At 42.2% G+C, this 134,588-nt stretch overlaps 1 protein-coding gene across 1 annotated transcript; it reads right to left on the bottom strand.

Annotated features, from left to right (window-relative positions):
• Positions 1-14,083: 14,083 nt before the first annotated feature.
• On the bottom strand, positions 14,084-78,662 carry LOC124799172 (synaptic vesicle glycoprotein 2C-like). The gene is made up of 4 exons (XM_047262710.1): positions 78,617-78,662; positions 41,938-41,991; positions 26,032-26,193; positions 14,084-14,250 (listed from the first exon to the last, which is right to left on the bottom strand). Exons 1-4 carry the CDS (start codon positions 78,645-78,647, stop codon positions 14,084-14,086), a joined length of 414 nt encoding a protein of 137 aa, XP_047118666.1. The 5' UTR covers positions 78,648-78,662.
• Positions 78,663-134,588: the final 55,926 nt, after the last annotated feature.

Here is a 134,588-nt window from a genome sequence, read left to right as displayed (position 1 = left end):
TTCTTCATTTCTATTACACCTATCATTGGGTATTATTCAGTCTGCATGAACTATAAGCATCAATAGCATGCAAAATGCTCCAAGATGAAATGAACAAATACATGTCACCATAAATTACTGAAATATTTTCTATGAGGGAAGCAGTACTCTTTTGGAGTACTGCTGCACTATCTGGGATTCTGACCAGATAGGATGAATGGAGTTCAAAGAAGAGCAGCACGTTTTGTATTTTCATGAAATAGGGGAGTGTGTCATGGACATGATACAGGGTTTGGGATGGACACCATTAAAACAAAGGCATTTTTCGATGCAGCGGAATCTTCTCATGAAATTTCAATCACCAACTTTCTCCTCCAAATGCAAAAAATATTATATTGATGTTGACCTACATAGGGAGAAATGATCATAACAATAAAATAAGGGAAATCAGAGCTCGCATGGAAAGATATAGGTGTTTGTTTATTCTGCGCATTGTTTGAGAGCAGAATAATAGAGAATTGTTGTAAAGGCAGTTCGATGAACCCTATGTGAGGCACTTAAGTATGACTTGCAGAGTATCCATGTAGATGTAGATGTAGATGTAGGTGATGGTGATTGGTTACATCCTTTATTTTACACAGTATATTTTATATAAGATCTCACTTCCAGATCTGGCTTCTGTATCACCAATTTTTGTCATTACCCATTCTGTTTTTCAAATCATTGGTTTCTTTAGTGTGTGTGTTAATTCCTTCTGATTGCTAAACATATATTTAGTAGATAGCGTGGTATTCTTGAAATTGATATATTGGTTACCTGGGATGATGATGTTTGCAACAGCAAACAAAAATCCTGACAGCATCATTATTAGAGTCCTATACTTCACACAATGAAATTCTGATATGAAGGTTTTCTGTATTGAACCTGGTCCACATATTCTGTAACATAAACAAAATAATTTGTTAATCTACTAACTGTATTATGAAAATTACAGAAAATATCATACTGAACTTTTCCTACACAATGAAACAGTTGTCAGAAAGAGGCACTTTAATTGGAAGATCACAGATTTCAGGATGTTGTAATTTTAATAATTTCAAACACTGTTGTAATGTGCCATTATTGAATAAGTGACAGGTACATATGCAATATGAGCAAGCTACAACTTGAGCTGTATCACCACACAGGCACAAAATGAATATATGGTAAATGAACTTACCTCTCTTTAAGTGTCTGAGCTTGAATACAGTGAGGTAGAGATAGCTAGAAAAATTGACAGTGCAACTGGAATTTAAACAACAATGAAAAAGTTACAAAAAATATAAAGAAATAAACAAGCACTGTATGATGTGGTACACAAATAAACAAGTCAGTCGGCCAGGGTGGCCAAGCGGTTCTAGGCACTACAGTCTGGAACCGCGCGACCACTACGGTCACAGGTTCGAATCCTGCCTCAGGTATGGATATGTGTGATGTCCTTAGGTTAGTTAGGTTTAAGTAGTTCTAAGTTCTAGGGGACTGATGACCTCAGAATTTAACTCCCATAGTGCTCAGAGCTATTTGAACCATTTTTTAAACAAGTCAAGGGCTTGGGGAAGAAGGAAATGAAAAGTCCATTATTATCCAGTGAAGTCCACACCAATATATATATATATATATATATATATATATATATATATATATATATATATATATATATATATATGAATATAATAGAGGGAAACATTCCACGTGGGAAAAATATATCTAAAAAGAAAGATGATGAAACTTACCAAACTCTTTGCCTTTACAAATGTCTGCTTGTGTCTGTGTATGTGTGGATGGATATGTGTGTGTGTGTGCGAGTGTATACCTGTCCTTTTTTCCCCCTAAGGTAAGTCTTTCCGCTCCCGGGATTGGAATGACTCCTTACCCTCTCCCTTAAAATCCATATCCTTTAGTCTTTCCTTCTCCTTCCCTCTTTCCTGACGAGGCAACCATAGGTTGCGAAAGCTAGAATTTTGTGTGTATGTTTGTGTTTGTTTGTGTGTCTATCGACCTGCCAGCGCCTTTGTTTGGTAAGTTTCATCATCTTTCTTTTTAGAGATATATATATATATATATATATATATATATATATATATATATATGGTTATAATAGAGGGAAACATTCCACGTAGGAAATATATATCTAAAAACAAAGATGATGTGACTTACCAAATGAAACTGCTGGCAGGTCGACAGACACACAAACAAACACAAACATACACACAAAATTCAAGCTTTCGCAACAAACTGTTGCCTCATCAGGAAAGAGGGAAGGAGAGGGAAAGACGAAAGGATGTGGGTTTTAAGGGAGAGGGTAAGGAGTCATTCCAATCCCGGGAGCGGAAAGACTTACCTTAGGGTGAAACAAGGACGGGTATACACTCGCACACACACACACACATATCCATCCACACATATACAGACACAAGCAGACATATTTAAAGACAAAGAGTTTGGGCAGAGATGTCAGTCGAGGCAGAAGTGCAGAGGCAAAGATGTTGTTGAATGACAGGTGAGGTATGAGTGGCGGCAACTTGAAATTAGCGGAGATTGAGGCCTGGTGGATAACGGGAAGAGAGGATATATTGAAGAGCAAGTTCCCATCTCCGGAGTTCGGATAGGTTGGTGTTAGTGGGAAGTATCCAGATAACCCGGATGGTGTAACACTGTGCCAAGATGTGCTGGCCGTGCACCAAGGCATGTTTAGCCACAGGGTGATCCTCATTACCAACAAACACTGTCTGCCTGTGTCCATTCATGCGAATGGACAGTTTGTTGCTGGTCATTCCCACATAGAATGCGTCACAGTGTAGGCAGGTCAGTTGGTAGATCACGTGGGTGCTTTCACACGTGGCTCTGCCTTTGATCGTGTACACCTTCCGGGTTACAGGACTGGAGTAGGTGGTGGTGGGAGGGTGCATGGGACAGGTTTTACACCGGGGGCGGTTACAAGGGTAGGAGACAGAGGGTAGGGAAGGTGGTTTGGGGATTTCATAGGGATGAACTAAGAGGTTACGAAGGTTAGGTGGACGGCGGAAAGACACTCTTGGTGGAGTGGGGAGGATTTCATGAATGATGGATCTCATTTCTGGGCAGGATTTTAGGAAGTCGTATCCCTGCTGGAGAGCCACATTCAGAATCTGATCCAGTCCCGGAAAGTATCCTGTCACAAGTGGGGCACTTTTGTGGTTCTTCTGTGGGAGGTTCTGGGTTTGAGAGGATGAGGAGGTTGCTCTGGTTATTTGCTTCTGTACCAGGTCGGGAGGGTAGTTGCGGGATGCGAAAGCTGTTGTCAGGTTGTTGGTGTAATGCTTCAGGGATTCCGGACTGGAGCAGATTCGTTTGCCACGAAGACCTATATATATATATATATATATATATATATATATATATATATATATATATATATATATATATATATATATATATATATATATATATATGTAACTAACAGAGATGTAAAGATTGCAAAGAAAGGGTGTACAAGCTGAAGAAGAGCATTTATAGGCACAAGCAGGCACCTAGCCTATGGAATTAATGATTAACTAATGTGTTTAACAAATTAAGTCAAACAGTAATTGATGGACAAGAAATATCTTGATCATCTCTGTCATTCATAAAGGCAATGCTGTAGTTGGATCTGAGTGTAGAGAAGTTCATTGATTTGTCACAGAATAATCTGAAGAAGGAAAGACTAGGAGCAATGTCAATTATTATCTTGGTTTGCTAATAAAGTGATTTGGAGACATTTACATCTTAAATAGTTCTATATGTGCATGGGCTATACTTTAGTGGAACAATATGGAAAATTTGAATACAGTGGAGATACTACTACTGCACAGTCAAGTGTGCTTCCAGCTGAATATCAGTTCAAAACTTATGAATGTTCCGTATCGTCAGCTGTTAGAAACTTTCTCTACCATTAACCACCACAAAACATCAGAAAAGACAATGGAGTGATATGAAGAGGATCTTAAGGTATGTGCAATAATTATATTTTATGGTTTGTCTCATCCCAGACATGGGGATATTTGTTCACTTGTTTCAACTGGCTCAGATTATGCAGACAATGTTCTTTCTTGAAGACAAACTACAAATTTTGTTGTTAAACTCAGTGAAGTCATTCTCAGAGACAGAAGGCAGTACTCTTGTGAATACTGGAAACATAATATGTCACTTCCTTAACAAATTGTGAAAGAAATCATATGGATCAAGGTAATCTTACAGAACCTCACGAAAAGAAATAATTGATGAGTAAAGACAAGAAATCACCAAACAGTAAAGGCACTGAGTCATCAATAGGCACATATACAAGACTGAAACACACACACAGTGCCATCTGAAACACACTCAAGGTGTTGTGACTGAAGTTCTGCAGGTAGACTGGAGTTTGAGGTGGAGTGGGTGAGGGGAGAAAGGAACTGGACAGTGGGAGAGAGTGTTGGGGAAGTGTAGCTGGTAGCTTGGAGGGGGAAGTGTAGCTGGTAGCTCGGAGGAACACAGCTGGCATATGCGACAGGAATGCAGGAGGGAGGGGTAGTAGATATATAGCATAGGAATACAGGAGGGAGAGGCAGCTGATGTATGCGATATGAATGCAAGACACAGGCACTGGTGGCAGTAAGCTTGTACAATCCAATATAACATTGGAGAGTGGGCTATGTGGAGGTGACAGAATGTGGAATGGGGAACCATGGGAAAGAAGGTGTGGGTGCAGGGAGAGTGAGGTTGGATTCTGGGAAAGGGTGAAGGTGTGTGTGAGGCAGGGTGTTAGCAGAGATTGAGGGCAAGAGGATTATGACAACAAAGGAAGCGTTACAGGGGTAACGCCCATCTACATAGTTCAGAAAAGTTGGTGCTGGGGGAAAGATCCAGATGACACAGGCTATGAAGAAACCATTGAAATCAAGCATGTTGTGCTCAGCAGCATGTTCTGCAATCAACTCCACTCTTAGCCATAGTTGGGCAGTGGCTTATCATTTGGATGGATAGTTGGTTGGTGGTTATGCCCATGTAAAATGCTGCCCAGCAATTGTAGCAGATCTGGTATATGACATGGCTGCTTTCACATGTGGTCCTGCCTCTGATGGTATACAATAAGTTTGTGGCAGGACTGGAGTGCTACATGCTGGATGGGTGAACTGGTAGGATCTTGCAGCTGGATCTTCCACACAGCTATGACACATGTGGCAAGGGTACTCGAAGTGGCTGTGGGATATGGATGTACAAGAATACTGCATAGATTGGATGGGTAGTGGAATCCCACTTTAGAAGAGACGGAAAGGCTCGTGGGTAGACAGTTTCTCATTTCTGGACGCAATGATAGGTAGTCAAACCCCCATCAACAATATTATTCCAATTGAGAATGATAATGAGTGATGGGGGTTTGGTCCTTTATGGCTGGTTCTTCTGGTTGGTAGGAAAATTAGCAATTTATGAGGATGTGACATGGGAATTCTGTCTCCAGACTAGGTTTGGGAGATAGTACCTGTCTGTGAATGCCTTAATGGAATCACCAGCACGCTGGGCAATGGAATTCTCATCAATGCAGATGTGTCATCCATGGGTAACCAGATCACATGAGAATGATTTTTTAGTGTCGAACAGATGACAGCTGTCAAAATACAGCCACTGTTGATTGTTAGTGAGACTGATGTGGACAGATGTTTGGACAGCCACCAGACAGATGGATGTCAATGTTCATAAAGGTGGCACAGTGAGCTGAGGAGAACCAGCAGAAGCAAATGGGAGAGGTGTTGAGGATATGAAAAAATGAGGATAGGGGTCTTGGGCCCTGGGTACAGTTGATGAAGATATCATCAATGAACCTGCATCAGACAGTAGGTTTGAGAGTTTGAGAATCTTGGAAACTTTCCTCTAGATGGTTGATGAATAGATTGATATAGGAGGGTGCTATGCAGATGTCCATGGCCCTGCCACAGTGAGGTAGTTGGTTTGGAGTCTGAAAGACATTAGGAGAGGTAGTGTTCAATAGCAGCAAGGTCCTAGGCATTGGGAATGTTGGTGTATAGGGAGGCAGTATTAGCAGTGATGAGCTGAAATCCAAGTGGTAATGGGATGGGGACAGCTGAGAGTTGGCAAAGTAAGTGGTTTGTACCTTTGGTATGAGAGGATAGGCTACATGCAATTGGTTTGAGGTGCTGATTGATAATAGCAGCCATCGTTTTGGAGGGAGCACAGTAACCAGCATGAGTGGGCCATCCAGGACTGTTGTATTTATTAATTTTGAGAAGCATGTGGGGTGAGGAGGGAGAAGGACTTGGAGGAGGAAAGATTCTGGGATGGGAGATTCACTTCTGGTATGGGATCATTATTGAAGGGACTGCAGATGGAGGAGTCAGACAGTTGGGAGAGCTTTCTGCCAGGTAATCATCTGTGATTCTTCACAATGGCCAACCTTCCTCCAGCTGCCTGTCTCCTTTCTCCTCTCACATATTCCACCCAATACAATCCTTGCCCCATTCTAGCTCCAGAACTCTGTATCATCTACCACAGATCATTTACTTTAATCCCAAACTTTCCATACCATATTACAATCTCACAAGAGTTGCATATGGATTACAAAAGAGAAATCCAATTGATCAAGAATGCAAATATCATAACTAAACAAAACACATGGATGTGAAATATTATTTTATATGAGAAAAATTCAGCTTGCACGTTACAGGTCTGCATAATCAGCAAGTGCATATTCTTACCGGGTAACCTACTAGAAGAAACTTTGGGAAATAAAGATTATTACTATCTGTTGTTCATAGGGGAGACATTGAGACAGAAAGCAGCAAAAGTCTGACATTCATTAAATGACATGTAAGTGTTGCAATAACCAGTTAAAAAGTAAAAAATGAAAAATGCAGTAATCAAGACTGACAATATTATGAAAAGGATAGATTGCTACTCACCATACAGTGGAGATGTTGAATTATAGGATATTGGTTCCACCTTTTTGCAAACATACTGCTTTTTCTTTTTAAACAAATATGTTTCAGCACCTTTGTGCCATCATCAGTGGGCTTTTGTTTATTGAAAATGTGATTTTTTATAGTCCTCACCACATTTTGCGAAGTAAAAAGGCGTTTATAAAGAAATGAATTACACAAAGTACATTAACATGTGTGTGCGGTGGCCTTGAAATCCAAAAGAAGAACGATCAGTGACAACAAAACATGACAAGCTATCAGTGCAGGACACCATACAGTTGGTCCTGCAAAACACCTAAAGTAAAATCACATTTTAAATAAACAAAAACCCACAGATCAGATGATGGCACAGAGCTGCCGAAACATGTTTGTGTAAAAAGAAAAAGCAATGTGTTAGCAAAAAGACGTAACCGGTATCCTATAATTTAATTGCAAATGCAGAAAGAAAGGACAAGAGCTGCAGATTCAAAAGATGAATATATGGAGATGTTGAGTTGTTGATGGGCACAACAAGAAGACTGCTGAACAAGTAAGCTCTCAGCCAAAAGGGCTTCTTCTGAAGTAAAGAGAATGTGGATGTGTTGGTGGAATAGAGGGCTGTGAAGTGTTGGACTGGGAACAGGGAAGGAGGCAGGTGGAGAACAGCAACTAACAAAAGGCGAGGCCAGGGGGTTACAGGAACATATCATATATTGCAGGGAGAATTCTCACCTGCACAGTTCAGAAAAGCTGCTGGTGGTGGTAGCAAGGATCCAGATGGAACAGGCTGTGAAGCTGTCATTGAAGTAAAGAACACTGTGTTGGACAGTGTGCTCAGCAGCTGGGTGATCCAGCTGTTTCTTGGCCACAGTTTGTTGGTGGTCAATTGTGTGAACAGACAGCTTGTCGGTTGTCAAGCCCGTGCAGAACTCAGCAGAGTGGTTGCAGCTCAGGTAACCCTATATTTGATGGAGTAGGTGATGCTTGTGATCAGACTGTGAGTTGGTGGGAAGATGTATGGAGCAGGTCTTGCACCTGGGCCTATTGTGATGCAAGGGGTTGGGAGCAGGGATGGAGTAGGAATGGACAAAGATGTTGTGTATGTTTGGTGGGCGGTGGAATATCACTGTGGGTGGGGAGGGAAGGATAGTGGCAGGATGAGCTCTCACCATGTCCTCTCTTCATCTAACCCCTGTATGCTTCCACAACCAGAACTTTACCATCTCCCACTGCTACCCTGCTACCCATCCCCATCCCCAGCCCAGCCTCTTCCTTACCCCCACCACCCAGACTGCTTCTCCCAGGCTGGCCTCGGCACCCGGAGGCAGTGGTCATGTGTGTGAGAGCTGTCTCTGCATGAATGTGTGTTGTGTACTGTAGAAGAAGGCCTTTCGGCCAAAAGCTTACTTGTTCAGCAGTCTTTTGGTTGTGCCTGGCTACAACTCAAAATCCCCACTATATGGTGAGTGGAAATGTATCCTATTCATAATATATTCAATTAGAAAATTTTATATTTGTGGGAATAATCAATACAGTAATTCTCTGTAGTATGTGTTGCAATTGGTACAAGCTAATCTATGATGTTATTCTCCATGTCTAACTATCATATGTTGTTTATGAAACATGTATTTCATGTGGTGAGCAATAAAAACTTATTCTGTGCACTTAAGTGCTGTGTACTTCAAAATGTGATGTACAGATCTTACCTACATATTTATTTCTTCTGTTTTCCTGGTATTCACACACTACAGTTTGAGTTTCCAAGTAAATGTGTACTGAGTGGTTAAAGGGCTCTAGGATCATGATCCACACCTAATTAGAATAAACAACCTTGTGTCGTGCAGTACTCGGACACATTTATGGTAAATATCTAAGATATTGGAGGAAATAGTAGCAACTGTATAAATATCAAGAGCTCAGATGGAAATTCACTACTGAGCAAAGAAGGGAAAGCTGAAAGGTTGGAGGAACATACAAAGCAAATGAACCTTAAGGCGATATTACAGAAAGAGAAGGGGAAATACTGAAAATGAGGTATGGTACTGCAAGAAAAATTTCACAGAGCACTGAAAGACCTAAGCTTAAACAAGGCATCTACATATAACTGCGGCCGGCCGGTGTGGCCGTGCGGTTCTAGGTACTTCAGTTTGGAACCGCGTGACCGCTACGGTCGCAGGTTCGAATCCTGCCTCGGGCATGGATGTGTGTGATGTCCTTAGGTTAGTTAGGTTTAAGTAGTTCTAAGTTCTAGGGGACTGATAACCTCAGATGTTAAGTCCCATAGTGCTCACAGCCATACCCATATAATTGCGTAGGCTTTCATAGCCAGAGTCAGTCGACATAAAAGTTTTCTGGGTATGGTACCATGTCATAATGTATGAAACTACTGCTGCTGGAGAAAAACCAACATTTCGGCCACAGTTGCTGCAGCCTTCTTCTGGGTCCACTGGTCAGTAGTTTTATACATTATGATGCAGTACCATACCCAGAAAACTTTTATGTCGAAAACATCTGCAGTAGACAATACCCTCTCAGAACTGCTGATGTTCTTGGAGAGCCAGCCATAACAGAACTATTCCATCTGGTGCACAAGATATGTGAGACAATGGAAATACCCTCAAACTTCAGGAAGAATGTAATAATTCCAGTTCCAAAAAAATCAGGTGTTGGCAGGTACGAATATTACTGAACTATCAGTTTCATAAGTCATGACTGCAAAGTATTGGCATGAATTATTTACAGGAAGATGAAAAAACTGTTAGAAGCTGGCTTCAGGGAAGATCAGTTTGGGTTCTGGAGAAATGTTGGTTTACACAAGGCAATACTGACACTATGACTTATCTTGGAAGATAGGTTACCTTAAAGAAAACCAACATTTATGTTGACAATGTTGACTGGAATATACTATTTGAAATTCTGAAGGTAGCAAGGGTAAAACACAGGGATCAGGAAGGTTATATACAACCTGTACACAAATCAGACAGCAGATATGAAAGCTGAAGGGCATGAATGGGAAACTGTGGCTGAGGAGGGAGTGAGACAAGGTTATAGGCTATTGCTGATGTTATTCAATCTGGACATTGAGCAACCAGTAAAGGATAAAGGAAGCCAAAAAAATCTGGAGCAGGAATTAACATTCAGGAGAAGAAATAAAACATTTGAAGTATACCAAAGGCACTGTAGCTCTGTCACAGAAACCAAGGAACTTGGAAATGCACTTGAACAGAATGGACAATATCTTGAAAGTAGAATATAAGATGAACAAAATAAGACTAGTTGAATTAAATCAGATGATGCTGAGGGCGTCAGATTAGGAAATAAGGCACTAAGACTAGCGGTTGAATTTTGCTATTTAGACATTAAAATAACTAATGATGACCAAAGCAGGCAGGATATAAAATGTACTGGCAGTAGCAAGATAAATGTTTCTGAGAAGAGAAATTTGTTAACACTCAATATAATTTAAGTGTTAGTACATCTTTTCTGAAGGCATTTGTGTGGAGTGTAGCACTGTATGGAAGTGAAACATGGATGATAGACAGTTCAGGCAAGAAGGAAACATAACTATAGAAATGCTACAGTAGATTGCATAACTAATGAGGAAGTACTGAACAGAATTGGGAAGAAAAGAAATCTGTAGCATAACTTGACTAAAAGAAGGGATCGATCAATAGAAGGTATTACACAACATCAAGAAATTGTCAATTTCATATTGGAGGCAAGTATGGGAAATTGCAGACTGAGACCAAGATACAAATACTGTGAACAGATCAAAATGATGTGAGATGCAGAAGTTATTTGGAGATAAGAGGCTTGCACAGGATATAGTAGCATGGAGAGTTGCAACAAAGCAGTCTCAGCATCATCTGATTTTAATCTGATGACATTCCACTATCCTCGTTTTGTTCATCTGATATTCTCCTTCCAAGACAACAGATGTCAAAAATAATTTGTTGAAGTTGGACTGGGATGAAATTTATGGGGACAAAATTTCATTGTCATATTGAACATATTCCATGATAAACTTGTGTTTTGATTTTCCCAGTAAACTAATTAGAAAAGATATTCAAAAGGAATGTAAAAAAAAAAAAAAAATAGAACTTTAGAGCGATGGAAAAGGGAAATATACACACATCAAAAGAAGTTTTGCATCACCCCAGTTCCCAGAATTCCCAAAAACAGATGTTGGCTCTGGATATGGTATCATAGAACAGTCCCTTTGACTGTTCAGAGATTCCACTAAACCCGCACAAAGATGTAAACAACCATGCATGAGCAGTGCCTATTAGGCAGAGATGGTCCAACAGCTAATCAGTTCCAGTCATTCCACCAGGAAAGAGGTACATGGTTCAAGTTGTCTATAATTCAACCATGCATAGACGGTCAATACCACAGTTTGATACATCCACATTGTTACTTTGTTCCAAGAAGGGCTTTCAACAAGGGAAGTGTCCAGGCATCTCAGAGTGAAGCAAAGCAATGTTGTTCAGACATGGAGGAGATACAGAGAGATGGGAATTGTCAATGACATGTCTCGCTCAGGCCGCCCGGGTTACTACTGTAGCGGATGTCCGCTGCCTATGGATTATGGCTCACAGGAACCCTGACAGCAGCACCACCATGTTGAATAATGCTTTTCGTGCAGCCACATGACATCATGTTACTACTCAAACTGTGCGCAATAGGCTGCATGATGCACAACTTCACTCTCGATGTCCATGGCAAGGTCCATCTTTGCAACCACAACACCATGCAGAACAGTACAGATGGGCCCTACAACATGTTGAATGGACCGCTCAGGATTGGCATCATGTTCTCTTCACCAATGAGTGTCACATATGCCTTCAACCAGAAAATCATCGGAGACGTGTTTGGAGGGAAACAGGTCAAGCTGAACACCTTAGATACACAGTCCAGTGAGTGCAGCAAGGTGGAGGTCCCCTGCTTTTTTTGGGTGACATTACGTGGGGCTGACAAATGCCGCTGGTGGTCGTGGAAGGCGCCGTAATGGCTGTACGATATGTGAATACCATCCTCCAACAGATAGTACAACCATATCGGCAGCATATTTGCAAGGCATTCGTCTTCATGGATGAAAATTCACACCCCCATCATGAACATCTTGTAAATGACTTCCTTCAGGAAAACAACGTCGCTTGACGAGAGTGACCAGCATGTTCTCCAGACATCAACACTATCGAACATGCCTGGGAAGGATTGAGAAGGGCTGTTTATGGATGATGTGACCCACCAACCACTCTGAGGGATCTACACCAAATCACAGTTGAGGAGTGGGGCAACCTGGAGCACCAGTGCCTTGATGAACTTGTGGATAGTGTGCCACAAGGAATACAGGCATGCATCAATGCAAGAGGATGTGTTACTGGGTATTAGAGGTACCGGTGTGTACAGCAATCTGGACCACCACCTAAAAGGTCTTGCTGTACGGTGGTACAACATGCAGTCTGTGGTTTTCATGAGCAATAGAAAGGGTGGAAATGATGTTTATGTTGATCTCTATTCCAATTTTCTGTACAGGTTCAGGAACTCTTGGAACTGAGGTGATGCAAAACTCTTTTTTATATGTGTATTTGTTAACAAGAACAAGTGATGGTCCTGCTTTAGTTGCACATTAAAGGGGTGGCCGGAAGCCCTTCCTATCATTACCCTGTCACCCCTTGAGGGTAATACGTCTACTACAACTGTCTGCATACAGTGTCCTGCATGGGAAAGAGAGTGAATGTTTTCAAAATGTTTGTGAATTGTGTTACTTAGCCAGGACTTGAGAACCAGCCTAGTATTTACCTAGTCAAATATGGGAAACTGCCTAAAAACCACGTCAAGGTTGACTAACAGACTAGCCCTCATCATTAATATGCTGGGTGGATTTGATCTGCGGCCAGCACACCAGCTCAAATCCTGAGCATCATTTTGACACGTACAGCTATCTGGGTGTGTTAGAAGAATTATTCTAACTTGTTAAGAAAAGTTATTCACAAGTCTACAAGTATGCACATTTTGCCAGAAATCAACAGTTCAAATAAAGGTTTAATACTATGTGGAGTACAGTACAACAAGAGACAGGGCTACAGATTTTAGAGCAAGAAAACATGTCTACTAATTTGAATGGAAAACTTAGAAGTGATAATTCACAAGTAACAGGTATTTTCATAAATTGTTTCTTTTAAAGGCAAATGAGACAACAGAGTCAAGTAGTTCATCAGAAAAATCAAGACAATGTTGGGAAAACAACTTCCATAAAATTTAGTGTTCTGGTGCTTTCACCCACTTCTCTATCCTGAGCTATGTACTCTAAAACAGCGAAAATAACAGTGTCACTGGTAAATCACAAATTTGTTTTAAGAATAGTTGCTCATTGGATAATGCTACTTTGACATTCACTTTAGGATAATGATACTGCTTTACTACTTCAAGAGTAAAAAACGCACAGAACAGATGCTCAACCAGACAAATAACAGCTCAGTTCTTACTGTGAGGACTGATAGTGAACAATTCTTAATTTATTCTTACAATTTATTTATTTTTTATTTATTTTTATTGAAGTCGTTCAGCAGGGATCTTAAGCTATGTGGGTCATGACTGAGACTTTCATTACTCTGCAAAATAATGCTTAAATGGTATATACTATATCCAGGAATTTCTGTACATTTTCTGAGATCCCAGAAACTGATATCATTGAGTATTCTGCACATGTTTTTTTCTTTTGGCTACACTGCAGCACAGTTGTGGGAGATATAAAAGGCTAACAGCAGCATCATTTGAAATTGTTTAGATGACTATGCATTAGGCTTCAGCAATTTGAAAAATTCACGGTCATGTGTTAATTTTAACTTATTTCACAATATACTTGTGCAATATAACCATGTACCTACAGCAGCTTGTACACAGTAATTTCTGCTAGGATAAAATTATGCTAAATAAGGACATATTTATGTGCACTTCATAATGTACTTACTGCCAGCCAATGAATGTTGCTGCAAACTACACACATGTATAAAGATTCATTGCTATGACATTTCTGGAAAAAAAATCAAAGCACACAAATGAAAAAAAAAACTTCAATTTAAGTGTCAACCACCTTTCAGAATCCCCAGCCAAGAATGTCATATGAAATTACTCTTTACTCTAAAAAGAACTTACATTGCACCACTCAAAAATTTCATGGCTACTAAAAGTGCAAAGCTCTGGGTGAAGCTCCCTATAAAATTTACAGTTCCATCCAACAGGTAAGCTATGACTAGAAGCTTTCTTCTGCCATACATGTCTGACAAGAAACCCCACAGAAATGATGTTGCAACCATCCCTGTAAAAAGAAATGAGTGTCAACATTTACAAGAAATTATGTATGTGGCAACAAAGGTTAATTTCTGAATTAATTCATTTATCAAGTACAGTAAATCCCTGTGAAGAAGAACATGTTGTCCATGCTAAGAACATTGTGAAAAAATGTGGTACATTGTCACAAGAGAGCACAAGTTCTGGGTTTCCCCATAGATACAGTTCTGCTGCAGTATGGATAACAGGTGCACCATGGTGTGGGAGGGGTATGGCAAGGCAAATTGAAACATCTCCAAAGTTGAAGTACAGACAACAGTATGTTGCTTGTGAGCAAAACATCTAAATTACACACAGATTAACTGTGAAATTTTCTTATCATGTATGTACCAAGTGTCTAGATATAGTGAAACATTGCAAAAAATCTGACCATGGCCATACAGATGAGGATGATGTTGATATGGAAGAAAGGCCACTGACATCAACCACAGACGATAATGTCCATGCAATCAAGGTACATGATAGAAAGCAGTCACAGCTGACAAGGATGTTCATCTAGCAGTACTCAAATGGCTCCATGACCCAAGGAGCATATTTCTATTGTTGATGAACTGACCAATTGGTAATACATTCTGATCACTGTTTACAGAGACTTCGTGAAAAACAGTAACATATCTGTGTCACTTTGAAGTGTACTGCAGCGTTCAACAAAAGTTATTTGGTCAGTCATAATAATGTGTAGCTTATTTTTTGAGGTACTCTCACATTCACAAAATTAAGCAGTTATTAGAAACTGCATTAATTATCAACAATTATTAAAACTACTCTAAACCATCGGTCCTCATACAAGATGAATTTCAGATTCTCTATGGTTCCTGATGTAAAAAGGTTCTGTATCAAGGGCTTGAATTCCAACATTCCATCAATCCAAAAGTATGTTTTACAGGCCCTCTGCTGTTCCTGATCTATTTAAACAACTTAGTAGATAGCCAGCCAGTGTTGCCGAGCAGTTCTAGGTGCTTCAGTCTGGAACTGCGCGACCGCTACGGTTCGAATCCTGCCTCGGGCATTGATGTGTGTGATGTCATTAGGTTAGTTAGGTTTAAGTAGTTCTAAGTTCTAGGGGACTGATGAGCTCAGATATTAAGTCCCATAGTGCTCAGAGCCATTTGAACCATTTGAACTTAGGAGATAACTTGAGTAGCCCTCTTAGACTGTTTGCTGATGATGCTGTCTTTTACTGTCTTATAAAGTCATCAGATGAGCAAAACAAACTGCAAAATGATTTAGACAAGATATTCATATGGTGTGAAAAGTGGCAGTTGACTCTAAGTAATGAAAAATGTCATCCACATGAGTACGAAAAGGAATTCACTAAATTTTTGTTACATGATAAATCTAAAGACGGTATACTCAGCTAAATGCTGAGGAATTACAATTACAAATAAGTTGGAATGATCACATAGTTAATGTGGGTAAGGCAAACCAAAGACTCAGATTCATTGGCAGAACACTGACAAAATGCAACAGGTCTACTAAAGAGCCTACACTATGCTTGTATGTCCTATTCTGGAGTATGCCAGTATGGTCTGGGATCCACATCTTATAGGATTGAATGAGGGCATTGAAATAGTTCAAAGAATGGTAGCTCGTTTTGTATTATTGGGAAGTAGGGGCGAGAGTGGCACGGTTATGATATGCAAATAGGGGCATTTTTCCTCATGGTATGATCTTCTCATGAAGTTCTAATTGTCAACTTTCTCCTCAGTGTGTGAAAATGTTTTTTTTAGTGCCCACATACATAGGAAGAAATGATCACCATAAAAAATAAGAGAAATCAGAGCGTGCACAGAAAGATTTAAACGCCTGTTTTTCTCATGCATTGTTTTAGAGTAGAACAGTAGAGAAATAGCTTCAGGGCAGTTCTATGGATCCTCTGCCAAGCACTTAATTGTGAATTGCAGAGTGATCATACAGATTTAGATACAGATGTAGATGGCCACTGTGGCTGAGTGGTTCTAGGCACTTAAGTCTGGGACCGCGCTGCTGCTACAGTCACAGGTTCGAATCCTGCCTCAGGCATGTATGTGTGTGATGTCCTTAGGTTAGTTAGGTTTAAGTAGTTCTCAGTCTAGGGGAGTGATGACCTCAGATGTTAAGTCCCATAGTGCTTAGAGCCATTTGAACCATTTGAACAGATGTAGATGAATAGCTTACAATTTCTGTTCAAAAATAGACAGTTTTGTATAAATCTTACCAACCACTATATTACAAAGTTGAGGAAGATAGCACTGACCTCTTACACGTAACAAAAATAAGAATTAATGATTGCACTAAAACGAAACCTCATGTGTTAGTGATCCAGAACAGCAGTGATAAAAGAAGCAGCTCAGTTTGGTATGTTTCTACAAGTTATATATGCCATATATTGAATACACTATAAATGTCATCATGGGAAACATGTCAACTGAATGAAAATTACACACATATAGGAAAAGTATTTATATGATCCTAAGCTGACCATTTACCAGTTACAAAAGATTACTTATTTCTATTCCAGAATTAATCTGTGCTACAGTAGGACTATGTTAAGGAGAAATAATTATAATCCACATCTGAAAATTTACCTATCAGACCTTCTATTTCCATGGGTAAGTTGGCAAAAAGTTCTGATGATGCCTACATGACTTCTTTCTGTGTCAAATTCTCTTTCACAACAGTGTGATGTACAACACTTTTCTTTCTGTTATTGTTTTTGTGAATTATCTGTATACTCTCAATCTCTCATGTAATGTTGGCAATGAATTCCATCAATACTCAAATGGTTTTGTGACCATGATGTATGAGTTGCAGTGATAAAGTTTTAATTATTACCCAAAGCTTAAAGTTATGTAATGAAATTTTAGTTTAGTGAAATCCTGGTTCACAATGAAACAGACTACAGTACTGTAACATGCAGTTAGAAGAGCCAAAACAAATTGACACACTCCACTGATGGAGTGGTCACAAGCTGCACCATTGTATTTTGCTCCCTCTAGTAGCACACTACGCTACTTTTGCATGGGAATTTCAATATGTACCGGGACTGTTGGCATGTTCCTGCAGACAAACCAAAAATTAAAGTATACCTGGATGGATAAAAAATCTACTCATCAAGTGGCACCAATAGAAAAAACGTATAAAATTTAGGGAAATGTGCAAGCTTTCAAAACCAGGTGGCTTCTTCTTGTGATCTGGGGTTCTGGGTAACTTTTCTGTAGCCCTCCCCATTTTCTAAATCTCGCCATTCCTTTAACCATCATCCTTCTTCCTTCCCTTTCAACTCTTCTGCTAGAAGGAGCCACTGGCCTTGAAAGCTAGTACATTTCCTCAGCTTTTATATATGTTTTCTCCTGCTGCCACTTGGTGATTAGATTTTCTATCTGTGCAAGTATATTATACACTGATCGGAAAAAGAATCAGAACACCAAAAAATAATTAATGTAAAGTAGAGTAATGAAATTTCAAGAATATGTTTATCTAGGTAACACATTCAAGTTATTAACATTGCAAGATCACAAGTTAATGTAATGGCGAGATAAGTCATTGCAAATGTGAAACGCTGGTACATTAATAACTGGTATAACCAATAGAATGTTGAATACAAGCAAGCAAACATGTATGCATTGTATTGTACAGGTGCTGGATGTCAGTTTGTGTGATGGAGTTACACACCTGTTGCACTTGGTCTATCAATACAGAAACAGTTAATGCTTTTTGTGAATAACACTGGAGTTGTCGTCCAGTGATGTCAAGTACGTGCTCAATTGGAAACAGATCTGGTGATCGACAGGCCAAGGCAACGTGTTGACACTCTGTAGCGGTTTGGATTACAACAACAGCATGTGGGTTAGAGTTCTCCTATTGGAAAACATCCCCTGGAGTGACATTCATGAATGGCAGTTCAATGGGTCATATCACCAGTCCGATGAACAAATTTTCAGTCAGGCTGTGTGGGATAACCACGAGAGTGCTCCTGGTGTATGTCAAGGTAGTTTGGTTGCAGGCCTTCAACTAGCCTTCTTCTAACCAACACATGGTCATCACTGGCACTGTGGCAGAACCAGCTTTTGCCAGAAGACACAACAGACCTCCACCCTGCCCTTCAATGAGCTCTCACTTGACACCACAGAAGTCGCAAATGGCAGTGGTTTGGGGTCAGTAGACTGCACACTACTGGGCATCTGGCTCAGAGCTGTCCTCAGGGTTGCCACAAGTTTCCCCAGGTGAAATTCCCTTATATTTCCCTGTTTTCTAGACAAGTTTTAGCATTTTTCCCTGACTAATTTCGAGATCTCAAGGGTAAGCAAAGACATAAGTTGACAAAAAAAATGTAAGGACTTCTGTGTTTCTTCCCCTCATGAGCAAAAATCTTAAGTACTAATGTCAACATCTTTTGTAATGAACTGTTTTTAGATGGAGAAAGCAAGATAAATGGTATTTGTGTTTTATTAAGACCACTGTTGTTATTTTATTTCAATAAAACAAAAGACATTCGGTGACAAAAATATGCATTTCCTTGGAGTCAAGACAGATTTAAAATAACATTACTGATTACCTTCACTGATTTCAGACATAACCTCAGAAAAATGTAGGCCTCTTGAAAGAAGTGTATAAGGCACGCCGAAAATAAGAGTACACAGTGTACAAACTGCCAGTGACTGTCACAATTTTCTCCTTCTTATCGCTCATATTTTCTAACATATAAATTATTTTCAAAGTGCTAAAATGTAGTAGACTAAATAACATGTCTACAAAATGATACACTGTACAATGTACACTCCTGGAAATGGAAAAAAGAACACATTGACACCGGTGTGTCAGACCCACCATACTTGCTCCAGACACTGCGAGAGGGCTGTACAAGCAATGATCACACGCACGGCACAGCGGACACACCAGGAACCGCGGTGTTGGCCATCGAATGGCGCTAGCTGCGCAGCATTTGTGCACCGCCGCCGTCAGTGTCAGCCAGTTTGCCGTGGCATACGGAGCTCCATCGCAGTCTTTAACACTGGTAGCATGCCGCGACAGCGTGGACGTGAACCGTATGTGCAGTTGACGGACTTTGAGCGAGGGCGTATAGTGGGCATGCGGGAGGCCGGGTGGACGTACCACCGAATTGCTCAACACGTGGGGCGTGAGGTCTCCACAGTACATCGATGATGTTGCCAGTGGTCGGCGGAAGGTGCAAGTGCCCGTCGACCTGGGACCGGACTGCAGCGACGCACGGATGCACGCCAAGACCGTAGGATCCTACGCAGTGCCGTAGGGGACCGCACCACCACTTTCCAGCAAATTAGGGACACTGTTGCTCCTGGGGTATCGGCGAGGACCATTCGCAACCGTCTCCATGAAGCTGGGCTATGGTCCCGCACACCGTTAGGCCGTCTTCTGCTCACGCCCCAACATCATGCAGCCCGCCTCCAGTGGTGTCGCGACAGGCGTGAATGGAGGGATGAATGGAGACGTGTCATCTTCAGCGATGAGAGTCGCTTCTGCCTTGGTGCCAATGATGGTCGTATGCGTGTTTGGCGCCGTGCAGGTGAGCGCCACAATCAGGACTGCATACGACCGAGGCACACAGGGCCAACACCCGGCATCATGGTGTGGGGAGCGATCTCCTACACTGGCCGTACACCACTGGTGATCGTCGAGGGGACACTGAATAGTGCACGGTACATCCAAACCGTCATCGAACCCATCGTTCTACCATTCCTAGACCGGCAAGGGAACTTGCTGTTCCAACAGGACAATGCACGTCCGCATGTATCCCGTGCCACCCAACGTGCTCTAGAAGGTGTAAGTCAACTACCCTGGCCAGCAAGATCTCCGGATCTGTCCCCCATTGAGCATGTTGGGGACTGGATGAAGCGTCGTCTCACGCGGTCTGCACGTCCAGCACGAACGCTGGTCCAGCTGAGGCGCCAGGTGGAAATGGCATGGCAAGCCGTTCCACAGGACTACATCCAGCATCTCTACAATCGTCTCCATGGGAGAATAGCAGCCTGCATTGCTGCGAAAGGTGGATATACACTGTACTAGTGCCGACATTGTGCATGCTCTGTTGCCTGTGTCTATGTGCCTGTGGTTCTGTCAGTGTGATCATGTGATGTATCTGACCCCAGGAATGTGTCAATAAAGTTTCCCCTTCCTGGGACAATGAATTCACGGTGTTCTTATTTCAATTTCCAGGAGTGTACTTGCAGTGAGAAAGTTGCACTTCCTGAATTCCATCACCCATGGCCTCTGGCCTGCCAAGGAGCACAGGAGCCCTGGGTCCATAGATAAACCACAAAAATCCACTGCATTATGCCACCTGTGGGCATATCGGTGGGACTAGGTCGGACGGGCAGGGCTTGCAAGTTAGTGGGAAACGATGGGCTTCAGATCGGCAGGCCTGATCCGTTAGAGATACCCACAGAAATGGCCTGTGGTTTTGGCCCATTGTGGAAGTCCACTCATGTAGCCAGCTATTCACAAGTAACTGACACTGTATTGATGAAATGAGATGATGGTAATCAATCCGTGCAACAGATAATTGGCAAATACTCTGAGAATCAATACTAATGAAGATGGGTGGCAACTCACCATAAAGATGATGGCTGAGCCACAGGCAGACATGTAGAAAAGACAATCACACTGTCACAATTAAATTTACTCCCATAGCCTTTGCCAGAAAATGGGAACACACACGCATTCACACAACACTCAGACACAACTCATGCATACATGACAAATGTCTCCAGCCACTGCATCAACAGTCTCTGAGAATAAGATCAAAACAAACCACCCCTTATGCCTCCCATCAGCAGCTGCTAGGCTAGTGGCAGGAAGTGGTGGCAGCACTGACTGCAAACTGAGGGGAGTGGTAGGAAGGCGAGAAGCAGTAAGAATGAGGGAGTAGGAAAGAGGTGCACATATTAAGCTGCACCCAGCCAGTGATGATGCATGAAGTCTCAGTAAACAAACCATTTCATCTACTGAGACAAAAACAAGGTTTTTCTAGTGTTTCTTTTTTTACAAATTTCCCTCATGTTTCCCTGATACGTTTGAAATTCCCTGATATTCCCTGATTTCCAGAACTTGTGGCAACTGTGTCTTTGAAGTAACCAATTTGGAACAATTCGTTGTGTCACTGTGGTGCCACCTGCTGCTCAAATTGCTGTTGCACATGCAGTATGGGGCACCAACGCCATATGCCTAACACGATGGTCTTCCTTCTCGGTAGTGCCATGTGGCCATCTGGAGCCCAGTCTTGCGACCATTCTTTCTTGCGACACCCTGCCAGCTATCATGTACAGTGGCTACATTCCTGCCAAGTCTTTCTGCAATATCACAGAAGGAACAACCTCGTTCAGACTTAGCAAGGGTTGATAATGCCATCTTTGTCACCTTAAAGGCATTGTTGACTAGCATCAACTTACCATATCAACACTCAAAGGTAATTAACTCTCATGACTATTATAGCATGTATTTAAAGGAAAACTCATTTGCATCCTCATAGTGGCACTACTAGCACCACTCATATGTGGCTGGCATGAAATTTGAATAGACACACCTACCAACTTTTTTTTATATTGCACAACACCTTCTTGGTGTTGCGATTTTTTTTCTAATCAGTGTATTATCAAAAACTGTTTTTTTTTTGTTGGTATGCAAAAATCATGTATCTTTATTTTTTGAGATGATAATTAAAATGTTATGACTGTTTTTCATATGTATCTAACTCCAACATGTGATTTCAACAACTTTATTTCATACTGAATAACTTTTGCCTAAGTGAGGAGATACCTCAAAATGTTATCCTACATGACATCAGTGTAGAAAAATATGCCAAAGATGTTATCTTAGGACTAGGAAGATCAGCTGCACAGAACAGATTATGTCTTGAAAAGAGGTTATAAGATGAACGTCAACAAAAGTAAAACAAAGAGAAATGAAAATTTTCAAATTGAATCAGATGTATACGATGATGATGATGATGATGATGATATTAGAATGCAGGTGACATGTTTTGCTATTTGGGTAGCATAAAAACTGACAGGATATAAACTGCACGCCGAAAATATGAATAAAAGCATTTCTGAAAAAGAGAAATTTGTTACCACTGAATGTAAATTTAAGTGTTACAAATTCTTCACTGAAGATACTTGTGTGAAATATAGTCTTATACAGAAGTGAAACATGGGTGATACACAGTTCAGATAAGAAGAGAATAGAAGCTTTTGAAATGTGGTGCTACAGAATGGACAGATAGGAAATTTATGGCACAACATGAATCAAAGAAAAGATTGGTTAATAGGACACATCCTGAGGCATCAAGGAATCATCTGTTTGGTACTACAAGATGTGTGTGAGATGGAGATGGAGATGGAGATGGAGGAGGGGGAGAGTGGGGCTTAAACATTGTAGAAGGAAACCAATGCCTAAGTACAGTAAGCAGGTAAAAATGGATTTAGGGTTGTGGTAGTTGTGTAGGGAGGCAGAGGCTTGCACAAAATAAACTAATGTGTAGAGCTGCATCAAATAAATCTTATGAGTTAAGATACAACAACAACAACATGTTATCTTACTGATATTTAAGTCCATCATTTTAGCAGTTATTCATGTTGTGAAAGTAGCTGAACCTAAATGTTTTAGCAGGTCTAGTACATGATTTTTCCAGTTTCAGCTTTCACCAGTATGCATGTCCAAGAAAATATAACTACATACCTTGTTTATTATTTTTTGTTAGTAGATTACATTATTTGGAGGGGGGCGGGTAATTACTTACATAAAAAAACTAGATGATCTAGTGCTCATAAGAAACTTCCTGGCAGATTAAAACTGTCTGGAGGATCAAGACTTGAACTGGAGACTTTTACCTTTCGCAGGCAAGTGCTCTACCGACTGAGCTACCCAAACATGGCTCACAACCTGTACTCATAACATTACTTCCGCCAGTACCTCATCTTCACTTTCCAAGTTTCACAAAAGCTCTCCTGCAAGAATATTTTACACATAAACATACAACAACTGTTATGTTTAGTGACAGCAAATTGAAATGTGGGAGTTGAGATCTGTGCTTCTTTGTTAATGTACGTACTGCATTATTTCACATCCTCATGCTTTCCCATTATGATGTCATCAGCATAACATAATTAAAAGAAAAGCAAGTCCCTAGAAAACTTTTCATAATTATCTTTCAGTTCTGTAATCTCTCCATCTCCCTCCCTCCTCCCCCCCCCCCCCTTCCTCTTCCTTCCCATCCACACAAATACACATTCATTCATTAAATTTCACAGATCCCATTATGAAGGTGAACCTTAATTGGCGTGGAATGACTCAAGTTATAACAAAAAACAAGGGAATAAGGGAATCATAGGAACCTAATTTGTGTGTGCTATTAACAATAAACTGTCTCTATATTGTTTAATGCTATTCACACACACGATAGTTAATTTAATCAAGTAAATAATTTAAGAGTAAAGACCACTCACTGAATAGCATTGAGTCATCAACAGGCACACACAGAAGAGAAAGAAAACATATAACTTTTGATTTTGAAAATAAATTCTTTCTCAAGCTAGAGGGGAAAAACACACACATACACACACACACACACACACACACACACACACACACACACACACACAGAGTCAGATGCCTTTCCCCCCTAGATGGTGCTAGCTGGATGCACAATGCACGAATTTCAGTTCAGCATGTGGACTGATGGGTAAGGACTGTACTAAGCGGGATATATAGAGGGGGAGAGAGGCTAGAGGCAGGAAGAGAGGTTGGGGTTGAGTAGCTAGTGGCTGAGGAGGAGGCAGCCAGTTTGCTGGGTAGGAATGCAGGTGCCGGAGCTGGTGGAGTGTGGTGCATGCTGAAGGTGCTGTGGAGATGTGAATTGGGAGGAGGTGACAGTACAGAGGAAGGGAAAGGTGTTGGGTGGAGGGTGTGGGACAGTAGTTTAATGGATAGCAGAGAGGAAGGGGAAGCTGTTGGGTGGAGGGTGTGGGGACAGTGGTCAAATCGAGATTGAGCCCAGTAGGCTTACAGGAGCAAAGAATGTGTTGCAAGGAAAACTCCAATGTTCACAGCTCAGAAAATCTGAGGGTAGAGAGATGGATCCAGATGGCCCAAATTGTGAACCAGCCACTGATATCTGGCATTTTGTGCTTACGTGCATGTTGTGCCACTTGGTGACTAACTTTGTTCTTGGCCACAGTTTGCAGTGGTTATTCATTCCGATGGACAGCTGGTTGGTTGTCATACCAATAAAAAAAAGCTGTTCAGTGATTGCAGCAGAATTGGTATATGACTTGGCTGCTTTCACAGGTGGCCTTGTCTCTGAGGGGTAGGATAAACCTGTGGCAGGTCTGGAGTAGGAAGTGCTGGGTGAGTGGACTGGGCAGATCTTGCACCTGGACTGGAATTTTGTATAGATTGTACCTTCCACTCCCTCCTACAGTGGTATTCCATTAGCCACCCAACGTACATAACTTCCTGGACTACCACTATGCCATTCCCACACCCAACTGCTTTCACAGGTGGCCTTGTCTCTGAGGGGTAGGATAAACCTGTGGCAGGTCTGGAGTAGGAAGTGCTGGGTGAGTGGACTGGGCAGATCTTGCACCTGGACTGGGATTTTGTATAGATTGTACCTTCCACTCCCTCCTACAGTGGTATTCCATTAGCCACCCAACATACATAACTTCCTGGACTACCACTATGCCACTCCCACACCCAACTCTACACCACAGGGACCATACCCCAGCGGAAAACCCAGGTGCAAGACAAGCCCAGTACACCCATCCAGCACTTCCTCCCATAGTCTTGTCACAGGCTGATCATACCCCGTCAGAGGTTACACCACCTGTGAAAGCAGCCATGACATATATCATTCTGCTGCATTCACTGCACGGATTTTTATGTCAGTATGACAACAATCCAGCTGTCCAGCAGAATGACTGGCCACCACTAAACTGTGGCTAAGAACAAAAGTTAACCATGTAGCAGTGCAACATGCTCAATTTCAGTGGCTAATTCACAACCCAGGCTATATGGATCCTTCCTTCCACCACCAGCTTTTCTGAACTACTTGTATGCTTGTAACACATCCTTTGCTCCTGTAACATTTTGGCCTTAATCCACATTAACCCACTGTCCCCATACACTTCACCCACCAGTTTCCCCTTCCCTTGACGTGTCACCCTTTTTCAGTACCTGTGTTCACATCACCTCAGTTTGCACACTGCACCTCTCAGGCTCTGGTACCTGTGCATCACATGCCTAGCCTGTGCAACTGTCCCCATTCCCTCCTGCATTCCTATCCCACAGACCTGCTACCTCCCTCAGAGCCACCAGCTACCCATCCACAACCCCTTTTTCTGCCTCAACTCTCTCTGTTCCTCCATCCACCCCATCTGATACTCTAGCTCAACAACAGATGTATTCTGAAAGCTTAGCTGTTTTCTCTCTCTTTTGTGTGTGCCTGTCGATGGTTCAACACTTCTCGCTATTCGATGAATGGTCTACTCGTTAATTATTTATGTTCTACTAGAACTTTAAAGCTATATTTAATCAAGCTAATTAGAAAGAAAGCATCAACTCTGAAAAAAGTATTTTTAAAAGGAAATATTTACTATGGTGAGAATACTTACTTTAAATAGGAATGGGAACTGACTGGTGTACAGTTAAGTAACTATGTCACATGCATAAAAAAATATTGAAAGAAAGAAATTAATGACTACAGTATTTTAACAAATGCTAATCAGTAACTTACCTGCAAATGAAATAGAGTTTAGCAAACCCTTGTCAGACAGCTTCATTTCAAGATCACATTGTGCTGCTGGTAGAAGATATGACGATGAAGAAGCACCAAACTGATGTGACAGGGAAGACACCAGAGATGTGACAAGTATTAGGTAATTGTATAAGCCAAACCCTAAAAAAAGAACACAACTGAAATTAAGAATTAGTTTGCTATGAGGATGGTAAATTTATATGTATATTTTATGTAAAGTAATATTATGAAAACATACAGAGGAAATTCTGAGTCACAGACAGGCACAAAAAAGGACGTAGTACAGGTGGGCCGTTGACCTTCTTCTAACATAGAAAACACACACACATTCACACAAGCACAACTCACACACACACATAATTACTGTCTCGGGCCACTGAGGCCAGACAGCGAGCAACTGTGCATGATGGCAGAAGCGATCTGGTTGGTGGGGTGATCCAGCCCGGATTTTCCATTGTTTCATTTTGTATGTAAAATAAGCCTGATATAAAAATATAAGCTCATAAACAGCAATGTAACATTTATATTTTCCACTACAACTCATAGTTGTAGCATCAGATTTTGTATATACCAATATAAACATTGTCCAGACTTATGTTTGAGGAATAAATTACCTGTGTTCTACAACAAAAAATTCATTATTTTATTTTTAGTGACTGACATCATTTCTAAATCATACTATGCTGCATTTTACTGGAGCTGATATGCTGATAACTTAAGTGGCTCCCATCATACGAGTGATGAACACTATGTAGCTGTCTCTGCCCAGCACACAGTACTTTAATTCAACAACTGATCCTCCCTTCTGTATAATTCATCAAATAGAACCATATATTGAAAAGATCAGAGATGTGGATTACTACACACATGCTAAAAACTCATTGATAACAGCAGTATTATGGAAAGGATAGACTACTACTCACTAAAAGTGGAGATTTTGAGTGGCATACAGTGTGGTGGAGTGGTGTTAAAAAGATCACTAGCACTGAGTGAAGCAAGCTGAAAATTAATGTACACCTACCTCAGTACAGCATTTGTTCACCATCCATTGCTCTGCATTCATAGGTACTATGTAGATGATGTTAAAAGCAGCGTTGAAGAAAACCATCGCTCATACTTCCGACTGCGTAGGCCGCGTAACTCAGGTAACAAAATAAACCCATAAATCTCTAATAATAATGGGCAAAAGTGGATGCTTCCTTCCTTCATGGAAAATGTCTGCTTCCCAAGACTAATGTTCTTTATTGTCTTTTAGGTATGGTGTCAACAAGCCCACATTTACATCGATAGCACATCTACTACTAGTTCATGCAGCTTATATCACACGCAAGACAGCCAGAAATGTACTAAGCCCAGCATGAAGTATTACGAGATTAATACAGTCAGTACTCTGCTATGAAATTAGTTGCACACTTGGTCCTTTTTCGGTGGATTCTTCAAAGGAAGATGCTCGCCAAAGAATGTTCTGTAAATGCATACTGAACAAGCCACACAGAATTCTTCACAAAGGCAGATAGTTTCACATGCGGTTTTCTCTACAACAAACACTCCAAAATCTCCCAAACTTCACATAACTGTCCGTAAATACATCTGCTTGCAAAACAATATAAACTGTATGCGAAACAACAGTCACTTCTTCATTTTACAAATAACTTTTTCGGACAATTCTAACATGACCTTCTCGTCTGGCAGCTAGTCCACGACTGCCTGAATGCCATTGCTTTCAGTGCATATGACTCATTCCAATGCATGGGAAAGACTTTACTCTGATTGGTTGATCAAAATGAACAGCCAATCAGACCAATATTTCAAGATTATATAGTGCCTAAACTGTTCTGACCCAATCACTACATCAGATTCATCAGATTAATTGGTGTCACTTTGACAAGCAAATTATTACTATAATGTTTGTTAATTGAAACCAAACAAAAATTAATCTTGAGGTAACTTTAGGAAAACATTGCTCTGCAAATAATTATTCTGGCTGCCATCTTACAAAAACAAGTACGCTTGGACATACATCATCAGCAATGTGGGTACAAATATCTTTCCCATGCTATGATTGTGTAATGCATTACATGAAATAAATCTTGAAATTTAACATATGTCACACATACACACTCTCACTCACTCTCATTTACTCCCACAAGGACATAAGATACAAATAATAATTTTGTCTGAATTTTATATTACAAAAATGAAAATTAAAATTTTAATATGAAAATCTCAATTAATTAATTCTGCACACTGAGAGTTCTGTTTATGTTTTTAAATAATACCAAAAGATAAACTATTGTAATTCCAATCTGAAGTGTTGGTCAAGTACTTTTTTAATGGATTTTTTATATATCTGAAACTATTATAGGTAGCAGTATCAAATTTTGACACAAAGTTCATCTGAATAACAAAAGGTCAGGTACCAAATTTGGAATAAAACAGATAATATTTAATGTAGTTATTTAGTTTCTCAGGTGAGGTGAATAAATGATTCTAGTACGCGCCCCAGTGAGCATTCTCATGGTCTGCTTTAGGGACAGGTGTGGCTATGACATGTACGGCAGGCCACAAGTTGGCTGCTGCCAAATGCTACTATACTGCAGGCTTCCAAAACAGCTTGCCATAACGTAACAAAACTTACTGCAAAAATCTGCAGTCACATGATAACTGCGACGCTACAGCACGCACAATGAAAGACTGCTAAACAAGTAAGCTTTTGACCAAAAGGCCTTCTTTTGAATTAGACAACATACACATACATTCATGCAAACACAGCTCTCACACACATGACCACTGTCTCTGGCACATGACCACTGTCTCTGGCTGCCAAGGCCCTGGTCATGTTTGTGAGAGCTGTGTTAGCATGAATGTGTGTGTGTGTGTGTGTGTGTGTGTGTGTGTGTGTGTGTGTGTGTGTGTGTGTGTGTGTGAGAGAGAGAGATCATTATTCCATCCTGCATTTTCCATTGTTTATTGATAACAGCAGATAAAATGGGAAATGTGCCCTCTGGTGTAACAGACACACAGATGATAGAGATTGAAAGGTTGTAGATATCATTGAAGAACTTGACCTCTGAGGACAAATTACCAGAGACAGCCTGAGACATACCACAATGGAGGCAGCACAGATACTCATATAGGCATTATACTAATAAACTGAAGAGCTGTAAATAAAATTTTCAAGTGAAATAATACCAACCAGAACCTAATTAAGGCAGAAATATTTACGAGGGTTATTCCAAAAGAAATGCACACTATTTTTGTAAAAATACAGTTTTCATTCTGCATGTGTGAAAGTTTTACTGTGTGTAGATACATCCTTCCCACTTGTTTTCAAACTTAGTTCAACCTGTTCCCGTGAGTGGGGCCATCACAGCATGTCTTCAAGATGGCTGCTACACTTGACGTTTGTCAGAAGCAACGTGCTGTCATAGAATTCCTGTGCTGTGAAAACAAGACAGTGGGAAACATCCACAAGACGTTGAAAAAGGTGTTTGGAGATGTTGCTGTCGATGGCGGTACAGTTAGTCAGTTGACAAGCAGGTTATGTAATGAAAGCGGGCATGGCAATATTGAGGATTGCCCTCGCAGCAGCAGGCCTCGTACTGCACACACTCCAGAAAATGTGCAGAGAGTTAACGAACTGGTGACTGCTGACAGATGCATCACAGTGTACGAATTGTCATGCTACATTGGGATAGGGGAAGGAAATGTTTGCAGAATACTGAAAGTGTTGGCATTAAAGAAGGTCTGTGCCAGGTGGATGTTGACACTGGCTCACAAAGAAACAAGAAAAACGGTATGCAGTGAACTTTTGGAACAATATGAGAATGGTGGAGATGAATTTCTTGGAAGAATTGTGACAGGTGATGAAACATGGCTCCATCATTTTTCACCAGAGACAAAGAGGCAATAAATGGAGTGGCATCATGCAAATTCACCCAAGGACAAAAAAAAAAAAAAAAAAAAAAAAAAAAAGAAATCAAAACCACACCTTCTGCTGGAAAAGTTATGGCTACGGTTTTTTTCGATTCCGAAGGACTCTTGCTTGTGGAAATCATGCCAAGTGGAACCACCATAAATTCTGATGCATATGTGATGACACTGAAGAAACTTCAAGCTCAACTGAGTCATGTTTGACCCCATCGGCAAAAGCAGGATGTCTTGCTGTTGCACAACAATGCACGGCCACATGTCAGTCAAAGAACCATGGAAACGATCACAAAACTCAGATGGACAACACTGAAACACCCGTCTTACAGTCCAGACCTGGCTCCATGTGACTATCATCTCTTTGGGAAACTGAAAGACTCTCTTCGTGGAACAAGGTTTGAAGATAATGACTCCTTTGTGCACGCTGTCGAACAGTGGCTCCAACAGGTTGGTCCAGAATTTTACTGTGCAGGTATACAGATGCTGTTTCCAAGGTGGAGTAAGGCAGTTGAGAGGGATGGAAATTATGTGTAGAAATGAATATATCGTTCCTAAAGAATGTATCTACACACTGTAAAACTTTCGAACATGTAGAATAAAAGATGGATTTAAAAAAAAATAGTGTGCATTTATTTTGGAGTGACCCTCGTAAATTTAAGAAAGCAAATTGGAACAACCTACATGAAATGGAATCCAGTGTCAATACAATATGAGGCATTATAGATCTAAGGGTTCATGCATTACAAGAACTAATACAAAAAGCGTAACTTGAATGTATCCGTAAAATTTCTATTATGTTCGATATTGCTGTGCCTGTGTTATTCTGAATTACAATGCAATGTTTCTTTGGACATGCAAGCATGTCCAAAGGAACACTGTCTCATAATTCAGAATAACACAGGCACTGTAATATTGTATTTATCCACTGAAACTGGGCGAGCAACATTCAAGTAAAATGTCTCCCCTGTATGGAAATGTACATAATGGATGTACAAGTACAGTTTGTAGAAATGTGGTTTACAACATATGGACATTTGGGTCTGGCCATGAGTCATGCTCAGATAGCCAGATGGTGAAGCAACTGATAAGTGAGAAACCTAGGTTTGAGTCCCGGTCCAGCACAAATATTCATTGTCCTCATTCCATTATACAGCTTTTGGTTGTTCACATTTGCAACTGTGAATACATTTCATGTATTCTATCATGTTGTTAAAGAACATGCCATAGTCACTGGAGTTGACAGACATTAGATGACAAACAAGGCAAGCCAGAAGGGACTGTCGGAGGGTCCACACTGCAGCCATCAAGCCACCTCACTGGCATAATACAGGGACCTTAAGACACAATATCAAGAACCGCTCCATCAAAACAAACAGGTGCAATGGGAAAACTACCTGAGAAATCATTTGAAGGCAGATGTGTGGAGAAAACTATATTAAAATATTGTCAGAGAAAATAAAAATCCCAGTAATTTTATCCACAATGAAAATTGAAGATGGCCTGAGGATCCATAGATGGAGACAGTTAGTAGAATACCTGCTTGGCAAACTCCTCCCAGACAATGATCAAGAGGATAACAAAGTCTACAGGCAACATAGATATGTGCTAAACAATAAATACAATGGTTCTTTGATAACCACACCATTTGCTGAAGAAGAAGTAGAACTAGCCAAAACGAACTTGAAAAGTGGGAAAGCTCCAGGATCAGATAAAATCCATGCTGAAGTTCTCAAACAAATAAAAGCATGAACTGCTCTATTTTTAACTAGACTACCAAATGATTCCTTAACATTGGATAGGGTGCCTGCTAGCTGGAAATTAGCAAAAGCTATTTGACAGATAAGTCTGAGGATAAACATCTGGCTAATTTTAAAAGCTATAGACCAATCTGTTTGATTAACACACTTGCAAGGGTTCCAGAAAGGCTCCTCTGTGGCAGCTTACACTTTTACACAGAGATTCACACACTTAATCAGTGCCAGTCTGGTTTCAGAAAGGGAAATGTATTGAAGATGTATTTTACAAAGTGATCAAAATAGTAGACTTGTGTTATAAAAAATACGCAACAGCACTATTAATTGAATTGTGGGGGCATTTGATAATTTATGGTGGCCTGCTTTGTTTGCCTGGATGTGAGACCTACAGGTTCCTCAGTGTCTATATTACAGCTTCATAGGTCACTGGGAATTGAACCACTCCTGAGCCAATTGGAAGAAGATAAACAAGTGGATCGAGTGATGGTGCAAGCCAATCATGTCTCAGCAGCTGATGTGGTGTCGGGGGCTCAGCTTGAGGAGGTGGCAAATGCAGTCCTCTCCAGATGCAGCGATGGTGCGTAAACGACAAACTTACCATAGCCCCACAGAAAAACCACATATATACTCCTTAAAGGTCAACTTTCATTACACAGAGATCCCACAGTTATATTAGAAAGCATCTTTATCACTAGACAGACACTCAAGTGATACCTAGGAGTCCAACTGGACATTAAGTATAACTTGACACAATACATTCAGACAATTATAAATAAGGCAAGCAACTTTACACACAAAATTGCCTGTGCCTCAAAAGCAAACTACAAGCCACCATTGTATGAAGTGAGAACCTATCATAATGCCATTGTCATGTCCACAACAGGCAATACTGCAAGAGTTTCAGTGCACTGACTTCGGTGTGCATGGAACAACAAATCCTGCAAATGCACAGAGAGGTGTGCTCCTTAGACTCGAGGGCCTTCAGCACTACGCCAACAGATGCCTCACTAGTGATCCTCAGAGTCTACCCACAAGACTTTACTGCAAGATGTTGTGTAGCCTTCTCCTGGTTATGTAAAGGGTACTTGATGAAAGTCCAAGAATTCTTAGACCAAGGGGTAACTACCAAGTCCCAACTTCTGAACTCAAAAGTGTGCACATGGCAGAATGACTGAAACAACAGCGAAACAGGTCATAGAGTCTATCAATATTCACCTGCATTCGAGAATGCCTAGTGCTTGGCCACCTAAACCCTAGTAAGGGCCTGATACATTATATAATATAACATGAGCCATATCCAGTTTACCTTTATAGGTTTAGCAAGAAAGAAAAATCAATGGAATGAAAAACCATTCCAAGTGGCAAATTTTTTATTTTTCATTCGATGACTAGTTTTGGGCTGAGACCCATTTACAGATCAACACAACAAAGTTGAGAATGGCATTTCCAAAGATGTCAAATAAATTTGTAATTTGATATATTTGGAAATGCCACTTTCGACTTTGTTATGTTGATTTGTAAATGGGTCTCAGCCCAAAACTAGTCATCGAATTAAAACTAAAATATTTGCAATTTGGACTGGTTTTTAATTGTATTGATTAACAGAAGTTGCTGACCCAGAAACTCCAGCATGCTGGAAGTTTGTAAAGAAATAAAATGATGTCTGTCAGTGTTGTCATATCGGAACACTTGACCACATTATCTTTAACTGTGATGCCTATAATGGAATAGGGAACCAATAGAGACTAACTAAACACTATATGAGCTTATAAGAAACAACAAATGGTGCACAATAGTAGACAATGTTGCTAATATAATTTTCCAGCATAAAAAATGCCAGGGTACAACAATTACAGAACTCCTTCCATTGTGCACAACATCAACACTGTAGCATCAGTGTGAATTATGAAGCATTAATGCTTGCATCTAGTAGTGTGGAAGACTTGAATGCTAGTGCTGCATCACGGAATGTGCATGTGCAGCCAAGATAGCTGTGACACATGGTGCAGAACCCGCAGTACCACATGTCTCACTTCAGCACAGCTTCCAGATCCACCTCAACAATGGAGACAAGGAGATGATCATCGAAGGGACACACACACACACACACACACACACACACACACACACACACACACACACACACAAATAATAATAATAATAATAACAATAATAATAAAAACTAAAAGGTGATGTGCTTTGATATAAATAAATATTTCATTTTTCTTAACTATTAATTAGTAATTACTATTATCAACATTACTATTATTTTATTATAATATCATTGTTATTAGTAGTAGTACTATTATTATCCCTGTTTTTATGTTGACACATAACTTTGTAATCAATCAGAACTTCTTTTTTGAGTCGTCAGTCTTCTGACTGGTTTGAGGTAGCCTGCCACGACTTCCTCTCCTGCACCAACCTTTCCATCTCAGAGTAGCACTTCCAACCTCCATCCTAATTATTTACTAGATGTATTCCAATCCCTGTCTTCCTCTACAGTTTTTACGCTCTACAGCACCCTCTAGTACCAAGGAAGTTATTCCATAATGTTCTAACAGATGTCCTATCGTCATGTTCCTTCTTTGTGTCAGTGTTTTCCATATGTTCCTAACCCCACTGACTCTGTGGAGAATCTCCTCATTTCGTACCTTATCAGTCCACACAATTTTCAACATTCTTCTGTAGCACCACATTTGAAGGGCTTCAAATCTCTTCTGTTCCAGTTTTCCCACAGTCCATGTCTCACTACCATACAAAGCTGTGCTTCAAACATACATTCACAGAAATTCCTTCCTCAAATTAAGACATTTTTTGATACTAGTAGACTTATATTGGCCAGGAATGCCCTTTCCACCAGTGCTAGTCTGTGTTTTATGTCCTGCTTGCTCTGTCTGTCATTGGTTATTTTGCTGCCTAGGTAGCTGAATTCCTTAACTTCATCTACTTTGTGATCCCCAAGTCTGATGTTAAGTTTCTCACTGTTCTCATTTCTGCTACTTCTCATTACTTTAGTTTTTCTTCGATTTATTCTCAATTCATAATTTGTACTCATTAGACTGTACATTCTATTCAACACATCCTGTAATTCTTCTTCACTTTCACCAAGGACAGTAATGCCATCAACAAATCTTATCATTGACATCTTTTCATTCTGAATTTTAATCCCACTCTTGAACCTTTGTTTTATTTCCCTCATTGCTTCATTGATGTATTGATTGAACAGTAGGGATGAAAGACTACATCCCCGCCCTACACCCTATTTAATCTGAGCACTTCATTATTGGTCTTCCAGTCTTGTTGTTCCATATTGGTTCTTTCATATATTGTATATTACATGCTTTTCCCTATAGCTTACCCCAAATTTTTCAATTTTTCACAGAATATCGAATGTCTCGCACCATTTTACACTGTTGAATGCTGTTTCCAGGTTGACAAGCCCACTGAACATGTCTTGATTTTTTCTTCAGTCTTGCTACTATTATCAGCTGCAACATCGGAACTGCCTCTCCAGTGTCTTTCCTAAAACCAAGCTGGTTGTAATTTAACACCCCTCAATTTCCTTTTCCATTCTTCTATATATTACTCTTGTCAACAACTCGGATGCATGGGCTGTTAGGCTGACTGTACAATAATCCTTGCATTTATCAACTATAACTGGCCAAATTCTATATATTACAGACTTTGGCCAATTATGGACCACTACAACCTAAGACAAAGGTACAACCTTTTTCTTTTTATCTTCCCAGAACTTCTTCCTGCATTGGCTAGTGGCCAGCCTCTGCTCATTTGACATCACCCTCCTATGTTGTGAATTCCATTGTTGGACAGGACATTTCACAGGACTGATCAGCAGCCTGAAACTTTCCCTGATCTGTATGGTGTCTTCTGTAACGTTTAGTTTTCCTAAGATCTTTCTTGTCTCTTTCAGCTGCAGTAGAAGTAGAAGTTTATTGTCTCATAACATACAATTTCAAGCCATTGACTTAAAAGTACAGGAGACTCATCAAAACACAAAAACTGGTTTATAATTTCCTTATAATAGTAGTAATATAATATACAGTATTGAATAATGACTTAATTAAGCAGTTAATAATTTTTCTTCAAAAGTAACAAACTTTTAGGATTAACAGTCCTAAGTACTTCCTCTCTCCTGCTCAAATTTTCAGGTTGTCATTTATGAATTCTTCTACTACAAAGTAACATTTCTGCATTACTTTCTCATATAAGGATTTTTTTCAGGCTTTCTAAATTTATGCTAGGCAATTCTCTTCCTTTCACTTGTTATAAATTTTCATTCCCATATAATGTGGAGTTTGAGCATAAAGCTTTAAACAGTGGATGGGCAGCATAAAATTATTTTGATTTCTGGTGTTGTAATCATGTTGAAAATTATTTGCTACAAATAAATCAGGGTTACTGCATTTTTTTTTTTAATTTGGAAATGAAATTAAAAATTATCCTCTTTACCCTATTGTCATTCATTCTATAAATCTCCTCTTTCTTATTATGTCTTTGGTTGTTTCTATGTTTCCGTATAGATCTTCATTTCTTCTTTTTATCCAGTTGTTACCTTTGTTCTTTTGTGGTCCAAAAGTTTTTCTGAGTATTTTCCTTTCTTTCTTTTCCAGTTCCTCTTGTTCATCTTTTTAACAGTGTTAGGCATTCAGATACATAAAGTACTTCCGGTTTAATTACTGTTGCCTACTGTTTCATTTTTGCCTCAAATGATACTGACCTTGTATTACATCAGTTTAGGATGAGTTTATATCTAATTTCCATATAGCAGAGATGCTGAGTCACAGATAGGCACAACAAAAAGATTATCACAAATAAAGCTTTCGGCCAGTAAGGCGTTCATCAAAAACACACACACACACACACACACACACACACACACACACACACACACACACACACACAAACGCAAATGCAAATCACACACACACTGCAGTCTCAGGCAACTGAAGCTACACTGCAAGCAGCGGCACCAGTGCATGATGGGAGTGGCGAATGGGTGGGAGTAAGGAGGAGGCTGGGATGGGGAGGGGGAGGGATAGTAGGGTAAGGGTGGTACACAGTGCAGTGCTGCTGGGGAACACACAGGGACGAGTTGGAGAGAGGGTAAGGCAGCTGTGTCCAGTCAGAAGATTAGACTGAAGGCAGGGGAGAGGTGGGAAGGGGGGGGGGAGGGGTTTTGGAAAAGGATGAAGTAAAAAGACTGGGTGTGATGGCAGAATGAGGACTGTGTAGTGCTGGAACAGGAACATGGAAAGGGCTGGATGGGTGATGACAATGACTAATGAAGTTGAGGTCAGGAGGGTTACTGGAATATAGGATATATTTCAGGGAAAGTTCCCACCTGCACAATTCAAAAAAGTTGGTATTGGTGAAAAGGATCAATATGACACAGGCTGTGAAGCAGTCACTGAAATGAAGGATGTCATGTTTTTCAGCATGCTCGGCAACAGGGTGATCAATTTGTTTCTTGGCCACAGTTTGTCAGTGGCCATAGATGCGGGCAGACAGCTTGTTCGTTGTCCTGCCCACATAGAATGCAGCACAGTGGTTGCAACTTAGATGGTAGATCATGTGACTTGTTTCACGAATAGCCCTGCCTTTAATGGAAAAGTGATGTTTGTGACCGGACTGGAGTAGGTAGTGGTGGGAGGATGTATGGGACAGGTCTTGCATCTAGGTCTATTACAGGAGTATGAGCCATGAGGTAAGGAGTTGGGAGCAGGGGTTGTGTAGGGATGGATGAGTATATTGTTCAGGTTCTGTTGAAGGCATAATACCACTGTGGGAGGGGTGGGAAGGATAGTGGACAGGGTATTTCCCATTTCAGGGCATGACAAGAGGTAGTGAAATCCATGGCAGAGAATGTAATTCAGTTGGTCCATTTCTGGGTGGTCCTGAATTATGAGGGGAAGGCTCCTCTGTGGCCAGACAGTGGGACTTTGGGAGGTGGTGGGAGACTTAAAAAATAGGGCACAGGAGATTTGTTTTTGTACAAGGTCTGTGAATGCTTCAGTGAGACCCTCAGTATATCTCGAGAGGGACTGCTTGTCATTGTAGATGCGATGATCAATGGTGGCTAGGCTGTATGGAAGGGGCTTTTCGGTATGGAACAGGTGGCAACTGTCGAAGTGGAGGTATTGCTGGTGGTTAGTAAGTTTGATATGGATGGAGGTACTGGCGTAGCCATCTTTGAGGTGGAGGTCAACTTCTAGGAAGGTGTTTTGTTGGGTTGTGTAGGACCAGGTGATGCAAATGGGGGAGAAGTAGTTGAGGTTCTGGAGGAATGTGGACAGGATGTCCTCACCCTCAATCCAGATAGCAAAGATGTCGTCAATGAATTTGAACCCAGTGAGGTGTTTAGGACTCTGGGTGTTTAGGAAGGATTCCTGTAGATGGCCAATGACTAGGTTGGCATATGATGGTTCCATGTGGGTGCCCATAGCTCCACCCCAGATTTGTTTGTAGGTAATGCTTTCAAAGGAGAAGTACTTGTGGGTGAGGGTATAGTTAGTCATGGTGACTAAGAAGGAGGTTGTTGCCAGTGTTCAGTAGTGGTAAGGTCATGGGCATTAGGGATATTAGTGTAAAGGAAGGTGTCATCAATAGTGATGAGCACTGCACCATGTGGTAAAGGGACTGGAAGTGTGGAGAGTCAGTGGAGGAAATGGTTGGTATCTTTCATATAGGAGGGTAGATTCCGGGTAACAGGTTAATGTTGTTGGTTTACGAGAGCAGAGATTCTCACAGTGGGGGCACAGTAACTTGCCACAATAGGGCATCCTGGATGGTTTGGTTTATGGACTTTAGAAAGCATGTAGAAGATAGGAGTGTAGGGAGTGGTAGGGGTGAGGAGAGAGATGGACTCCAGGGAAAGGTTCTGGGATGGGTCTAAGGGTTTGAGGGGAGACTGGAGATCCTGCTGGATTTCTGGAATGAGTTCACTGTGGCAAGACTTGTAGGTGGCTGTATGTGGCAGTCAGCAGAGCCCTTCTGCCAGATAACCCTTGCAGGTCAAAACAATAGTGGTGGAGCCTTTGTGCACAGGTAGGATTGAAAGGTAGGCATCAATTTTTGGATGGTGGACCGCAGTTCTTACTGCGGATGTAAGGTTAGTTTGCATGTTGAGGGATTTGGGGAATGATGGTGAGGCAAGGTTCACGTTAAGAAATTCTAGAAAGTTAATGGGGCTTGTTTTGAGGGCTGAGGGTGGATCACAATTGGATGGAGGAGTGAACTGAGTTAGGCAGGGTTCAATATTGATCTTTGGTTGAGTTGGAGTGGTAGGGTTCAGGGCAAAAAAGCGTTTTCACTGTAGGGACCAGGAGAAGGAGAGAAGGTCTTTAACAAGTCTTGGATGATGTAATTTGGGAGTGGGGCAAAAGGTGAGGCCTTTGGAAAGGACTGGTATTTCTGTGGAGCTAAGGCTTCTGGAGGAAAGGTTAATGACTGTGTTTCAGGTCTGTGCAGGCTCTGGACTCTGTGTGGTAGTGGGAGGGAGTTTTGGAAAGTTTGGTACATGTAGTAGGTCTGCAAGATATGGTTTGTCCTCTATGGGGAGACATGGGGGAGGTTTGGAGGTTGTTGCAGCAGTGGTGGACAATGGTAGGAGAAGGAAGTGAGCAGGGTGGAGAGTTTTTTTAAGGTGGCTATGTGCATGTTACTCTAATTTCTGGAAGGTAAAAGTTTCAATGTGTGCTATGGGTTTCAGGAATTTGGGACTGCTTGGCAGGGGAATTTTTTGGATCAAGAGAACGTACTCCAAGGAGGTTTGGGCTTGGTAGATATGGCTTTGCAGGACTATGTTGGTGAGAGCTAAGGATTGACAGAATCTGAACAGGTGGAGGTCATTGCAGAAGAAGGGGTGGCAGCCGGAGATGGATAATTTGGTATTAAGGCCATTTGGGGGGGATTCGATGAGACAGGCAACAACACAGGAACAGTAAATGGGGCTGGAAGGAGCAAGGATTAGGGGTTTTTTGAATGAAGAGAAACAAAATACATGACATTCTTAAACTAACCTTAACTCCTGAACAAATCATAATACAAAAGTCAGTAGTGCCAGCATTATGTAAGGGACATAAAAAAACCACAAAGTTTCATAATGTTGCCTTGAATTAACTTGTGAAAGTACACTGAGCTACGGAATACCAGTTAATGAGTAAATATGCAAAAATAGTATTGAAAAAATCATTAACAATAAATCAAACCTCACTGAAAAAGTTTTCATTAAAGATGTTAATTGGCCTTTATAACTAGAACAGAGTCCATAACCAGCAAGGATCCAAAACTTGCAGCAAAAACTTCCATCAACAATTTGATGTAACCTATAAACTGAGAACAGAGTCCACACTATCAAGTGCCCAAAGCTTGCTGCACAAGCTGATATTGAAATCTTCACTTAAACCATATGGCTAAAATGAAACGCCCAATAACAGGAAACCAAAACTCGCTACAGAAACTGATATCAGTGTTTTCACTTGATCGATGTAGCTAGAATGAAGACCACAATACCAAGAAACCAAACTCCAAAAGTTAGATGTATGGGCCACAATTTTTGTCTCATTGTAATCCATGGCATGACCAGTGGAAATACAATGTTGGGAGATGTCAGACTTACAAGGCTGAAGAAGGTGAGTATGCCGCTGATGTTCTACAATGTCTAACTTTTGGAGTTCTATTATTAATGAATCCATGGAAATACAGCTGTCTGACAATGAGTCCCTTATTAATCATGATGGCGGTTACCAGTTGAATCTGGAATGGAATCCACTTGTCAAAAAACTTTGTGTCCTCCATAGCTGGCTTAGTTCTGTGATGGAACCATGTGAAGACAATCAAATTGATATCAATGCAGCGAGTTTTCACCACAGAGGGCATGCGGTGTAGCAGAATCGAATGCACTCAAGTAGCGCATGCGCAACGCCAAGTGATCCACCACGCTTGTGCTGGAGGGGCCTTAAATACCAGAGCTCAGGGAGTTTTCACCAGTATCACGTGAAGATGGCCAGAAGACTCTGCCCCAAAATATTGTGGCAGGAAGTTGCAAACATCCGGCAGTTCACTCAAAATTTTGTGGAACAAAAAGACTGCAGTTTTCTCTTTTTCATTACTGTCATCATTGAGTTAGACAGACATATATTGAGAAGTAGCTGATGGAATAATTCAGTGGTAGATGAATAGTTATACATACACTTTTCTGTATTTCTCAACATTGGGTCCAAATTAGATATTTAAAATTTTACACACTATAAATACATATGCGACTGGAACTTTCACTGGTCATCATTTCCACAAAATCCATGCAAACGTTGTAGACATTTATAAGCATACATATTCATAAAAAGTACAGCATTCATCAATCCGAAGATTGTTTTGAAAACCACAGTTGTTAGACATGGTCCGCTGCCTTTCTCCACCCTGCAAACTGACTCACCCAGCCAGTTATGAGGGGAGGGTAGGGGGTGGGGGGGGGGGGGACCTACAGTTCAAGATGGGCTCCAAATGTCAGTGTGGCTTGGCCTTTTTTGCATCAACTAACATTGGCAGAGGTGCAAGAAGTGACACGCGCCAGATAAAGATCCTAGAACTATCTGGCAACCACATGAACTGACAACTTACAACTGGTACCAAAATAAACTTTTAGTTTTGATGTGTAAGTTCAAATTTACCACAAGTTTCTGTTTTCACTCATTATCAAGTTACAGTCTTGTGAAATTAGGTTAATGTTTTCAGAACACCCCTTATATTAACAATTAAAAAAATAATCAGTTTTTGAAAGTATAATATAATTGGAGCGATAAAAAATCTATTCACCAAACAACTGTAGGACACAAACACATATAAAACTTCAGGAATTGGGCAAGCTTTTGGAGCCACTGATTTCAAAAGCTTGTACATTTCCTTAGCTTTATTTATATTTTCTTCTGTCACTGCTTATTGAGTAGATGTTTTTATCTATTCAATTATATTTTATTTATATTAGCTATACATACATATGCATTTTTGTTAAGTTCAAATTAATCCACAATTTTAACTGTTCCTGTTTCAAAAACTGGTACTGCTGTTCCACTGCAAAGTGAAAAAGCAAAATAGTCTTCTTCCTGCCTCTGGAGCTGTAGTTCTAAGATTGCAGCAGCTTGGTATTGCTGCTAGAGCAGCTGCTCCACCTCAAGCTTACCTGTTAAGGAGGCAGCTATTTCAAAGTCTGCAGCATCTTTCAGCTCTACAGGAACTGAAAGGATAATCACACACATTTAATTACAGAGCTTCAGATTATAACAATTAGACTAAGCTATATTTGACAGCTATTACATTTTACAATTGCTTTTAATAACAATCAGGAATGACTCATAATTAAATGCTCCGAAAGGTACATTAAAACATTTTTCAAAAATGTATTACAAAATATAAATTATCAGGAATCATTTAAAATATTTTCCACGTGGATGTAAATGATGACTGTCAAATATTTTAGAATATTAATATTGACCGATGTTTTTCAAATAGGTAATAGTCTTAAGGCAGCACCTTGAAATGCCAGTTAACTCCATTTAGCTAAGGTTTGGGAAATGGCTTCTGTGAAATACAGGTCTTATGGGCCTCTAGAAGGCTCAACTCCATGAATCTAAGGGAGTCATCAGCTTGCATACATTTTCATGTTCCACTATTTACATTGACTGGGAATCAACAGCATGGCTTGAATCTACATTTTCATATCCTTGTTTCTGTACCTCTTATTCTTATTTTATGTGTTATTAATCACTGTTTAATATTAGTGCTTTGATATTGTTTAAGATACTTTTTTTCTGGTACTGGAAATTTGTCTACTGTAGTAGAGGCATGCTAAGTTTGTAACCATCTCACCAGGATGCACTAGTACACAGCAACTATTTCACCATCTACCATGACTTTCATTAATGATTAGATGCAACACAAGTATGAACATGTATTGTTACTTTCACATGCCATCAAGTTCCTTGCTTGATAACAGTATTTGATGATGGTTTGGAGTAGATGACTCCGTGTTGGAATCAGATGCGAATTTCTCAATCTTCACTATCAGGTGTAGAATTGTAGGGTTCCCCTTAATAGGGCAGGCATACAATAGATGCAGGAAGCGATTACTAGGGTAGTGGATTATAAGTGGTGTTGACATGTTTTTTTGCTAGAGACACCACCCTCGGGATCAGTGACGAACTGGCTGTCAAAATTGAAGTTACATTGTGCACAGTATTCTCAGATAATGCTTCTCCTTGCAGATCAGATACAGAAATGGTTAATATGGTATTAGTAAACCACAGGAGCATGCAGTGCCCCAGAGTTAGTATCGCTTATTGAAGGTTATAATGCCTCGATAGTATCTGGAACATAAAGCTGGTTAAAGACAGACGAGAATAGCAATGCAATCCCAAGTTCATGTTGGAATATTTATCATAAGGATAGGCTAGTTGTCCATGGTGGCACCATATTTACTGCAGTCAATAGTTCGATAATATCTGGTGAGGTTATCACAGATCCAGAATATGAATTAATCTGTGTGAAGTTAAGCCTCGAAGATCAGTCAGATGTTGTAATCGATACTTTTATAAATGCCTGGGTGAGGGGGCTGTAGCGCTAGAGCACTTTGGAAAGAGCTTACAGAATATGATTAATAATTTTCTTCATCATGCTTTCGTAATTGGCAGTGACTTCAACTTGCCAGGCATCATAAATGTTGGGAGAGTCATGCTATGAAAACTGGTGCCAGAGACAGGAGTTCGTGTGACGTTATTGTGAATTATAGTCCAAAACTTACTTCAAGCTGATAATTAGAGTACCAACTCATGAAGGTAATGCATCTTGGACCTCTTTGCAAGAAACAGACCTGAATTTACCACATTAGTTAACACAGAGGAAGGTGTCACTGATCATATGGCCTTGACAGCAACTATGACTATGGGTTTTACAAGGAATGACGAACTGCAGAGTAACTGAGTAGTCAGCATCAAATATTCAATGATGAGGATGAAATCAATCAATCTCTTTATTCATCCATTAACAATATACATTGTATGGATGTAGTCAATTAAAATATAATTTCTTATATTTCATTTGTTTCAAAATCTTGAATAATAAATACAAATATTTTATATCAGTATATATCAATAATATTACTTTTCCATGTTTAGATATTCTTCAATGTTATAAAAACTATGTGTTAGTAAAAATAGTTTAAGATCAACCTAAAATTTATGAAATTCTCTAAATTTCTTTATTGTAGCAGGCAGTGCACTATAAAGTATTTTGGGCTGGTAGTTCACACTTTTTTGGTAGAGCGCTCCTTTGTGGGTGTCTCTGTGATAATCATCTCTGTTCCTTGTTTCATGGTTATGAACCTGATTATTTAATGTTGAAAATTTCTGGTGAATTTTCAGAAAGCAGACACATTTGTAGATGTATAAGCTAGGAAGAGACATTATTTTAAATTCTTTAAATATTTCCCTGCATGACACTCTACAAGGAACCACTTTCATTATTCTAATAGCTCTTTTTTGAAGTTTGAAAGATTGTTTTGCCATACCTGTATTTTTCCAGAAGATCACACCATATCTAAGCAAACTGTTCATATAAGCGTAATAGGCACACACCAATGATTCAGTGTTGCAACAGTCCCAAAGCATTCTTAGCACACAGCAGCATTTACTTAGTATTTTATTCAAAATTTCTAGATGCTTTTTCCCATCTCAAGTGCTCATCCACCCATTTACCTAGGCGTTTTGTGTATGGAGATTGTGCAATAACATAGTTCACTAACTCAGCTTTTACTCTTCCTCTAGCTTTACTTTTAATATTACTGAAGTTCATCAATACCGTTTTATCCTTATTTATGATCAAAGCATTATCACTAAACCATTTTCCTGTCTCATTTACTGTCCTAGAGACACTCTGCTGTACATTATTCATGATATATCCTTTTACAAAAATGCTAGTGTCATTAGCAAACATCACTTTTTCTGCAACTGTCATATGGTTTGGCAAATTGTTTATATACACCAAGAACAACAGAGGGCCTAACACGGAACCCTGGGGCACTCCATAGCTAGTTTTTTTGAAATCTGAAAGATACTCTTTCCCTTCATAATGTATTTGTTCTTTCTGTTCTTTATCAGAGAGATAAGACTTAACCATTTGAAGGCAAGTCCCTGGACCCCATAAAATTCTAGTTTCATAAGCAATAAATCATGGCTGATTAGATCAAATGCGTTAGATAACTCTAAGAATATTCAACAGCTTAATTTAGGACCATTTTCATGAATTGGAAGACTGCCGTTTCTGTGGATCTGTTCTTTCTAAACCCATTTTGAGCATTAGTCAGTATTTTATTTTTATTCAGGAAGTCAACTAGACTTTCATACATTACTCTTTCAATTACTTTAGAAAAACCTGACAATAATTACAGTGGACTATAATTATTGATGTCAACTGTACTATCCTTTACGTGAAGTGGCTTTATTATGGAGAGTTTTAGTTTTGATGGGAACACTCCTGTCCTGAAAGAAGTATTAATAATGTCAGTTAGGTGAGTATCTATACTGGTAGAACTATGTTTGATTACATTGTCTGGAATTCCATCAGTACCACAAGACATTTTATTTTTTAGTTTATTAATAGCATTTCTGATTTCACATTCTGTTACTGGGTACAGAAACATCATCTTTTCACAAGTTGGTACTTTTATGTTTTTGTTGTTTGAATTGCACAGACTTTAAATTAGGTTCGGTGCTATGTTCACATAATGTTCATTGAATATATTAACTATCTATTGAGCACTTTCTATCACTTTACCCTTACTTTTAATTTTGAAATTATGGGTCTTGGTTTTACGTTTTCCTATGCTATTGTTTATAACCTCCCAAATCGATTTTGATTTATTCTTCCCTTGTCAATGTATGAACCATTGCTTAGCCTTTTTGCTGCCTGTAAAACTTTCCTATAGACCCTTCTATATTTCCTACAATGTGGTTTTATTGTTGTACTTATTTTAGCATGTTTGCTTAGGTTTCTAAGGGTGATTGTTAATTTTTTATCCCTTGTGTTACCCATGTGTTTGTCTTCTCATAACTTAAGTTCTTTTTAACGGGAATGCTACATCATAGCCATATTTATAATCAGTAAGAAAACTGTAAGACTTTTTGTCTACATCATCAGTTTCTTCTATGCCCCAGTGCACCCTTTTTAGCATACTATTAAAAACCCTTATGTTGTTTGCATTAATAAATCTTCTTTGTATATATTTTTCAGGGACTGCATTTCTTATTTTTCTCATTCCTTGTCATTTTTAAAGCCTTATGTTCAGAAAAGCCTGTATCTACTACTTCAATATTGTACACACATTGCGTGGAACACAAAAGGAAAATATTCAAAAGCATTGTTCAATATGCCTTGGACAAGGATGTTCCACACAAGGCCTTAACCCTTTCATGGTTGTTGGGACACATATGTCCCACTACTTTCGGACATGATTTTAAACACTGCTAAGTGAGTTGCATACTTCTGCATAGTGCTGTCATCTGTTGGCAGGCCTTCTGAACTTGGAAAAAAAATTGAAGCATTGAAGGCTGTGACTGGTGAAATGGGCTGCCGCATGGTTTTCATGCCGTAACTATTGGTTCTTGTGTCTCGAGATGGTTTTCGCCCGTTTCTTCCTGCTAAAATGGCTTTCGTAATTTTCTTGCTACTAAAAATGTCTGAAGTAACTATTTTTGCTAGTTTATGTTCCTTAGATATTTACAGACAATAACTATGTTTTCTAAAACTCATTTTTCAGTGTATTTACAATTAGCAGGACGTATGTATCCCTGTGACCATTGTGTGGCTCTATATTGCCTCTATGTTGCGATACTGTAGTTCTCTTATTTCATACAAAAACAGTTTTTCTGTATATTTTTGTGCTAATGAAAGCACAGTGTGTGGTTTACAACAGTTACCTATAATTTTTATTACAGACACTGTGAGACAGCGAATCCTGGATTTTTATTTTCACTGCCAGATAACCCAGAAAACTCAGAAATTTAAGCTGATGACGATGATATTTGCAAAGATATTTCATTTTGTATTTGTTTATCTGCTCCAAGCATCTTATTACAAATGTGGACAGGCAGTCTTATAGAACAGATTGGTACCAACGTTGTATTAAATCCTGATTCGTTGATAGATGAAAACAACTGAAGTGAATTGTGAATAAAATGATGAAAGTGCTGAATCTACAGATACTGATTGGGATGATGATGTAACACAGTTTGAAGGACTAAATTTACCTTCAGTTCTTGAACCAAAATCAACAACAAACATCACTTTGACAGACAATGAATTTGTGTATTTTGACCAATTATTTGATGATTCTATGATATAGCATATCTGCTTTCAAACAAATCAGTATGCTGAACAGAAGAATAGTGCACTATGGAAAGAGCTCACAAGTCAGGAAATTGTGGCATCTCTGACGCGAAATGACACTTCTTTGATTATTCTCTTTGGCTTTGCATTCTGTTCTTATTCACTTGTGCTGTGTTTGACATCCATTTCTGTATTCGCTCTGTTCAGTGCCAAAATAAATCTTAATCCTTACTCTAAAAGTGTGTATAACCCACAGTGGTGACCACGTCTTCAACATTGTGCTTTCGAGAATTAGTTTTTGCTTACTTTCATCAGTAATAGATGAAGTGTGTTGGCCCACATTGTCTTGAAAACAATGGATCTACGAGTGTCGTTTTGTGCAAGTGTGTCGCACCCTAGCAATTGTGTTTGTGTTTTTAATAGTGTTCCTAATGTACAGTTGGTTAAAAGTGAACAATTTTCTGGCCCCTGCCATGACAGTGACCACTTAACTGTTGCCAGCCCAACATGGCCACTGTCAAATGCTAACACGCAGCAGGGTCTGCCACCTGCACAGTGCATGCCACTCACCAACATAGTGATTCATGTGAAGGACTTTGTGTTTCACCCTTTGGTTAAGCAGTTGCCTTCTGGCTGGTTCGATCTGCAGATGCAGTTCGAGAGCTGTACACTCCGAAAGCTCATATGCCTGGGGTCACACATTCTTACTTGTCTGACGTCATTGCACCTTACAAACCTCCCCCCCCCCCCCCCCCCTGCACAGTGTCTCAGTGACACTGGTCGCCACGCTGGTTAGTGTGACCATCACTCCATTGTCACATCAAGATCGCTTTCCGCCCACTCCCACACTCCCGTAACAGCACCGGCCATTTCTTCCTCGCTGGTTTCAGGATCAGCCCCCCCTTGGCTGTTACATAACCGCCTTCCCCCTGCTGTTATACTGGCACCGGCCATTACGACTGCGCATTGTCTGCCTCCAGACCTGCAGTGAGATACATTGTGCTGCCAGTTGCGCCGGCCCACACCTCTTCGTGTGCTGCTTGCAGCCCCCCCACACCCATGCAGACCTCGGGCGACGCATTGCCCACCGCTACTGCACTCCTGGCGTTGGGGGCTCCCTCAACCTCCAACATGGATCTGCGCCTGCCTGTGCTACATCAACAAGTGTTACGCAGCAGATTTCCTAAGCTGCCTGGGGGATTACCTTGGCTGCCTCTCTGCAGAACTGCTCCTGTCAACACAGCCTCCCTCTATGTCGAGCTGCACCTTTGCTGCTGTTGGTTCCATGCCGATGCAGTTGGACCTACAGGACGCACCTGCCCCTCATCACAGGATCCTTCACATCGCATGGCCTTCGCACGTTGCCCCCCATCGCCGTCTCCTGCCAAGGTCCCGCCTACATCACTCCGGTCTGGTTCGGACGTTCATGTCCCCGCTTGGCGAGATCACTCACTTTCCGTGGCTACTGCACCGCGTGCACAGCTGCCGTTGCCTACTGGCAACACTTTGTATATGCCATCCCGACATTCCAAGGTCAGTCAACTGCCACCGCTCGTGCCCCCCCCTCCCCCTTCGCCCCACCATACATGCCTCTCTTTGCGGGTCTTGGCAATCAGCCACAGCACCTGCCACCGAATCCAAACCACGGATGGCCCTCCCATACTCCCATACGTCACAAAGTTCGATGTCTGAACGTTACAAAATTGTTGTGAGCAAAAGAGATAGTTCAGGATTTACTGGATTCAGGTGTGCTCCAACCTTCTGACAGCAACTGGTCCTCTCCCATTCACCTGGTGCCTAAGAAAGACGGTTCACTCTGCATGTGGGGCGACTACAGTTCCCTTAATGCTAGTACTATTACAGACAACTATCCGATTCCTCATACACGGGATTTCACACAGTTACTGCATGACTCGAAGCTCTTTTCTGTATTGGACTGTTCAAAGGCATATCACCAAATTCTGAGGCATGCGACATTCCAAAAACGGCAATCATTACACCTTTCGACCTTTTCGAATACTGTTTCATGCCATATGGTTTAAAACTGCTGCACAGACGTGGCAACATTGCATTGATTCGATTTTGCTGCCACTTCCTTTCGATTTTGCCTATTTGGATGACATACTTATCTTTTCCTCGTCTGTGGAGGAACACAAATTTCACCTTGACGCAGTTTGTGCGGCTCTTTCAGCCAACGGCGCGGTTATTAACGATGACAAATTGCAGCTCTGTTCCAAATCTGTTACTTTCTATGGCCATTCTGTCTCGGCTGACGGCCTCCGCCCTACTGACTCACGAATCGCAAACATCCTCGCTCTCCCTCTCCCTGAGGATTACGCACAACTACGCTGTTTCCTATGGATGGTGAACTTTTATTGGTGACATATACCTCGGGCTGCCTCCGTCCAGTCAGCTCTAACCGACGCCCTCTCCGGCAAAAATACAATCGTAAAGTGTAAACTGGACTGGACGAGGCCCATGCTGGATGCTTTCAACAATTTGAAATCGGCCATCGCGCGGGCTATCACTCTCATGCACCCCAACCCCGAGGTGCGGATTTCTATCACTACGGATGCTAGCGAGTTGGCGGTAGATGCTGTCATCCAACAGCACACTGCAGACTCAACGCAGCTGCTACATTTTTTCTCAAAAAAGCTTATGAGGAGTCAATGTAAATGGTTGGTCTTTGACTGTTGGCTCCTCATGGTTTATGAGGCAGTCAAACATTACAGGAGTGACGTCGAAGGACACGCTTTCACAATCTATTCTGATCATAAACCTCTTGTTGACGTTATGTGCAACCCGGTGAAAGATCTCCCACCGCACTGCTTCCGGCATGTGGACTTTATTTGCCAACATTCTTTGGACGTTTGTTACATCTGGGGTGCAGAAAACATAGTTGCCGACTACCTCTTCTGCATTTTGATGATCTCCACCCCATTGACCTTAGAGGAGCTAGTGCAGCTTCAGACCGAAGATGCAGACACACGAAGTCTCCTCTCGGACTATGGTTCTTCGCTCATCATCAAACCTATTGCCCTGCACAGGTCATGAGTTCCTATCATCTGCGACGTTTCTACTGGTTCGTCCCACCCCTTGGTGCCTTCCCTCCTTTGGCATGGGATTTTCTACGCTTTACATAATCTTGCTCATCTTGGAACGTGGCAACGACACGCCTCATAACCGAATGCTTTGTCTGGCCAAATGTGCGGCACGATTGCACTCGTGGTCACGCGCTTGCATTCCTTGTCAACGGAGCAAAGTGAGCAGACATGTGCAACCACCTTTAGGACAGCTTGATGTCCCCAGGAGCTGCCTGTGTCACATGCATATTGACGTGGTCGGTCCTCTCCCCCTTTCCGAGGGATACAAATACATCCTTTTCGTGATCGACCGTGTCACCCGTTAGGTTGAGGTGGTACCCATGGTGAACATTACAGCTGAGACAATCACTCACGCATTCATTTTGGCGTGGGTGGCTAGCTTTGGTAGCCCCCTCTCACTTACCACGGACCAGGGCTGCCAGTTCGAGTCATCCCTCTTCACTCGCCTGTGTGATTTGTGTAGGGTGGCGAAATTTTACATGACTGCATACCATCCACAGGACAATGGACTAGTCGAGCAGTGGCACAGAACATTAAAGCTGCACTTATGTGCCATAGTGCGCTTTCGTCTGAGGCTCTACCGTGGGTATTGCTGCTCCGCGCACAAGGAGGACCTGAATGCTTCGCTGGTGGAGATTCTGTAGGGTGAACCGCTCGTCCTGTCTGCCAGATATGTTGAGGACACTTCTCTGACAGATGCTACTGACCTGCCGGCCCTCGTTGAATGAGTGCTTACTCATGTGATCCACCTTCCCCTGCCTCTACCTTGCATGCACGCCACGCCACAGTTGTTTGCTCATAAGGACTTGAATTCTTCCGATTTCATCATGTTGCAGGATGACCCTGTTTGTGCATCTCTGCAATCTCCACACTCCAGCCAGAACAACATCGTATGCCATGGGGTCAATACATTCATGATTCTACTCAACGGCCCTCTGAGTCCAGTTTGAGTACAACGTTTAAAGCCTGTGTGGTCCCTCCCAGAGCCACTCCTCACCGCTGCCTGCCGACTTGCCTCCGCTGATGCCTCGCCTGCCGCCGCCATCTCTGTGGCCCGTGTTGACTCACCACCGTCTGTGCAGCTGCCCACCACGCGAGACCATGATGACAATATGCCCGAGCTGCACACTTCATACACTGGACACTGCCTCCACCCCCCGCGCTGGCATGAAGATTTTTTTTTTTTGACATGTGGTAGCTACATCTTGCTGTGCTCTGCACTGCCAGGGGACGGGGGGGGACGGGGGGGACGGGGGGGGGGGGGGAGAGGGGGCCTCCGTGGCGTCTCTGATGTGAAGTGACACTTCTTTGATTATTCTCTTTGGCTTTGCATCCCGTCCTTGTTCACTCGCGCCATGTTTGACATCCATTTCTGTATTCACTCTGTTCAGTGCCAAAATAAATGTTAATTCTCACTCTAAAACTGTGTTATTATGGTTCTACACCAGGTATAATCCACAAAGTAAAAACTATTCTGGCATGATAATAGTAATGGGTATCCATCAGTTATCTGATGCAGCCAGTTACTGGAACTCAGACCCATAACTAAATGTAAATGCAATATCTAATGTTCTGCCACTTACTCGCTGTAAGAAAATAATAGAGAACTTTCACTGCAATGATAATTTGTTTCAGCCAGCAAAAAATGATTGAAGTTATGACACGCTGTATAAAACCATTTATATTGGTGCTAAACATAAACTGTTTAAAAGTTTGTCACCTGTCTATTTCACTGCTTGTTGATGAGTCAATGGAAGCATCAAAGGTAGAACAAGTTTTAAACAGTACATGCCAGTGAAACTCATCAAAAGAGGTTACAAAATTTGGTGCCTTTGCTGATTCAGACACAGGTTTCATTGCAAATTTTTAAGTTTAGACAGGTAAATCTGATGCCAGTGGAAGGGAATTCAAAGGCTGCCAGATGTGTGAAAGAGTTGTGTTGGAATTGTGTAAACCTTTTTCATCTCCAATACAATTGTTGTTTTTGACAATTTCTTTACGACTTTTAGACCGATGAAAGTACTGTGATAAAAGGGCTTTATAGCTGTGGTACTGTCATAGCAGACAGAAAAGGACTACCTGAAATTTTCTCGAGTTAATTACCTTGTCTAAGCCCTGGAGAATTCACATTTGCTGTCATCAGAAGAAAACTACAGGATAGATCAACAATTAAGATTTCATGTCCTGTTGTAGTACATGTTTATAAAAGTACTATGGCTGGAGTAAACAGTTTTGATGAGCTAAGAGAATGATTCATGATTGGCAGGCTATCAGTGAAATGGTGGAACAGACTTTTATTTTTTATTTTTTTATTTTTTATTTATTTTTTATTTTTTTATTTTTATTTTTTTTGTCTTGGCCATTGTCAACTCCTATATATTATTTAAACTCTCAAGAAGAAAAACAGACCAGCTATCATTTTGAATGAGATTGGCAACACAGCTGATAAATGGATTTTCACCCAGAGTGACCAAGGGTCCATCACCTGCCTTCTATTCCAGTAAAAGAGATGTCACTACTATGCTAGAGGAAGTCAGGCTTATGAATGTCAGGAGTCATATTCCAAAGGAACTTTAGGCCAGGAAGTGGTGTAGGTTTTGCAGTACAGAAGAGACTGAAAAATGGACAAACTATGAGTGTGTATGCTCTTCCTGTAATGTTCCACTCTGTATTTCACCTTGCTTTGACATATTTCACGAAAAGTAAATAATGTTCACTAACTTGTACCCATAATGTGCCATTCTATATTTCAACCTGGTTTCACAAATTTCATGTAAAGTAACTGATGGTCTTTAACACTGAAGCGCCAAAGAAACTGGTATAGGCATGCATATTCAAATACAGAGATCTGTAAACAGCCAGAATGCAGTGCTACAATCGCAACGTCTATATAAAACAAGTGCCTTTTGCAGTTGTTAGATTGGTACTTCTGCTGCAATTGCAGGTTATCATGATTTAAGTGAGTTTGAACTTTGTTTTATAGTCAGCACACGAGCAATGGGACACATATCTCTGAGGTAGCGATGAAGTAGGGATTTTCCTGTACGACCATTACACAAGTGTACCATGAATATCAGGAATCCAGTAAAACATCAAATCTCTGACATCCCTGTGGCTGGGAAAAGGTCCTGCAACAATGGGACCAACAACAACTGAAGAGAATCATTCAACATACCAAAAATTCAAACCTTCAGCAAATTGCTGCAGATTTCAATGCTGAGGCATCAACAAGTGTCAGCATGTTAATCATTCAACAAAACATCTTTGATATGGGCTTTTGGTGCTGAAGGCCCACTCGTGTACCCTTGATGACTGCATGACACAAAGCTTTACACTTTGCCTGGGCTCATAAACACTGACAATGGACTGTTGTTGACTGGAAACATGTTGTCTGGTCAGACGAGTCTTGTTTCAAATTGCATCGAGTGGATGGACGTGTACGGGTATGGAGACAACCTCACGAATCCATGGACCCTGCATGTCAGCAGGAGACTGTTCAAGCTGGTGTAGGCCCTGTGATGGTGTGGAGTGTGTGCAGTTGGAGTGATATGGGACCCCTGATGCATCTAGATATGACTATGACAGGTTATACATATGGAAGCATCCTGTCCGATCATCTGCATCCATTCATGTCCATTGTGCATTCCAATGGACTTCGGTGATTCCAGCAGGACAATGTGATACCCCACACATCCAGTATTGCTACAAAGTGGCTGCAAGAACACTCTTTTAAGTTTAAACACTTCTGTTGGCCACCTAGCTGCCAAACATGAACATTATTGAGCATATCTGGGATGCCTTGCAACATGCTGTTCAGAAAAGATCTCCACCCCTTTGTACTCTTACGGATCTATGGATAGCCCTGCAGGATTCATGGAATCAGTCCCCTCCAGCACTACTTCAGACATTACTCGAGTCCATGCCACGTCATGTTGTGGCACTTCTGTGTGCTCATGGGGATCCTACATGATATTAGACAGGTCTACCAGTTTCTTTGGCTCTTCAGTGTATATGAATGTATGGTGTCTGTTACTTTCGGACATGTCTCAAAGAACAGACACCACACATTCATATAATTTGGTAGGCCTAGCTGGGCAATGAATCCACTTTCTTCAGTGCAGATGCACAAACACACCCGACCTCCTGTGGGAATCTCAGAAGAGTGAATATGGAGGAAAAGGACTGGGGCTGTGGATAGATGAGAATGTGGATCGGCCATGAGGTGAGCTGAGATAGTCCATGCAGGCGCCATAACTCTGTGTCCCATCAAAGAACAGACACCACACATTCATATAATTTGGTAGGTCTAGCTGGGCAATGAATCCACCTTCTTCAGTGCAGATGCACAAATACGCCCGACCTCCTGTGGGAATCTCAGAAGAGTGAATATAGAGGAAAAGGACTGGGGCTGTGGATAGATGAGAGTGTGGATCGGCCATGAGGCGAGCTGAGATAGCCCATGCAGGCACAATTACTCTGTGTCCCGGGATGGTGCAGTGGTTACTGGACCTGTATAGTAAGCAAGAGATCCCAGGTTCGACTCCTGGTCCGGTACACATGATCACTCATTGCTGCCAATTCTGTATAATGTCCCAGTGCAACTGACAGAAGTGATCCCTCCCCTCTCCTTTCCTTTCTTCCCCTCTCCATCTTCAATTTACATATAATTAATGTTCACTAACTTGCAAAATTTATTTTTATTGGAAATAATAATGGATTCAACATGTATATGTAATGGGAAAAATAACAAATTTATTAATCCATTGAATAATGTTAAATACTGGTGCAAGTAAGCCTTGCTTGTAAGTGTAGTATTAAAATGTAGTGATTTCATTTCGAGAAAAAACGGTCTGAGAAATGATCAGTGGGACATATGCATCCCACATTTTTTTTGGAGAAATGGTATATGTAAAAATTTTTGAGGAACATATTTGTAATCATAACCCAAATCAAATTCTGTAGCAGTTGAGGTAACTTAAGAAATTCTAAAAAATGAGTGAAAACCATCAAAGGGTTAAGGGGCAGGAAAGACCCATTGTGCTTTAATAACCATTAGAAAACTGCTCCATGAACAAAGAGAGCTTCATCTCAGATTCAAGAGAATTCAAAACCAAGTTGATAAAGAAAAACCGAATAACTGAACATCACCCATTGGGATATTTTGTGATCTTTCGAAGGCTTTTTATTGTGTGAATCATGAAATTCTTCTATATAAGCTTAAGTATTGTGGATTGAGTGGGGCAGTGCACAAATGGTTTAATTCATACGTAACTGGAAGAATGCAGAAGGTTGAAATTAACAGTACAGGTAGTCTGCAAAAATAGGCAGAGTCCTCCAACTGGGAAAGTCTCAAGAATAGTGTCCCACAGGGTTCAGTCCTGGGTCCCTTATTCTTCTTAATATATATTAAAGACTTGCCACTCAGTATTCATGGAGATGCAAAGTTAGTTCTTTTTGCTGATGAAAGAAGTATAGTTATCACACCCAAGAAGAAAGAATCAGCTGAGGAAATTGCAAATAATGTCTTTCAAAAAATTATTAAGTGGTTCTCTGCAAATGGTCTCTACTAAATTTTGAGAATACACAGTTTATACAAATTTGTACAGTAAATGGCATAACTCCATTGATAAATATAGACTATGAATGGAAGTCTGTGGCTAAGGTAGAATACTCAAAATTTCTGGGTGTGTGCATTGATGAGAAATTGAATTTGAAGAAACGCATCTATGATCCGCTGAAACAGTCCGTTTCAGCTACTTATGCTATAGGTTTATTGCAAATTTTGGTGATACACATATCAGTAAATTAGCCTACTATGCCTATTTTCATTCGCCAGTCGGAGTGGCCGAGCAGTTCTAGGTGCTCTAGTCTGGAACCGCGCGACTGCTACGGTCGCAGGTTCAAATCCTGCCTCGGGCATGGATGTGTGTGATGTCCTTAGGTTAGTTAGGTTTAAGTAGTTCTAAGTTCTAGGGGACTGATGACCATAGCAGTTAAGTCCCATAGTGCTCAGAGCCATTTTCGAACCTATTTTCATTTACTGCTTTCATATGGCGTAATATTTTGGGGTAATTCGTCATTAAGAGAGAAAGTATTCATTGCACAAAAGCGTGTAATCAGAACAATAGCTGGAGCCCACCCAAGATCACCTTGCAAGGAACTCAGGATACTCACAGTATCTTCGCAATACATATATTCCTTATGGAATTTGTCATTAATAACCCACCTGAATTCAAAAATAACAGCGGAGTGAATAGCTACAACACTAGAAGAAAGGATGATATTCACTATTCTTGATTAAATCTCACTTTGGCACAGAAAGGGGTTAATTATGCTGCCGCAAATATCTTCAGGCATTTGACAAATAGCATTAAAAGCCTGACAGATAGCCAACCAACATGTAAAAGCAAATTAAAAGAATTTCTGGGTGACAACTCCTTCTACTCAATAGATGAATTCTTAGATATGAAGTAGTAACTGTAAAAAAGTTTAATTACTTAATTAATTAATTCGTGTAAAGAAATCTTATGTTAAAGTGACACGTTTCGCATCATTACGAAATGTCGAATTCATTATCTATGGAACAAGGATTAATGTATGTATGTAATGAAGCGAAAATGAGCATAAGGAGAGCAGTGGGAGAAGCTTTCAATGATTTTGAAGGTAAAATTCTGTCAACCGATCTGAGTAAAAGTCCTAAGTGATTCTGGTCTTAACTGATACCAGAAAGCGGTTTGAAATAATCTATTCATTCACTTAGGGACCTCATTGGTATCAGAACGTAGAATAACAGGGAGAAGGCCAAAACATTGATTTTGGTCTTCCGAAATGTTTTCACTGTTGAAGATCATAACACAATCCCTCCTTTCAGCCATCGCACAAACGTCAAAGTGGCACATATTGAGATAACTGATCACGGAACAGAAAGGAAATTACAACAGCTTAGTAATGGAAAGGCATCAGGACCATATGAAATACCTATTAAATCCTACAAAGATTAGGCGAAAGAACTTGCGCTCCTTTCAGCAGCAGTTTATTGTGCATCGGTGGAGCAGCGAAGGGTGTCTAGCGACTGGAAAAAAGCCTTGGTTATTCCAGTTTTCACGAAAAACTGTAGGAAAGATGCACACAATTATAGGCCTATATCGTTGACATCTTTCTGTTGTCGAATTACGGAATATATTTTAAGCTCAATTCTATAAAAATCAACATGATTCTGTAAATAGTGATCTTACAAAACTCAGCTCGCTCTGACCCTTCATGAGATCCGTAGCATCGTAGACAATAGCGTCCAGGTTGATGCCGCATTCCTTGCCTTCAGCAATGGATTTGCCACGGTCCCTCACAGTTGTGCAGTGAAAAAGAATAAGAACTTATCGAATACACAACAGTTCCTTGCAGATAGAACTCAACATGTCTCTCTTAAAGGAACAACATCAACAGATGTAATGATGATTTCCAGAATACCCCGTGGAAGTGTAATAGGACCGTTATTGAAACTTCCCAGCAGATCAAAACTGTGTACTGGACCGAGACTCGAGCTCGGGTCTTTAGCCTGTCGCACGCAAGTGCTCTACCGACTGAGCTACCCAAGCGCGACTCACAGCCTCTCCTTACAGCCCTACTTCCGGCGGTACTTCGTCTCTTACCTTCCACACTTCACAGAAGCTCTCCTGCTCCACCTTAATCAGTACAGCAATTGCCTGCGAAACGCAAAGGTGCACACAGTTCTAATCTGGCAGTAAGTTTTATGACAGTGCACCCTCGGCTGAACAGTGAAAATTCCATTTAGGACCGTTATTGTATATAAATGATCTGGTAGAACATGTCAAATCCCCTTTAAGGGGGGATAGGACGTCAAATGGGCTGTCTTGGAGCAGGAGAGACACCACACGACATTTTAATTTCCACTGTCTATACTTTTACGAATAAATTCATAAAACTATGTCAGCATGACCAGGAAGGATTAAGGATTCACAATCACAGCAGTGGAAGTTAAAAAAATAACAAAATAATTTTTTTTTACATGTGAAAGTTCATCATTTTTTCACTTCTATTGGCTGGGTTTGTTGCTATAGGTACACGTTTCTTCGATGAATTTTGTACAGCATAAAAACCATACTTACAGGTGTATGAAACTCTAGAAATTATTTAATTTATGAAAAAATGAATGTGCTGTTACATTCTTAACTTCATGTTCAGAAAAAACTCAAATTTTATAGTTAATTATCTCAATTTTAACACAGTTTTTAATACATTTAGAAAATTCTAGAGTTTCATACACCTGTACGTATGGTTTGTATGGTGTGCAAAATTCATCGAAGAATCTCCCTCGTTGTTGTTGTGGTCTTCAGTCCTGAGACTGGTTTGATGCAGCTCTCCATGCTACTCTATCCTGTGCAAGCTTCTTCATTCCCGAGTACCTACTGCAACCAACATCCTTCTGAATCTGCTTAGTGTATTCATTTCTTGGTCTCCCCCTACGATTTTTACCATCCACCCTGCCCTCCAATACTAAATTGGTGATCCCTTGATGCCTCAGAACATGTCCTACCAACCGATCCCTTCTTCTGGTCAAGTTGTGCCACAAACTTCTCTTCTCCCCAATCCTATTCAATACCCCCTCATTAGTTACGTGATCTACCCACCTTATCTTCAGCATTCTCCTGTAGCACCACATTTCAAAAGCTTCTATTCTCTTCTTATCCAAACTATTTACCATCCATGTTTCACTTCCATACATGGCTACACTCCATACAAATACTTTCAGAAACGACTTCCTGACACTTAAATCTATACTCGATGTTAACAAATTTCTCTTCTTCAGAAACGCTTTCCTTGCCATTGCCAGTCTACATTTTATATCCTCTCCACTTTGAACATCATCAGTTATTTTGCTCCCCAAATAGCAAAACTCCTTTACTACTTTAAGTGTCTCATTTCGTAATCTAATTCCCTCAACATCACCCGACTTAATTCGACTACATTCCATTATCCTCGTTTTGCTTTTGTTGATGTTCATCTTATATCCTCCCTTCAAGACACCATCCATTCCGTTCAACTGCTCTTCCAAGTCCTTTGCTGTCTCTGGCAGAATTACAATGTCATTGGCGAACCTCAACGTTTTTATTTCTTCTCCATGGATTTTAATACCTATTCCGAATTTTTCTTTTGTTTCCTTTACTGCTTGCTCAATATACAGATTGAATAACATCGGGGAGAGGCTACAACCCTGTCTCACTCCTTTCCCAACCACTGCTTCCCTTTCATGCCCCTCGACTCTTATAACTGCCATCTGGTTTCTGTAAAAATTGTAAATAGCCTTTCGCTCCCTGTATTTTACCCCTGCCACCTTCAGAATTTGAAAGAGAGTATTCCAGTCAACATTGTCAAAAGCTTTCTCTAAGTCTACAAATGCTAGAAACGTAGGTTTGCCTTTCCTTAATCTTTCTTCTAAGATAAGTCATAAGGTCAGTATTGCCTCACGTGTTCCAGTATTTCTACGGAATCCAAACTGATCTTCCCCGAGGTCAGCTTCTACTAGTTTTTCCATTCGTCTGTAAAGAATTCGTGTTAGTATTTTGCAGCTGTGGCTTATTAAACTGATTGTTCGGTAATTTTCACATCTGTCAACACCTGCATTCTTTGGGATTGGAATTATTATATTCTTCTTGAAGTCTGAGGGTATTTCGCCTGTTTCATACATCTTGCTCACCAGATGGTAGAGTTTTGTCAGGACTGGCTCTCCCAAGGCCGTCAGTAGTTCAAGTGGGGGCCTTGTTTCAACTCTGGTCTTTCAGTGCTCTGTCAAACTCTTCACACAGTATCTTATCTCCCATTTCATCTTCATCTACATCTTCTTCCACTTCCATAATATTGTCCTCAAGTACATCGCCCCTGTATAGACCCTCTACACACTCCTTCCACCTTTCTGCCTTCCCTTCTTTGCTTAGAACTGGGTTGCCATCTGAGCTCCTGATATTCATACAAGTGGTTCTCTTCTCTCCAAAGGTCTCTTTAATTTTCCTGTAGGCAGTATCTATCTTACCCCTAGTGAGACAAGCCTCTACATCCTTACATTTGTCCTCCAACCATTCCTGCTTACCCACTTTGCACTTCCTGTCGATCTCATTTTTGAGACGTTTGTATTCCTTTTTGCCTGCTTCATTTACTGCATTCTTATATTTTCTCCTTTCATCAATTAAATTCAATATTTCTTCTGTTACCCAAGGATTTCTACTAGCCCTCGTCTTCTTACCTACTTGATCCTCTGCTGCCTTCACTACTTCATCCCTCAAAGCTACCCATTCTTCTTCTACTGTATTTCTTTCCCTCATTCCTGTCAATTGTTCCCTTATGCTCTCCCTGAAACTCTCTACGATCTCTGGTTCTTTCAGTTTATCCAGGTCCCATCTCCTTAAATTCCCACCTTTTTGCAGTTTCTTCAGTTTCAATCTGCAGTTCATAACCAATAGATTGTGGTCAGAATCCACATCTGCCCCTGGAAATGTCTTACAATTTAAAACCTGGTTCCTAAATCTCTGTCTTACCATTATATAATCTATCTGATACCTTTTAGTATCTCCAGGGTTCTTCCATGTATACAACCTTCTATCATGATTCTTAAACCAAGTGTTAGCTATGATTAAGTTGTGCTCTGTGCAAAATTCTACCAGGCGGCTTCCTCTTTCATTTCTTAGCCCCAATCCATATTCACCTACTACGTTTCCTTCTCTCCCTTTTCCTACACTCGAATTCCAGTTACCCATCACTATTAAATTTTCGTCTCCCTTCACTATCTGAATAATTTCTTTTATTTCATCATACATTTCTTCAATTTCTTCGTCATCTGCAGAGCTAGTTGGCATATAAACTTTTACTACTGTAGTAGGTGTGGGCTTCGTATCTATCTTGGCCACAATAATGCGTTCACTATGCTGTTTGTAGTAGCTTACCCGCATTCCATTTTCCTATTCATTATTAAATCTACTCCTGCATTACCCCTATTTGATTTTGTATTTATAACCCTGTAGTCACCTGACCAGAAGTCTTGTTCCTCCTGCCACCGAACTTCACTAATTCCCACTATATCTAACTTTAACCTATCCATTTCCCTTTTTAAATTTTCTAACCTACCTGCCCGATTAAGGGATCTGACATTCCACGCTCCGATCCGTAGAACGCCAGTTTTCTTTCTCCTGATAACGACATCCTCTTGAGTAGTCCCCGCCCGGAGATCCGAATGGGGGACTATTTTACTTCCGGAATATTTTACCCAAGAGGACGCCATCATCATTTAATCATACAGTAAAGCTGCATGCCCTCGGGAAAAATTACGGCTGTAGTTTCCCCTTGCTTTCAGCCGTTCGCAGTACCAGCACAGCAAGGCCGTTTTGGTTATTGTTACAAGGTCAGATCAGTCAATCATCCAGACTGTTGCCCTTGCAACTACTGAAAAGGCTGCTGCCCCTCTTCAGGAACCACACGTTTGTCTGGCCTCTCAACAGATACCCCTCCGTTGTGGTTGTACCTACGGTACGGCTATCTGTATCGCTGAGGCACGCAAGCCTCCCCACCAACGGCAAGGTCCATGGTTCATGGGGGGGAGGGAATCTCCCTTACTTATGAAGAAAAGTGTACCTATAGCAACAAATGCAGCCAATGGTAACTGAAAAAAAGGTGAAATACAAATGTAAAAAAATAAAATATTTTCTTATATTTTTGAACTTCCACCACTGTAAGTGTAAATCCTGAATCCTTTCTGGTCATTCTGGCAAAGTTTTATGAATTTATTTTTAATAGTATAGACAGTGGAAATTAAAAATTCCTGTAGTGTCTCTCCTGCTCCAAGTCATCCTGTTTGACGTCCTACCCCCGTTAAGATTGTTCACAGATGATGTTTGTCTGTAAGAAGGAAGGAATGCTAGAAGACAGTATCGATTCGACATTAAGTGGAATGACTGCATAAAACAAACAGTGTGAAAAGCAAATCTTAAGGGAATGTAACTCATCGATGAAGGAAGTGGCTTACTAGGCACTGGCTCAACCAATTCTTGAATGTTGTTCATCAATAGAGATACAAAGGAGAGAAGATCCAACAACGGGTGGTGTGCCTCATCATGGGGTTATTTAATCAGCGAGAGAGAGTAATCTATATGTTTAGCAATGTCCATTGGCAGACAGTATAAGAGAGGTACTGTGCATCACGAAGAGGTTTACTACTGAAGTTTGGAGGGAGCACTTTCCAGGAAGAGTCAGACGACACATTGCTTTCTCTCACATACATCTCGTGTAATGATCACACAAGAAAATTCGATGAATTAGAGCCAATACGGAGGCTTACGGACAATCATTCTTCCCATGTACCATTCCTGAGTGGAAAAGGGTAGGGGAGACCAGTTAATGATATCAGAAATACCCTCCACCTCACACCATGAGATGGCTTGCGGGTTATGACGTAGATGTAGATGTGGTGCATTTTGATGGTTCTGATAAGATGTGCATTAGAACTGCAAAAAAAAAAAAAAAACAGCCGTTATACCATTTATATCGAGTACTGATCTTAAATTAAATTTTGTTGTAGCCGACCTCGGGGAAGATAGGTTTGGATTCCGTAGAGATGTTGGAACACGTGAGGCAATACTGACCTTACGACTTAACCCTTAGAAGAAAGATTAAGGAAAGGCAATCCTACGTTTCTAGCATTTGTAGACTTAGAGAAAGCTTTTGACAATGTTGACTGGAATACTCTCTTTCAAATTCTGAAGGTGGCAGGGGTAAAATACAGGGAGCGAAAGGCTATTTACAATTTGTACAGAAACCAGATGGCAGTTAGAAGAGTCGAGGGGCATGAAAGGGAAGCAGTGGTTGGGAAAGGAGTGAGACAGGGCTGTAGCCTCTCCCCGATGTTATTCAATCTGTATAATGAGCAAGCAGTAAAGGAAACAAAAGAAAAATTCGGAGTAGGTATTAAAATTCATGGAGAAGAAGTAAAAACTTTGAGGTTCGCCGATGACATTGTAATTCTGTCAGAGACAGCAAAGGACTTGGAAGAGCAGTTGAACGGAATGACAGTGTCTTGAAAGGAGGGTATAAGATGAACATCAACAAAAGCAAAACGAGGATAATGGAATGTAGTCGAATTAAGTCGGGTGATGCTGAGGGAATTAGATTAGGAAATGAGACACTTAAAGTAGTAAAGGAGTTTTGCTATTTGGGGAGTAAAATAACTGATGATGGTCGAAGTAGAGAGGATATAAAATGTAGACTGGCAATGGCAAGGAAAACGTTTCTGAAGAAGAGAAATTTGTTAACATCGAGTATTGATTTATGTGTCAGGAAGTCGTTTCTGAAAGTATTTGTATGGACTGTAGCCATGTATGGAAGTGAAAGATGGACGATAAATAGTTTGGACAAGGAGAGAATAGAAGCTTTCGAAATGTGATGCTACAGAAGAATGCTGAAGATTAGATGGGTAGATCACATAACTAATGAGGAGGTATTGAATAGAATTGGGGAGAAGAGGAGTTTGTGGCACAACTTGACTAGAAGAAGGGATCGGTTGGTAGGATACGTTCTGAGGCATCAAGGGATCACCAATTTAGTACTGGAGGGCAGCGTGGAGGGTAAAAATCGTAGAGGGAGACCAAGAGATGAATAAACTAAGCAGATTCAGAAGGATGTAGGTTGCAGTAGGTACTGGGAGATGAAGAAGCTTGCACAGGATAGAGTAGCATGGAGAGCTGCATCAAACCAGTCTCAGGACTGAAGACCACAACAACAACTGTTAATAAGTAAAGACTTCATAATAGCAGATTCCAGAAGCAGATGCAGTTCTCGTTAGTACGAACACGCCCAGCTGCGAGTTAACAGGTGTAGAAACGCATTTTGTCCGCTGAGCTGAGCGAGCGAGTTCGGGCCTACGTTCGTGATGTACGCACCGCGGCCTGTCTTTCCCGTGGGCCTCGGTGCACTCCCGAGCGATATAGATGCCGAGTTAACGTGTAGTCAGCCGGCTGGCCTGGGTAGCTACTCCCAGCACGCTGTTGACCCCGGCAATGCACAGCGCGGCGCGGTGTGGGATGGCGGTTACCGCCGAAACAACCGGTTTTCGGTAATATCGTTTTTCTTCAATGCCGGTTTAACCTTAGTACTAAGGCCGTTCAAAACAACCTGTTTCTGAAACAGCCGGCTTTCGCTTTTTTATTCGTATTATTTCCTGTAATAAATGTAGAAATCTAACAAAGATTGAAAAGTTTTGACTACAGATTCAAGATACATACAATCAAAATATTAAATTAATTACGGAAATAAAAGAAAACTTAGTTCATCCATCATTCGCTGCTTTTCTCGAAAAGTGATGAGTGGCTGAGCGCTACAGAAATTACCAGTATTCTCCTACTGATTCTAATTTTATGAAAATCTTTTAAAAATCATGTGGTTCTGCCGTTACGAATAGTCAGTGTTACAGTGCTAAAGGGAGAAAACTGAGTTTGAAGGATTCTCTTTTTTGTGTTAATCTGTCCGTTTTCAAGGCGTACAAGCAGATAAAGGCATATTATGTAGACACAGGCTGCATATCTGCTACTTTCTGTTTTTGTTGTGTACTATTAATGAACTTACCACCTTCCAGCACGATGTAGTAGCTTGGGTCAGCAACTTCTGCTAATCAGTAGAACGAAAAACCAGTCCGAAGTTGCCAATTTTTACTTTTTATTCATTCGACGACTAGTTTCGGGTCGAGACCCGTTTTCAAATCAGCATAACATTGTCGAAAATGGTATTTCCGAATATCTCAAAAATGAGCAATGAACGTTTACACTTATCTGTATGCAATGTAAATGTGCACTGGCCATTTCTGACATCTTCAGAAATGCCATTTTCGACTATGTTATTGTGATCCCGCCCCGAAACTAGTCATCGAGTGCTAAAACTTAAAAAATTGCAACTGTGGACTGGCTTTTCGTTCTAATTATTAATGAACAATGCACCAGGGTTGATTGGAAAGTAATGCCTCCGAATTTTTTGTGTGTAAGCTCTTAAAGCTTTTTAAGCAAAACATACGTTATTAACGTTCTACATGCTTATTCTTCATATCTATATATTTGCAGCCGTGTGCCTCTATACATCTCCGAACTGTAGCGTGTAATACGGCGGTACGTAACGTAAGTTTGCCGGTGCGTGGTAAACAGCGTGCTGTAATCGACTTTGGATTTCGAAGAGGTCATCCATAAATGGAGCACTCTCTCTTTCGGCTGTCTACACGCCAGCGTTGCGACATCTGGGACCACTGTCGTCAATTATTCTCCGCACATCCCCCACTTGAATCCATCCGATTTTCATCTGTTTCCAAAACTTAAATAACACCTTCGAGAACTTCTCTTTGACAGTGGTGAAGCAGTGGAGTTAGAGGTGAATCAAACATTCTACAGCGATGGTAACAAGAAACTTGTCTCCTGTTGGTAGAAATGTGTTCGTCGCCAGGATGATTGTGTAGGAAATATGTATGTAGACATGAAGAACAAAGACGTAGAATGTTAATAACGTTCCTTATATTAAAACAAGTTTTAAGAATTTCCACATAAAAATTCCGGGGTCGTTACTTTTCAGCACGCCCTCGTATTACTGTTACCATAATTTCCTTTCTTTCTTATCATTTCATAAAAATGGTAGTCAAATCTTTAATCTTTTAGGGCAACTGAAGCTCTGTACTTCATTGTTATTTCACTTCAGAAGCATATTTCCAAACTAGGGTTGGTGCCATTCTGCAACACAACAGACGTTGTACTATTTCATAGATCAATGGCGAGGGGGGGGGGGGGGGGGGGGGGGAGAGGAGGGAATCTCTCGCTGCAGCCCACGACACGCAGCAGCAGGAGGGGCATTATTATCTCCGAAATGCTGTACCAATTCTTATGCCACATGTCTGTTGCTCTCATTTCTGCCCGCATCATTCTTGTAATAGCACTGATGAGTTTACCATTTCCTATAATAACTGCCGGCCGAGGTGGCCTAGCGGTGTTAGGTGCTCAGTTCGGAACCGCGCGACTGCTACGGTTGCAGGTTCGAATCCTGCCTCGGGCATGGGTGTGTGTGACATCCTTAGGTTAGTTAGGTTTAAATAGTTCTAAGTTCTAGGGGAGTCCCATAGTGCTCAGAGCCATTTGAACCTATAATAACTCAATATTTCAGTTCAATGTAAACTTTATAAACAAAAGTTCCTTCTTTTTCTTTAAAAAAAAAAAAAAAAAAAAAAAACTTAAAAATGAAATTGATATTTCGATCTTTTATTCGGTTATTAGTATAAAATAAAAAAATGTTATAACTGAACCAAACAAATACCGAAAAAACCGTTTATCCAGAACTAAAATACCGGAATCGGTCTTAACGGTTAACCGGTCGATTTTCCCCATCCGCAGTGTGCCACGAGCGCCCGCGATCTAACCTCTATTTGGTGTGGCACGGTAAGCGGGACGCAGGGGTTAATTAATGGTGCGAGTCATTACCTCTCCTCTTCCTTTCCCCTCTATACACAACAGTAGCAAGTGTTTCAGAACTGCACAAGCTGCACCAGCAAGTTATACAATTTTAAAGTTAGGATGAGTGTTTTATAGTTGCGACACCCAGTGGGGTCCTCATCAAGTGCTGTTCTATAGTTCTGACAATCAGTGGGCCTCCCATCATTTTACACTGAGGGCGAATATAATTTGGATTTATCGCTATTTTTAAAATTATGATAAGTGAAGTTTTTGAATTTTCGTCTGTTTTTAAACTTAGAAGAAGGAAGCACTTGGGTTTGAAACTTCAGGTTGTTGATGAGGGTTTGTGGAGAGGGGGGGGGGGGGGGGCGGGGGGTTCATTGGTAAATTGTGTAACAGTGATGTCAGTGTGGCTAGGAGGGAACTGTTTAAACTTCAATATCAGAGGAGTAAAGTTTAAGCACTGCTCCAGTGGACAGGACAGCCTAGTACACACGGTAGTGACAACCATTCACCTTTAAAGTAAACTCTGAAACAACTTGCCTAAACTGTGACGTCAGAAGGGCAGTTGTTTAAACGCAGCGCAAGAACGGGTTTACGATTTTTGAATCGAAGTAACACGATGCTATACCGATATGTCTAATGTATAATTTCCGCCCAACTTTAGCATTGGGTGGCAAATGTTGAAATGGTGATGTCAGAGGGGAAAACCGTGGCATTCTATAAGCTTCTGACTACCATATATAGCCATAGACATTAGAGTGAATAATATCTTTTGGAAAACATGTTAAGTTGGTCAGTAGACTGGTTACTTCTCTTTGTCGTAGCCTCTTTGGTATGACGTCATAGACACTGCACCAATAATCCGGAGTATTGGTTCAAATGGCTCTGAACACTATGGGACTTAACTTCTGAGGTCATCAGTCCCCTAGAACTTAGAACTACTTAAACCTAACTAACCTAAGGACATCACACACATCCATGCCCGAGGCAGGATTCGAACCTGCGACCGTAGCGGTCGCTCGGCTCCAGACTGTAGCGCCTAGAACTGCACGGCCACTCCGGCCGGCATCCGGAGTATTCCATACTTTGGGCAATGGACCTATTTTCACGGTACCATCAGGGGAAAAGTCAGTGTCCATCTCGAATTCCATATTTAGCACAAGTGCCATCTTGGATTTTTGAATTTCCCGCCACTTTGTACGTAGGACAGCAGCCGTACTTCCACAATAATGTTTCATAGGAGTGAGAGAAAATCCTGGCTATTTTTAATTTTCCCACAAATTTATGTATTCCCCGCCATTTTATACGTAGAGAAATTGATCAGTGTCAGAGGAGGTGGAGGAGTGGGAAAGTCCAGGAACTCATCTCATCCATGGCGTCATCAATGACCGACTTTGTTCCAGAAGGCACTCAGCCTACTTACATACACTTTGCACGTCTCATGGTGGCCAGAGAAACACTGTCGAACTCCAGCATTACAGTACTGAGAGACTACAATCACATTCGCAACTTTTCGAAGGTACTATTCATCCAGACGTCCTCTTCAGGAAGTAATAAAATCTTTTCACTTGAGGTGCCCTGAAACATGAATTTCTCTCAGGCTCATAGATAGTAGCCAGTGGGTTGCTCAGATCAGAATTCTGTACTGCACATCTGTTTTATACCCAAGAGGGTTACAATCTAGCTCCATTGTTTATTGAATAGAAATAGCATCTACAGCAGTGAAATAATTCAACAGACGGTTTGGCCCTATGCTTCTTCATGTGGCAGTTACACCTTGGAAAGCTGCAAGCCGAGACACATGCAGCAACAGGGAAGTAAATAAATAAAGTACACTCATTCCTCTCTCCAGCAGCTTAGTGCGGGCTGAGTCATTTTCTCGCCATTTTCCCCTCCAGACCACCATCTTGGATTATGTCACAGGAGAGATGACAGTGCCCTCTGGTGCCAGTACTGAGTACTATGTCAGTTGGACTCCAGACCCAATGGTGAACACACTGGATTGAGGTACTGCCTTAAATTGTTTAAATAAAGACTGCCTGCAAAATAAGACTTACGTCCAGCACAGGCTGAGCCCTTTTCCCCTCCAGTTCCTTGGAAGAGGTGGCGGGCAGGTGGCTTAGGTTAGTGGAGGTAGTCCATCTACCCTTTCTTCCCCACCATTTTCTTAGGTTAGTAAAGATAACCCAAGTGCCCTATTTTCCAACGAAAATTCAAACTTGCCGCGACTTCCTAGGATGCGGAGGTGGTCGGATGACTGAGGTTAGTGGAAGTAGTCCAAATGACTTATCTTCCTGCCATTTTCTTATGTTAGTAGAGAAATCCATGATGTATTGCTTTATCCTGATGGAATCTGACTTTCCACTATTTTCTGGGGAGGGGAGGGGGCTAGGTAAGTGGAGGTAGCCCGATTGATCTATCTTCCTGCCAGAATCCACTGTCTTGGATAATGGTACTTGTGTCATCAGCTGATGCCATGGCCACCATATTGGGTGACCTCATCAGCTGCCGTCACGGCCTCCATCTTGGATGGTGTCATGCGCTTTTGCCAAGTCTACAGGCCGCCATCTTGGATGACGTCATCGCCGCCAACTTGGAGACATTTGGCAACAATGGAGAGTGGGCCGCCCTTAGCAGCCCTACTTACGCTAAACATGGTTGGCGGTGGCATGTTTGTTGCTGTTGGAAGTAGTTTAACTTGTCGTGAAATTGAATTAGATACTTCCTGTGAGTTAGTAAGCCAAAAGTCATTGTTGGTAACCGGAATAGAATGATAATTGGATCCTTTTACCAAACTCCCAATTCAGATGATACAGTAGATGAAAGGTTCAAAGAAAACTTGAGTTTGATTTCAAACACGTGTCTGACTCATACAATTATAGTTGGTGGTGACTATAATTTAGCCTCGATATGTTGGCGAAAATACATGTTTAATTCTGGAGGTATGCATAAACCATCATCCGAAATTATGCTAAGCGCATTCTCTGAAAATTATTTCGAGCAGTTAGTTCATCAGGCCACGCGAGTAATAAACGGTTGTGAAAACAAACTGGACCTCTTAGCAACAAATAATCCTGAGTTAACAACGAGCATCTAAACGAATACAGGGATTAGTGAACACAGGGTTGTCGTAGCGAGACTGAATATTGTAAACCCCAAATCCTCCAAAAATAATCGAAAAATATGCCTTTTCAGAAAAGCAGAACTTAGAATTACTTAAACCTAACTAACCTAAGGACATCACACACATCCATGCCCGAGGCAGGATTCGAACCTGCGACCGTAGAGGTCGCGCGGTTCCAGACTGAAGCGCCTAGAACCGCTCGGCCACGACGGCCGGCCCGCATAACCGGAGTTAACAGACTTTGAACGTGGATTAGTAGCTCGAGCTGGAGGCATGGGACAGTCCATTCCCGAAATCGTTAAGAAATTCAATATTCAGAGATCGACAGTGTCAAGAATGCGGCGCGAATACCGAATTTCAGGCATTACCTCTCATCACGGACAACGCGGTGGCCGACCGCCTTCACTTGACGACAGACAGCAGCGGTGTTTGCGTAGAGTTGTCAGTACTAACAGACAAGCAACACTGCATGAAATAACCTCAGAAATCAACGTGGGGCGTACGAAGAACGTATCCATTAGGACAGTGCGACAGAATTTGACGTTGATGGACTACGGCAGTAGACGCCCGACGCTAGTGCCTTTGCTAACAGCAGGATATTGCCCCTCTCTTGGGCTCGTGACCATATCGGTTGGACCATAGACAACTGGGAAACCGTGGCCTCGTTAGACGAGTCCCGATTTCAGTTGGTGAGAGCTGAGAGTAGAGGTTCGACTGTGGCGCAGACGCCACGAAGCCACGGACCCAACTTGTCAACAAGGCACTGAGCAAGCTGGTGGTGGCTCCATAATGGTGTGGGCTGTGTTTACAAGGAATGGACTGGGCCCTTTGGTCCAGCTGAACCGATCATTGACTGGAAACGGTTATGTTTGACTACAGCGAGACCATTTGCAACTGTTCGTCACTTCACGTTCCCGAGCAACGATGGAATTTTTATAGATGACAATGCGCCGTGTCATCGGGCCACAATTGTTCGCGATTGGTTCGAAGAACATTCTGAACAATTGGAGAGGATGATTTGGTTGTCCAGATCGCCCGACAAGAATCCCGTTGAACAGTTCGTGTAGAAAAGCCTGCACCAGCAACAGTTTCGCAATTATGGACAGCTATAGAGGCAGTATAGCTCAATATTTCTGCAGGGGATTTCCAAATACTTGTTAAGTCCTCACCAAGTCGAATTACTGCACTACGCCGGGTAAAAGGAGGTCCAATATGTTATTAGAAGGCATCGCATGACTTTTGTCACTTTAGTTTATTTCACGCTGAAGTCCATCGCAGTTATCTCGCAGACGGCTTTTACTGAGGCGATTCTGCTTCTACGAGTATTGTCGTAGACTTTCGCTAGTGTTGGTTTGTGCGACTATTAACTTTTGACTGATGACCTCAGAAGTTAAGTTCCATAGTTCTCAGAGCCATTTGAACCATTAACTTTTCTCCCTGCTTACAAGTTGTGCACTCAGGCGCTCAAGCGGCGGCTTGTATCGCCTGGATCGTACGTAATACGGGATCCGGGCATTCCTCCACCGCCTGTGCTTCACTGACCATCGCAAATCTTTTAAGGGGAGCCGGAGCTATGAAAATGACAAAATTAACGTTTTTCGGTTTTTCCACTATAAAATTATTTGGAGTTTTCTGAATAAAACAAATCAAGTTTCACCCTTTTAAGTGCCGGCCGGGGTGGCCGAGCGGTTCTAGGCGATACAGTCTGGAACTGCGCGACCGCAGGTTCGAATCCTGCCTCGACCATGCATGTGTGTGATGTCCTTAGGTTAGTTAGGTTAAAGTAGTTCTAAGTTTTAGGGGAGGACTGATGACCTCAGAAGTTAAGTCCCATAGTGCTCAGAGCCATTTAAACCATTTTTACCCTTCTAAGTGTGTTTTTTATCGCTGCAAAGGTGACTCGCCGCGTAAACGGTTGTAGCGACTCGGTGTGTCACCTCTGATGGCACCGCTCGCTGGCTGCAAGTAGGGTATCTTTGTGGAATTCAGACAGTGTTTTGTTGTCCAACGTTATATGGCTTTATCTCTGTGACGAGTGGCTGTTCATATCAGTAAACATAAACGCTATACCGTGTGCGTTGATTTGTGGAGTTTGCTTTGAGTTGTTTAGCTGTTCAATTTTGCGTATTTGACGAATTTTGCTCGTACCTGTTTTACGTACACTCCTGGAAATGGAAAAAAGAACACATTGACACCGGTGTGTCAGACCCACCATACTTGCTCCGGACACTGCGAGAGGGCTGTACAAGCAATGATCACACGCACGGCACAGCGGACACACCAGGAACCGCGGTGTTGGCCGTCGAATGGCGCTAGCTGCGCAGCATTTGTGCACCGCCGCCGTCAGTGTCAGCCAGTTTGCCGTGGCATACGGAGCTCCATCGCAGTCTTTAACACTGGTAGCATGCCGCGACAGCGTGGACGTGAACCGTATGTGCAGTTGACGGACTTTGAGCGAGTGCGTATAGTGGGCATGCGGGAGGCCGGGTGGACGTACCGCCGAATTGCTCAACACGTGGGGCGTGAGGTCTCCACAGTACATCGATGTTGTCGCCAGTGGTCGGCGGAAGGTGCACGTGCCCGTCGACCTGGGACCGGACCGCAGCGACGCACGGATGCACGCCAAGACCGTAGGATCCTACGCAGTGCCGTAGGGGACCGCACCGCCACTTCCCAGCAAATTAGGGACACTGTTGCTCCTGGGGTATCGGCGAGGACCATTCGCAACCGTCTCCATGAAGCTGGGCTACGGTCCCGCACACCGTTAGGCCGTCTTCCACTCACGCCCCAACATCCTGCAGCCCGCCTCCAGTGGTGTCGCGACAGGCGTGAATGGAGGGACGAATGGAGACGTGTCGTCTTCAGCGATGAGAGTCGCTTCTGCCTTGGTGCCAATGATGGTCGTATGCGTGTTTGGCGCCGTGCAGGTGAGCGCCACAATCAGGACTGCATATGACCGAGGCACACAGTGCCAACACCCGGCATCATGGTGTGGGGAGCGATCTCCTACACTGGCCGTACACCACTGGTGATCGTCGAGGGGACACTGAATAGTGCACGGTACATCCAAACCGTCATCGAACCCATCGTTCTACCATTCCTAGACCGGCAAGGGAACTTGCTGTTCCAACAGGACAATGCACGTCCGCATGTATCCCGTGCCACCCAACGTGCTCTAGAAGGTGTAAGTCAACCACCCTGGCCAGCAAGATCTCCGGATCTGTCCCCCATTGAGCATGTTCGGGACTGGATGAAGCGTCGTCTCACGCGGTCTGCACGTCCAGCACGAACGCTGGTCCAACTGAGGCGCCAGGTGGAAATGGCATGGCAAGCCGTTCCACAGGACTACATCCAGCATCTCTACGATCGTCTCCATGGGAGAATAGCAGCCTGCATTGCTGCGAAAGGTGGATATACACTGTACTAGTGCCGACATTGTGCATGCTCTGTTGCCTGTGTCTATGTGCCTGTGGTTCTGTCAGTGTGATCATGTGATGTATCTGACCCCAGGAATGTGTCAATAAAGTTTCCCCTTCCTGGGACAATGAATTCACGGTGTTCTTATTTCAATTTCCAGGAGTGTATTTGTTTGTTGATATCAATATGCCCCATTTCAGCAATCGAGTGTTTAAGAAGAGGCACAATGAGCGGAAGAAGAAATCTTTCGTTTTTTCGAAGGGAGATGCTGCTCAGACTGCTTCACCGACTACTCCAAATGTATGTGATAGAACTTCTTCCAGCAAGAAACTTTGTGACAGCAAGGCAAAATTTGAAAACTATGAAAGTGACAGTAATGATGTGAATGAAATAATTAACATTTCCTTGCTCTCTAATATTTTGAAACGTAACATAATATGCCAAGTTTGCAAAGAAAGAGGACTGGAATTGAAAATAACTTCACACATTGCTTTGGCATGTAAAATGTTATTGAAGTGTAGCAAATGTGCTGCAGAAGTTTCGTTTTCTAATTCTAACAGTATTCCTCGCAGTGGTAATAGTGGAAAGATGTATGATATAAATCTTAGGCTAGTGTATGGCTTGCGTTGCATTGGCAAGGGCAGTGCTGCGGGAACAATGTTATGTGGAATTATGAATTTGCCAAAACCACCAACCAAGTTTGGATTTTATAAAGAATTGGTGGGATCTTCTGCTGAAGATATTGCTCAAGCAACAATGAAGAAAGCAGTTGAAGAAGCTGTGACAGATAATGGGAATTGTAGAGATTTAGCTGTAGCTTTTGATGGATCATGGCAACGTAGAGGTCATAACTCTCTAAATGGAGTTGTGACAGCTACCAGTGGAGACAGTTGCAAAGTAATTGATATTGCTATTCTCTCAAAGCATTCTAGATGTATGGGCTATACCAAGGACGAACATAGTGGAAGTTGTGAAACAAATTTTCATGGCACGAGTGGAGCGATAGAAGCAGAGGGAGGGAAAGCAATTTTTTTCCCCATCAGAGGAGTGGTATAATGTACGTTACACTAACCATCTAGGAGATGGTCATTCTAAGGGATATAAAGCTGTAGAGGAACTCAAACCTTATGGCAATGAAATTCACATTCGAAAACAGGAGTGCATTGGACATGTGCAGAAGCACATGGGGGCTCACTTGCGCAAACTAAAGCAGACATTAGCAGTCCAGAAGCTTAGTGATGCTAAGACCCTTGGAGGAAGAGGAAGATTGAGAGATGAAGCAATTGATAGATCGCAGAGGTATTATAGGTGTGCAATTAGGCAAAATACAAGAAGCATTGAGCATATGAGGAGAGCACATGGGCATTATTTTTTCATACTCATCAACAAATGAGCACCCACAATATGCACTGTGCCCCACAGGTCATGACTCATGGTGTAAGTACCAATCAGGAAAGGAATGTGCCCATAAAAACAGTTTGCCAAATGCTGTAATTGATGTAATTAAGCCCGTATTCAGAGATTTATCACAGCCAACTTTATTGGAAAAGTGTTTACAGGGGAAAACACAAAATCCAAATGAAAGTTTAAATAACTTAATTTGGATTAGGATCCCCAAAAGAGTGTTTGTACAGATAAAAACATTGCATTTTGGAGTGCATGATGCAGTGGCAACATACAATGAAGGAAACATTATCAAATGTGATGTGCTAAAACGTTTAGATTTCCAACCAGGACACAACACCATTTCCACAATGTGCCTAATTGAAGAAGAAAGACTAAGAGGTGCAGGAATAAGAGACAAAAGCCTACAACATGCAGCAAAAGAGAAGAAAAGACCAGTGGAAAGGGAACTAACACTGGAAAAATAAGAGGATGCTTATAATCCGTCATATGGTGCCGGAATGTATTAAAAAACTTTGGAAGCCATTTCCCGTAACTTTAAAATTTTCATCTTTGAGGAACATTTTCTCAAAAGCCGGTAACAGTATATCAATGAAATTTATACACAATATTGTTTACTTCTTTTCCTTCACTTTTATAACAAATTGTAAAAAAAAATTTGTGTAATTCAAGAGTTATAGAAGAAAAAGTGCAAAATTTTAGAGAAAAAATAAGTATCTGTTTAAAAAAATTGTAAAAGAAACACCAATAAATATTTCTTAACATGGCATTATATCTTTGTAGAGAAATATTCACTAAACATGTAGTCCAAATTTCAGAGTAATATGTTTAATAGTTTTAGAAAAATGTTCCTTCTATTTGCTAAAATCAACAGGGAGGAGGTGGATCGTTCCGGCTCTCCTTAAGTTATTTTCGCTGCACACCTTACAGATTATGATCTGTCAACGTACGCAGCTTCCCCCTTTCTGCCCATACCGCAGACAGTGAAAAGTATTATAGCTATATGACTGAAAGTAAGACAAACACCGAAATATGTTTTTCAATACATACATTTAATTGGAGCTTAACTAAAATTTAGGTTAGTGCAAGACGCGCGTCAAACGAAGTACAAAGTACCTGAGAATTCATTCATAGTACTGTACTTCGTTCATCACAAGAATAAACCTGATGTAAACAACCAAAACGTGACGATTGATCAGCAGCCGTAGCTCTCGTATACTGGTGTTGTTCCGCTCTTGGAAGTAGGTCGTACTTACGTATTAGATATCTTACTACTGTGTCATTGTAGATGAAACTATAAAGGCGTTCTGATGTTTTAACAACCATCAACGTTTTTCTTAATCCTACTTTATCTGCGTAATTTTTATTTCAAAAATCGTTTACAGTCACAGTATGTACACGCTACTTGTGCGCTGATTGTCTCACTTTTCATACGTACCGTGAAAATTGATGATGTTGCTTCCCACTTCGTAATGAAACGCGCGCGGAGCACCGTTAATGGCGAGAAACAAATTGTTACTATTGTTTTTCACGAGATTACAAAGAAAAATCTGCTTTGGCGTTTTTCAATTCACACTACGTGCATTATGTAATAGAAACAAGGAACGGTACTTAAGTCATATGCATGGCGTAATCAACACCGTCGTGCATTGATGAACATGAGTGCTAGTGGGTGGCGGATCGAAATTCATTGTAGTCTATAACTTTTTTTGTTCGGATTGAATACCTAAACCATTGAAATATGAAATTCATCACATATATGGTAATTAACTCGTACAAAGCCATCATTTTTTTTTCAGAAAAATGCACGTCTTCTAATTTCTAATTACATATCGCACACAAAATTCTGGTTTTCCGTGCAAATACTCATTCTTAATTATCGATATTTTATAAAAGATTGTTTAAGTTAAGAAAATATTACACAATTAAATTTTTTGTAGAAAGATGAAAAATCAAATACTCTTTGTTTGAATATGCTCATTGTTTTATAGGACAGATGTGGTCTCACACGAGCCAGAGGTGATAAGCGTCGTAGAAACACGGAAAACAATTTTCACGGCGTCGAGCACTGAGTACAAATGCTGTATTTTTACAGTTGTCAGCTTAACACTGCAATCTGAACACAATAGAATTACTCTGGAGCCAAGTTAAGGGATTTGTCGCGAGAAACAACAAGCCATTTAATCTTCCAAGCGCACTGGAACTAATGCACGAAGCTTTGTGACACCCCATTGTCGAACCATGGCGAAAATGCAGAACAGCACGTCATCAGAGAGGAGGAAATGTGGATTTTATTGGTGGCTTGGATTCTGTTTTTGATCACCGCGTTATCGACGTAGCAATACTGAAATGTATTGCTCGGAGGCCGATATGAAGGGGTTCAGAGATTACCAGACGACTGACTGTAATACCTTCAGTGTTTTCAACATTTAACCACGTGGTGAAATCCCAGCAGCGCGGGGAAAGATCAGCTTCATAGAAGACTTGACCGTTGGGCTACTCTTGAGTACTTTTAGCGTGCTAGGATGTTCACGACATGGGGTGATGAGAGACATTATCTTAAAAGATATGGTGACAGAGTTGACATTGCACAATTTCGTCGACGGGAAAGTGCTACGAGGAACATACCTCATATATTTCGCGAGAAGTCCACAAATCACAGATGGCGAGGTATGGCGCGTAAGTAGGTTTTGCACAGTCAGATTTCGACTCATTCTTCTCGCGCAAGGAGAGTAACTAACTGTTCGAAGAATTCTCTATGTATTATCTTATAGATTTTTATATGAACGATTTATTACATTATTTGAAAGACAGGTTTCTTGCCCTAAACAGCACCGATAAAATATTAAATTGTACTGAATTTCGCTGACGTAAATGAGAAATAACTTCGAATGCCATCACAACATTTGCCAGCAGTTTATCGATGTATAGGATGAAAGTTTACTTCTTTATTTGTTATATTAGAAGTGTAACAACAGTGTGGGTTTGTTTATAAAATATCTTTTTCTGCTAACAGCCTCGATTTTATTAATATTTTACTAGACGCGTTTCTGCAAATGATTCCCGTTTTCCAAAACGTTTTACGTGTTCTATGCAATTTATTCGTGTTGTTTTCGATGTTTGAGGTGCTGCATTTTTCTATTATCTTTACTGTAATATATGAAAACGTTTGATTTTTATTAATGATTGATATTTATATAGACTGATGGCGAAATTTGTAAAGAACTTCTACTTTCGATTTTATTGTTGTCCACTTGTGTAGAAACTCGCGCTTGCTAAACATCACACACAATTTTCTGTGCACGCACAGTACACAATGAAAATAGGAAACGCACATACAAACTGTCCACAGAGAATTGAGTGTGATGTTTAATGTGTGTGTGTCTCTCCACAAGTCGACCAAAAGATTCCCCTAGGTAGAAGTTCTTTCCCAATTTCGCCAACAACTTTATAGAAATGTCGATCATTAATTAACAATAGCACGTGTTTTCATATATTATGGTGAAGACAACAGGACAATGGGCACATCTCACGTCGAAAACAGCGCGAATAAATGGCATATCCAGCGGAAACGCACTTGAAACTGGAATTCATTAATCGAAACAGTGGTGCGAAATATCAACAAAAATAAAATTATGACTGCTAGCACGAAAGTTATTGTTGAAATAAATCCATTCCAACTTTTTTTCTTATTACTGATCAAAAAAAGCAAACGTGATTTAACTATTTTCATTTCCCTATGTGGGGCACATCGCAGATCCTGAAAGCACAAAATAAATGAATAGCACTGCATTTGCATTATAAAACGCGACTGTAATTACAACATTACACATAAGGACTCCACCAATATAAAAACGTATATCCAAGGATAACGTATTAGTTTAATGAAGACAGCTTACTGAATGTCGAAACCTGGAACGTCTCACTAGGCTTTTTGTAAATTGTACGTACCTTCGGTGTCCTTCTTAGCCTTTGTGTTCATTATGGCGGTGGACGATCTACTGACGTGGAGGACGATTTGGCGACAGAAATAAAGAACAGTGGCGTTATCAGCAATGGCAGTGTAAAGTGGATTCAAGGATACCAGCCACGTACAGGAGGGCATTGTTTGTCAGGAGTTCTGTCGTCATGTGAAGCAAACAAGCGGAGAACGTAACACCAGAGGAATGTCCTTTGCAATAATCTGATTGTACGACGCACGGCATCTTTTCTTACAATTTTCAAGTATTGCGACAGATCTTTGCTTCATCTCGCAGTGCTTCGCGTGTATGAGCTGACATTTATACCACAGATTAAAGAAATAACAATACAGAAGTGACTGCGGTTACGCAACTGCTGCTGACCTCTGATATTTTGAGCATCCGGTACGGGATGAAGACACCACTGACTCCAGCCACTACTCTGAAATTCATGACGCGGAATTAAAGAAGGGCCTAGTATCTTATCTGAGAATCCCTTCCACATACACTGAAGAGTCGAAGAAACTGGCACACAGGCCTAATATGGTGTTGGGCCCGCGAGCACTCAGAACTACAGCAACAGGTCGTGGCATGGACTCGACTAATGTCTGAAGCAGTGCCGGTGGCAATTGACACCATGAATCCTGCAGGGCTGACCACAAATTCGTAAGAGCGCGAGGGGGTGGAGATCTCTTCCGAACAGCACGTTGCAAGGTATCCCAGATATGCTCAATAATGTTCATGTCTGGGACAAAAAAATGGCTCTGAGCACTATGGGACTTAACATCCGAGGTCATCAGTCCCCTAGAACTTAGAACTACTTAAACCTAACCAACCTAAGGGCATCACACACATCCATGCCCGAGGCAGGATTCGAACCTGCGACCGTAGCGGTCGCGCGGTTCCAGACTGAAGCGCCTAGAACCGCTCGGCCACAACGGCCGGCTCATGTTTGGGGAGTTGGTGGCCAGCGGAAGTGTGTAAACTAAGAAGAATGTTCCTGGAACCACTCTGTAGTTATTCTGGACGTGTTGTGGGTGTCGCATTTCCTGCTGACATGTAGGGTCCATGGCTTTATAAGGTTGTCTCAATACCCGTGCGCCTGCTTAGCTGGGTGGCAACGTGCTTGCCACCTGTGCAGCAGGCCCGGGTTCGATTCCCGTTCGGGTTGGAGATTTTCTCCGCTCGTGGACTGGGTGTTGTGTTGTCGTTACCATCATTTCATCCTCATAACTGGCGCGCAAGTCGTCAATGTGGCATCGACTGAAATAAGACTTGCACTTGGTGGCCGAACTTCCCCGGACGGGGCCTCCCTGCCAACAATGCCATACTCGTATTTAATTTTTGGCTCTATACCCGTACCCATCCATCAGCTCCATACAATTTGAAGCGAGACTCGTCTGACCAGGCAACATGTTTCCAGTCATCAACAGTCCAATGTCGGTGTTGACGGGCCCAGGAGAGGCGTAAAGCTTTGTGTCGTGCCGTCATAAAAGGTACACGAATGGGCTTTCGGCTCCAAATTTGCGGGACGGTTGCACTTCTGTCACGTTCAACGATTCTCTTCAGTCGTCGTTGGTCCCGTTCTTGCAGGATCTTTTTCCGGTCGCAGCGATGTCAAAGATTTGATGTTTTACCGGATTCCTGATACGTTACACTAGTGAAATGGTCGTACGGGAAAATCCCCACTTCATCGCTACGTTGCAGATGCTGTGTCCCACCGCTTGTGCGCCGACTATAACACCACGCTGAAACTCACTTAACTCTTGACAACCTGCCATTTGTACACTACTGGTCATTAAAATAGCTACACCAAGAAGAAATGCAGATTATAAACGGGTATGCATTGGACAAATATATTATACTAGAACTGACATGTGATTACATTTTCACGCAATTTGGGTGTATAGATCCTGAGAAATAAGTACCCAGAACAACCACCTCTGGCCGTAATAACGGCCTTGATACGCCCGGGCATTGAGTCAAACAGAGCTTGGATGGCGTGTACAGGTATAGCTGCCCATGCAGCTTCAACACAATACCAGAGTTCATCAAGAGAGTGACTGGCGTATTGTGACGAGTTACCATTGACCACACGTTTTCAGTTGGTGAGAGATCTGGAGAATGTGCTGGCCAGGGCAGCAGTCGAACATTTTCTGTATCCAGAAAGGCCCATACAGGACCTGCAACATGCGGTCGAGCATTATCCTGCTGAAAATGTAGGGTTTCGCAGGGATCGAATGAGGGGTACAGCCACGGGTCGTAACACATCTTAAATGTAACGTCCACTGTTCAAAGCGCCGTAAATGCGAACAAGAGGTGACCGAGACGTGTAATCAATGGCACCCCATACCATCACGCTGGGTGATACGCCAGTATGGCGATGACGAATACACGCTTCCAATGTGCGTTCACCGCGATGTCGCCAAACACGGATGCGACCATCGTGATGCTGTAAACAGAACCTGGATTCAACCGAAAAAATGACGTTTTGCCATTCGTGCACCCAGGTTCGTCGTTGAGTACACCATCGCAGGCGCCCCTGTCTGTGACGCAGCGTCAAGGGTAACCGCAGCCATGGTCTCCGAGCTGATAGTCCATGCTGCTGAAACGTCGTCGAACTGTTCGTGCAGATGGTTGTTGTCTTGCGAACGTCCTCATCTGTTGACTCAGGGATCGAGACGTGGCTGCACGATCCGTTACAACTATGCGGATAAGATGCCTGTCATCTCGACTGCTAGTGATGCGAGACCGTTGGGATCCAGCACGGCGTTCCGTATTACCCTCCTGAACCCACAGATTCCATATTCTGCTAACAGTCATTGGATCTCTACCAACGCGAGCAGCAATGTCGCAATACGATAAACCGCGATCGCCATAGGCTACAATCCGACCTTTATCATAGCCGGAAACGTGATGGTACGCATTTCTCCTCCTTACACGAGGCATCACAACAACGTTTCACCAGGCAACGCCTGTCAACTGCTGTTTGTGTATGAGAAATCGGTTGGAAACTTTCCTCATGTCAGCACGTTGTAGGTGTCGCCACCGCCGCCAACCTTGTGTGAATGCTCTGAAAAGCTAAGCATTTGCATATCACAGCATCTTCTTAGTCTCGGTTAAATATCGCGTCTGTGGCACGTCATCTTCGTGGTGTAGCAATTTTAATGGCCAGTAGTGTAGTAGCAGTAACCGATGTAACAACTGCGCCAGACACTTGTCTTATATAGGCGTTGCCGACCACAGCGTCGTATTCTACCTGTTTACATGTTTCCGTGTTTGAATACGCATGCCTACACGTTTATTTGGCGCTTCAGTGTAGTTTGCGTGCTTGTCCACAAAGCACCAACAGTGTTGTTACTGGAGGAGTGCAGAGAACAAGTCATAGACCAGCCGTGTCCCAAACACGTGTGACGGGTGCCGTGTCAGGCGAACTTCCAGGCACAGGTAGCAGCACTTTATTTGTGACATGGGAGCCAGGCATTGTCTCCAAAACTTTCCTTCCGTCTCGAGCTGGGAGCTTATGGGGCGTCGCGCCGTGGCGAGGTCTCACGCATGTAAGCGTTGTGTGGGGAGCGAGACAAGGTTCGCGACTTTTTGCTCCACAAATTTACACAGAAACGTTTTCGGCGGACCCAAATTACTGCTCAGCACTGATACAACATTAATCAATATAAATGAGGGTCGCCAACGTCGCTTCCACTTACAGAGTAGATTAAAATTGTCACTACTCTTGTTTCACTAATAAATGCCCTGTAACAGTACGACTACTTGCAGGAGACTCTCACACCAGGCCACTAGATTGAGAAACGACCAGTACCGTCTGCAAAGGGTCTCTTGCAGCTTACGCCGATAGACTACAGTCAAATAGGATAAGGACGCACACAAAGTCACTAACCTTCAACTTTTCAGTGGAACTAACATAATTTATTGCCAGCTATTAGCGTCCGCCAAGTCTGTGTCGTTCATTAAATAATCTCTCCGGTTAGATAATGGCTCCACACAATGCTACGCGGCCTGTTTCTATCGGATGCTCACTGAACTCACTGAATTCCAGCTCTCGCCTAGGTAACTGGCAAATGATTGAGCCGAATTCTGTGCCCGTCGCGCGGTTACGCTCTTAAGACTATATTACACGGAGCGTATTTGTTCGCTCCATTACAGAGTCTTTGGTCGTTCGGCGTATTGGTGAAGAGCGAATGAATAAACTGACACAATGACACGCGGCGACCTCAGACGGTAGCAACAGAAACACAGAGAAGCATATGATCTTTTGTTTTTGCGTTTAGGTGTTTACCAAGTGTAAAACATGAAGTGGAATTGTAACCAAATTTCTGAAAATTTATCACAGTTTTCCAGTATTATGGAACATTAGAAATGAGAATTATATAAATACAAAACTTAAAGATGCTCAATTTAACCAGTTGTTTGAGGAATTGAAGACTCTTCAGTCTTGGGGGACATGGACGCGAAACAGCTCAAATCCAAAATCAAAACAATAAAAGATGTTTACCGCAAGGAACATGGAACAACTGTCCGTTACGAGAAATGTGGTCAAGGAACAGACCATGTTCATATACCAAAACATGCTTCCTTTGAAAATGCGGAATTCCTCGGAGAGGTGATATCTACGTGGGGAGCACAATCAAATGTGGTAAGTTCAAATTATTTGTAGGCACAACTAATTCCCAATTATGTCGTTATAATTTACAGTAATTTTGTTTATAAGTAGACCTCGTTGAAATGAGAACCTTATAAGAATCAATAGGCTACATATTTTGGAGAGTTTCGGTATCCACAAATTGTTTTCAAAACTTAGGCAAAATTCGTTATTCAGTTTCATCCATTGTCCATGTTTAGGCCTACGTTCTTGAAGTCATTCCACTGCCAAGGCAGAGAGGTCCTTCCTGCACGAAACAGCATACGAGTATGCCCGTCGCACATTTTCGGCTTTGTTGCTTCCCAAATGAGCCATTGATTGCCGGCCAACCGTATGCTCGCGCCAGTATTGGGACACGGCCGGCACCATTCCAAAATACCGAATGTATCCGGTACGTGTTGCCTCTCTAGTCGTTATTACCGTAGCGGGTTGCGACATAGAGAGAGTCCTTTCCTAAGCATCGTTAGTAGACAGCAACAAGGTCGCACGCAGTGTATCCGGCAAGTGTTGACTCTCTAGTCGTTATTACCGGCGCGGGGTTGTGACATAGAGAGAGAAACCCTTTCTGGAACTCGAACCCTGCTCCTCCTGGGTGGAAAGGCCAAGTGCTCCCACCTAACACAATTAAACCACCAGACACACATGGAATTGATGGGAAATTAAAAATGCCGGAGCCCTTTCTGGGACTCGAACCCTGGTGCTCCTGGACGGAATGCTCAAGTGCACCCCCAACACATGAAACCTGTCTAGATGCGGGAGAGGAAGGTTAGGTTAGTGTACTTTATTTATTTTGGTCGAGAAACTGACGCAAAGATCGATCCTAATTGCGTAATTAATCACAAAGATAGGTCCTAATTACACAACTATATGCAAAGCACTACAGAAGGACGGCATAAAATCGCAATACGCCGCGGAAACTGACGATACCATACAACTGGTGTTATCCTGCCAAGAAAAAAATTCGCAGAACCACTCGAAACCAGCGACAGAAACATCGAAACTCTACCCTACACCTACAAGCTGCCAGAGTCGATATTAGCTAACTTTGAGACGGGTGTATTTCCTGCTTTTCATGTATGCGTGTTTCTACTGCATTACAGAGAAGTTATTATCAGAGTTTTCTTTTTCTTTGTATACGTCTACGGCATTGCATGTTTCGAATTCTTTAAGTTCAATGGGCCCCATGTACAATTAATCTTAAATAGAGTGATGGTAGAACTGCTGTCTGGACGCTTCCATATGAGGTCTACTTTTTTCGTATTTGGTCTTCGTGGTCCTTATGCGCAATTAATGTTAGCTGCAGTAGAGTCGTTTGGTAGTTACCTTGAAATGAGGGTCTCTAAATTTAGTGTTTACAGTTCCTAGGAAAGAACACCGTCCTCCAAGGACTTCTGTTTGAGTTTTGAAAGCAGCTCCATGGCACTTACAGGTAACAAATCTAGAAGCCATTCGCCGAAATTCTTCAACATGACCTGGAACGGATCAATCCCACCAGTGAAGTAAGCAGGACGATAGTAATACTTCACCTGAAAGTTACTGGTTTATTATTCCTACTCATCAGCATTAACTTGCATTTTTTCCGCATTTAAGGCTAGCGACCATTCATCACACCAAATGGAAATTTTGTCTAAATCGTCTTGTGTCCTCCTACAGTCACTCAGCTTTGATGACTTATCGTAGACCGCTGCATCGTCGGCAGACTATTGACCCGCCAAATCATTTAAGTATAAAGAGAACAGCAGCTATCAAATTGCACTGGGCTGCATATTGGATATAGCCACTCTCTTATCTCTGAGCCTGTTAAATATGCTCGTGCCTTCGTTAACGGGCTGCGATGGGAGATCGTGTCATATACCTTCCTGGAATCTAGAATATGTAATCCACCTGTTACCTTCCTTTATAGTTCTAGATATATCATGTGAAATAAAGGTATGCCGAGTTTTGAACGAATGATGCTTTCTAAAATCAGGCTGATTCATCAACATAAACAGCTTAGCCTCAAGAATGTTTATTATATTCGAACTGAGAATACGTACAAAGATTCGGGAGCAGTCCGAAGTTAGGGATATTGGTCTGTAATTTTGCGGTCTGTTCCTTCATCTTTCTTGTATACTGGAGTGACCCGCGCTTTCTTTCTTTCCTTTATACCATTCGTTTCGATCTTCGTGTTGGACGAGAAAGAAAGAGAGAGGGAGAGAGAGAGAGAGGCGGGGTGATGGACCAATTCCGTGGAGTACTCCTTCTAAAATCTAACAGGAATGCCATCTGGACCAGATGATTTGTCTGTTTTTCAAATCTTGACGGTACTTCCTTATGTCAGTTACACATCTTCCATACGGGGGTCCGTCCGAAGGTCAAGAGACTGCATGTTTGTACGGTTTTCATGCTTGAACGATGTCTTAAACGTGAAATTTTAAACTTAGGTTCGGCTTTTGCTATCTTCAACTGCCGCACCAGACTGGTCAACAAGGAACTGATTGGAATCCTTAGACTCGCTTACCGATTTTACACACGGCCTGAAAGTTCTCGGCTCCCTGCCAAATCTTTTGCTAAGTTGTGACGGTGGCAGTTACGTGCTTCACGCATTAATATTTCGGCAGCCGGCTAATGGCTTACGAGGCCTCGATTCAATCTATTAAACGTGCTTGATTCGATTATTCTATTCCCTACAGCTTACAGCCATGAAATATCGGTCAAATTATACATCATCTTCGTTTTCCATTAATGTCGATGGTACTTCATTCCTAAATATACGGCTTACAAGTAGTATTGTTTAGTGCTCGTCGCAGTTATGAGTACCGGTAACTACAAGCGAGGTTCATTACAAAAGCGATTCATTACAAAAGCGATACTGTCTGACTCGAAATAACCAGGTATCTATGACAGGGTATGCTAATACACAGAAAATTCGATGCATAACTGATTCTTTGTCTATGTGATGCACAAAACTAATTTCATTTTGTTTTGATGTTATTTATTTATTTATTGATTTTAGTTTCAGAAGCTATCCCCGATAGGTCCGCATCGCCGTCACCACTACCATCACTGCCAAGATGGTACTTACTTCCGGAGGAGGGGTATGGAAAAGATGATAATGATGACGATGACGACGATGTAATATTTCTCTGTGAAATAATAAATATCGACTAAAATCACTACATATTTTGGAACACAACCTACGAGCAGCTTAGAGACAGAAGTGATGACACTTTCTGCGGGACCTGACCATCATTTTGCAGAACAATGCTCAAGCACGTAGAGTGCAAACTGTTACTGATTTGTTTGACTGATGGGACTGCTGAGTGCTGTACCACCTACTGCAGTCCCCTGACGTAAGTCCTCGTGAATTCAACTCGATTTCTGACTGAAGGAAACACTTCACGGCATTTGCTTGACGACTGCTGCAACTCATCGATTAACAGACCGCGCCACTCGAACTGTCGACACATGTGACACTGCTAAGAGCATCACTGGCAAGGGTTATACACTATGCTGGAGACTACTTTGAAGGTCAATAAAACTTTGAAAGACATATTTATTTTGTACGAGCTGTAAGTAAATAGTTTTTCCACTGTTAAATTTCCAATCCTCGTATATAAACTCTCTCCTAGTATCCACCATCTTCTACAAGACGAGTCCCTTACAACAGAGTATACCACAGAGGTGCATGTGCGTTTGATGCTTTAGAAATACGCAGTGTGTTGCCTCTACAGATGCTAAATTCATCATAGCATCCACAGTGAGTAAATGATACACTGTCACTGTTGCGGCCAAAGATGTCAATACAGAGATAGAATGTATTGTACTTAAACTGCCAACAGCCTTGTTCAGTCTATTTCAGTAATGTCCAGCCTCGTACCTATCCATATATCCTCAATTTACACTATAACTTTGATGCCACTGGCTGATCTCCATGACAGCAGCAATATCTCCCTCCCTGTAATACTATTACTTGGAGTGCAATAAGACTCTCTTCACCAACTGTTAGGTGTTGTAATCAACGAAGAAATTAACCGCATATTTACCTTCTCAGAGGAACCGAAAGTATAGGACCACTCGGATTACGTTTCGCAGACTCATCCATCATTCAATTTGATTTCGTTTGGCTCCCATACAGCTCAGCTGATGACGCCATTCTTACGTGCTCTCCGTCCCACTCAGCAACTTGTGTGATGAAGACGCTCGATCTGCTCACCACACAACGAATTCAACCACTGATGGTGTTAAAGATTAATATGTTTTAGAACAGTTAGTCTAATTCTGAAGACGACGCTAGTTTGACTGATTATGGCATTGGTCTTCCGCTCCTAGTCTGCTTCTGTCTGTAACGGCAGGCTCAATTCAACGTCATGCTTATCTGTTGAACAAAACAAGAGTTAGTTTTACACGCTACAACAAGTAAAAATCAGTGATAGTGGTCAAGGTTCATGGCTGGACTTGAGAGCATCTATCTTTTGTGGTGACCTTCATTATCATCCTTTAAACTGACTGGCGTGTTGTTTTAGCGTCTCTGCTTAACTCAAATAGTTAAGCCTAGACTCGGCTAGCGTCGCTAATACGTCTCTACAACACTCCTACGGCCCAAATCATCAATAAGCTCTGTCGATCACGCTATTGCGTGCGACCAGCCACCTGATTTACGTCTTTCTATGACGGCTCAAAACTCGTCTTTTCACACAACATCCTCATCGCACCGATTACGAATTATCCATGTTTGATGCGTCCCTATCGCCTAATTTCGATTGACTGGCCACCGGATAGTCGTTTTGATCACCGTACTCACACTATCAACACAATTGAGATAACAGGTGCGTCTCGAACACTACTGCGTCGGACAGACCACCTCATAATTATCACCCGAAACACCCACAATCACCATACGCCGATAGCGCAACGGGTGGGTCCTGAACACTACCGCATCGGACGTCATACCCTGCACTCGTCTCAAGAAACGCAACACATTCGGTGGGACGCAATATCCACCTACCACATCACAACACGCTCAACACAGCCCAAATCCATCCACCACAGAGCCAGATTTTATCCTGAAAGCTCTCCTGTCCAATAGCCTTGCCATAAAATTTTGTATAGGAAGTTATCTACATAAGATAACCCCTTCTATAATTAATCTAATACTTCTAAATATTGTTTGTGTCATAGCTGAAGCAAATTTTCTATACTAAGCGACCCAGTGGTCCCCATACAACAAAATTTAACATCAAACACATAATATACACACAATCCATGCCAAAATAAGACAAGCACATGAAAATAGGAAAATAAATACACACAACATAAAACAAATAATCACAAAACACAAATAAAACAGTGCCTATACTAATACAAATAAACATCGCCAACAAATCACAAAAATCTAATCTAATTATACACTACTTTGTTCCCGGCCGCGTTCTTCCGCTGCCGAGTGTGCCGCCCTAGTCATTCTTGTCTGTTTTGCGCAGTTTGCATACGGCCAGGGTTCGCCGGACGTATTTTGATTATTTGTGTAGGTTCTGGATTGCGGTCTTCACTCGCTCTCCAGTTCTGCACTGGTTGATCCCTTCCATTTTTATTGGTTGGTTTCCAGTTATTATTACTCTGGTTCCACCTACGTTCCTGTGGCGGATAATGTTTGTCCTCTATTATCGCGTCACTTCGGATTGTTTCTTCAAGTTGCATGCTTTGTGGGCTGCACCGCGTTCTGCACTGGTTGATCCCTTCCATTTTTATTGGTTGGTTTCCAGTTATTATTACCCTGGTTCCACCTACGTTCCTGTGGCGGATAATGTTTGTCCTCTATTATCGCGTCACTTCGGATTGTTTCTTCAAGTTGCATGCTTTGTGGGCTGCACCGCGGAACTTACCCGTAAGATGACAATGGTCTCTACGAGGAGTCTCAGCTTTTCTATCTAAGGCCAGCCCGCAAATATGACAATTAACAGCCTTTTCATACAAGTCATCATTTTCCTTTGATTTGGTCATGGGAATATTGATGCTGTAGAGCTTGTGAACTTGCCATGAAAGTTTTCCAAGCTCAGTGAGAAGCCAAACCGCCGGATCGCCCCCTACATAAGACTGATAGCTATTAAGTTTACAATCATATGCGCATACAACTTGGAACGCAGTCGCATAAGGTAAGTGTTTTTGTGTGAAGGTTGTGTGTGAGGCTAAGGGGTTCCCTTCACAACGAGTAATAGGAGCCAGCAAGCATCAAAATCGGCGTACACAACAAAAGGACAACGCTGCTGGTGGTGAGCATTTTTAAATTTAATGAAGTTATTTTCCTCAGTGGGCATAACAACACGTACCGGGTCCATGCATGCACAATCTAATAGATGTGTCGCTAATAACTCTTGAGATGAAAAATAATTCAAACACCTTATACAAATATGTTGTTTATGTTCATTTTTACTTAACTGGGAGGAAATGAGTCGGGACATGTCTTTGATCCAGACGTAGTGATAATTATCACGTTCGGAGAAGAGCAGCATGTTGACATGCAACTCTCGCTCACATGCAAATTTTGAGAAATGGAGGGCTCTAATACTGTATGCTTGTTCTGCTCATCTGACTTGCTTTTCCTCTCCAGGCCACAAACGTGGACCGATATTGCGGTATTCTGAGCTTAAAACTTAGGTATGTCCTGGATTCTTAAAAGGAACTCTATTCCATCAAAGTTGTACTGTCTCTTAATATCTTTGACTTTGTAACTGCTGGGACGCTCGGGATGATGTTTCTAATTGTAATTGTAATTTCTCTCGCAAGCCAGGACTGACCATGCAAAACACGCATTATCATACTTATTTTGAACATTAATGCACGCCTGCTTTTTCTCAATATCTATAGGGAGTTTAATATAACTGGACCCTCCATTCATTGGATCATAGACATGTATATGGATGTCGAGGTGTGGTATACTGCTGAGCGCTTTAGCGGATCCACGTACTTCCATCTCGGAAAATCGGGCCATAATAGCGCTCAAGGTGGATTCTCGGTACAACTCAGCAATCGATGTGCTCCGAGAAATAACACCATTTTCACCCCATATATAATGCAGAGTAGCCGTCTCCGCGTCACCTTGATGTTTAGGGGGGTGGCTCAGTTCACTGCATAATACCGCACTGCATTTAAAGGCGTTAAATTCCGGATCTTCTAAGAGTTTGAGGAGCTCGGTCTCCAAGACGGGGAGGCACGCCTCCAAAAACCTTACAGGATCGCGATACCTCCCGCATGGATTCTCAATTCTGGTGAAAGAGATTCGCCCCTCAAACGCTCTAGCAACTGCTGAGTATTCTAAGGGAGTCATTACGCCGTTATTCTGATCGAATTCGTTATCGATAGGATGGGGGAGAGAACTACCGTTAGCCATAAGGAAATTACTATTATTACTGTTGCTACAACTAGGAGTCCACCCGATAGATGAATGGACTGGTGATGGATGATCGTAATCATCATCATTTGCGGGGAGAGGCATACGTCTCGAAAGGCTTACCTTGCGTGGGCAGCGAGCTGCTGTTTCTAGAGGAGGAGGGGGTGACAGCCGGTTTGAAGGGCCAGGCTGTGGCGACGGCGGACGGGCTGCGCAGCCAAACGTTTGCGACAGCGCTGCGGGAGGAGATGGCGCGGGGTTGTGACATAGAGAGAGAGTTAGCGCCATCTCCTCCCGCAGCGCTGTCGCAAACGTTTGGCTGCGCAGCCCGTCCGCCGTCGCCACAGCCTGGCCCTTCAAACCGGCTGTCACCCCCTCCTCCTCTAGAAACAGCAGCTCGCTGCCCACGCAAGGTAAGCCTTTCGAGACGTATGCCTCTCCCCGCAAATGATGATGATTACGATCATCCATCACCAGTCCATTCATCTATCGGGTGGACTCCTAGTTGTAGCAACAGTAATAATAGTAATTTCCTTATGGCTAACGGTAGTTCTCTCCCCCATCCTATCGATAACGAATTCGATCAGAATAACGGCGTAATGACTCCCTTAGAATACTCAGCAGTTGCTAGAGCGTTTGAGGGGCGAATCTCTTTCACCAGAATTGAGAATCCATGCGGGAGGTATCGCGATCCTGTAAGGTTTTTGGAGGCGTGCCTCCCCGTCTTGGAGACCGAGCTCCTCAAACTCTTAGAAGATCCGGAATTTAACGCCTTTAAATGCAGTGCGGTATTATGCAGTGAACTGAGCCACCCCCCTAAACATCAAGGTGACGCGGAGACGGCTACTCTGCATTATATATGGGGTGAAAATGGTGTTATTTCTCGGAGCACATCGATTGCTGAGTTGTACCGAGAATCCACCTTGAGCGCTATTATGGCCCGATTTTCCGAGATGGAAGTACGTGGATCCGCTAAAGCGCTCAGCAGTATACCACACCTCGACATCCATATACATGTCTATGATCCAATGAATGGAGGGTCCAGTTATATTAAACTCCCTATAGATATTGAGAAAAAGCAGGCGTGCATTAATGTTCAAAATAAGTATGATAATGCGTGTTTTGCATGGTCAGTCCTGGCTTGCGAGAGAAATTACAATTACAATTAGAAACATCATCCCGAGCGTCCCAGCAGTTACAAAGTCAAAGATATTAAGAGACAGTACAACTTTGATGGAATAGAGTTCCTTTTAAGAATCCAGGACATACCTAAGTTTTAAGCTCAGAATACCGCAATATCGGTCCACGTTTGTGGCCTGGAGAGGAAAAGCAAGTCAGATGAGCAGAACAAGCATACAGTATTAGAGCCCTCCATTTCTCAAAATTTGCATGTGAGCGAGAGTTGCATGTCAACATGCTGCTCTTCTCCGAACGTGATAATTATCACTACGTCTGGATCAAAGACATGTCCCGACTCATTTCCTCCCAGTTAAGTAAAAATGAACATAAACAACATATTTGTATAAGGTGTTTGAATTATTTTTCATCTCAAGAGTTATTAGCGACACATCTATTAGATTGTGCATGCATGGACCCGGTACGTGTTGTTATGCCCACTGAGGAAAATAACTTCATTAAATTTAAAAATGCTCACCACCAGCAGCGTTGTCCTTTTGTTGTGTACGCCGATTTTGATGCTTGCTGGCTCCTATTACTCGTTGTGAAGGGAACCCCTTAGCCTCACACACAACCTTCACACAAAAACACTTACCTTATGCGACTGCGTTCCAAGTTGTATGCGCATATGATTGTAAACTTAATAGCTATCAGTCTTATGTAGGGGGCGATCCGGCGGTTTGGCTTCTCACTGAGCTTGGAAAACTTTCATGGCAAGTTCACAAGCTCTACAGCATCAATATTCCCATGACCAAATCAAAGGAAAATGATGACTTGTATGAAAAGGCTGTTAATTGTCATATTTGCGGGCTGGCCTTAGATAGAAAAGCTGAGACTCCTCGTAGAGACCATTGTCATCTTACGGGTAAGTTCCGCGGTGCAGCCCACAAAGCATGCAACTTGAAGAAACAATCCGAAGTGACGCGATAATAGAGGACAAACATTATCCGCCACAGGAACGTAGGTGGAACCAGGGTAATAATAACTGGAAACCAACCAATAAAAATGGAAGGGATCAACCAGTGCAGAACGCGGTGCAGCCCACAAAGCATGCAACTTGAAGAAACAATCCGAAGTGACGCGATAATAGAGGACAAACATTATCCGCCACAGGAACGTAGGTGGAACCAGAGTAATAATAACTGGAAACCAACCAATAAAAATGGAAGGGATCAACCAGTGCAGAACTGGAGAGCGAGTGAAGACCGCAATCCAGAACCTACACAAATAATCAAAATACGTCCGGCGAACCCTGGCCGTATGCAAACTGCGCAAAACAGACAAGAATGACTAGGGCGGCACACTCGGCAGCGGAAGAACGCGGCCGGGAACAAAGTAGTGTATAATTAGATTAGATTTTTGTGATTTGTTGGCGATGTTTATTTGTATTAGTATAGGCACTGTTTTATTTGTGTTTTGTGATTATTTGTTTTATGTTGTGTGTATTTATTTTCCTATTTTCATGTGCTTGTCTTATTTTGGCATGGATTGTGTGTATATTATGTGTTTGATGTTAAATTTTGTTGTATGGGGACCACTGGGTCGCTTAGTATAGAAAATTTGCTTCAGCTATGACACAAACAATATTTAGAAGTATTAGATTAATTATAGAAGGGGTTATCTTATGTAGATAACTTCCTATACAAAATTTTATGGCAAGGCTATTGGACAGGAGAGCTTTCAGGATAAAATCTGGCTCTGTGGTGGATGGATTTGGGCTGTGTTGAGCGTGTTGTGATGTGGTAGGTGGATATTGCGTCCCACCGAATGTGTTGCGTTTCTTGAGACGAGTGCAGGGTATGACGTCCGATGCGGTAGTGTTCAGGACCCACCCGTTGCGCTATCGGCGTATGGTGATTGTGGGTGTTTCGGGTGATAATTATGAGGTGGTCTGTCCGACGCAGTAGTGTTCGAGACGCACCTGTTATCTCAATTGTGTTGATAGTGTGAGTACGGTGATCAAAACGACTATCCGGTGGCCAGTCAATCGAAATTAGGCGATAGGGACGCATCAAACATGGATAATTCGTAATCGGTGCGATGAGGATGTTGTGTGAAAAGACGAGTTTTGAGCCGTCATAGAAAGACGTAAATCAGGTGGCTGGTCGCACGCAATAGCGTGATCGACAGAGCTTATTGATGATTTGGGCCGTAGGAGTGTTGTAGAGACGCATTAGCGACGCTAGCCGAGTCTAGGCTTAACTATTTGAGTTAAGCAGAGACGCTAAAACAACACGCCAGTCAGTTTAAAGGATGATAATGAAGGTCACCACAAAAGATAGATGCTCTCAAGTCCAGCCATGAACCTTGACCACTATCACTGATTTTTACTTGTTGTAGCGTGGAAAACTAACTCTTGTTTTGTTCAACAGATAAGCATGACGTTGAATTGAGCCTGCCGTTACAGACAGAAGCAGACTAGGAGCGGAAGACCAATGCCATAATCAGTCAAACTAGCGTCGTCTTCAGAATTAGACTAACTGTTCTAAAACATATTAATCTTTAACACCATCAGTGGTTGAATTCGTTGTGTGGTGAGCAGATCGAGCGTCTTCATCACACAAGTTGCTGAGTGGGACGGAGAGCACGTAAGAATGGCGTCATCAGCTGAGCTGTATGGGAGCCAAACGAAATCAAATTGAATGATGGATGAGTCTGCGAAACGTAATCCGAGTGGTCCTATACTTTCGGTTCCTCTGAGAAGGTAAATATGCGGTTAATTTCTTCGTTGATTACAACACCTAACAGTTGGTGAAGAGAGTCTTATTGCACTCCAAGTAATAGTATTACAGGGAGGGAGATATTGCTGCTGTCATGGAGATCAGCCAGTGGCATCAAAGTTATAGTGTAAATTGAGGATATATGGATAGGTACGAGGCTGGACATTACTGAAATAGACTGAACAAGGCTGTTGGCAGTTTAAGTACAATACATTCTATCTCTGTATTGACATCTTTGGCCGCAACAGTGACAGTGTATCATTTACTCACTGTGGATGCTATGATGAATTTAGCATCTGTAGAGGCAACACACTGCGTATTTCTAAAGCATCAAACGCACATGCACCTCTGTGGTATACTCTGTTGTAAGGGACTCGTCTTGTAGAAGATGGTGGATACTAGGAGAGAGTTTATATACGAGGATTGGAAATTTAACAGTGGAAAAACTATTTACTTACAGCTCGTACAAAATAAATATGTCTTTCAAAGTTTTATTGACCTTCAAAGTAGTCTCCAGCATAGTGTATAACCCTTGCCAGTGATGCTCTTAGCAGTGTCACATGTGTCGACAGTTCGAGTGGCGCGGTCTGTTAATCGATGAGTTGCAGCAGTCGTCAAGCAAATGCCGTGAAGTGTTTCCTTCAGTCAGAAATCGAGTTGAATTCACGAGGACTTACGTCAGGGGACTGCAGTAGGTGGTACAGCACTCAGCAGTCCCATCAGTCAAACAAATCAGTAACAGTTTGCACTCTACGTGCTTGAGCATTGTTCTGCAAAATGATGGTCAGGTCCCGCAGAAAGTGTCATCACTTCTGTCTCTAAGCTGCTCGTAGGTTGTGTTCCAAAATATGTAGTGATTTTAGTCGATATTTATTATTTCACAGAGAAATATTACATCGTCGTCATCGTCATCATTATCATCTTTTCCATACCCCTCCTCCGGAAGTAAGTACCATCTTGGCAGTGATGGTAGTGGTGACGGCGATGCGGACCTATCGGGGATAGCTTCTGAAACTAAAATCAATAAATAAATAAATAACATCAAAACAAAATGAAATTAGTTTTGTGCATCACATAGACAAAGAATCAGTTATGCATCGAATTTTCTGTGTATTAGCATACCCTGTCATAGATACCTGGTTATTTCGAGTCAGACAGTATCGCTTTTGTAATGAATCGCTTTTGTAATGAACCTCGCTTGTAGTTACCGGTACTCATAACTGCGACGAGCACTAAACAATACTACTTGTAAGCCGTATATTTAGGAATGAAGTACCATCGACATTAATGGAAAACGAAGATGATGTATAATTTGACCGATATTTCATGGCTGTAAGCTGTAGGGAATAGAATAATCGAATCAAGCACGTTTAATAGATTGAATCGAGGCCTCGTAAGCCATTAGCCGGCTGCCGAAATATTAATGCGTGAAGCACGTAACTGCCACCGTCACAACTTAGCAAAAGATTTGGCAGGGAGCCGAGAACTTTCAGGCCGTGTGTAAAATCGGTAAGCGAGTCTAAGGATTCCAATCAGTTCCTTGTTGACCAGTCTGGTGCGGCAGTTGAAGATAGCAAAAGCCGAACCTAAGTTTAAAATTTCACGTTTAAGACATCGTTCAAGCATGAAAACCGTACAAACATGCAGTCTCTTGACCTTCGGACGGACCCCCGTATGGAAGATGTGTAACTGACATAAGGAAGTACCGTCAAGATTTGAAAAACAGACAAATCATCTGGTCCAGATGGCATTCCTGTTAGATTTTAGAAGGAGTACTCCACGGAATTGGTCCATCACCCCGCCTCTCTCTCTCTCTCCCTCTCTCTTTCTTTCTCGTCCAACACGAAGATCGAAACGAATGGTATAAAGGAAAGAAAGAAAGCGCGGGTCACTCCAGTATACAAGAAAGATGAAGGAACAGACCGCAAAATTACAGACCAATATCCCTAACTTCGGACTGCTCCCGAATCTTTGTACGTATTCTCAGTTCGAATATAATAAACATTCTTGAGGCTAAGCTGTTTATGTTGATGAATCAGCCTGATTTTAGAAAGCATCATTCGTTCAAAACTCGGCATACCTTTATTTCACATGATATATCTAGAACTATAAAGGAAGGTAACAGGTGGATTACATATTCTAGATTCCAGGAAGGTATATGACACGATCTCCCATCGCAGCCCGTTAACGAAGGCACGAGCATATTTAACAGGCTCAGAGATAAGAGAGTGGCTATATCCAATATGCAGCCCAGTGCAATTTGATAGCTGCTGTTCTCTTTATACTTAAATGATTTGGCGGGTCAATAGTCTGCCGACGATGCAGCGGTCTACGATAAGTCATCAAAGCTGAGTGACTGTAGGAGGACACAAGACGATTTAGACAAAATTTCCATTTGGTGTGATGAATGGTCGCTAGCCTTAAATGCGGAAAAAATGCAAGTTAATGCTGATGAGTAGGAATAATAAACCAGTAACTTTCAGGTGAAGTATTACTATCGTCCTGCTTACTTCACTGGTGGGATTGATCCGTTCCAGGTCATGTTGAAGAATTTCGGCGAATGGCTTCTAGATTTGTTACCTGTAAGTGCCATGGAGCTGCTTTCAAAACTCAAACAGAAGTCCTTGGAGGACGGTGTTCTTTCCTAGGAACTGTAAACACTAAATTTAGAGACCCTCATTTCAAGGTAACTACCAAACGACTCTACTGCAGCTAACATTAATTGCGCATAAGGACCACGAAGACCAAATACGAAAAAAGTAGACCTCATATGGAAGCGTCCAGACAGCAGTTCTACCATCACTCTATTTAAGATTAATTGTACATGGGGCCCATTGAACTTAAAGAATTCGAAACATGCAATGCCGTAGACGTATACAAAGAAAAAGAAAACTCTGATAATAACTTCTCTGTAATGCAGTAGAAACACGCATACATGAAAAGCAGGAAATACACCCGTCTCAAAGTTAGCTAATATCGACTCTGGCAGCTTGTAGGTGTAGGGTAGAGTTTCGATGTTTCTGTCGCTGGTTTCGAGTGGTTCTGCGAATTTTTTTCTTGGCAGGATAACACCAGTTGTATGGTATCGTCAGTTTCCGCGGCGTATTGCGATTTTATGCCGTCCTTCTGTAGTGCTTTGCATATAGTTGTGTAATTAGGACCTATCTTTGTGATTAATTACGCAATTAGGATCGATCTTTGCGTCAGTTTCTCGACCAAAATAAATAAAGTACACTAACCTAACCTTCCTCTCCCGCATCTAGACAGGTTTCATGTGTTGGGGGTGCACTTGAGCATTCCGTCCAGGAGCACCAGGGTTCGAGTCCCAGAAAGGGCTCCGGCATTTTTAATTTCCCATCAATTCCATGTGTGTCTGGTGGTTTAATTGTGTTAGGTGGGAGCACTTGGCCTTTCCACCCAGGAGGAGCAGGGTTCGAGTTCCAGAAAGGGTTTCTCTCTCTATGTCACAACCCCGCGCCGGTAATAACGACTAGAGAGTCAACACTTGCCGGATACACTGCGTGCGACCTTGTTGCTGTCTACTAACGATGCTTAGGAAAGGACTCTCTCTATGTCGCAACCCGCTACGGTAATAACGACTAGAGAGGCAACACGTACCGGATACATTCGGTATTTTGGAATGGTGCCGGCAGTGTCCCAATACTCGCGCCATGCTCCTGGAATATCCTCAGCTCTATCGAACTCTTCTTGGTTAACGAGTTGTGCATGGAAATAGTTGGCGATGTCATTCTTAACCGGTTGTGTAGACTGCAAGCAGCCGATATCACTCTATCAGTCGTAGAAAGTTTAATTTCGATTGGCCTAAGAAATATTCTTAGCCGCCACTCAAGTATGCCAAAAGCATTCTCCACTACACGACTAGCTCTCGATAGTCTGAAATTAAATAATTTTTCTACATTTGATAACACAGTTCTGCTGTAGGGTTTCATCAGATTTTTTTCGCAAGGAAAAGGCATCATCATCTACAATCACTAGTATTTCTGGTATGTCAAGTAGACTATTCTGCATGGGTGTCCTGATAGTAGAGTCACGGAAAACTGCACTGTCACTAGCACGTCCATTTCCACCCACGTCCAAATATCGGAAACGTAATCTGCATCAGCAAAGGCAAATAAAATAACACTAAATGTTCTCTTATAGTTGAAAAATGTAGAACCTCTACACGGGGGACACTTTATTTGGACATGCTTCCCATCAATTACTCCACAGCATTATGGGAAGTGCCAACTATTCGAAATGTGAATCCACTCATCTAGTTTGCTTGTCACTTGAAAATAATAGTAATAACAATAACAATTTGTTTGAGGAAACAAATCAATCGATACAGGAATCTCTGGAATACGATGAATATTTATGTAGTAATAATGATCACAATTGGAATCGTCTCTTGAAGCAGCAACCACCTCAACTAAGAGATCACCAGAAGAAAATGAAGCCCCAGTAATGCCAGCAGGAAAAACGAAAAAGAAATCACCATAACTAATTGACAGTCATTAGAGAAGTTGAGTAATATTGTCGACAAGGTCCAAAACGAAGACCCATTTGACCATTTCGGAAAATATGTAGCAGAGGATTGAGGAAGTTTCGCAGCGTTCCGCAGTTAAACTCTAATTCGAAATCCAGAAACCATTTATGGATACAAAATTTTCAGAGTCGAGAGGAAAAGAATGCAGTAGACTCTTTCTATGTACATACACCAAAAAAAGTTTTGTATCACTCAGGTTCCCAAAACTCCTGAAGATAGAGCGTCAAGGGCCAGTGCAGAATGATACAGCGGTAACATTGCTTTATTCAGCTAATTTACAGTACTCGATGGTGAGGCGTAGTGTCAACGTGCCACCCCCCGATGTCCCTCGAGTCTAGCCAGCTCAGCAGACTCCTGGCATGCCGACGCCGCTGCTGTCGTCATCGAGGCCGCCCGCCGATGGAAGTCGACCACCGCTCTCCCGGTTGCCGCCCACTCATGCGTTGCAACTTGCGCCGTGCTGCTGCCCGCGATTCCATACCGGAGACTGCTACAGTCCCTGGTCCTCGCCGCCCTCTGCCTCGTTTGGCCTGCTCTGTCCGACCGTAGGACGAAGGTGGGTGTACTGGTCACCTGTGGCCTTCAGACGCCCTGCTCCCAGGACAGGACTAGACTCGAACCCGCGCCCTCCTGGACACTGTGCCGCATCTTGCCGCTAGTGGTGCTTGCCAGATGGCAGCACCCACCCCCGTCTCTGGTGCTGTCGCAGTGCTGCTGCCCCTCCCGCACCGTACGCCTTACCCGGACCCCGGTATGCCAGGTGGGAAGCGAACGTGGCCCGTAGACCGGAGTGGAACTGAGCCCCTCCTGGACCTGCTGCAGACTGCTGTCACTGCCCTCTTTCAGGCAGACCGTGCAATCTCCAAGTTCCAGGCTGCCATTCCGTCCCATCCCAGAGTTGTGTCCCCAGAGGCAGAATATAGCCCAGACAAGTACAGTACATAGAAACAAAGTACAAGTTAATGCTGAATACTTATAACACTGTTGCCAGACTGGCCCCTATAAGCGTCGACCAGCACAGGTCCGTCCCGACACTCGACTGACCTGGCACACTCTGTCAAGCTAAAATTGCCCATCTATTTATATTGGTTTCTGCCTCACTTCAGACGTAGTGTCAGAGAGAGACAGAAACTATGGCAGGGATAAATTCCCACATATCAGCCATTTACAAATCGCCACTCCTAGCTCTGGCCTAATGCCGTGCCTCATACATCACAATAACTTAAAGCAAAGCTGCAGTTTCCTGCCTCATTGTTGCTGTGGTGTCACCGCCAGACACCACACTTGCTAGGTGGTAGCCTTTAAATCGGCCGCGGTCCATTAGTATACGTCGGACCCGCGTGTCGCCACTGTCAGTGATTGCAGACCGAGCGCCACCACGCGGCAGGTCTAGAGAGACTTACTAGCACTCGCCGCAGTTGTACAGCCGACTTAGCCAGACATGGATCACTGACAACTACGCTCTCATTTGCCGAGACAATAGTTAGCATAGCCTTCAGCTACGTCATTTGCTACGACCTAGCAAGGCGCCATAGCATTTGATATTATTTTATATTGTGGTTATAACATGTACCGTCAAGAGAGATGTTCTACAATTGTGGATTAAAGTTAAGTATTACATCAACTACGTACTTTATTTGCTACTATTAATTCCTTTAACTGTTCCAGACCTCACGCCAATCTGCGCGAGCTTAATGCGTGCCTTTCAGCTTCCTCTCATTGTGACTTGGCTGTCTTGCCAAGTCACAACAGTTGCTCCACTCAATACGAACCGTGCGTGCAATACCGCTGTCACAGCTCCACACCCACAAGTGCCTTGTTTACCTTGCCTGGCCTGCTGGCTGTCGTCTGTTACCACACTCTACCAGCGTCCCAAGATTTCATCACCCAACCACGCCTTCATTGAATTTTGATAAAATTTCCCTTTCCCTCAACTAGGGCTGACACTAGTGCAGCAGCGGACACATCTGGGGATCTCGTCGTTTGTTGAAGTACCTCGACATCACGGAGACGGTTCATAAACGCATGTGCCGTGTGTGGACGAGAATTGTTCTGTTGAAAAATACCACCACGCCACTGTCACACGAGATACCAAATTGGGGCACAGTATATCCGTGACACATCGCTGTGCTTTCAGTCTTGCCTCAGTCACAACCAGCCGCTACATGAAGTCTGCCCGACGCCTCCCCACACCGTGGCGCCAGGAATAACACCACTGCACCTTTCCCTTTGTCAGTGGGGAGAATGATAACACTATAGTCCTCATTCAGGCGCTTTAAGGTATTGCTCTCACCCATAGTTCCCGCTGACATGGGAAATGCAACGGTTGTTTTGAATGTGACCGAGTACCATAGTAAGACTAACGACTTATAAATCCGCAAACATATAGGAAACTAAGTAAAGACTCCACTGACAAAGTTTGTAGAACTGTTACGCGGTTGATAAAGAAGTCCTCCGTCGAACAGAGCATTCAGAAAAGTCTGTTCAGTTCAGTTGCGCTTGCACCAACATTTTATGGATTGCCGAAGGTGCACAAAGAACATGCTCTTCTAACGCCTAAAGTGAGTGCTATTGGCTCACCCACCTATTTGATTGCCAAGTTCTTGACAACATTATTACGACTGGTATGAAACTTCCTGGCAGATTAAAACTGTGTGCCAAACCGAGACTCGAACTTGGGACCTTTGCCTTTCGCTGGCAAGTGCTCTACCGACTGAGCTACCCAAACACGACTCACGCCCCGTCCTGACACCTTTACTTCTGCCAGTACCTCGTCTCCTACCTTCCAAACTTTACAGAAGCTCTCCTGCGAAACTTGCAGTACTAGCACTCCTGAAAGAAAGGATATTGCTGAGACATGGCTTAGCCACAGCCTTGGGGATGTGATTATTACGACCGTATGTGAGCCGATGGCATAGCGGTACGGCAGAAGGACGTATTAGTTAGTTTTGACGTGGCGTCGCTATTCAATATGGTTCCACTGAATGAAGTGTAGGAACGATGAGTTCTATGAATAGACGGATGGTGTTGCTATGTCGAGCCCCTTAAGCCCGGTTATACCGGACTTCTTTGTTGAAAAATTCGAGGAGCAGGCATCGGAAACTGAAAACAAGAAACCGAATATTTGGTTCCGTTACGTGGATGATACGTTAGTTTTGCGGCGGCATGGCAGGGAGGAACCAGATCGAAGAAAGAAGACAGTAGCTTGGGTCACACAGTTTACCGAAAACTCACGCACACAGACCGTTACCTACACCAGGATTCGAACCACCATCCACAACGAAAGCGAGGCATCATAAAAACGGTATCGGACAGAGCAAGGAAAATCTGTGAATCAGAGGTGCTTGACGCAGAATTAAAACATCTCACCGCTGCGTTCCTCAAAAATGGTAATTCGTTCGCTGAGACGGAAAGAGCGTTAAGTCCACCAGGTAGAAACCATAGCGATGCTCAATCGCAGGTGAAACCTAAAGTTTTCCTGCCATTCATTAAGGACGTGACTGGCCGCGTTGGAAAAATATTGAGAATGCGGAACGTCGCGGTAATTTATATACCCACACGGAAGATACAAGATCATCTAAAATCGGGCAAGGATACTCGCCAACCACTGGAAAAAGCTGGAATTTATAGGATTCTCTGTAGTTGTGGGGACGTGTACTTGGGTACTACAAAAAGAACTGTCAAAAAACGACTCGAAGAGCATAAGGGCAATTGGCAGAAGAGGGGAGATTGAGAGATCTGCTGTTGCGGGACATGCTTTACATCCAGGAGACCTTCGCATTCATTTAGACAGGACTCAAGTACTGGCAGCCACAAACGGGTACAACGAAAGGCTATACAGAGAGGCCACAGAGATTGTGGAACGCCCCAGGAATTTTAATAGAAAGGAGGAGGGCGTAAAATTGAATGAAATTTGGATTCTGGTGCTGAAGAAGATGTATACCAGTCTTCCACCATGGGATGATAGCAACAGCGCACGACGACAGTCGACAATGGCCAGTTGCGCTCGCGTGTTGAAAACATGTGACGTCACGCCACTGCACGGAAGCTGGCGGAAGCGGAATTTTGCTGTAGTCAGTGACGAGCCATGGTGTGAATTGGACATTCAAGAAAGTTACGATGCCCCTTGAAAATGTTCTCCGCAGATGGGGACGAAACGTCGAGGTTTGAAGTGAAATCCCTTAGCCCGTGGCATAATAGCCCGGAATATTTTATTAACTGTGAAAATTCCGGCCGTGAAAGTTTACATTTTATAAGTGATGCATTCGGTGAGTCATGTGGAAGACACTGGCAACTGTATATTGTACTGCTGGAGGGGAGTGCCCAAAGATGACAGAAGTGGAGTAGCTGGGTGACGAGGATAAGCACAGTGTACTGTTGTGTGTGTTTCATTGTACATCTGAGATCGGTGACAGCACAGATGTGAGAGAGGCACGGAGAGGGCGTGGTCGGTCGTTGGAACCAGCTGGCGGGGCTGGGGTCACACGAGCACTCCCACACTCGTCCTCACGATGGCTGCGTGTTGAGGCTGTGAGCTACTCACTCGCTGTGCTGATGGTAGTGGGAATGTCGTTCTTACATTGTGGAAGCAACGTATTCTTCATATGGAGCGCATCCGATGACACACGGCAGCTGAAATAGCACTGGTGAATCACCAAGAACTCATCAGCTGAAGAGGCATATTGCTCGACAGTTTCCATGGATGTACAATTGTCTTTCTGTTTTTTGTCTTGGATGGTCAGTGTACCAGGTAGGAGTGAAGATGCCACTGTGAAAGGTCCTTGGATGCACTGACTCCTGTCAGAGTTCAGGAGCGTGGCACGCTGTACAACTGCGGAGAGGTGGAACTGGTAAAAATCGTCCATTGCTAGATCTGGTTTTACAATATCAAAAATGTTCAAATGTGTGTGAAATCTTATGGGACTTAACTGCAAGGGTCATCAGTCCCTAAGCTTACCCACTACTTAACCTAAATTATCCTAAGGACAAACATACACACCCGAGGGAGGACTCGAACCTCCGCCGGGACCAGCCGCACAGTCCATGACTGCAGCGCCCTAGACCGCTCGGCTAATCCCGCATGGGTTTTACAATATCCTTAACACGAAATACCCATGCGAGGTGGTGAGATGATGACAGTTGCAGGATCTGGATCACGGATCCGTGAACTGCGATCAATGGTTGGCACCATCATGCAGTTACAGTGCTGTAGGTTCATCTGGAGTCGGTGACCCATTAAGAGGTAGCAATCTGATGTCAGAGCTGATGTCTGCGGGCAAGTGGTTCGTCAGAAGTGGGACATGCGGAGATGGAAGCCTCACCTAACACTCAGCAGAATACGGATCAATGCAAAAATCAAGTCCATGTGCACAATCACAGATGTGAAATTCGGTAGTAGTCATAGTCAGGTGAGTGACAGAAGATTCACTTTTGTGCAGAACGCAGGGGTGACTAGGACAGTCTCCTCAGGTAAGTGAAACTGTTGTGGGCAGTACTGAAATATCACAAGAGAGACGACAGTCACATGCACTGTCGGTGAACTGCTCCTGGACAGATGTGGTGGCACGTAGGGTGTGGTTGCATGATGTGAAGTTGTTTGTTTTGACAGACTGCAGGTTACTGTGCGGAGCTGCTGCAGGGACGTGCGACGAGCTGCCAGCTGATGCTATTCTGCCTGGGTGCAGCACAGTTGGTCACTTGAAGTTGCTGCACACGTGCGGCACGGTTGAAAACGTTCTGTGCAGGCGTGAACTCAGCGTGCTCGGCAGCATGCTGCATTGGTCCGGGCATGGCATGCGTGGGGATGGTCTGTGCAGAAGTGGGCACTGTGTGACTGGCAGCGTTCTGTACAGGCCTGGGTGCGACACGTATTAGGATGATCTGCTCAGACACGGGTGTGTTGTGTTCGGTGGCATCTTGCACAGATGTGTGCACAAGGTGTGGTGGTGTGACAGTTAGAAGTGACTGAGCAAAGTCGGTCAGGCTCGGCCACTACATGAAAGGAAGCACGCTGAGGCTGTAGTTGTGCCACATGGTGGCCAGCATTGTTGTCATCAATTTGAGTAATATGTCAGTGGTCCCTGGAATGTTCTTGATGTGACTGTTCATTTGAAACACCACTAATTGGAAATAAATTGGTTGGCAAATGGCTCTGAGCACTATGGGACTTAACAGCTGTGGTCATCAGTCCCCTAGAACTTAGAACTACTTAAACCTAACTAACCTAAGGACATCACACACACCCATGCCCGAGGCAGATTCGAACCTGCGACCGTAGTAGCCGCGCGGTTCCGGACTGCGCGCCTAGAACCGCGAGACCACCGCGGCCGGCAGGAAATAAATTCTCCACAATAACACAATGATAGGCTGGGTCTGAGTTTGGCGTGGACAAAACTGGATTGTTGCACGATCATGTTTGAAATCTGGGCAACTGGTGGCGTCTAAGGTTTACTGACCGAATTTGTGCATGGTGTGGAAGACATGCTGTCCACTGTGAATGAATGCGAATCCGTGCAACTGGAATATTGCAGACCAGTCTTTGCATACTATTTCTGCAAGTAGAGAGCAGCACTGAGGTCCCACAGTAGATTGTTTGTTGCTTTCAATTGTTCAGTACTAGCACAATAGGTTGAATCAGAATACTTAAGCACTTCACGTGGACAATTCCTGTCCACAGCTGGTGGAAGAGTTGGTTGAGAAGCGCTACACAGTTCCAAACAGAAGCCGTCAGTGTGGCCTGCAAATTTTGGCACACATCAGTTACATGGCGGCCATATTGCCCTAGTGTAGCAGTTTACGAAACACCAAATGCTGTTTTGAAATGAAACACTTATTCGACAAACCATAAAAGTACGTCAATACCACAATACCGTCAGTGAATAACAAAAACACCCTTTACATCAAAGACAGACATTACACACCCCTGAAAAACGAATGATGACACTATGATGACCTGTGAGAGACAAGTTCCAGAGATTATTAATACACATACACTACTGCCATTAAAATTGCTACACCACGAAGATGACGTGCTACAGACGCGAAATTTAACCGACAGGAAGAAGATACTGTCATATGCAAATGATTAGCTTTCAAGAGCATTCACACAAGGTTGGTGCCGGTGGCGACACCTACAACGTGCTGACATGAGGAAAGTTTCCAACCGATTTCTCATACACAAACAACAGTTGACCGGCGTTGCCTGTTGAAACGTTGTTGTGATGCCTCGTGTAAGGAGGAGAAATGCGTACCATCACGTTTCCGACTTTGATAAAGGTCGGATTGTAGCCTATCGCCATTGCGGTTTATCGTATCGCGACATTGCTGCTCGCGTTGGTCGAGATCCAACGACTGTTAGCAGAATATGGAATCGGTAGGTTCAGAAGGGTAATACGGAACGCCGTGCTGGATCCCAATGGCCTCGTATCACTAGCAGTCGAGATGACAGGAATCTTATCTGCATGGCTATAATGGATAGTGCAGCCACGTCTCGATCCCTGAGTCAACAGATGGGGGACGTTTGCAAGACAACAACCATCTGCACGAACAGTTCGACGACGTTTGCAGCAACATGGACTATCAGCTCGGAGACTATGGCTGTGGGTACCCTTGACGCTGCATCACTGACAGGAGCGCCTGCGATGGTGTACTCAACGACGAACTTGGGTGCACGAATGGCAAAACGTCATTTTTTCGGATGAATACAGGTTCTGTTTACAGCATCATGATGGTCGCATCCGTGTTTGGCGACATTGCGGTGAATGCACATTGGAAGCGTGTATTCGTCATCGTCATACTGGCGTATCACCCAGCATGATGGTATGGGGTGCCATTGGTTACACGTCTCGGTCACCTCTTGTTCACATTGACGGCACTTTGAACAGTAGACGTTACATTTCAGATGTGTTACGACCCGTGGCTCTACCCTTCATTCGATCCCTGCAAAACCCTACATTTCAGCAGGATAATGCTCGACCGCATGTTGCAGGTTCTGTATGGGCCTTTCTGGATACAGAAAATGTTCGACTGCTGCCCTGGCCAGCACATTCTCCAGATCTCTCACTAATTGAAAACGTCTGGTCAATGGTGGCCGAGCAACTGGCTCGTCACAAAATGCCAGTCATTATGCTTGATGAACTGTGGTATCGTGTTGAAGCTGCATGGGCAGCTGTACCCGAACAAGCCATCCGAGCTCTGTTTGACTCAATGCCCAGGCGTATCAAGGCCGTTATTACGGCCAGAGGTGGTTGTTCTAGGTACTGATTTCTCAGGATCTATGCACCCAAATTGCGTGAAAATGTAATTACATGTCAGTTCTAGTATAATATATTTGTCCAATGAATATCCGTTTATCATCTGCATTTCTTCTTGGTGTAGCAATTTCAATGGCCAGTAGTGAATAAACATTGAAAATATTATTACTTTCAAACTCTCCTGCAATTTGTTTTACATACATGATGAAGTAGAACCAATAGCAACAAGTCCCTTCGTCGTCTGCAGCTTTGTAAATGGCAGTCCATTTGTCAGGATGTCTGCTGACTGTCTATTGGTTGGTGTGTAATCCAGTTTAACGTTCTTCCCATCAACTAGTAGATGAATGTAATGGTACCTTGTCACTGTGGCGACTATCAATAAGTGAAAAAAGTGTCTTATCTGTGAACGACATTCTTTGGAGGAGTCTGATACTGTGTTTAGTAAATGTGTTTCCATCGAAGCGTGTGTTATTAGTGACATACGTTAACATGACAGCCTTAATAACCACAGTGATAACCCTGACAACTGTTAGTAATTCTAAAAGAATTGTGAGTGTTTTTCACCTTTGTTTCTTGTGCTTCGGTTCCCATTGTTCACCGCTAACATGGACCGTACTATTCCTTCACGTTCAGACTTCTCCATTCCTATGGTGGAGTTTAACTGCGAATCTGCTATCGTACCTACTTCATCACTCACGGCTAAGGCGGAACCTTGTGACTTCATTTCACGGGTTTCTGACGCCATTGAGCCAGCCTCACCCAGCACAATATGGCCGACCTCACCTGCTGCGCTGCATGCCACTCATGCCATGCTGAGTGGCCTGCTCACTGAACTCATTGCTGTAAAGGATGTCACCACACTGTTCCACACCACATTGCCGGCCCACAAACAAGGTGGGAGCTACTCCTCATTTTGCAGTGTTCTCACAATTCGCGTCGACGACGCCCTCCCACTGCTGCGACGGGCTCCGGTCACACAGTTTCGTTTTCCACTTACTCATCGATGCCAGTTGCTTCTGCTGCATCATTTATGGCTGCATACTCACCAGGTGTCGCATTCTGCACTGGCTCTACCATTCGCTTTAGCAGCGACGCCAGTCGCCTCTGCCAGGGGACGTGCGCACTTCGGCGCATCTCGCCCCCCTCTCGCACGGATTTTTAGCGACGCCGGTCGCTTCTGCTGCCAGACACCTTTGCTCTCGCATCTTCCATGCCAGCTCCTGTCTCACCAACTTACGGCTGTCACACTCTGCTCGCTCCCACGGCGCCACAGCATCCTTCGTGCCTGCCTCACTCTTACCCACTCCTACTGCTACGGACCACGGTGTCGTCGTTTGTGCCTGCATCGTTCGCACCTGCTGCCTCCGATGATGGCACCGCCGCCTCGTCCACCCCTGCTCGGCTCGCCTGCTGCAGACCACACACCTAGCCTGACAGTTATGGGCCACCCCCGCTCTGCATGTGCCTGCTCCTGCTGTGCCACGCTCCGATGCCCCCACTGAATGATATATATATATATATATATATATATATATATATATATATATATATATAAAATTTATTATGTAAAAAAATGAATGGATGGAAAATGGGGAAGAAATGGCTTTAAATATTTTTGTTATTTACTCTTTCAGTACGAACTTCGTTGTAGAAAATTTTTTTTTACGTGTGGTAATAAAAATTCATGTAGACAGAATTAAATTACGTGAACCTTAGCAACCCTCTCCTACTGATAAATTGAAACTAACTGATTAATAACATTTATGACTTTGAAAATTATTTAAATTAAATTTTTTACGTATTTCGGCCTTGGCACACATTTTCTAAATGCAGTGGTTTTTTTAAATATTTACTGAATTCTTTCCCGGCGTTAGTTATGGAACACAATACTGTCTCTGTTAGCATAAAATGGTTAAATATTGCCATGCCGACCCGAACGTTTAATTATCGTTGACAAAACACACTTCACTATACGTTTAAGTTATTTGCTTTAGAAATTTAAAGAACCAACAGATTAACAACCTCAACGTTAATTATCCGCCTACGAATGCACAAATGTAAAACCAGTAATAAATTCAGTCAGCCTCATGATCGCTGTAAAAGAAAAATATTTCGTAATTCACTTCTAATTTTACCTGCTCCCGATTTACGGGTTTGGTTAATTTTATAGCGGAACAATTTTTTAAATGTGCTGCCGCTGCAAATCGTTCGGTCGCGGCACAGCCCAGCAACACCAACGATAATCGCTAAAAATGCTGAAAATTCTTTAAAGAAATATTGTAGATGACATGGGCAAGCTAATTTACATTAGTAATACACAATTTTGATAAATTATAATGTATTTGGACCATAACAATAATTAAAATTACACACCTTTATAATTTCTTCTCTAATGGCGGCTAAAGATAGATACAGACAAAGGAAGTCTGCTCATTCATATAATGCTACGTCACAGGTTCCTCTCTCTCTCTCAGCTCTCGAGGAAATCGACAAAGAATGCACATTATGTAGTGCTTTTTATAGTATTGCTGATAATGAATATCTCTTTGTAGTCTTAGAACATTATTTTCCTCTGTGGCTATATTTTACATTTTTTTCATCGCAGATATTAACATATTTCGTAATTACATTATGAGTATAGAAATATTACAATCATAAATACATCGAGAATATTATTACAGAAAATATTACAATGATAACCAACGTCCTTTACACAAAATTAAATAATATTTTTTGTTAAACAATTACAGTACATACGAATTGCTTTTTTGTTGGTATGAACTGTGCGTAGTGTTCTCATTACCGTACACGTTCCTAACAGGCGTGCCACAGTTGTTGTTAAGCATTTGAAAATGTGCACTCTCGAGTTCAGCAATTGTGTGTGTCATTTCATTTTATTAATAGTGTGTGTGCTGCCAGGGAACGTTACAACCTGATTCGACTGCACGCATTCCAGACATTAGCAGACTTCAACATGCGTCTGACTACAGGCCAGGCCAGGCTTCCACTGCTTCAGTCACCAGTCCAGTAACGACCCTTCCGCCGTTCAATCACGATTTCGCACCACAGGCTCGTGTGGCCCCCCTGCCTCAGTGCCCATCAGCTGCTTCTTTGCCCACTCATAATCTACCCCTCCGATGTTCCCCAAGCTGCCAACTCTGGAAAAAGACAATCCTAAGACGTGGTTTTCCCTAGTGGACAATATCCTTGATTTTTACGTCATCTGCATGACCACATTGACCTCATCAGAGATCTGCTGCTTTCGCCACCTAAGGACTGCAAATATACATTGGCTAAAAATTGCCTCATCGAGTGCCTCTCCCATCTTCTCGTGGAGGCCATACACCACATTATTCACAATGAAGTGTTAGGTGAGCGCACATCATCCCAGCCCTGGTGGAACCTTTGCTCCCACATCAACAGTGCCTGACATTGCTCTCTGAGCCATTTGGCTTGTCAGACTACCTTACAAGCTACATCTGCATTTGCTTTTGTATGTCATGGCCCATCTAGACTCATGCCTCCGTTTTGCATATGTAGCATTTACTATTATTCGCCACTGCCAGCACATGCCTCGAGCGCCATCACTAACTGCGGTGGTGGGGGCAGGCACCCTCTCCACTACCCCCTTCCTCACGCAGCCACAACATTTCTCTTGTCAACAACGTGACATGCACCTACTTCGGCTGAAGCCCCGCCCAACCGGCCCTCAAACACTCAGCAACGACCTAACTTGTCCACTGACACAGCCTCCCTGGCCCCCTCCCTATCTATCCACACTGTTCGTTTCACGCAACGTTTGTCCACTGACACAGCCTCCCCAGCCCCCCTCCCTACCTATCCACACTGTTCGTTTCACGCAAAGTTTGGCTCCGCTACTGGCAACTGCAGGCCTCCATGGTTCAAATGGCTCTGAGCACTATGGGACTCAACTGCTGAGGTCATTAGTCCCCTAGAACTTAGAACTAGTTAAACCTAACTAACCTAAGGACATCACAAACATCCATGCCTGAGGCAGGAGTCGAACCTGCGACCGTAGCGGTGTTGCGGTTCCAGACTGCAGCGCCTTTCACCGCACGGCTACTTCGGTCGGCGCAGGCCTCCATGCAGTCACCCAAATGCTAATAGCAAGCACGTTCAGGCATCATGTCCCACCTCGATGCAACTACATGGATCCCCCTACACAAGGCCCAGTAACTGCAGCTGCTTTGCATGAGGTGCATAGCGATGGCAACACTTTCCTTAGTGCTGGCACTCGGACACACTCACTGCCCGCTGTCACAGCTTGCCTCCCGTGGGATCTCCTGAAATTTGCTGACACATCACTTGCACCGACAGTGAACCCACCCCTGCCTCCCGTGCATCAACTGTCTCCCATCAACACTATAATTCATCAGCTACCAGTACCTGCAGCTCACACTATCCAACCCACCCTCCCACCTCACCTGCTGCTTAGGTGCCATCACCAGTTACACCTGTCATAAAATAAATACCATGGAGGGAGCTCCAGATCGACACAAGGCTCAGTGCCCTCAGTGCCTTAACGTGTTCAGGTTAGGCTGCACTAAAGACACTATCGAAGACTCACACGATACAGATATCCTACAGCCCTTGGACAGCAACTGGTTCTCGACATTGCACCTTGTCTTAAAGAAAGATGGTACATTCTGTATGAGTGGTGATTATAGAACCCTAAATTCTCGCACAATCATCGATAACTACCCTACTACTCATATCCAGGACTTCACACGGTTGCTACATGGTGCCCAAGTGTTTACAGTGCTCGACTGTTGTAAGGTGTACCACCAAATTCACATGCACCCACCAACATATCTAAGACTGCTATCATTATGCCGTGTGCAAAAGTGGCAACGTTTTATCGACTCAGTTTTATTTTAATTTCTCTTTGCCTATGCGTTCCTCGACGATATTCTTGTGTTCTCATCATCTGTCAGCGAGCATCAACAGCACCTTCAAGATCGTGTGGGCTTGGAGTCAAACAGCGTTGAGATGAATCATGAAAAGTCGCATCTTAGTAAAACCACTCACTTTTTTGGGTCATACCATTTCGTCTGATGGCGCACACCATACTTCAGAGTGGGTCGACATTATTCTCAGCCTGCCTTCCCAGAAAACTATTCTGAATGAAGATGCTTTCTAGGTATGGTCAATTTTTATCGCCGACACCTCCCCCATACAGTTTCCATGAAGATACATTTGGCTGATGCATTGGCTGGGAAGAACATGTCAGTCAAACAGCATCTCCCTTCGACATACGACATGATCGACACATTCAGCACTCTGAAGACTGTGCTTTCCAAGGGTAATATCCTTGCCCACCCCATCCCCGAAGTATATGTTTCCTTCTCGGCAGATGCCAGCAACACGGCCATCAGAGACGTGCTACAACAGCACATGGGTGACACTACAGACACACTCTGCTTCTCCAAAAAACTGACAACATCTCAGTGCAAGTGGTTGGTATTTGATCGAGGACTTTAATCAGTTTATGAGGCGATCAAATACTGCCATAACAATATTGAAGGGCATCCCCTCACTACATACATGACCCTTAAAGCTCTTACTGACACCATTCGCAAACTGTCTCAGGATCACCTTCTCCATGTTTTGCCTCCTCGACCTCATTTGCCAGTATTCCACAGCTGCACGATACATCCACAGGGCAGAGAATGTGTTGGTGGACTACATCTCATGGGTCAATGTGATCAACGAACCTATCGAGATTGAAGACCTGGCATGCTGGCAGGCTGCTGACACATCAATCCAACAGCTATGCACCGACCGATTCAGCTCATTTGTGTTTGGAAGGCGCCAACTTCCCCCAGCTTTGCCACATATTGACATGCAGGGTCCAACCAGTCTCATCCCCACCAAACTGCAACATGACATCTTTGGCTCCTTACACAACTTGGTCCGCGCAGCCGCAAGAGCAACCACCACACTTGTAACAGAACGTTATGTCTGGCCAGGAGTCAAGCATGACTGCCACACATGGGTGAGGACGTTCATCCCCTGCCAATGAAACAAGGTTGACAGACACACCTTGGCCCCCTTGCACATTGACCATCCCTCCCAGCAGGCTGAAGCAAATCAACATCGATCTCGTGGGTCTGCTCCCTCCTTCTGAGGGTTTCAAATACATACTGTCTGTGATGGTCTGGGGCAAGTGGTGGGTTGAGGTGATTCCTGTGGAGGACATGACAGCTGACACCATTGCCCATGCATTCATCAATATGTTGATTTCCCGATATGGCAGCCCTTCATCCCCGATTATGGACCAGGGCCTTTTCGATTGGCTTTGTGCCCTGTGTGGTGTGACAAAGTTCGACATCATGCCCTACCACCTGCAGAGCAATGGCCTAGTTGAATGCTGGCACAGGACACTCAAGGCTGTGCTCATGTACCATGGCACTCTCTGGTCTGAGGCACATCCCTGGGTATTTCTAGGCATATGTGCGGCCCACAAGAAGGACCTGGATCCATCACTCATAGAAATCCTGTAAGGCAAGCCACTAATCCTTTCCACCAAGTTCGTGGACAACGTCCTACCTCCCTCTGAAAACTGCCTGCCCTGATCGAGTTTGTCCGCATGCACATCTACATCCACATATTAATAGATACTCTGCAAGCCACCATAAGAAGCATGGCGTAGGGTACCCTATACCACTACCTGTCAATTCCCCTCCTGTTCCACATGCAAATAGTGAGGGAAAATAGACTGTCTGCATGCCTCCGTATGAGCCCTAATTTCTCATATCTTATCTTCATGGTACTAACAAGCAATGTAGGTTGGCAGTAACAGAATCATTCTGAATAGTGTTTCTCGGAAAGAAAATCGCCTTCCCTCCAGGGATTCCCATTCAAGTTCCCAAAGCATCTTTGTAACATTTATGCGTTGTTTGAACTTGCTGGTAAAAAATCTAGCAACCCACCTCTGAATTGCTTCATCTTCCTTCAATCCAAACTGGTGTGGATGCCAAACACTCTAGCAGTGCTCAAGAATAGGTCGAACCAGAGTCCTATATGCAGTCTCCTTTACAGGTGAACCACTCTTTCCTAAAATTTTCCCAATAAACCAAAGTCGACCACATGCCTTCCCTATGACAGTTTTCACATGCTTGTTCCACCTCATATCGCTTTGCAATGTTATGCCCAGATATAGTAGTAATACTGTATCTGAACATTACAGGTTTGTTCTTCCTTCTCACCTACATTAACTTACATTTTTCCACAGTTAGTCCTAGCTGCCTTTCATCACCCCAACTGGAAATATTGTCATCTTGTATCTTCCTATAGTCACTCAACTTCAACACCTTACCATACACCATGACATCATCAGCAAACAGCCACAGACTGGTGCCACCATGTCCACCAAATCCTTCCATTTTTGTATAGCAATCTGAGCATAGCATTCCATTCCAAAAATCAACAAATTATCCAAAACGACCGTCTTTCTTCAAAAATATTTCAATTGGAGTTTTTCCTTTAACCTTCATGGGACCAGATCGATTCAATATATATGCTGCACCAGAACAGTCTCACCTCACAATTCTTTTGGTGGTTATTCAGCAGAGCAGATCCAAGAATCTTCCACCTCACAAAGTATTCTATTTTTCCACTCAGCAACTCCATTCTGCTGAGGAGTATATGGTGTAGTAATTGAATGTTTCAGTCACCAACCGTATATACATCTTTATTGTGGAACTCCTTGCAACCATCTGTACCTAAAAGTGACATCAGCCTGATTCTTTATCATTTTAATGAACAGTGGCAATTTTTCTTTAATTTAATCTTTGTGTTTAAAAAGGCACATTACCCTAAAACTGGAAAAACATCCTTTAAAACAGTGAAGTATTGATTACCGTGCAAATCATTTTCTTCCATTGTTCCACAAACATCTGTGTAAATTAATTCTCCAAGTGTAGTGGGTTTCTGCATTCTTCTACCAAACACTAGTTGATGGTGTTTACCATAGACACATCCCTCACAAACGATATTGACAATCTTTGTTTCTATACCATAATGCTTCAACAACTCGTGCACATAGCGTTTGTTTTGATGACCTATTTTTTCATGGCATCATTGTAAAGTATCATCAGTTTCACCAATAAAAAATACTTTTCTTGACAAACAACCTTCACAGCTAAACGACAAAGTTCATTTTCGCCACTAGATGTAGCAACAGCAACACTGTAATATTGTTTTTGAAAAATACCCTCGATTTGCAATCATTTTCGATTATTTGATTTATTCCTGTTTGTGCAGTTTTTTTTTTTTTTTTTTTTTTTTTACGGAAACTAGGTCACAGGATCCATTACGGTAAAACCAAACATCTTAAAAATGTCGTTCTGTCCATCTTCATCCACTGAATACCTGTACATCAATTCGCCCTGTACCAAATTCTTCAATTAGCACACATTTCTTGGCACTATTCATTTTTATTTGGAGTTTCAAATGCTTCATACATTGTGTACCAATCATGTTGATTTTTTACATGATGTGTCGCTCCACTGTGAATGTACCAATAGTCACAGTCTAGTGAATTTACATCTACAGCAAAATTATTGCAGCCCACCATTAAAACTTTTTCTCAGTTTCTGAAGTAGGCCTATCTGTGCAACTACAACTTCCTGAATGTTCTACTGATGTGATACCTTTTGACAACATGGCACACTCCTCTCTTTCATCTGTGGTAGTACATGTGTTTGACCAATGGCATTTTTTCTTACAATTGAAACAAACCAATGCTGTTTCACACTGTTTCGACAAGTGACCTGCTTTACCATTTTCTATCTTCGTTCGTTTTATAATGAGACGTTTTTAATGTAGCAGCTTCAGATGACGATTGTTTGCAACATGGTTGCTGTTTCTTAACCTTCATTTTTGACACTGTCATCTGTTATCCTCAGTTCATAATTCAAACACCGTTTTTGGAACTTATTCCACGTATTCTCTTCAACAGATAAATTGTGCCACATAATATAAATGTAATCAAACTCTTTGGCCAAAGTTTGCAAAAATCGCGCACAGGTATCACCATAGTCAATCACTTGTTTAACAATGAAAGTTGAGTTTGTACTTCGTCAGCTTTGACTAAATAGCCCTTGTACACCACCAGATGCTTCCCACACGATGTTATGAAATCTGTGTCGAACCAGAAGAATGTTTTCAGCTGACTGAACATCATAAATTTTACGTAGCTTTTCCAAAATCTCTTTAGGGTGAGTCACCTAACATTACCGCTGGATATATTTCGTAAACCACATCAAATACTGGCGAATCGATTCTACAGACAGAACGTGAGGAGAGGGGCTAGTGTAATTCGTTAATACAAAGCATAAAAAATGCACGGAAGTGTGTTTTTTAACACAAATCTAGGTTTTTTTAAAATGGAACCCCGTTAGTTTTGTCAGCACATCTGAACATATAAACAAATACGTAATCAGTTCCGTTTGTTGCATTGTAAAATGTTAACTACATCCGGAGATATTGTAACCTAAAGTTGACGCTTGAGTACCACTCCTCTGCTGTTTGATCGTGTGTATCGGAGAGCACCGAATTACGTAGGGATCCAAAGGGAACAGTGATAGACCTTAGGTACAGAAGAAACTGGAACAGCACATTACGTCCACATGCTAACACCTTTTTATTGGTCTTTTTCACTGACGCACATGTACATTACCATGAGGGGTGAGGTACACGTACACACGTGGTTTCCGTTTTCAATTATGGAGTGGAATAGAGTGTGTCCCGACATTTCAGGCCAATAGATGTTCAATGTGGTGGCCATCATTTGCTGCACACAATTGCAATCTCTGGCGTAATGAATGTCGTACACGCCGCAGTACATCTGGTGTAATGTCGCCGCAGGCTGCCACAATACGTTGTTTCATATCCTCTGGGGTTGTAGGCACATCACGGTACACATTATCCTTTAACGTACCCCACGGAAAGAAGTCCAGAGGTGTAAGATCAGGAGAACAGGCTGGCCAATTTATGCGTCTTCCACGTCCTATGAAACGCCCGTCGAATATCCTGTCAAGGGTCAGCCTAGTGTTAATTGCGAAATGTGCAGGTGCACCATCATGCTGATACCACATACGTCGACGCGTTTCCAGTGGGACATTTTTGAGCAACGTTGGCAGATCATTCTGTAGAAACGCGATGTATGTTGTAGCTGTTTGGGCCCCTGCAATGAAGTGAGGACCAATGAAGTGGTCGCCAATGATTCCGCACCATACATTTACAGTTCACAGTCGCTGTCGCTCTACCTGTCTGAGCCAGCGAAGATTGTCCACGGACCAGTAATGCATGTTCCGTAGATTCACTGGCCCGTGGTTTGTGAAACCCGCTTCATCGGTAAACAGATAGAACTGCAACGCATTCTCTGTTAATGCCCATTGACAGAATTGCACTCGATGATTAAAGTCATCACCATGTAATTGCTGATGTAGCGACACATGAAACGGGTGAAAGCGGTGACGATGCAGTATGCGCGTGACACTACTTTGACTCAGTCCACCGGCTCTCGCAATGTCCCGTGTACTCATGTGTGGGTTCATGGCGACAGCAGCTAACACACCAACTGCACCCGCTTCTCCTGTGACGGGCCTGCTACGGACCCGTTTGGGTGCTACGACCATACCTGTTGCATACAGTTGGCGATAGATGTTTTGCAATGTGCGGCACGTTGGATGCTCTCTGTCCGGGTACCGTTCTGCATACACCCTGCGGGCTTCAGCTGCATGTCGTCGACACTCGCCATAGATGAGTATCATCTCCGCCTTTTCAGAGTTCGAATACACCATGGTAACAGTTCCTACAACACTACACTATCACAGACGTCTGGTAACACGGTGTACTACAGTTGGTCTGCGTGCGGAGACGAATGCAGAATAACAATAGCAGCAAGCGCTACATGCAGACACTGTGACAGCTAGACCAAACCACAACAGTGCACTACAGCCACACTTGTAAACACGGTCGTCATCGTAAACATGTCCCTGCAGATGCTGCTCGCCGACCGTGGCCCGTGTTTGTTACAACAAAAAAATGGTTCAAATGGCTCTGAGCACTGTGGGACTTAACAGCTATGGTCATCAGTCCCCTAGAACTTAGAACTACTTAAACCTAACTAACCTAAGGACATCACACAACACCCAGTTGTTACAACACGCAACTGAACGTCGGAGGTTTCAAGCGTCAACTTAAGGTTACAATATTTCCGGGTGTAATTAACATGTTACAATGCAACAAACGGCACTGATTACGTATTTGTTTATATGTCCAGATGTGCTAACAAAACTAACGTGGTTCCATTTAAAAAACGTAGGTTTGTGTTAAAAAACATACTTCCGTGCATTTTTGTATGGTTGTATTAAACAATTACACTAGCCCCTCTCCTCACGTTCGGTCTGTGGAATCGGTTCGTCAGTATTTGATGTGGTTTACGAAATATATCCAGCGGTAACGTTAGGTGACTCACCCTATATATACATATTGAAAACGCTAATACTTTCATATTTGGACAACATGGTTGTGGAGTAACAGTGATTACTATAAATTAACTTAGTATTAAGAAAACAGCCTTAATCGCGTTTTTTATTTATTTCGTGCCGACCAGTTTCAGCCCATCGTAGGGCCCATCTTTAGGGCGAACATACTGTGAAACTACAACCATCTTAAAAGAGTTGATTACGTAAATGTTTTACCCACTGGTCGACTGCTGGTGGCGTCACATCTTCCAAGGTGTGGCAGGCCCTGAAGATGGTCACTGCGATGGGCTGAAACTGGTCGGCACTAAACAAATAAAAAACGCGGATAAGACTGTTTTCTTAATACTAAACTAATACCTTCACAATAGGAACTGTATCAACATTGAAATTATGTCATACACGGTCGTCACAAGTCTTCAGGATCACCAATGTAGAAGTCGGGTATGATATAAGTGAGGTACAATATGGTACAGTACACTTGTAACCTCCCCCCTCACTTATCGACCTTAATGACAGTGAGAAATTAAACCGCGTGTACCTAATGGAAATTTGGGAAAAGCAATCGTCACCGAAGTTAATCTATCGGTAAAGAGGGAGGAAAGGGTTACATCTAAATGAAAGGAAAAATGCAAATGAAACTGGTGGAAATCAATTTTGAAAAGGGGTAAAGTTAATAAAGAAAGTAAATGTGCGGCCGTTACGTTAACAATTAACTAGCGGTAATTAGATATTTGAGATTTGGGGGAATCACGGTCGCCAGTCCTAAGGACAATTACTATAGTAACTGAAAAAGAAAGATTATTACACATATAATTAGCACTAGAAGCGTGGCAACTGAAGGTTGACACGTGTAGTGTGAAAACTGAAAGTTTGTCAGAAGTAATAAATTTCGCTACACCCTGACTTAATTTAGCAAAAGAATTAATAACCGGAAAATCGAAAGTTAATTTAGTGACTGAAGTTAATAGTGAGCTTTCTTTCTGAAGTACATCGAAATTCAGTAAAATACGGTTAGTCTTGGACTACCTCAACAATCATTTCAAAAACTACTTGAATCTACGCAATTTAGAAATAAGAGATTTAACACACGATAGCGAGACACTCTTTCTCAGAAATCGTGTAGTTTCGCTCACTTTTTGATAAAGTTCGACTCGCGAACGCTATCGTCCGGTGTTCCTTATCCTCTCCTTTACCAACTTCTTGGAACAGTTCTACCCCCACCCCGTAATTCGACGAATCCGTTCCCAGATGGAAGGGTAGCGATAAATCAGGATGAAATAGTATGTTAGATCTTAACAACTCGTCTTTTAATCTCTCGAAAGCGGTCTGACACCCGTCAGTCCACACAAACGGAACATTTTTGCGCAAGAGGTTATTCAAATTTTCATCATTAAACACTTGTCCTTTTACAAATTTACGGTAAAATCCTGTGAGCCCTAGAAAACTTTTTAACTGTTTCCTAGACTTGGGTGGAGGACAATTCTTTATTGCCTCTAGTTTCTCTGGGTCTTTCGTAATACCAGCAGTGGTAATTACATGCCCTAAAAATTTCAGTTCCTGCTTCACAAATTCGCATTTCTTTAGCTTTAGAGTCATTCCGCCACGGCGCAATGCTCTAAAAACTTCATCTAACAGGTCACAATGGTCATGCCAAGTGGCATTGGCCAACAATAGGTCGTCAACATATACAGTTAATCTTGAACTCAAAGCCGGTCCTAGCACTTTATCTAGGGCCCTGATGAACACGGACACAGATATATTAAGTCCAAACGGCAGTACTCTATACTGATAACACCTGCCCGCAAACAAGAAGGTGGTGTATGGCCTAGATTCTTCTTCGAGTTCTATTTGCCAGTAACTAGCTGTCAGATCGAGGCTAGTCATGAACTTAACGTCATGAAAACGTTGCAAAATCTCCTCCATACTCTCTGGTCTGTCTGTTTCACGTTGAACGACCCTATTCAACGTGCGTGCGTCAATCACAATACGCACACTACCATCCCGTTTTGCTACAATGACCAAACCGTTATTGTATGGACTTGTACTTCTTTCAATCACTCCCCATTCGATCATCTTATCTATCTCCCGTTGCACTGCTTCCTTTTTGGACAGCGGTATAGCATACGGTCTCACGAAGAATGGTTCGTGCGGAATTACATGCAACTTGCATTTATATTCTTCCACAAGACCCGGTTTGTCTGAAAACACACTCTTATTCCTCATTATTACTTCATACAGGCCTCGTCTTTGTTCGTGTGTTACGTTTGACACACCGTCTACAATACTTTCCAATTCACTTTCTACACTATTGTCAATGCCGAGATTCCTCACATTACAGTAGTTCAAATTCATACCTACGTCAATACCATTCGGCCAGTTAACAATGAGTATAGGCTGGTATTGCCTATGCACACCGTCTCCTGCCTCGTCAAAACTAACTACTATTGTTTTATCTTGGGACGTACATGTCAACGTTTTGCTTTCGCAGTTAATCACTGCACGGTACTTTAACAGCCAATCTAACCCGATAATTACTTCCGTAGTTAAGTCTGGCACGACGACAAACTCTTGTTCAAATCGTGCCCCACATATCTCGAAGTTGACAAAAATCTGTTTTGTGACCGGTTTACTGGCCTTCCCAGTAGCACCGATAATTTTCACTCCTGTTACTGGCATAACTACGATGCCAGGCCTGTCTTTCAGTAACTCAAATATTTTCCCAGATACAGCACTCAATTCTGCACCGGTGTCAATCAACACATTTAGTTGTAGGTCGTGCATATTAACAGACACTACTATCTGTCTACACTTGTCCTCGACTGTTTCTTTATTTTCCCACAGTAAATCCTCGTCTATATCCAGGTCATTCCAGAAAAAACCATCCGGCTTTGATCCTAAATCCGGCTTATCTGGCGGCTTTTTCAGCCTCTGTTCACATACAGTTTTAATTTCAACACGTTTGTCCTGAGGCTTAGTCTCTAGCTTCGCCTCCAATACCGAAACCTTTTCCTGTAACTCGTCAACTAGTGAGTGTTGCTTTGCTATCAATTCACTAATTGTCACCTTCGTTGATTCCTCTTTAATCAGATTGATCTCATCTGCCAATCTACCTGGAGGAATGTGCCCAGTCGCATCTGAAATTACTTCCTCTGGATCTGCGCAACCCACACTGCTACCGTCTGACCGCATAACGTCAGCTCTAACCTCATACACGCTGAAATCTATGTGCTTTTCTACCAATTGTGTCCGGCTATCACTAAAATTTTCGTAATCTTTCCCCTTAATACTCTCGCAATGTTTAAACTGGAGGTTTGCGTCGGATGGGTCGGCTACTTCTACCACTATAACTTTCGGTAAAGTCTGCCGGTTAGGGCCAGAACTTTCCGTTACTCCTTCAACATCTAACTCCTGCGGGACGAAACACGACGAATCTTGCTCGTGCTGCCCATTAACATCAACTATTTCTGGTAAAGTCTGCCGGTTAGGGCCAGAACTTTCAATCACTTCACAAATACTATCTTCCTGTGGGACGAGACGCGGCAAATACTGCACGCGCTCCCCATAAACACTTCTCCCATACAGACCCCTATAATCTCTTAGTTCGTCGTATAAGCGACCGAACTGCCTTAACCAGACCTCATCCCTCTCTGCATCCCCTCGCTCGATGACGGACGTTTTATCCGACATCTGATCTTCTCTCAACAATTGCGAATCATTCTTAAACTCAATCTCCAGTTCCGCTGTGGGTATTACAGCTGGCACCTTATAATCGATTTCCGGAACACTACTTAAATTGTTCTCACTGACAGTGAATGTACCTTCTACTGCCGTGTATACAGCTGATCTACTACTTGTGGGCGCACTCCTTTCTCTTAACACTGGCACACTCTCCCGCCGTTGATTATTCCACACGGAATTTTCATAACGACGACACCTGGGTTTTCTCCTGTTATTGGGCCGCCAAAATTTCTCCACGCCTGGTCGGCCCCTCACCGGCGCGGCTAATGGTTTCCCTGTCTCGTCCCAGCAGATACGCTCCCCGGATGCTGCTGAGGCGGCTGATCACACCCTCTGGCGTTATTACTATTCTGTGAAGCCCGTATCACGTTAGTATGATACTGGTTTCCGTCATTCCTGTTATTATTTGCATTGTACCGATTGTTATTACGGTCCGAACCATTATTGTTATTGCTGCCATGGTTGCGGTATGCATTATTCCCGTGGTTATCGTTGTTGTGGTTGCTGTGGTACCCGTTGTTGTTACCACGGCCTCTGCCACTGTCGCGATTATTGCGCCAATAGTCCTCGTCCTCAACTCTTCCCAGGAAATCATTGATTGTCCTGTGATTGCTCCCTACGTAGCGTTTTGTATCATCTGGAAGCTTTTTGTAGAGTTCCCAGACTATTTCGGATTCCGAGCGGCGGTCACGCAAATATTCCAACTTGCGGATCCAGCCCTCACAAAACTCCATCATCGAACCGCGCGAATTCGCATCGAAAGGCCTCGATACGACAAATTCGCGCCAGACACTTTGCTGTTTTCGCTCTGACCAGTATTCAGCCAGAAACAAATTTTTAAATTCGTCAAAAGTCAGGTCCGTAATGTTGAGGTTTAGGCCCCAACGCTTGGCATCACCAGCCAACACATCAATAATCGCATTAATTTTTCTCTCATTAGTCCATGATCTGGGTAAAACTCTTTCACAATTTTTAATGAAATCCGTCGCATGTATACCGCCTTTTTTCAAGGGGTCGAACCGCTCCTCTTTCGTCAACAACTCCGAACTATGTGCACAGATTGGCACATAGCTCTGTTTTTCATCAAGTTTCCTTTCTAATTCCGACACCCTCGTAATCACTTGGCAAGTGGTTGTCGCAAGCGTTTCCACTTCCCTCTTTTTCTCTTCGCAGGTATTAGCCTGCTTCGTCACTTTGGTATCTACTTCGGATACTAAAGCCTTTAAAGTTTCCACCTTCTTTTGATCCTCTTTTTTCACTAATTGAATTTGTTCCGTCACCTTATTCTCGATGATCGGAGCAACTGATTCTCCTACACTTTTCTCGATTCTGCTAATTTCAGAATTAAAACGAGTATTTATGCTCGCAATTTCCGCCTGAACGCCTATCATTTCCTGTTTAAGATTACCGATTTCGCTATTAATCACAACAATATCTTCTTTGATTTTATCAACTTTTGTGTTAACAACTCCAACATTGTTGTTAACAACGTTAATAGCTTTGTTCTGATTGTCTAGCATCCGTTCAAATTTTTCAGACTGAGCTTCTTGCTTGACCGATTGACTCTTGATTTCGTTAATCAAAACGTTCAATAAATCAGTTAAATTCCCGGAAACTACCGGTTTTACTTCCGTAGCGGCTTCCTTTTTAATTGTCCCCCCGTATTCGTCATCAAGGGATTCAGATTTGATTTTCACTTCTGATTCCGAAACATTTTCTAAAGTTTGGAATTCCATTTCTGCTCTTTGTTGCGTTTCGCCGGTCGCGTCTTTCATGCTAGCCGCCTGCCCCTGAACAATGGGTACCGCGGTGCGCGTTTCCCACTGTTCGACCGATTGTTCCGTATCCAAGTCTACCAAATTTTGGCAATTGTTGCCTTCACTCATTTTAATAATTTTCAATATAACTGCCAAATCTCAACTCTAATTAGGATTCCTCACACGAATATTCTCGCTGACGTATCGACCATTTCGTAACCAGTACTTTGTTACGAGATTTGCACAATGCAAAATTCGTGTCCAGAACAACCTCAAATTTGAAGATTGTCCTGTCACCAGGTCGCCACGTGTAACCTCCCCCCTCACTTATCGACCTTAATGACAGTGAGAAATTAAACCGCGTGTACCTAATGGAAATTTGGGAAAAGCAATCGTCACCGAAGTTAATCTATCGGTAAAGAGGGAGGAAAGGGTTACATCTAAATGAAAGGAAAAATGCAAATGAAACTGGTGGAAATCAATTTTGAAAAGGGGTAAAGTTAATAAAGAAAGTAAATGTGCGGCCGTTACGTTAACAATTAACTAGCGGTAATTAGATATTTGAGATTTGGGGGAATCACGGTCGCCAGTCCTAAGGACAATTACTATAGTAACTGAAAAAGAAAGATTATTACACATATAATTAGCACTAGAAGCGTGGCAACTGAAGGTTGACACGTGTAGTGTGAAAACTGAAAGTTTGTCAGAAGTAATAAATTTCGCTACACCCTGACTTAATTTAGCAAAAGAATTAATAACCGGAAAATCGAAAGTTAATTTAGTGACTGAAGTTAATAGTGAGCTTTCTTTCTGAAGCACATCGAAATTCAGTAAAATACGGTTAGTCTTGGACTACCTCAACAATCATTTCAAAAACTACTTGAATCTACGCAATTTAGAAATAAGAGATTTAACTTTGAACTTGAATTAAATGATTCTGAACAATTAGCAATAGTAAAATTTAGTACGTACCAAGCTGAGCTGCAGTCACAGGTAAGCTAAAATACGATAACAAAACTCGCACTCTTAATTTGTGCTTGTGTAATCTGAATATTGAAGCCAGCTACTGAACTTTGAAATTAAAGCAGTGAAATCTAATCATATTATTTTAATGCTGGCGTTTGAATTTCAACGACACTCGGGTTCATTTCGGAAAAGGAAGGGACCCTGCTTGGCAATGCAATTGGGACAATGAGCAACAAAGGTTCATGCTAAGTTGCTGTAATTTTGCGAGGCAAATGGAACAATTTGAAAAGCTGAGGTCTGCCATACAGTTCTGAAACTTTACGTGCTTTTAGTCTTCCTTGTTGGTTGATTGAAGGTTTGAAGCCGTCGATCGAGGAGGTGGCGACAGTCACTCATTGTCGGCCGTCGCTGTTGCAGAAGCTGGATGTTGGCGCGCCTTCTTCTCGACACGGTCACCAGGCGAAACGGGCTCTTGATGTGCGCCAGCTAATGCTTCCCGTCCGCGACACCATGTCAGAAACTATCATCGCGAGTCGAGCGCAATTACTTGCTGCCAAACCCCGAAAGCGCGGCAACTCGCGGGAGCGTCACACGACACCTGCTCCACTCGCTACTCCCGCCAGACTCTTACTGTTCTGCCCGCGCTCCACGCGGCAGAGTTAACACTACCAAAGATCCTACACACTTTGATTCTTCACACGACCTATCGATGTAATCGTTCGATAGCAGTTTTCCCTAGGCAAGACCCAGCGTAAAAATACAAATAATATTTACGAAACAAACCAATTATACATCGACATAAGTGCATAAATATATATATACAAACAGTAAAACAATTACAATATATAAAGAGACAGAAATGTCATATCTTGAGGTAACAAAAATAAGGAAAACAAATTATAGTACAATAGATGGAAATAGGAGGATATGCATTTCCGGCGTTACACACTTACACTTTACTGTAGAAATACGAACTGTAAAAGGACTAGTTATTGAGTGGTCGATGAATGCTTCGATACCACTATAAGTTTAACAGATTGTACAGGGTATCTACACTGAAATTCCCTATTTTGTGGGACAATTTAAAAATAGTAAATCTTTCTTCATTTCAGGTCTGACTTGTCTGTTGGCTGCAGAAGGGCTTAAAGTTGCTGCCTAAATTTTTCCAACATCTGTCGCACTTTTACTGTTGAATTGTTATCCGTAGAAGCGGAAATGGCGTCAGTTGAGGAGAAGGCACCAACTGTGCCGTGTTACGCAGAGTTTAAATCCATTTTTTATGGTGCAAAGGCAGTTTCTTGGTATTTACATGAAAGAGTGCCTTAGCAATACAGATAGCCATAACATAGGTGTAACCACAATGAAAGGATATCTGTTGAGAGGCCAGACAAATGTGTGGTTCCTGAAGAGGGGCAGCAGACTTTTCAGTGGTTGCAGGGGCAACAGCCTGGATGATTGACTGATCTGGCCTTGTAACATTAACCAAAATGGCCTTGCTGTGCTGGTGCTGCGAATGGCTGAAAGCAATGGTAAACGACAGCTGTAATTTTTCCTGAGGTCATGCAGCTTTACATATGGTTAAATGTTGATGGCGTCCTCTTGGGGAAAATATTCCAGAGGTAAAATAGTCCCCCATTTGGATCTCCGGGAGGGGACTACTCAGGAAGATGTCGTTATGAGGAGAAACAAAACTGGCGTTCTACAGATCGGAGCATGGAATGCCAGATCCCTTAATTGGGCAGGTAGGTTAGAAAATTTAAAAAGGGAAATGGATAGGTGAAATGTAGATATAGTGGGAATTAGTGAAGTTCAGTGGTAGGAGGAACAAGACTTCTGGTCAGGTGAATACAGGGTTATAAATACAAACTCTAAAAAAATGGTTCAAATGGCTCAGAGCACTATGGGACTTAACTTCTGAGGTCATCAGTCCCCTAGAACTTAGAACTACTTAAACCTAACTAACCTAAGAACATCACAGACATCAATGCCCGAGACAGGATTTGGACCTGCAACTGTAGTGGTCGCGCGGTTCCAGACTGTAGTGCCTAGAACCGCTCGGCCACCCCGGCCGGCTAATACAAACTCAAATCAGGGTAATGCATGAGTAGGTTTAATAATGAATAAAAAATAGGGGCATGAGTAAGCTACTATGAACAGCACAGTGAATGCATTGTTGTGGCCAAGACAGACACTAAGCCCATGCTTACCAAAGTTGTACAAGTTTTTATGCCAACTAGCTCCGCAGATGACGAAGAGATTGAAGAAATGTATGATGAGATAGAAGAAATCAGTCAGATAGTGAAGGGAGACGAAAATTTAATAGTAATGAAATGTCGTGTGACTAGGGACTCCCATCGGGTAGACCGTTCGCTGGGTGCAATCTCCGACCCAGCCGGGAATCGAGCTCAGGCCCTTAGGATTGATAATCTGTTGCGCTGACCACTCAGCTACCAGGGGTGGACCATTTAGTAGTCATGGGGGAGTGGAATTCGATAGTAGGAAAAGGAAGGGAAGAAAATGAAATAGATGAATATGGACTGGGGATAAGGAATGAAAGAGGAAGCTGCCTGGTAGGATTTTGCACAGAATCATAGCTAACAATTGGTTTAAGAATCATGAAAGAAGGTTATATATGTGCAAGGGGCCTGGAGATACTGCAAGGTTACAGATAGATTATATAATGGTTAGACAGAGATTTAGGAATCAGGTTTTAAATGTTAAGACATTTCCAGGGGCAGATGTGGATCTGAACACAATCTGTTGGTTATGAACAGCAGATTAAAACTGAAGAAACTGCAGAAAGGTAGGAATTTAAGGAGATGGGACCTGGATAAACTAAAAGAAACAGAGGTTGTAGAGAGTTTCAGAGAGAGCATTAGCGAACAATTGACAGGAACAGGGGAAAAATACAGTAGAAGAAGAATGGGTAACTTTGAGAGATGAAGGCAGCAGAGAATCAAATAGGTACAAAGACGAGGGCTAGTAGAAATCCTTGGGTAACAGAAGAGAGATTGAATGTAACTGATGAAAGGAGAAAGTATAAAAATGCAATAAATGAAGCAGGCAAAAAGGAATACAAACATCTCAATAATGAGATCAACAGAGAGTGCAAAATGGTTGAGCAGGGATGGCTAGAGGAGAAATGTAAAAATGTAGAGGCATGTATCATTAGGAATAAGATAGATACCGCCTACAGGAAAATTAGAGACCTTTGGAGAAAAGGGAACCACCTGCATCAATATCAAGAGCTCAGATGCAAAGCCGTTTCTAAGTAAAGACGGGAGAGCAGGAAGATGGAAGGAGTATATAAAGAGTCTATACGAGGAGCGAGTAAGACGTATGATACAGGCGATATACCCTCAGACTTCAAGAAGAATATGATAATTCCAACACCAAAGAAAGGGGGTGTTGACAGGTGTGAAAATTATCAAACTATCAGTTAAATAAATACTAACACGAATTCTTTACAGATGAATGGAAAAACTGGTGGAAGCTAACCTCAGTGAATATCTGTTTGGATTCCATAGAAATGACAAAACACATGAGGCAATACTTGCCCTATGACTTACCTTAGAAGATAAATTAAGGAAAGGCAAGCCTTCGTTTCTAGAATTTGTGGACTTGGAGAAAGTTTTGATAATGTTGACTGGCATACTCTCTTTCAAATTTTGAAAGTTTCAGGGGTCAAATACAGAGTTTCAGGGGTCAAATACAGGGAGCAAAACGCTCTTTGCCGTCTGTACAGAAATGAGACGGCAGTTAAAAGAATCGAGGGGCGTGAAAGGGAAGCAGAGGTTGGGAATGGAGTGAGACAGGGTTGTAGCCTATCCCCGTTGTTATCCAGTGTGTATATTGAGCAAGCAGTAAAGTAAACAAAAGAAACATTTGGAGTAGCAATTAAAATCCATGGAGAAGAAATAAAAGCTTTGAGCTTTGCTGACGACACTGTAAGTCTGTCAGAGACAGCAAAGGACCTGCAAGAGCAGTTGAACGGAATGGACAGTGGCTTGAAAGGAGGATATAAGATGAACATCAACAAAAGCAAAACGAGGATAATGGAATGTAGTCGAATTAAATCAGGCGATGCTGAGGGAATTAGATTACGAAATGAGACACTTAAAGTAATACATGAGTTTTGTTATTTGGGGAGCAAAATAACTCATGACTGTCGAAGTAGAGAGGGTGTAAAATGCAGACTGGTCATGGCAAGGAAGCCAGCCAGGATGGGCGAGCGGTTCTAGGTGCTACAGTCTGGAGCCGCGCGACCGCTATGGTCGCAGGTTCGAATCCTGCCTTGGGCATGGATGTGTGTGATGTCCTTAGGTTAGTTAGGTTTAAGTAGTTCTAAGTTCTAGGGGACTGATGACCTCAGAAGTTAAGTCTCATAGTGCTCAGAGCCATTTGAACCATTTTGATGGCAAGGAAAGCGTTTCTGAAGGAGAGTATTAACATCGACTGTAGATTTAGTGTCAGGAAGTCTTTTCACAAAGTATTTGTATTGAGTGTAGCCATGCATGGAAGTGAAACATGGACGATAAATAGATTAGACAAGAAGAAAACAGAAGGTTTCGAAATGTGGTGCTACAGAAGAATGCTGTAGAGTGAATGGGTAGTTCAGATAACTAATGAGGAGGTACTTGACTAGAAGAAGGGATCGGTTGTTAGGGCATGTTCTGAGGCATCAAGAGATCACCAGTTTAGTATTGGAGGGCAGCATGGAGGGTCAAAATCGTAGAGGGAGACCAAGAGATGAATACACTAAGCAGATTCAGAGGGATGTAAGTTGCTGTAGGTACTTGGAGATGAAGAAGCTTGCACAGGATAGAGTAGCATGGAGAGCTGCATCAAACCAGTCTCTGGACTGCCAAGAGCATAAAAGCATGGCACAGTCGGTTTCTGGAAAGTGGCAGCATTGCCAAGGGGAATGGAGGAAATCGGCGGGTCTCTGAAGAACAAGTTCCAATGAAGTCCACAAAAATAAGTTCGTCAAGCAATATGCCTCGTGCATATGTTCATAAAGTCCTCAGAAAGCGTTTGCGTCTGTATTCATACAAGGTGCAGATACTGCAGGCCATAAAGCCTGATGACAAGCAGCAACAATATGAATTTGCGTATGAAATGCTTAACCGAATCGACCAGAATCCTACATTCCTGTCAAGTTTAATGTTTTCTGGCAAGCCAATATTTCATGTCTCTGGAACTGTGAACAAGCATTAAATTCGAATTTGGGGGTAGCACAATCCACACAGTGTCAGGGAAAAGGTACAAGATAGCCCAAAAGTGAATGTTTGGGGTGGACTCATGTGTGACAATATAAGTGGACAATTCTTCTTTGCTGAAATAACTGTTACAGGAACGACATACCTAGATATGCTAGACAAATTTTGTCTTTCCCCAGGTTGAAGACTTGCAACCAAACCTTTGGTTTTGAGCAAGATGGTGCTCCACCTCATTGGTCGCTGGATATTCAGAAAACTCCAAATAAAACGTTTTCAGGACGCCTGATTGGACAAGGTGCACCATTGAACTGGCCTCCACGTTCTCCTGACATCACAGCATTGGATTTTTTCTTTGGGGCTATGTCACGAACAGTGTGTTCGCCACTGCAGTGTGGGACATTCAAGACCTCTGTACTCGTATTGTGGAAGTCATTCATACAATTCCTTCAGACTTGTTGCAGCGAACCTGCATGGAAATTGAAAACAGGCTCGACATTCTTCATGTCCCCCCAGGGACTTGCATGGAATTTGATTTGTTATTGCAATTTTTTTTCAAACATTATCTTCATGTACAACGTACTTTTGTGAAAAAATAGTTATTTCATTTAGTTTTTTACATGGAACACATTTAAAATTGGGAATTTCAGTGTAGACACCCTGTATATTACCCGATCCACAATATATAATGAACTAATGTTAGACAGTACGAGTTTTCTTAAATTCGGTCAGCAAATTAAGAGGAGTCGTACTGCCCTATCTCGACATTGTTAAATTGGCTATATCAGTGCCCCATTTTCTCAGGAACTGTTGAGTATATAAATGTGATGTTTTTATCACTTGTTATCCCATGTTTTGTGACTATTTCTCTACCATCACTTTTAAATAAAAACTGGAAAAAAGTACTATCTATGTTATGTGGCAAATAATTCATTGATATAGATTCAGAAGTTTATGAGAAAAAGGGGCTTTTATACTGAAAAATGTCATGTTGAGAAAATTGCGTTTAAAGAAAAAAATTCAATATACAGCCAACTGATAAATAAAAAATATGTTAGAGTCCTCTTGAATGGTAGTTCTCATCTTCTCCTTCATCTTCCTCACCCAGTGCTTGTTGCAATCTCTGCCTTCATGATCCGCAGTTGGTCCTAGTCCATCACACTTTTAGTGGTGTTGTAACCCTTATGAATGCCAAGATATTCCAGAACGTGTAGTCTTCCAGAATAGCCATCATCAAAAGTAAGAACAGCATCCAAAACACCAAGTTCAAAGACTGGCCTTCCAATAAACACCTTTTTTGGTATCCTTGACCATACAACATTGTTAAATGATTTATTCGCACTTTGTGTTTTGACCTTGAGACATTTCTTCAACAATTATGGTTGGGCAAGATCCTGAAAAACAGATTTCATGGCATCTGGTATAGTAATTTGGTGCAAGAAAGTGTCTACTTTACCTTCCGCTTTTGCTTCAAGTATTTACACCATTCAGTGGAACACAGGTTGTGTATTGGTTCAGCATCTGTAGATAGCTTGTGAAAATAAATTGCGCAAACAGCTCTCTTCATACCATGTAAATTATCCTCGTTACTTCGAATAGCCATGACATAATATTGTGTAATCTGATAAATTTGTTTATCAGTCAGTCGACATCTTATACTTAGACCATCAGATAACTTGGTACGTCCCAACTGCTGTTTGAGTCAATGTAGTCTCGTGCCCATCCTCTTTTGCACATGATTAATGCACTCTAGTTTTGTATTTGACAAATCACCATAGTGTTTCCTCTCCACCACTGGCTTATGCGATCGTCAGTCTCCATCCCCAAGAAAATTCATGTAGCGAACAGCACTGTCATGCTGGGAAAGTTGGAACATTTTCACTGCAGAAGTAACCTCAATGCCTTCACTAGTTCCTTCATAGTTTCTCTGACAACTCATTTCATGCTTACTTTGCTTTTCAGCATTCTTGCTTTCTTGCCTACAACCCTGACAGCAACATCCAACTCTTTCCCATTGTCGATGCTGATATTAGATGCACATGAATTCTTTGACTGGAAACCTCTTTTTTGCCAGGATCCGTCGAATGATATTGCTACGTCAGAACTACCATTTTCTGCTACAGCCTGCTGAAGTCATTGACTCCATAGCACACGCCTTGACACTTACTATGGAGTTGTATTTGATAAATTTTGTAGGGGGACTAGGGAGTTTCAGCAAGACACATAGAACCTTACAAGCGTAATGGCCTTTTCCTATGCATCTAAGATATAGAAGTATCTTAGATTAGTGTCAAAAAGTCCATTCTTTACACTTACTTCTGAAGTCTTGAAAGTCTTTTCGCTTTTACAGTTCAAACACATTATTTGTAAAGTGTACACCAGACCATTGTGTTGAGATAGCTTTTCAGAAATTTCAGTTTCCCCTCTACATATATGACAAACACTGTTTCACAGAAAGCTGAAATAAGTATATGGAGATTAATAATGATATTGCAGTTTGTTTCACTGTCTGAAGCTGCATTGTATTTTACGTTATTGCCCAGCAGTTTTTTCTTGGAAGCACTTGGAGGAGTAGAAGGACTGTCACTATTTACAACCAAATTATCACGCCCTTTGGCGCTAACCACTCTTTTTACTGCTGCTATATTGGTCCTGTAGTATCTGTTTCCTTTGTTTCTCTTTTTTTAAACACACTTTTTGGTTTAGTCATGACGAAAACGATCACAGGTAACACAGAAACTAAAACACAGCTAGTGGATAACTGTTGTTGACAGACACAAACAAATGTGCAGTTCAAAGAGTTTACTGCGAAGCACCATCAGTGTAGGCAACTTATGAAATGGACAGTTCTCTACAAAACAAAAGAAAGCACAGCCTTCTAGACTATAAAGTTCAAGAGAAAAATGCCAATACGCGAAATGATGGAAAACAAAATTCTCGGAAATGTCATTGCATGATTATTTTCAAATATTCATTTAAAATAGTAAATAATCGAATATTTCAATAAAATCACCACCAAATTAAGCATAAAAATCCATATTTTCATAATTTGCATAAAAGTAAAATTGTCAAATTTTGTCATTTTGGGTGGTACGACTCCTCTTAAACTCTATGGTTCACTTATATACCAAATCAACATCATTAACATTATTTCAGGTTAATTAACTGTTATTAACAGGAAGTTGTAATCAGGTAGAAACTTGATGTTGTGAATTAACACACTGTCCTAAATTTCAGCAAAATTTATAATTTCATTCACATGATACTATTTCCCATAGAAATGTTAGGATTAGATTAGATTTGCTTTGATTCCAATTGATCCGTAGTGAGGAGGTCCTCCAGGATGTGGAACATGTCAGAAAAACAACAATACATGACAAATATTTACAACTAAAACAAATAAGCTAATGTACCATTCCACAGGTCCCAAGTGGAATGATCGTAATTTTTTAATGAACACTATATGAAAGTCATTTTACAAATACTAATGCACTGAATTTAGAATAAAAAAGTTTTTTATTTATTTATAAGGTAATAAACATATAATACAACTACTATAATACTTATTTAGAATGAATACATTACTGCACTGAAATGGTGCAGAAGTTATATTGTACTTATATATATATATATATATATATATATATATATATATATATATATATATATATATATACAAATCGGTTGGTTTTACTGAGAAATTCATCAATGGAGTAGGAGGAGATGGCCACCAATAAATCCTTTAGGCTTCTCTTAAACTGAATTTCATTGGTTGTTAAGCTTTTTATGGCTGCTGGCAAGTTATTGAAAATGTGTGTTCCTGAATAATGCACACCTTTTTGTACAAGACTATGTGACTTTAAATCCTTGTGAAGATTATTCTTATTTCTAGTATTGATTCCATGAATTGAGCTGTTGGTTTGAAAAAGTGATATATTTTTAATGACAAATTTCATTAAGGAATAAATATATTGAAAAGCAGTAGTTAGTATCCCCAGTTCCCTAAACAGGCTTCTGCAGGATGTTCTTGAGTTCACACAACATATAA

The sequence above is a fragment of the Schistocerca piceifrons genome, chromosome 5, assembly GCF_021461385.2.
Source record: "Schistocerca piceifrons isolate TAMUIC-IGC-003096 chromosome 5, iqSchPice1.1, whole genome shotgun sequence".
Lineage (NCBI taxonomy): Eukaryota > Metazoa > Arthropoda > Insecta > Orthoptera > Acrididae > Schistocerca > Schistocerca piceifrons.
This window is presented reverse-complemented; position numbering and strand designations above follow the sequence as displayed.

Bases quoted from the DNA above. Each gene is read 5' to 3' on its own strand.
- LOC124799172 (XM_047262710.1), bottom strand. From the start codon at position 78,647: ATGAACACAAAGGCTAAGAAGGACACCGAAG. The intron at 41,992-78,616 runs GTACGTACAATT...TTATCCTTTCAG, and splicing joins GGCTAAGAAGGACACCGAAG to TTCCTGTAGAGCTGAAAGAT. The intron at 26,194-41,937 runs GTAAGCTTGAGG...TTCTTTTTTTAG, and splicing joins AATAGCTGCCTCCTTAACAG to GGTTTGGCTTATACAATTAC.